General features: G+C 38.7%; 1 protein-coding gene across 1 annotated transcript; it reads left to right on the plus strand.

Moving 5' to 3' along the window:
• The first annotated feature begins 27633 nt into the window (after positions 1–27633).
• LOC117434849 (tumor necrosis factor receptor superfamily member 16-like) lies at positions 27634–87480 on the plus strand. Its single transcript, XM_034057521.3, has 6 exons — positions 27634–28073; positions 38747–38888; positions 59483–59842; positions 76014–76239; positions 77113–77282; positions 83200–87480. Exons 1-6 carry the CDS (start codon positions 28032–28034, stop codon positions 83508–83510), a joined length of 1251 nt encoding a protein of 416 aa, XP_033913412.3. The 5' UTR covers positions 27634–28031; the 3' UTR covers positions 83511–87480.
• Positions 87481–144179: the final 56699 nt, after the last annotated feature.

The following is a 144179-nucleotide window of genomic DNA, read 5'->3' on the forward strand; positions in this document are numbered from 1 at the left end:
TTTTTAGATTGATTTTCACAGTGTTCTGAAAAACAATACACCATTTCCAAGATGCAACTGTAAAAAATAGATCTGTAGTGAATTTTTATAGCAAGGGACTCAACTACAGCCAAAAAACCTCTGATCCTATAATGTTCCCCAGAGTGTTCTGAAAAAAGGGACATCATTTCCAAGATGCTACTGTAAAAAATAGATTCAAATGAGAGTCAAATGAGTGCTTCTAGATTCTGTTATCATAACGTTTCTCTGAATCTGGTTTGTGCTTGCTCTGTAGAATCCTCAGTGCCGGCCCTCCTTTCCATTCAAATCATGTGGCAGTGTGACCTTTCAACACTGCCAACCCACCTACTCTGCATGTATATACAGTATATACAGAGTTGAAAGGTCATGTTGTCACATGATTTCAGTGGAATAAGGAAAGCTGTTCAGAACCCAGCACTTTCTCCAGACAATTTCAAAGCCAGGTAAAAACAGATTGGAAGAACAATTATAGTAGTGGTTAGGGCTCTGGACTCTTGACCGGAGGGTCGTGGGTTCAATCCCAGGTGGAGGACACTGCTGCTGTACCCTTGAGCAAGGTATTTTACCTAGATTGCTTCAGTAAAAACCCAACTGTATAAATGGGTAATTGTATGTATGTGTGTGTGTGTATATATATATATATATATATATATATATATATATATATATATATATATATATATATATATATATATATATATAAAAAAGTAAAATAAAGTAATTGTATGTAAAAATAATGTGATCTCTTGTAACATTTGTGAGTCGCCCTGGAAATAATAAATAATATAATAACTCAACTTTAGAGCAACAGAACCCAGCAAGAATTTATTACCAACACAAAACTACTAGGTGGGCTAATCTTATCCCAACAAATGAGAATGTCCCATTCTAAACCATACACTATTCATTGTAAACAACATAATTATTATTATTATTTATTTCTTAGCAGACGCCCTTATCCAGGGCAACTTACAATTGTTACAAGATATCACATTATTTTTACATACAATTACCCATTTATACAGGCTTGAAATCAGATCCTGCTGTGAAACTTAACAAAACCTCCGCGCGGAGTCTGAAAACATCTAGAGAAGTAGGATTGTGTTCAGCCAGCTGGGTTTCTGCATCGCTGTGTGGTCCAGTGGTTATAGAAAAGGGCTTGTAACCAGGAGGTGCCCGGTTCAAATCCCACCTCAGCCACTGACTCATTGTGTGACCCTGAGCAAGTCACTTAACCTCCTTGTGCTCCGTCTTTCGGGTGAGACTTAGTTGTAAGTGACTCTGCAGCTGATGCATAGTTCACACACCCTAGTCTCTGTAAGTCGCCTTGGATAAAGGCGTCTGCTAAATAAACTAATAATAAGTAAAGTACCTTGCTCAAGGGTACAGCAGCAGTGTCCTCCACCTGGGATTGAACCCACAACCCTCCAAGAGTCCAAAGCCCTAACCACTACTCCACACTGCTGCCTATGACACATATCATGTTGACTATGATATGTCTCACCTAATGTAAACCATTTAATGGCTGCCCATAGTGGCCCTGCAGACAGTGCTATGGCAGGTGAACTGGACCATTGCTATTTAAGGGAATTTGTAGTCCATGTAATAACATTACCACCCACCAGCCCTGTGAAAGCATTGTGTTTGGACATGAATTAAAAGGGAAGGGGCCCCTTGTATCCTGGTGAGAATTTTACAGAAAGAGAATGATATTCGAGTCACGTGCAGCTCATGGAATGTTGTTTTTGTCTCATTCCTTTATGAGAGAGTGCAGGCATGATCTCCTAGGCCAGGCTTTCAGAACACTAACAAACAGGTAGCCATGGCAACTGGCTCTTCAGTTCTGAAGGCCCTGCTGCCCTGACAACGCTGCCAGGACCTGTGAAGAGAGTTGCTGTTCTGAATTGTGCCTATCTAATCAAGACTGAAATGCACATTCATACCACAAGGGGGATCCTTCCTTTTTAATCACCTTTTGATTCCAGTAAGGTAGCTGGTAGCTAATGCAGTGGGCTCTTTCAGAAATTCTGTTTAAAACCAGGGGGCGTATTCTTGAAACATTCTTAAGAAAAAAAATCTTCTTAAATCCAAATTTTTTCTTAACTTTGGACTTAAGAAAAAAAAGTTGGAAGAACTGCTAAATTAAAAAAAAAAATCCTTACGAATTTTCTTAATTTTTTTCTTATCTTTTTACTTAAGACCAAAATTCTCAATTTATTTCTTAAAAATTGGCTTAACTTTAAGATAACTAAACCCTTGTCTTAAAATAAGCAGTGCTTGGGAGGTTGTAGAAGAAATACACATTACAATGTTTTGATAGTTTAATAAAGAAATGCAAATATATATTTTAATACTTTTACATTTTTTTAATATTATTGTGAATCTTATGAATCCCCAAATACAGTTGTTTTTCATTATGGGTATGTTGGTATTTTAGCATTTCATAACCAGTTAATATAGACCTAAATCATGCTATAACTAACAATTTAAATGTTTGAATGATTTTTTATGATAACCTTAATATCAATTAATGAAAATATGTATGCAATGTGTATTACATATTGACGAGATGTGTATGAATGTTTTATTTAAAATATTGCAACTTTTTGTAAAATGGCGGTGACTGTGGTTGAACTTACAAGAAGCAGAGAAGACGAACGGGAGAGTGAGATGAGAGCCAGCATCACTTCAGGGATTTAAAAAAAAAAAGTGAAATTGCCTCACCTTTAGTCAGTGATTGACAGGTCATTCCAGCTAGCGAATCACAACTTGGGTATTACCTTTGTTTTGCTTTTACAGGCAGTTACAAAAAGGAAAAATAAAAATAATAATAATAATAATAATAAACATACAGTATATATTACTGTTATTTATTTTTGTAGGGTAGAATAAACACCCATGACATACATTATTATCCCCCCCCGGGGATGCAGGGCTCTGGCGAAGGGGATATAGTGCAGACGGGCTTGGGTACGGCACTGCATCTATTTTGTTAGAAAACTTAGCATAAGTTATTAAGTGTAATTAAGTTATCATAATCTGTGAGTACATAGTGGCTGTCTGTTTGTCAGACGTTTACATGTCTATATAGATAGCTGAATGTCTAATTCTGATGAAAAGTACAGTCTTCAGCACAAGGTATTAAGGTAGGGCTAAAGAATGGTCACATGTGAGTGATGAATCATTGCCATTTTGCTAATTTGCATACATTTTGCGTCATGTCCCTTCTCACCTGTGAGGACGCTGTTTGAAGGGAACAGTGTGCCCCGGACTGGATGGTCTGACAATTCATTCCAGGGAAAGGTGGAAGTTGGCCATCTAGAAAGGGGGTGGAGCACTCATTGCTGTGTATTGCCAAGGATTATTATTTACGGTTGCCAAACGATTATTAAAACAAATAAAGGATTGTTTGGATCGTGAACTTTGTTGTCTGTCATTTGTTTAAGCATTGAATCACATCTACACCTGCACACTGCAAACCACTTTGCCACAACGCGTGAAGAAGATGCCAGCGCCCAGAGAGAAAGGAAAGTTTGCTTCCAAATGTTCTTTAAACCTCATTCCATTTAGAAAAACCTCCTCGATCACACATGTGCCAGCAGAGAAAGTTGAAGTGATCACAACGAGCGATCATATACCGTATATGCAAAAAAGTGGTAAAAAATGATGGACTGAATGGGCTAACACTACTTCTAAAACACAGAGCAGCTGTGGAGGCACACAGACATAGAAAACATTTCTGAATCCCTAGAAACTGATTTCTTGTAGGAAATCCGTGTGCTGACTGACCCTTACTCACAAGTGCTTTTTACTGCATTATAATTTGTTATATATTCATATTTCGCCAGAAAACATGATGTTTTTTTGGTTTTGTTTCAAAGAACAGATGTATAGAAATGTGTTAAAACTAGAACATTGAAAGGTCATATTCATTTTTTGTCCGTATGCCATACACGATTAAAAAAAGCAGACATGTTTATTATTTTTTGACAATTATTTGTGTTTTTCTTGTATGTGTATGCCAAGAAAATGGGGTACGTCTTTCCATAAAACAAATTTCAATATAAAGTCATATTTTTTTATATTACACCACAAGCACTGGTTAAGAACACATATTTTAATATGTATTTGTTTTCTTAAAATGCATTACCCTGAATTTTGACCTTTGACCTTTTTTGGTTCCAGAATGCATATAAAATAACCCTTAATTGTTGGTAATTTACTTTAGACATTTTAAATAATGATTGGTGAGAAAATGGAAAAAATCTGTTAATTATTTTTAAAGTTTTTCCTTAGTCCTACCTTAAGAATGATTGCATGCATCTGTCAGACTTGTGTGCACACAGTGGATGTTGGCCGTGCTAATGTTTTCTTTCATGGTGCTGTTGGCTCTAATCATGGGTGAATGTCGCAGACATGCTTGTTATCGAAAAGCTGTCTTATAATCAATTCTGAAAACGGATTGGCAGGCAACACTTTATTCCACATCGCTGCAATATGCTGAGAGCTCCTTATCCCACACCGTTGCAATATGCTGAGAGCTCCTTATCCCACAGCGTTACAATATGCTGAGAGCTCCTGAACTGTTTCAGTGTGCTGTCTGGAGTCAGCTCTTCCATACATTCATGAATGATGGCCTTTCTATATGGGGAGCTGCCAATGGTTTTTATGAATGGTGTCCATTATACATTGTGTTTTGGAAATGAACCGGGAAACAACTCAGGATGGTAAACGATCTGATAGCAATGAAATCCCACAGGAAAAGGGAGGATCCTAATATTCCAGTGATAAGCCTTCAGACAGCTGGCCCATTGCGACAAAGTCTGCTCGACCGGGTCTTAAGAGTAAGACTGCTCTAAGATCAAGACTTAAGGAATTGTTAACCAAGGCTGCACTTATCAGTAACATGATCGCCAGTCCCTAGTAGTCTTGATCTTTTGGCTTGCTTTTTTCATATGCAGATTTTTCAAGTACAACACTATATCAAGAATATTGAAGCTGCTTCATGTCTTGATACCTTGTTAGTTTCTGCACTGCACGTCAGTCTAACTTCAATAGTCTAGTGGTATATTATTATTTATTTATTTCTTTATTTCTTAGCAGACACCCTTATCCAGGACGACTTGCAATCGTAAGCAAATACATTTCAAGTATCACAGTACAAGTAATAATACAATTAAGAGCAAGATAAATACAATGACTTTGGTTCAAGCAAGTACAAGTGTGACAAAATACAATTCAATAATACAGCAGATAACAGTGTCAGTGATAGTTACATCAGGATATGATTAAATACAAAATACTACAGATTAAACACTTGGCAGATTACAGTACTCTGAAGTACAGGATTAAATGCAGTAAAATAGGGGGCAGATAAGAGCAAGTAAAGTGCATTTAAGGAAGGGTGATAAGTGTCCCAGGAGAAAAACAGAGGAGTTCTACAGGTGCTGTCTTCTGAAGAGGTGACTCTTAAGGAGGCGCCGGAATATGGTTAGAGACTGGGCAGTCCTGACATCTGTAGGACGGTCATTCCACCACTGCGGAGCGAGGGTGGAGAAGGAGCGGGCTCTGGAGGCAGGGGAGTGTAGAGGAGGTAGAGCCAGTCTTCTAGTGCAGGCGGAGCGGAGAGGTTGAGTGGGGGTGTAGGGAGAGATGAGGGTCTGGAGGTAGCTGGGTGCAGTCTGGTCAAGGCATCTGTAGGCTAGTACAAGTCTTGAACTGGATGCGAGCGGTGATCGGGAGCCAGTGGATTGAGCGGAGTAGTGGAGTTGCGTGGGAGAAGTGAGGCAGAGAGAACACCAGGCGGGCAGCAGAGTTCTGGATGAACTGGAGTGGACGGGTGGCGGACGCAGGGAGGCCAGCCAGGAGGGAGTTGCAGTAGTCTAGGCGGGAGAGTACCAGGGCCTGGACCAGGAGCTGGGTGGCGTAGTTGGTGAGGAAGGGTCGGATTCTTCGGATGTTGCTCAGGAAGAATCGGCAAGTCCATGTCAGAGTGGAGATGTGCTGGGAATAAGAGAGGCAGGGGTCCAGGGTGACTCCGAGGTTCTTAGCGGAGGAAGAGGGAGAGAGTGTGGTAGATTCCAGAGGCCAGGATCATTGAAATAATGTTGCCAGACCATGGAAGTGAAGTAGGGTAGATAAACTATGTAATACTGTCTCACTTTAGCTCTCAGTAGACATAAGTGTACTCCACATCTCAAAGCAAATCCCACAGGGTCCCTAAAGTCTCACCTGGTAAAGACATGACCACGTAGTGTAAAAGGCAAGTCATATAGTCAGGGGATATGCAGGTTTGCATCCTGACTCTTGACGATCTTCGTTGGAGATTCCACAGGGAGCATTGGCATTCCAATGGGTGAGGGACAAAAAATTGGCAGGGATAATTTCTCCTCACTGCGCAGCAATGGACTTTACTGGCCAGGCGTCAATTGAGCTCAAAGCAGACACCTGCAGGGCTGGCCTTTGTCCTCCAGGAACCCGTAGCATCCACTGTGGAGCTCCTGTGTGTAAACAGTGATTGGCTTGGGGATCAGAGGATGCCCACTGACATTCTCTTGAGCTGCTGTGGGAAATTGCTGCGGTGAGGGGACATAAGTGGATAATTTACACTGGGGAGAAAAACATGAGTAAAATAATTGGGCACACTAAAAAACAAAACCACATAATTTGGCCCAATTCGACATGATTGTCAGTGCTTGAGAGAGAGGGCAGTGATAGACAGTTTTGAGGTGTGTTCCGTGATGAGAAGCTCACTCACAGTCTGTAAACAGTGCCGTTGTCCCTCATTCTTCATGAGCACTGCAAAAAGGGTGCATGCATGTCCTGTAGAAATTGCTTACTGAAGTTTCGAAATCACAACAGGTTGTAGTTTTCGCATCCCCTACTGCGCACATTAGTGCCCAAAAGCATGTGGGCTGGGATAATGAGATTACGGATGCTGCTGCAGTCGACTCATCAGGACCTGTGCACATCTGCTGAGCCAGATTGATCTGGGAAACCTGAACCCCTTTGCAGAGTTAAAAGCCTCTCTCAGAAATACTGGAATTATAAATGTGTTGATAGAATTATACTCAGAGAGGGGTGGGGTGGGGAGCAAAGGAATCTGGATGAAGAGACCTAAATAGCAATGTTATTACAGCAGACTCTGCAGAAAGTCAGTATACAGATAATAACAAGGGTGCTTTAATATAATATATAAGTGCATGATTCAGTATGCAATAACAATGTTAATCACACAAGAAAAGATGTCCTTATGCAGTAAAACCTGTCCAATCCAGCGTTGTTTAGTACCGGAAAATCTATTTAATAGAAGCCTGCCACTGAGGAAGATTGAAAACACAAGACTTCCTTAGACAAAGGTATTGCTTGACCACCTTAAGTCTGTTTCCGTTGTACATCCTTCCTTCATCCAGCACCGCTTTGCTGTACTTACTAAGCACAATCCGAGGATTCATATATAACCAACAGCTGCATGCAAGGTGGATACCATGGTCCTCCTGAGCCATAAGGTTGCTCATGTTTAATAATGAATCAGAGAATCCAAGGTCACATCATGGTCTTTCTTATCTAGGTCTTCGATGGAAAATTGTGTCAAAAAGGCACATAACATATGATTGACATCCAGCTTGTACAGAAAAGTTTAGTAATATAAAATACAACCCTTTCTAAAAGCTGTTGACGTCTGTTAACTTTAACTGCACTTATTGACCATTACAGACCCCAAAAGCCTTTATAGACATTTTTAAAGGACCAGTGCTTATTGAATTAAACTCAAACTGCTGTTGTAATACGGGACCCCTCCCCCAAAACGTGGATATTCATAATGAATTAAGGCAGTCAATTAATCGCAGTTAACTTCTGCGTGAGTAAATGGCGTTAATTTCTTTGGAGATATTTTTTTTAACGCACGTTAATCACACTCCTCTGTCTTGAGCCTCTTAGCATTCTATAATTCACTCCCTGCGGCGCTATTTTAATATACAGCACTGGAGCGCACGCAACACAAGGAGTGCAGTCACCGTTTGCATAGAAGGTTATTGTCCATGAGCCCAGTGTTTACTTTTTTTAATGTATTTTTGTATTAATGCACCTGGCTTTTATCAGCATCTACTTTATGCGCTGTGCCGATTGCTTCCTGACTTCCCCTGGTAACAGAGGGGTGGGGAAGTGTGTGCAGAAAAAATAATAATAATAATAATAATAGTAAACTCCCTCTTTGCAATAAGCTTCTCTTTCTGTCACAGCCTGCGTAAGGCAGTGATATGCCATGTAACACAAGAATCATACTGAACGTAGCATCGCCTATTTTATACAGAATATTCTTCTCACTGGTGAAATTTGATTCCTATTGCAGGTACTTTTTTTAAAAATACATATGTATATATATATATATATATATATATATATATATATATATATATATATATATATATATATATATATATATATATATACATATCAGTGAATGAAACGTTTTTGGTATGTTAATGCTGACAGTCCATACATTACCGGGACCTGAAAACTTATCCCTTCATCTCAACCTGACAAATACTGTGTCGCCAAAAGAAATGATATAGTCCTGTATAATAATGTGAATGGCAGTGATATGCCATGTAACACAAGAATCATACTGAACGTAGCATCGCCTATTTTATACAGAATATTCTTCTCACTGGTGAAATTTGATTCCTATTGCAGGTACTTTTTTTAAAAATACATATGTATATATATATATATATATATATATATATATATATATATATATATATATATATATATATATATATATATATATATATATATATACATATCAGTGAATGAAACGTTTTTGGTATGTTAATGCTGACAGTCCATACATTACCGGGACCTGAAAACTTATCCCTTCATCTCAACCTGACAAATACTGTGTCGCCAAAAGAAATGATATAGTCCTGTATAATAATGTACGTGTGTGTTTGTGTTTATATACACAGTTTTTAACATAGTTTAAATTACATTATAATCATACCTAGAGATTGATTACAGATTGATATAAAACATTTATGGATTTGTCAAAGAAAGTGTTCTGTAATATGCCAGCAAGCCAGCACAACAAAATGAAACAGAGAGCAATGCCTATGGTCTGTCTAATGACTACTATAATTTGTTTTATAAAATAATAATTATTATTATAAACAATGGCTTGGTTTACATTCACGTGAAAATCGACTCTACAGTCATGACTGTGTGATGTTGTCACGTGAATACATCGTGAAACAGCAAATGGACGTCCACGACTTTAACAGCAGGGCAGGGTCAATCGATTTCTCACGATGAAAATAGCTGTAAAACCCATGTAAACCGGAGTAGGAATCGTGCTTGTGGCTCATGAGATTTCAGCAGTCAAGATCCTGTTCTTCTGACTTAATCTCACGTAATCTCCAGCAGAAAGGCCGAACAAAACACACACACACACACACACACACACACACACACACACACACACACACACACACACACACACACACACACATTTATGTACATTTATGGACTACTTTGAAGAACCGCCGCGGTTATACTCATACCTACAACCTTTGATGGCATTATCACGGTACATATTTTAAACAACATCAATATTAAAATGAAAGACAAACTATCAGATACAGCTCCAAAGTTCTATTCAAGCACATCATATCAAACATCTGCACAGCCGAAACGCTGTATTTAAATGAACAATTAAACATAAAAGGGTTTATTTTCTAATTTACCACATATAATGCACTACTTCAAAAAATGAAAAACTATAATAAAATAAACATTTCAAAACAAACTAATGTGTAAACAGGTTTATGTACATACAAAACTGTAAAAACCAAACTATTTTTTAATCTAAAATGAAAGTAACATATGCATGTGTGTCACTCACAGCACAGAAAATAGGTTGAGATGCTGCAGCCTGCTGCTTAGCAGTTTTCTGATCGAAATGTTTCTGCTGAAGCGCTGCGGCTAGCTTCAAGATGAAATCTATCCTACTGATATTTTCCCTGGTGCGTTCTTGTACAAAACGATGGAATTGATGGGTGCCAGGTCCAGTAGAGATAACAGGCTTGTGTGTATATATATATATATATATATATATATATATATATATATATATATATATATATATATATATATATGTATAGGTAGTGAACAGTAAAATGGAAACACCTGGGTAAATGGAGGACACCAAGTATATTGAAAGCAAGGGCTTCCATACAGGTGTGGCTCATGCATTAATTAAGCAAATAACATCCCAGCATGCTTAGGGTCATGTATAAAAATGCTGGACAGGCCTGGTTTCTTATAATTATGACTAGCATGGCTGCAAGAGGAGACCTCAGTGACTTTGAAAGAGGGGTGATTGTTGGGGTGCGTTTGGCAGGAGCTTCAGTGACCAAGACAGCTCAACTTGCTGATGTTTCATGAGCAACAGTGTCTAAGGTGATGTCGGCATGGAAATCGGAGGGAAAGACATCATCAACAAAGGGCAACAGTGGGCGGAAGCGCATACTCCAGGATCATGATATCCGTGCATTAATTCGAAGTGCAAGGCAAAACAGGCAAGCAACTGCAGATCAACTGACTGCAAATTTCAACCTGGGGCGCGAGCAGCCAGTTTCATCAAAAACGGTCTGTCGAGAACTCCACAGAGCGGGATACCGTAGTAGCCCAATGCCCTATTAAGTGACTTTACATTGGTGTTTCCATTTTTTTGTTCACTACCTGTATGTATATATACAGACGTGCTCAAATTTGTTGGTACCCTTACAGCTCATTGAAATAATGCTTCATTCCTCCTGAAAAGTGATGAGATTAAAAGCTATTTTATCATGTATACTTGCATGCCTTTGGTATGTCATAGAATAAAGCAAAGAAGCTGTGAAAAGAGATGAATTATTGCTTATTCTACAAAGATATTCTAAAATGGCCTGGACACATTTGTTGGTACCCTTAGAAAAGATCATAAATAACTGGATTATAGTGATATTTCAAACTAATTAGTTTCTTTAATTAGTATCACACATGTCTCCAATCTTGTAATCAGTCATTCAGCCTATTTAAATGGAGAAAAGTAGTCACTGTGCTGTTTGGTATCATTGTGTGCACCACACTGAACATGGACCAGAGAAAGCAAAGGAGAGAGTTGTCTGAGGAGATCAGAAAGAAAATAATAGACAAGCATGGTAAAGGTAAAGGCTACAAGACCATCTCCAAGCAGCTTGATGTTCCTGTGACAACAGTTGCAAATATTATTAAGAAGTTTAAGGTCCATGGAACTGTAGCCAACCTCCCTGGGCGCGGCCGCAAGAGGAAAATCGACCCCAGATTGAACAGAAGGATAGTACAAATGGTAGAAAAAGAACCAAGGATAACTGCCAAAGAGATACAAGCTGAACTCCAAGGTGAAGGTACGTCAGTTTCTGATCGCACCATCCGTCGCTTTTTGAGCGAAAGTGGGCTCCATGGAAGAAGACCCAGGAGGACTCCACTTTTGAAAGAAAAACATAAAAAAGCCAGACTGGAATTTGCTAAAATGCATATTGACAAGCCACAGTCCTTCTGGGAGAATGTCCTTTGGACAGATGAGTCAAAACTGGAGCTTTTTGGCAAGTCACATCAGCTCTATGTTCACAGATGAAAAAATGAAGCTTTCAAAGAAAAGAACACCATACCTACAGTGAAACATGGAGGAGGCTTGGTTATGTTTTGGGGCTGCTTTGCTGCGCCTGGCACAGGGTGCCTTGAATCTGTGCAGGGCACAATGAAATCTCAAGACTATCAAGGCATTCTGGAGTGAAACGTACTGCCCATTGTCAGAAAGCTCTGTCTCAGTCGCAGGTCATGGGTCCTCCAACAGGATAATGACCCAAAACACACAGCTAAAAGCACCCAAGAATGGATAAGAACAAAACATTGGACTATTCTGAAGTGACCTTCTATGAGTCCTGATCTGAATCCTATCGAACATCTATGGAAAGAGCTGAAACTTGCAGTCTGGAGAAGGCACCCATCAAACCTGAGACAGCTGGAGCAGTTTGCTCAGGAAGAGTGGGCCAAACTACCTGTTAACAGGTGCAGAAGTCTCATTGAGAGCTACAGAAAACGTTTGATTGCAGTGATTGCCTCTAAAGGTTGTGCAACAAAATATTAGGTTAGCGGTCCCATCATTTTTGTCCATGCCATTTTCATTTGTTTTATTATTTACAATATTATGTTGAATAAAAAAAGTCTGATTTCTATTAAATATGTAATAAACAATGGTGGATGCCAATTACTTTTGTCAGTTTCAAGTTATATCAGAGAAAATTGTGCATTCTTTGTTTTTTGTGGAGGGGTACCAACAAATTTGAGCACGTCTGTATATATATATATATATATATATATATATATATATATATATATATATATATATATATATTAGGTTATATTCAAAATAAAAACATGTATTGTAAAAGGCGGTTCTAGTGTTAATGAAATTTAACTTTTAGATGTTCCACAGACACACACACACAAATATAAATTCTAAGTAATAAAACTTGTACTTAGTAGAAATTTCTCTTGTTAAATGTTTTTATCTTCATGGTAATACATGAAGCTCTCCTCACGATATTCAGAGTCGTTGTTTTCCTACTTAGTAAGCAGACACGGATATTTAAATATCCCCTCCCCTAAATGACTATGAATTGAGTAATCTGCATTGGTACGGACGATTTTTTTTTCCTAAATCAGAACTGCATAGCAACACATTTCCTGAAAAGTATGGCAAACAAGTCATAAGGAAAACTGTCATGACTTGTGCATGTAAACGCCGCCATTGATATATATCTTAAAGGAAACTGAGAAGAAAATATACAGTATGATTTGAAATACATCAAGGTGAATACTCCATTGCGATACAGTCGGTTCAAAGAATTTAACAGCAAATGCGGGAATTTTTCTGTATAATTCTGTGTAAATAAACATAAAACTGTAAAGAAGGGACAACAATATTAATCCAGAAATAGGACAAAAGGATTTTTTATGCTGTTTTTAATAATAATAATAATAATAATAATAATAATAATAATAATAATAATAATACAATACAAATTTCACTTATATAGCGCGCTCTTCATGCAAGCATTCCAGGGCGCTTTACAAAAGAAATATAAAAAGCCTGTGTCTAAAATATAATCCAGCTACAAATAAACAGACCCAAACAAGTAAGTTTTCAAACAGGGTTTAAAAGATTAAATTGTGCTCGCATTCCTGATATGAATCGGGAGCAAGTTCCAAAGACGAGGGGCATTATAACCAAATGACAGAGTTCAAACGAATTTTAGGGACTGTCAGAAGATTAGCATTTTCCGATCTCAGGGAACGACCCCCGGACATGCAGGGTCAGCAGATCTAGAAGATAAGAAGGTCCAAGACCATGTAAGGAATAGGTAATAAGAAATATGCGATTAAAACCAAGATTAACTCAGATTAAATATTTAAATCACGAAATTAATCACGATTCATTTTTTTAATCATTTGACAGAAAAAATAACGAATCGAAATATGAATTAGTATTCAGGCTCAACCCTAATCAGGTATTGCATTTATACAGCTCCCCTGTCCTGCATTCTGTACCGATGTATAGAATACCTTTTATTCTAAATGTCTCGTGAATTGCTTTGTTCATTTCAGAAATACAAGAAAAACATTACAATTAGTGGCAGTTCATATCAATATGAAGGTCAGTTCCCAATTACAAGAATAAGTGGATTTCTCGTGAACCTCTGATTACTTTACAGGAATCCGGTATGAAATCATATTTAAACAGCGTTTGAATTCCTGCTACTAATTGTAAAGTGTTTCCAAACATGGCTATGCACGGAGCGCATCTTCAATTATTGTCATTATTTTAAATGTGTTTCCCTCTGGGAGGGGAGTCCTGACTGCAGTACAAACACAGCTGGAGATCACAGCTGTCTGTGAGGCTGTCCAGTTTTAAACAAACAGCACAGGTCCTGCAGGATCTCCCAGATACTCAGTTTCTACCCAGTTATCAATCACATGAAGGCTTCTTCATTTTAGGTGTTTGTTTTTGAGAAGCGCACAAAATATTGGAATAAATAGCTCACCTTTTGGAGTGTTTGTTTTGAGCTGATTCAGATTCTTCATTGAAACATCATGAGACCTGTTAATTGTCAGTTTTTATGCCATGACAGGGAATTATGCCCAGGGCAATAATAGGAAAGAGAATGAGTTGGATGGAAACCATCTCTGTCAACTTTCAAATGTAACCTTTGCATATTCATTTAGTTTTGGTCACCTCACTATAAAAGACACCATTGCACTCGAGAAGGTAGAGAGAAGGGCAACTAGGCTGATCCCAGGACTTAATGACATGAGCTATGTGGATAGGTTAAACTAATTACATCTCTTCAGCTGAGAAAAAAGAAGGGAAAGAGGTCTTTAAAATCATAAATGGTATAGAATAAAGTTAAACCAAGACTACTTCAAATTTAGCACAAAGAAAAAACAAGAGGTGAAGGTGTAGGATCTAAAACACTGGGAACATTAAAATAGACTAAATTCTGTGCTTTTAAATAAGTAGGGCAGATTGGTGTGCTAACAAGGGACGAGCCTTGAGGGGCCGAATGGTCTTTTCTCATTCCCAAACTTTTCTTAAGTTATTGTAAATAACTACTGTACATTTCATATTATCTCATGAAGAAGCAAAGCTCCACCTTTACTGCCAAACTGATAGATAATCAGCAGGTTTAGTATACTCTGACTATACTTTATATCAATGGAGTGAAGGCTTTTAATTCCACTTTGCATCTGATAGTGTCACTGGTAGAATTATCACTGGTCCCCTTATTCTAGTGTTGAAGATCTTTTTGCAGATTTTTTAGTCTATCATCTTTATTAAAAAAAGAGCTTAATATTTTGAAAAAGTCCACATTTGGCACACGTTGCATTTGAAATATTGAATAATTTCTATATCATCATTCTGTGTGATATAAGAGGTAAGAAATGTGACATATTAAATGCAAACACAGATCTTGTTCAACGCACTTACCACTTTTTGTGTTAATCCAATGTGTAAAACTGTCTTACCACCACACCTAACTTTTTTAAATATTCATTTCAGGTAAGTTATGTGAAAAACGGCCTGCATTATTTTATTTGACCACATTGCCACCACCCTAGAAGGATGTATTAGTACCTAGTCTGTCCAAAAAACACTGTGCAAATGACCTCTACCGTTTTTTTTTCTTCTCAAAACTCAAGCATGTCCCCAGTTTGAGGTCTCGGTTTCGTATAAAATAACTATTTATAAAAATTGGTATTATTTTATTATTATTTTTCAAAAGAATGTCTTTACCGTTTTTTATTAGAAAATAAATGGTTCCAAAAAAGCATCTTACAGCAATAGATAAAAAAAGTTGAAACTCAGGATGCGCCCTATAGCTCGGAGGTCACCAGTTCGAATCCAGGCTATGTCACTGCCGACCGTGGCCAGTCATTACTTCTTGAGATTCTTTTAGTATTTATGCTGTCCTCTTTGGCTATGCAAGTAGATAATCAATATCTGTTTTTCAATTTGATTTGACCCCAAAGTTCTAGCTTCAATCAGACCATGTGACATGCAAATACAGTTGCCAAGCAGCCATGGATTCTCAGAAAACCAGGCAATTGCTCAGAGCTTCATCTGTCAAAACATTTTACGCAACAGGTAGAATATTAAATGCTGGGTGTTTGTTCAGTGATTTAGAAAATACGTTTTTCATTCCTAGTTTACAAAATAAACTTTTATACTCTACAAGAGAGCGGTAACCTGCAATACAGTACAAACAAAACTGTGTTCAAGTCTTAACAACCGAATATGGAACAACTCCCTAAGTCTGGAGAGGGAGGCAGGTACTGTATATTGTAATTCACAGTTTAGATTAGGAGACACAATGGGTATTTCCACAGGCACACAGTGAGTTTATTCAGAGTGTGGTTTGTATATAATCCTGGAATGTCACTGTTTACCTGTGGGAGGAGTGCTGTCACGCACTGAGGGGAGAAACCTACAGATCTCTACTGCTCACACAAGAAAAAATGCGTCTCAAGATATCCAAAGTTAAAAGAAATCGTTTCAAGTAGGGACAGCCTACCTCCCAGATTTCTCCAGACTTGTAATCTGTTTTTCTGGTACATCACACATTAACCCAAGCGCCTGCCACTACTGAGGGCTCTGTATTGATTTTGTTATATGATTTTTATTGAACAGCCCCATGCTGAGGTTTTTATATTAACTGTAGTCACTCATATGTCAGAACTGACATGCTTGGTGAATTTTCTGTCTCACTCAGAAAGCACAGAAAAAAATAATTGCTTCACAATACACTGATACAGTATTATGTGAGTACCTGCTAAGAAAATCAATTTCTCATCATCTCTTTTTAGCATTATTACCATTTTCATTGTTCAGCCTTTTTGATCTGGTTATCTGCTCCTTTTTTAACCTTCAGTTTAAACGTCCTGTGCTGTAGGTCAATTTTGCTTTGATCTGTAAAAAAGCAACTAAAATGGCAAATATCAGATCCCTACTTCAAGATGATTCAGTTGATTGATCATTGCTATTTTTCTTTTTAGTATTAACTGAGAATAAATAACTATAAAACAATTTGGTAATACTTTACATTAAACGTCTCTAATTACTGTGTATTTATATAGTAGTTACCTAGTACATACATGTGTAGTTATTATTATTATTATTATTATTATTATTATTATTATTATTATTATTAAAATTACTATTATGTACACATAATTACAATGTTATTATGCATAGTTACAATGTACTTAATGGATAAATATTTTTTTGCAGGATATATGTAAGTACCCAATTGTATCAGAAAAGGGTTAGGGGGTTAGGATAGGGTAAGGTTTAAAATATATTGTGCAAAAAGATTTACACATTAAGTACATTGTAACTGTGCATAATAACATTGTAATTATGTGTAAGTACACGTGCATTTTATTAACTGCTAATACACAGTAATTAGAGACAGTCACTTAAGGCCAGCAAACCCGGACAACACTGCACCATTGTTCATGGATGAACTGTATATTCACCACTTGCACGTTAGCACTCACTATGGACTTGTGATCGTGTGTGTTTAATACTATGCATATTATTTCAGGACTGTAACCCGTAGTTTAAACAGTATTATTTGCGGCCACAAATGACCTGGATTACAAACCCTCCCCAAATAAAACTTTGTTTGGACATTGAAATCACTTGTCATTACTTGGTCACACGCCTGGTCACAGAGGCTCTTTAAAATTCTTTTTTTTATTATTTGTAGAAAATGATGGTGTAATCATAGCTCTTGAGTAAATACTTATATGACTTGGACCTTTTAAACAGCTGGTGTGACTCCCCCTCTTCAATGCTCATTCTGGACGCTGCCATTCTTATGAAGTTGGATTTGGAGCTTAGCCACTCTCCCACACTGAGGGAGAATACTGCCTTGGCTGGAGACTCAACTATCAGGGGCAAAGCCAAACCACGGCCCTGTCCTTAATACTGATGTCTGCCCTGGTCTGATCTAAACCTGACCCCTGCTTAACTCCTGGTGAATCACCCATTACATTATTATAGGGTTGTGGCAGAGCAGGGCTCTGCCCTTAGAAATACTGGCAGGGATGGAGTTAAATTCTCCTCCCTGCCCAGGTTGATTGCTTCAGGTGGGAGCAATCCACCAATTAATTATTCAATTAAGGTATCAGCCACCTGGCATAAAAGGAGGCCTCAGCCTTCCATTTAGAGAGGAGAGTTCTAGAAGGAGAGGAAGCCACTGTGTTTTTCTGTGTGTGCTGTGTTTTTTTGTTTTTGCAATCCAGTGAAGGCAACACCCAGCCTGGAAGCTTTATTCTTTTGTAAGTTTCATTTTGTTTGTATTTTGTGTTTTGAACCTTTTTGTTTGGCCCTTGTGCTGGTTTATTTTGTATTTTTGTTTAATAAAAACTTTATTTTTGAACTTTATACTGTCTCTGAGTCTCAACCTCTGCCAATCCTGTCACAAGGGTATAATGACTTTTAAAGCAAATTTTACTTGACATTAAAAAGATGACCATTTCACAGTGTTTTGAATTATTGCAGCAGTTACTTTTACACCTGTTGATCTAAAAGTGTTTTCATTAATTCCTTAAAAGTGTCAATTATCATTTTGTCCAAAGCTTGTGGAAAAACAATGAAGACAAACATAGAGCCTCTACTAGGGGCAGGGTCCACCACCCTATCACAGGCACAGAATGAATCAGAAACTCTTTGATCGTTTAGCCTGTTCCTCACGTATTTCCAGTTTAAAACATGAAAAGATTCATGTGTGTAATTAATACACTTTAGACTGGGTCCCAGATAAAGCTGCCTGGACTCTAATGGCTGCAGAACCTGCTGGTCTCCTGCTGCTGTTGGCATCCCTCTACTCTGCAGTGTACTTTCAATGTGCTTGTGGTTTCTGGTGAAGGCAGCAATGCTCAGCAAGCACTTTATAGGTCAATAAATTATTATTATTATTATTATTTATTTCTTAGCAGACACCCTTATCCAGGGCGACTTACAATTGTTACAAGATATCACATTATTTTTACATACAATTACCCATTTATACAGTTGGGTTTTTTTTTTTTTACTGAAGCAATCTAGGTAAAGTACCTTGCTCAAGGGTACAACAGCAGTGTCCCCCACTGGGGATTGAACCCACAACCCTCTGGTCAAGAGTCCAGAGCCCTAACCACTACTCCACACTGCTGCCCTACAGCATAACTACACTACAGGAATGTGAAAATGGGTCTTAAACTTCATTTTCATGTATGTTCAAATTTAGTGGGGTAGTCGGCAAATTCACAAGCATTTCCTTACCTTTGAAGCCCTGGGTTCAACCACAGATACAGGTAATTGAGGCTTGATCAGCCTTTAGAGGAGTAAGAGCCAGCAGCATCTAGTGATCTGTCACTTCCTTTAGATGCTGCTAGCACTTAATAATATAAAACAGTTTGGCTTATCTAGTCTGTGTCACATATGACTATGGCAGCAGACTGTAAGTGAAGAGCAGCTCCTGACCTCATTACCACAAAAAAATAAAATAAAAAAGAACCACTCTGACTGATTGCAAACATCATAAAATAGGAGACAACGGGACAAAATTCTGTGAAAATCTAAATTGAAATCGACTCTGTAATTAGGCAGCAAATCCTGACACAGATGGAATTGGATTCGATTATGGTCCAATTTAGTAATTACATGGTTCAATGTGGTGGGTATTATTGCAATTAAAATGAATATGTAGAATGTGGAGAATATTTGTGTTATGTTTTCAAGATCTGCCCTTGTCAGTACCCCTGGGGCCTTAAATTGTCAGCTTCCCATACTGAACACCCCCAGCCTGCCTGCCATTCAGTTCTGGGCCTCTCAAGTAAATCCCCCATTACTGCCCAAGTATTATTCTGTATATTGTAATAGGTTAGGTGTTTGGAGGCTTTAGGACCCTGGGGGTTAGGGAACATCTACTCCATATTGAAAAGGGTATCTGCAAAAGGCAGCCATGTTAATGAAAATGGTGTAATTGGTTAATTGTAATTGTATGATTTGTTAATTGTTTTGGCAGTTGGCATGACCATTGCAAATTAGAGCCAGCTGCCCACACGTGTTACTGTGGGGCATATAAGCCTCACAGTTTGTTAATTCAGGGCATGCCGAGTTGGAGGGAGCAGAAAGCTGTGTGCTCTGCTTCCAAACAGTCATGTAAAGCAAGTATTGTGTGTACTGTGTTTCTCTGTAACAACTGTGTGTTGTAGTTTCGTTTCGGTAAGCAGCTTGGCTGCCTGATGGTCAGTCAAGGACAGTACTCTGTTTAGTTAGTACTCCTTTGAGGAGTTAGACTTTTGTTTGTTTTCTTTGGTTTTTATGAATAAATATACAGGCCCTGTCCTGTTTAAATAACATCTGTGGTCAAGTAAATGTTTCTTTTACACACAAGAAGACAGTGAAAAGGTCCCAAATTGTGGCAAGGCACCCCCACTTTGTCACTATATAATGTGGATTACCTAATATATTTTGCAATATACATATACTATATAGTATGGTAATATTACAATGTTGCAAAATATTTTGAAATATATTGCTAAACATATGATCTAATATGTGAAAAGTAGCAATTATCTGTGAATATATTTATATTTCACTATATAATTACAAAAATGCATATACATCCACATGAAAATAATCAATAGAATACTACAGAATTGCTACAGTATTGTATAGAATACCACAGTGTGTTCCATAATACTTTGTTATGTGCTATCGTATAAACTACTGTACCCTGTGTACTAATGTATGCCCTGTAGTACCTGTAGTAGACTGTATTGTTGTGATGTATGTCTATAGTATTTATTGTAAATACCGTAGTGCCTTGTAGTCTACCATAGTAGGAACTGCAGTATAAAATTATAGCTGTTTTGTAAGTATTGATATAAAAAAACCTACTTGTGCTGAATTGGAACTGAATTGGAACTCATGTCGTATGCTGTACCTAACAGCTTCTGAGACACATGCTACTGCAGGGATAAGGCACAGCTGGATTTTATAAGAGCATTTTAAGCACTAGGAATGACCATGCAGTGCATGAAACAACTATCCTTGGTTATCTTGGTTATCTTGAGATAACCCCTAAAAACAGGAAAGCGCTCTCATAAAATCCAGAGCGGGCTATCCATTGGGGTTTATCAAATTTACAGTTCGGATTAGCTCTCCATCTTTTAGTGTTGCTCTCCATTGAGAACAACATTCCAGAAGGAATTAACTAAAACTGCAGTACTGATGGATTTGCCAGCAGAGAAGTTTGTAAAGAGAATTTAAAAGTTACTGTGGGATCTCCATTTGATGTGAGCTCACTGTAAAGAGACCCCAGATCCAGTATTAAAAAGCTCAAAAACAAAGTGACATTTGTGGACATATGTGTTTTTTTGTTTTGTTTTTTAGGATGTTTTATTGTTCTGGGTCGTTTGCCAATAGTTTATTAGGTTTCATGATGGCTTTGGAAGCGATTGTCAATGGCAATGCATTGACACAACAATGACAGTGTTATAGTTCAGCACTTAGGGGCAGTGAAGCAGGACTCATGGTCTGTTCTCTACAGAAGAGGCCTGTTCACACATTTGTGGCCTAGCAACACAAAATGGCTGGAGTTTTTGACTTGGTGATGTACAGATGGCCTAGAATACTATCCCATTGTTGTGTTGTTGTTACCTAGGACACCAGGAAGTAGTTACTTAGGAACCAGGGATATCTTAGTAGTGGCGTCCAGTAAATAGCTCTGTCAATTAGCACTGCGAATGTATATATAATTTGGCAGTTTAATAAACTAATTGATTCAGCTTACTTCACCCTCATGTAACTTTGTTAAGCTTTTGAAGCATATCTTTTATCAAATAATACCAAAAATGTGTATTTCTAATCTTGTTTTATGTTGTCCAGTTTCTTATATGAGTTTACCACAGTAAGTTTGCACGATAACATTGTAATTTTCCCTGTGCTTTTCTCACAGTTCTACTATTCATTTACTACAGTTTACCCTGGTTTGCCATGTTTTTAAATATGCTTTATGATTAGTTAGGATTTACACACCCTCAGAATCCCAAGCTATTTTAAGTTTCTCTCATAAAGATTCCTTAAACTTGGCATCCATGCATGACGTTTTAAAAAAAAGGCTGCTTGTATTCTGTTATCACAAAAACCTGTTCACAATCAGGCTCAGTGGGGTTTGGAGAGGCATACAACCCTCTCAGTAGCATGGAGAAACCAACTGGCTCAAATCCTACTCGGTAAAATAAATGATCTGCTTACCTAGCAGAGTTCAAGCATTTCATTTTATTTTGTTTTACTATATATAAAAAAAACAGAAACAAACCAGTGTAACATTTATAGGTGATATTTAAGATGGTTACGCAAGGGGTAGAAGTTAAAATAATTAGAAACTTTAAATAACATTTATTGATAACAACTAAACATGAAACTAAGTACATTGTTTGAAAGTAAACCAGTATGAGTTGCTAAATGTGCACACATTGATGCAACGACTGAACAGTGAGTGAGTTAATGTCTAACATCTGTATTGTTGGACCATGGTTCAAGTCACCTTGTTCAAGACGATATCTGGAATGGTTGACTGTTTAAACCCACACAAAGTCTCCGAAAATTCTTACACTATTATAAAATTACATTTTTTGTTGTACATTATGTTAATCTTTTGCAAGCTGTATAACCCTCGCCTGTCAGACAATAAGGTTTCGGATCTGAGATCCGGTGAGATCCAACACAAATGAACCCCTGTATACACAGCCGATCTGATTGAGATCAGTCGATTAAATGGGACATTATCAAGCAAAAATCATCCCATAGGAATGGGCCAGTTGGTACCTACTAGCCTAATAACCCCTAAATCTACCCCCTACCCTTAAACCTAATGTCTACAACTAACCTAATCTCTACCCCTAAACCTAATCTCAACCCTAAACCTAACTGTGTTACTATTAAAGTCATTTTTACTATTATTTCAACACCACTTTTTAGCGCCCTCTAGCGGCTATTACATCTGACCTCCATTAAAGAGCTTGATCCGGACCTGCTCTACCTGTTGGGAAGCTAGTAGGTACCTACTGGCCCATTCCTATGGGATGATTTTTGCTTGATAATGTCCCATTTAATCGACTGATCTCAATCAGTTTGACAAGCAGATCTCTAGATATAGGCACAACTATAAAATGTGTATGTACATACAGCTGCCTCCACTACATTCCCATCGCCGGGTATATGATATTTAAAGATATTTCATCAAAGTCCTCAATACCCCCTGTTAAAAAAGGGGCTACTCTTGTTACTTCTGGGCAAAAAGCTTATGCCAGGCACTGATATGGTCAAGCTAACGTTCCAGTCGAGATGACTATTAGCCGGCTAATGAAACCTCATTAATTAAGAGAACCCATCAATATCCTGCAGGATGTGGGCTTATCGGCGGATATGGGAATCAATATGGGATAACATTTTGGAAATCCTGGTCACTCGGCACTACAACTTGATACTTTTAAAAAGAGCTGTTTTGTTGAGCCGCATCATTAGACAGGATTGAATCACTTCAATCAGCATTCAGAGTGCTGCTTATTGCTTATTTGAAGTCATCAGATTGAGTAAAGATAAAACCTTTGCAATAAGATATTACTGTATTGCTCAGTTAGATTACCTAACCCTAACCCTGAAATATTCCGCGAAAAAAGGCACTTTACAGAGTGTTTAAAAGGGACCAAAAACAAAGTACACAGAAAGAGTACCTGGAACTGCAAACACAAGTCAAAAAGGAAGTTAGAAAGGCCAAGAGAGAGATAGAAATCAATATTGCTAAGGGGCTAAAACCAATTCCAAAATGTTTTTCCAATATTATAACAGCAAGAGAACATTCAAAGAGGAGGTTCGATGTCTAAGAGACACAAATGGCAAAATCATAGATGAAGAAAAAAAATAACAAATATATTAAATAATTACTTTTCACAGGTTTTTACAAAGGAGGACATGGACAACATGCCCCACATGTCGACCTGTTCCTATCCAATTTTAAATAACTTTAGCATAACAGAGGCAGAAGTGTTAAAGGGAGCTCTTAAAATAAACAAATCCCCTGGGCCGGATGAGATCCTCCCAATAGTACTCAAAGAAATGAAAGAAGTTATTTACAAACCGCTAACCAAGATCATGCAACAGTCTCTTGACACAGGGGTTGTACCAGCAGACTGGAAAATTGCAAACGTAATACCGATCCACAAAAAGGGAGACAAAACCAAACCAGGTAACTACAGACCAATAAGCCTGACTTCTATTATATGTAAACTTATGGAAACTATAATAAGATCCAAAATGGAAAATTACCTATATGGTAACAATATCCTGGGAGACAGTCAGCATGGTTTTAGGAAAGGGAGATCGTGTCTAACTAACCTACTTGACTTTTTTGAGGATGCAACATTGAAAATGGATGTGCAAAGCATACGACATGGTTTATTTAGATTTCCAGAAAGCTTTTGACAAAGTCCTGCATAAAAGATTAATTCTCAAACTGAACGCAGTAGGGATTCAAGGAAATGCATGCACATGGATTAGGGAGTGGTTAACAGGTAGAAAACAGAAAGTACTGATTAGAGGAGAAACCTCAAAATGTAGCGAGGTAACCAGTGGTGTACCACAGGGATCAGTATTAGGTCCTCTGCTATTCCTAATCTACATTAATGATTTAGATTCTGGTATAGTAAGCAAACTCGTTAAATTTGCAGAAGACACAAAAATAGGAGTGGCAAACACTGCTGCAGCAGCAAAGGTGATTCAGAATTATCTAGACAGCATTCAGAACTGGGCAGACACATGGCAAATGAAATTTAATAGAGAAAAGTGTATGCAGGCAATAAAAATGTGCATTATAAATATCATATGGGAGATACTGAAATTGAAGAAGGGAACTATGAAAAAGACCTAGGAGTTTATGTTGACTCAGAAGTGTCTTCATCTAGACAATGTGGGGAAGCTATAAAAAAGGCCAACAGATGCTCGGATATATTCAAGGGAAGTAATGTTAAAACTTTACAATGCATTAGTAAGACCTCACCTAGAATATTGTGTTCCGTTCTGGTCACCTTGTTACAAAAAGGATATTGCTGCTCTAGAAAGAGTGCAAAGAAGAGCAACCAGAATTATCCCGGGTTTAAAAGGCATGTCGTATGCAGACAGGCTAAAAGAATTGAATCTATTCAGTCTTGAATAAAGAAGACTATGCGGCGATCTGATTCAAACATTCAAAATCCTAAAAGGTATAGACAATGTCAACCCAGGGGACTTCTTTGACCTCAAAAAAGAAACAAGGACCAGGGGTCATAAATGGAGATTAGATAAAGGGGCATTCAGAACAGAAAATAGGAGGCACTTTTTTACACAGAGAATTGTGAGGGTCTGGAACCAACTCCCCAGTAATGTTGTTGGAGCTGGCACCCTGGGATCCTTCAAGAAGCTGCTTGATGAGATTCTGGGATCAATAAGCTACTAACAACCAAACGAGCAAGATGGGCTGAATGGCCTCCTCTCGTTTGTAATCTTTCTTCTGTTCTTATGTTCTTATGTATCTAGTTCTTACCTCCTCCTCACACAGCCCTAGTAACATCTGCCTGATCAGAAATACTCTCTCCCTGACTCTTCTTCTCGATCTCCTGTGCAGCTCTTCTGCTGGTTCTGTGACACCGCCTGGTTTCAATAAGCGGTACTTTTAACACACACTGAGGCACCTAGTAAAGTTACCACCCTTAAGTGAATATGGTTTGCACAGCACTAGGTTGCCTGCCACTGGTTAGTGAATACAGCAGGTGTACAAAGCATTCAGTAAAGGGGCTTACTGCGTGCAAAACACATTAGCGCTGTTTAGTGAATGAGTCCCTGTGTGTCTAAATTGGAGAGGAAATTACTCAGTGACCCAAAACATTATCTGGAGCGCTGCACATAGGGGACAGTTAATGGAGGGATGGTAAAGAATATTACAAAAATGGCAAACTGTGGTACAGTATAAGCTACAAGTTAGGAAAACATGAAATAGTAACAGCTTCATCTAATCTTCTCCTTCTGCCTCGCTTTAATGAAAAGCAGCTGAGTGTGGGCCTTTGAAACTAATACAAGCCAGAGCGATCACACTGGGATAGAGAGACAAGGGAAGAAGGCTTGTATCCTTCTAGTGTGTGTGTGTGTGTGTGTGTTTTTACAGCTCCCTAGTTATTTTACAGTATTTACAATCATTTTGGGGGGTTCTGAGTTCTGTTGCTTCCTATTGCGTTTGCACACATGCATGTACAGCTCTTACCTCCTGGCTGGAGAGCTTACTCTTTAGTTGAATTCTAAGACATGCAGGTCCAGCCTTTGCCCTTCTTCAATCCATGAGCTGATTTATCACAACAGATTACTTCCATTGAAGTGAGCAGAGACTTCTGCTGTAGTCCTTTTATTTCCAGTTTCTAAATCGAAAATTAATTAAATGATTTCTCAGCTAGCCCTGCAGGAGGGCTCACCAATATCAGACAAGAAGAAACTCCAACACAGCACACAAACGAATGCATGTCCAACACTATGAAGGTTTCATTATGATACCAGCTCTTTAGTTCTGTTGGGTGATTTATTGACCCATGAATAAGCATCGTCAATGAAGCAGCCCTATGATATGTCGTTGCTCAGCTCAAGCACTGGCATACCTTCCGAGATCCCAGGGGTTCCTAATCCAGGATTGTGTGGCTACAGGCTGCGAGCATCTTTGTTAATCTCTAATGTGCAAGATACAAACCGAGTTTCACCCCAAGTCATGAACAGAGCCTCCAGAAAGCTTGCATCGTACAGCGCCCTCTACAGTATTCTATATATTTATTGCAGATGTGACAGGAAACAAACCTTCTACAGTGGCGTACATCACAGAACCCTTCAACACTGGTCAACACACACCTGTTTCTGCTTATACATACTCTGACTCCCTCATACAAAAATGTGTCTCCTGGTTTGTGGTGCTTGGGGGTGGGACAATCATTGACTGCTTCACCCCAATCAGTTCCTTACTAAATATCTTGGTAACATTTGCAAAGACCATTTTTCTTGTTTCATTGTGTGTGTGTGTGCGCGCCAGCGCGCGCGCGTGTGTGTGTGTAAAGTATATGGGCAGCTCAACTCTACAGTATTTTGCTTTCTGCAGCTCGCTTGCTAGGTGTTTATGTCGCCCCCTTGTGGCACGTTTTATATTGTTAGGGACACACGCTGCATCATTCATTCAGGTTGCAGTTCAAACAGTATTGTTTTAAATGGAAAGATATGAAAAGTCCCAGTAAGAGATTCATATTTAATTCATACAACACGTTGCAATAAGACGTCCTGGATTTTTTGCATTAATATAGTATCCTGAAGTCTTTACTTCCAACTTTCATATTAATACTGGGGGCTTAATTTCTATCAGTCGACACTAACACATTAACCTGCTATGTGATAAACGGTTAGTACGGTATTTGATATTCAGGTACTCATTTGTATTCTTCATATTCGTTATGTTTTTTTTTATTATTAATTATTAACAGTTTTGTTTTTTCACGTCAGCTAATAATATTATATCAAGGTAAATCCTGAATGAATAAATAAATAAACAAACAAATAAATAGTACCGAATAAAACTATCACAACTATCTCATTCCCTTATTGAGAGAACACATATGTGGTTATTATCGAATTGTTGTTTCAAGAGATTTTCATACAAGTGTACTGACAATTTAATAATGACCAAATCAGCAATTTTGATTGATTGATTGATTGATTTATTGTTTGTTATCAGTTTGGAATGATACGGGGCACGTTGAAGTCCAGCGGTAGTCAACATAATGTACAGCATACTGGAAAGATACAGTCCAAAAGGGGCGTGCCTTCAGCCGGAGGGTTGGAAAGGGGGGCTCGCACCCAACTGGTGAGAGGCGTCTCATTCCTATGAAAGCAGAAGCTTTGCTGCGCCCCAACCCAAAAGAACTGTCCGCTCTGCTGCTGCAGTGAGTCGCACACTCTACACACGCACGAGAACAAACCTCACTCTCTCTCTGCTTCTCCGCGAGCAACGCACCCACCTGACCCAACCTGCCGCCTGCAAATCTCAGAGACCCCGGCTCAGAGTGTGCATTGGAAACAGAAGATTATCAGACAGCTCAGGGGAAAGAAGATACTCATATTATTAATAATATTCATAATAATAATAATATCAATACATAAACTTTCCAACATCAAAGGATATTATTAATAATAATACTATTATTATTATTATTATTATTATTATTATTATTATTATTATTATTATTATTATTATTATTATTATTATTATTATTATACATGAATACTGTTTGAAGAGGTGACTTGAGCAAAAATGGGATTCGTGGTCTATCTGTTTGTTTTGCTTCTCGGAGCGGTAAGTGTCAGTCTTGTTCTGTAGTACTTGTTTTTCTAGTATTAGCAGTACATGTACTAGGAGTAGCCTATACTAGTATACTGTAGTTGCGTCTGTTTTTGCATGACTGTGTGAGTTGCCTGTGTGGGTATCTGTATCTCGTGGTAGGACAGCGCAGGACAGTCAGTGAGCTTCAAGGAGAGAAGACGCACTGACTTCATACCGACCCGCGTGTTTCATTTGGGCTGTCAGACAGCTTGAGGCAATATTTTGCAGTAACCCTCAGATTTCTTCACGACAAGTTTATGCAAAATGTTTGAGGAATAAAGACCCCGGGGGACAGGCAAGGGTGTTTCTCGTTTTGTTTGGGGTTGTTTTGCACGACATGGTTCATTTATATATTAACGAGAAAGATTAAAAGATGAAAGAAGAACTCGCCACAAGCCAAATATGACTAATGGGAAAAATGCGGTCAGACAGATGGAACGATATTCCTCTCCGTGCCGGTGCAACCCATTACAGCCTATTCATAATCAAATTAGTAAGATATTTATTGTTGTTGTTTAAAATAGTTTTCAGTGATGCAAGACAAATGCGAGGATTATACATGCCGTATTTATGAGTGGAACGGAAATATACATGTATTCATTATTAAAATGCATGAAACTAAATAAACAAAATGCCCAACAGCGCATTGATGTTAGCTTGCTTTAAAACAATTCGTCAAAACTGTTCGGAGCAGTTCCAGTTATCAAAAGTGTGAATATATGATTGAGGGGGGTATGGAGCGTGCACATATCTCAGTGATAATGACAATTTACCAAAGACAATTAAGCTGCTTCGACGAAGCATCAACATGTATGGATTTCATATGCTAAGAACCATACACTTTCAGCAAAATACATAGCTCAGCCCACGGGACACTTGTCCCGCAGCGGTTGCCTGGTTTGGTAGACGGCTTGATGTGTGAAGCCCAATTTTTTACACCAGTTCATTGGATTTACTTACAAAGCTCAGCAGAAACTAAATATCACACGAAGCATGCCCTCACCTTTTCACCACAGGGCCTGTGGTAATCACTGTGCATTAAACAGTGCAGGCACGGGAAAGCGCCGCTGCAGGGCTGTTGTTAGGTCTCGCTGACCGCTGGCTCGGCACGAATTTTTTTTTTTAATCAACAGAGAACGGGGTCCAAATTGACAGTAGTTTTCTTTAGAATAAATTTGATGTGTTGATGCTAGACTACACAGATTCCATCTGGATTAAACAATAATAATAATAATAATAATAATAATAATAATAATAATAATAATAATAATAATAATAATAATAATAATAATAAATCAAATTGGTAAGGCTGCTCACTTTTTACCATGACAAGGAAAGACGGCCAAAAACGTAATTTTAAAATATACTATGTATTCATCACGAGTTACCACATACATAGTTATATCGAACGAAAAATATTTGGCAAGTATTAATCAGGAACGATACAGACTCAGTAATACCCAGTAGTTATACATCGTATAATAATAACCACATGACTACATGTTATCGATATCACGACGCGACGCAATGAGCATCCCAAGAAAAGTTCTGGAGACACTGGGATCAGTGATCCAAAAGTGTGACTGTCCCGTCCAAAGCGTGAGGTGTGTTATTTCACATGACCATGCTTATATGTTACTTATTTCCCCTAAATGGTATGAGGGTTTAATCTGTTGAAAGGTGCCTTATCCCATAATCAGTTTTACTGAGAAACACGATTCCTTGCTGTCTGTGATCAATTCCTCCATGGTTCAGCCTTCTGTGCCCTCTACTTTAACATAGATCAGACCTTCTTGACAGTCCAGTTCATTTACATTGCCCAGTGGTAGACTTAGGATACTTGCTAGTACTTGCAGCTGTAGGAGGTTATGGAATACACATATTCCCAAGCTTTGTTATAGCAGGGAATTAAAAAAGATTAGCTAGAAGAATCCATAGCAGATCCATTAAGCAGACACATTCCGTGTGGAGTAGTGGTTAGGGCTCTAGACTCTTTACCGGAGGGTTGTGGGTTCAATCCCTGTTTGGGGACAATGCTACTGTACCCTTGAGCAAGGTACTTTACCTAGATTACTCCAGTAAAAACCCAACTGTATAAATGGGTAACTGTATGTAAAAAAAATAATAATAATGTGATATCTTGTAACAATTGTAAGTCACCCTGGATAAGGGCATCTGCTAAGAAATAAATGATAACATTAATAATAATAATTTTGAGCAATGGAAAAACAATGGACTAGGAACAAATATCCCAGAGTGTCATATTGCACACTAGTGCCAGCAGATGGTACTGGTTAATACCACGTCATAGCTGCCCTTGTGCTCCCATTGCAATATCCCATTCAAGATTCTTAATGGGGTTGAAAAGATTGCAGGGCAATGAGGAGTCTTAATGGAAATAAATGGATGTCTTTTGCAGTCTGGTTAAACCTTAAATCTGTCTCCTTTTTGGTCTTTGCTAATATTCAGTCAGCTATTCCATTTTAGCAAACTTCTTTTACAGTCCAGTCTTTCATTGTTTCTGATAGTAATATCTATACTCCCTGGTGATTGGTATGGCTCATTGAACCAAGAACGTTGGACAACTCTGATATATATCATTGAATCAGGCGAAGGGGCTTAAAATTACTACTTGCAGTAAACTAAGACAATATTGTGGTTGACATGAAAGGACAATATTTGCAGAAATAAACTATTGTCATATTTGTGCCACATTCTACTGTATGTAGGCCCGCTTGTGCAATTTTGGTCATTGGAAGATCCTTTTTCCTTCTTTGCAACCATCTTTAAACAATATCGTATTCAAATACAATGCTAAACAACACACTGAAGAACTTTAAAATTGTAGAAGTGAGCCAGCATAGGATTTGAGGCAGTCCCGCCTGAAAGACCTTAACCTTTATGAGGTGAAATGTGGGATATTATCCAGAGTCAAAGCCACTCATCTCAATTATTTTCCCAGTTTTTAATATACTTGGGAGGAGAAAGCTAATTTGATTTGCAGTAAAAGCAGTGATAAAGAAGTTTAGACAGTTTCCTGTGCCAGGGGGCCAAGGTGCTATCTGTCAATTACAAATACTTTGTAGTTTGAGAGAGCCTGAGAGGCAAGGAGGGCTGGATAACAGCACTCTAATATTCTATCTATATGATGACTGCGATCTTTCATTGGCATTTCTGATTTCCGGTGATCACAGGACACGGTACAATTCCAACAAAAACACCTTCTCATTTTTCATTGAGTGTTTTTGAAGTTATGGAGGAATTACTGCCGACATCGCTTTGCTCATGATGAGAAGTAACAGATGCTCATAATTAACATCGGTACAATGTGTTTCAAAGTTTTTTGGTTTAACTTAAAATGATATATTGGTACTAAAATATAACAAGTAAAACATCACTTGTAGCAGGTTTAAGACTAAAAAAAAACTTGTTTGAAAATGTTTTCTGCAAACTGTAAACTTGATTTAATTAATCAAAATAGGCTTTAAAAAACAGTGCTAAACAAAACAGTACCTAACATAGTCCTTTATGGGAGTATTATATTATATTATATTATATTATATTATATTATATTATATTATATTATATTATAGAGAAAGAGCCTAACTTCCTCTTGAACTAATCAGGAATCTACCTGCTAATGCCTTTAGCACAGGGGACGATTAAAACTGTTTGAGAACATCTGTTAGCACCACTGCACTTTATACACTAAAAGCACAGCACACCCAAACCCACTAGAATACACCTAGTTTAGCCTTAAGCAAATGTGCTAACCTCCTCATCCATAGACACGCACAGTGTACTTGTGGCTGAGCCACTTCTGTCATAATGTTCATTTCCAACTGTTTGCTCTGAGTTCTTTTCAAAAGCTAAGGAGCTATTGATGATGATGATTTTCAGAGCTGTTAACAGCAGTTGACAGCTGGGGTCATGGGTTCAACCACAAAGCCACCCTTGACTATCCAAACACACCACAGAGGTGTGTGCTGCTGTCAGAGCTCAATGCACACATTGCAGGTGAATTGCTAGTGTTCAAGACACCTTTCTGATAGGCTGAGCTGTTTAAGGGAGTGCTGACGAGACTTTAAACCCCTTCTCTTACTTCTTATAGCGTAAGAAGTCAACACACAATTGAATAAAACCATTGCAAGTGTTCATTTTTTTCTTCCCAAAAACATGTTCGTTTTGTTGCATTTTGACCTTGCTTTCAGATCATTCATTTTCAATGTATCCTCTTCTAAACGCGTTTAAACTTGAAAAAGCATGCTTAACCCATTAAGTGCCAAATAAATGTTTATTTGAAAAAATCAGAACACAAGCTGTATTTATGTAATTTGATACATGGCATTTAGACTTTTGTGGTTAACAAAATGAGAGTAAGTTATAGCAACCGGGGGGGGGGGGGGGGGGGGGGCCTTACAATCAACAGCTGTGTTGAAGTCATCTCACCTGCCCCAGCTAACTTCCCTTAGAAAAAAATAAATACTAGGGTCTGCAACTACCCCATATTCAAATATTGTACTTTTAAATCCACTGGTTTTTAAATTAGCAATTAATTAGCAAGAATGTCAGTAATATACGTCCTGCAACGGCTGTGAATTTAAAATCAGAGCTACCAGTATGACGAAAAACTTAAGGACCATGACATATAACAAGAGTGTGTAAAGAATAAGAAGTGGCGGTAACACTTTATATTAAGGTGCTGCTTATTAATGTTTTATAAATATATAATATATGCTTAATAACTATGTTATATAGTGTTAATAAAGCATTATATATGGTATATAACCATGCAATAGCCATAGACGGAATTAAAGTTTTGTAAAGGGGACAGTTTTTAGCCACCTGTTCTACTTTGGGATGTTTAACCATCCAATAGCCATAAACAGAATTACATTTTTATAAAGGGACCGTTTTTAGCCACCTACTGTACTTTGGGATGTTTAAATGTAATTCAGTCTATGGCTATTGCATGGTTATAAACAATATATAATGCTTTATTAACACTGTATAACATAGTTATCACACATCTATTATTTATAAAACATTAATAAGCAGCAACTTAATATAAAGTGTTACAGGAGTGGCAAATAATAGTGTTGAAAATTGGATCAGTGGAATTAAAGACATTGATGTCATGTGATGGATGTACAGATAGAGAGACCTCCATATATCCTCACAATCAGATACTCCCAATAACATATATTCAGTGTTTCACCGTCTCTTTGTAAATAAAGTACCTCCTACCATCTGTTCTAAACCTTTCTTCATTCAATTTCCTACCGTGCTGTTACTGAAATAGTGACCTTTTATAACTTAAAATCATAACACATACAATACTGTGCTGGAGCGTGTAGATCCTGCATAGGGCAATGTCATTATTGCACTGTTTTGTGTTTTATAATTGTGTAGTTAACAGATTGATTTGGTGTTCAATGGCCACTGTCATTGTGTACATGGTGGGTCTGAGTTGCATTTGTCAAATTACCCTTATTGGACCTGACCTAGACATAGAGCTCAAACACCAGTGAACAAAGCTTTTGAAAAGGTACAATTAGTCCAGTCTCTACTTATCTACCTACAGTAGAGCCCCTGATATTTATTGATATTTATAAAATGGTCTGTGCAAGAACAAAATCTATCTCCTTTTGATAACATCATCAGCCCTATCAAGGCCCTCGGTAGCTGTTGAAAACATAGCCTAATGGAGTCAACCAATAGGAATCCACAGGTTGAAGAGGTGAAGAAAGGGGCGTTTTCGGGCACATGAAAATGCATTACTGATTAAAGAAGTTTTGAGAAGTGAGCATAAGCTATATGGGCCAAACCTATACCTTTTGCATGTCTAGATTTTATGTGTTTTGAAATGAAATTGGGGGAGTTTATGATTGAATAAAATAAAATAATTCTACCCAAAATTAAAAACGTTGCCCCTCCCCCAAAAAAGAAACAAGCTGAAAATAGAGATCCCTTCAGTATAGTTAGTCAGTTGATAGCCTTCTGGTAATGGCTGAGCAACCTTATCTAGAATACAGAGTGAGTGAGTGGGGGCTTTTTTTAATGTGAGAGCACAATAGCCTTGCTGACACTACAGCTCCCTCTGAGAGGATTGAATTACACTGAGCCAGGAGATTTCCATGGCACAAAGCAGAAGGCTGGAGTCACCCTGCCTCTGTCTTTCAATGGCATCCAGCAGAAAAGAGTGGGAGATTCAAGGTGTAGCAACTGAGGCTTGAAAAAACATGTCCCCATTGGCTCATTTTAAAGGCACTACCGAAGGGAGTTCACAGTGAGTCATGCACACAAGAGCTGAATCTTGTCCTTGACAAGTTGGTGATCTTGGCTGGGGGCCTACAGGGAGTGCTGCACTGGCCGTTACGTGTCTTCTGCAGGTTAGGGAGGCAAATTCAACTCAAGACACAACCAGGACTCCTAACATCCTGTATAATATTTTGTTGACTATATTTTCAATTCGACTAGGGTGTTACCAATTCACAACCGTCCCTTTTCTGGGTCCAAAAAGAAATCTAAACTGCCATCAGCACAGATTCTGCCAGCCTTTCAGTCCTGGGCCTCTCTCTCAAGTAGAGACTGACAGTTGATTGAGTCCATTAAAGTAATTTCACGTAGGAAGTGAGCCTGAAATGACTAGTGTTTCTGACGACTCTACAGGCTATTTAGCACAATCACGTATCTCCCTGAACAGTTCAAACACCTTGCAGACTTCTCATGTCAAATCAGTGTAGTGTTAAATGCCCAGGGTGGTGTCAAGACAGTGTTTCTGTATTTTACAAGTTGATATTCTAGGAGATACTAGAGCTGTATATATATATACTGTATATATGTGTGTGTGTTTGTGTGTGTGTGAATGTGTTCCTATCAAATTGGCACTTGTTGAAGGTCTGAGAAAGACAGATTCGTACAACATGGTTTTCAAACTAGGCCAAGTGCTTCATACTGTATCTGTAAATCTCTGCTGAGTCCCTGAGCAAAGCTTGGCTGCTGATTGGTTTCTAAAGCGGATTCCTTCATCGAGAATGAGTAACTCTGTTGATCTTTGATTCATCTCAAACTAAAACAGATGTAAAAGCCAAACCATTCTACGTATATGCATGGTATGAAAAGAGCAGTATAATACCTGAAGCAGTGTTGGAACCAAATGGTTAACGTTGAATTGTAAGTTTAAATGTGTGTAATACATACAGTATAAATAGAAATAATAAAAACACCAAGTGTTACATTTAAAGTTGAATACACTGTAAATAGTGTGGTACAGTACAACACAAATTGCACAGAAACTGTGAGGCTCTGCAATGTTCTCACTTGTTCTTGTGTGTTTTGCTGCCATAAAGAGATAACACCTACTGTACTGCACAGAGTAAGTGCAAGATTCCGTTATAATATTCGAGAGAATACAAAAAAAATGAAAACAATGCTAATATTTATAATGTCTTGCTCACAAACATTTCATGTTTTACAGTATGTGTCTTGCGGCTCTCGGCCATATGGAAACTTTGGTATGCGGATCGTAGGGTCAGGAAGTTTGGCCACCGCTGATCTAAACTGTACTGTATTGTGTTATCACTGAGAATCCCAATGAAAGTGAATGGCTGAAATTCCACCTGTCATATCATTCTGTATAACACAATTTTATATTATTGATCAGTGAAGGTATTTGAAGACTAAGTATCTTTTACAATATCATTGTAATTGTTTTCTTACCTCTCTGTTTCCATTGTATGGTTATGTACAGTAATTGTTTTGAGTGGCTCTGAGTTCTGTTGCTCCAATACAGAGTTGTTATCATGTTACTGTCAATCTGCATCTATCTGGCTTCTTAATCCAGGTAAAGGCAGATTTATAGAGAAGTGATAGAAGTTCAATATTGCAGCATACCCAGATCCACTCAAATATATTGCAAGCACCATAACATGGGAAGGGAAATGTTATTACCTGTAAAGTTACTTACTCTTTAACTGAAAAATAATAAACAGAAAAATACTGGTTATTATTTTGAAATGTCATGTTAAATATATGGAAAGCTACAAAGCGGTATGCAATTCAATATGTTAACGTAACATTATCCAGCAGGTTTAATTTGACTTTATGAAGCAAAAAATATATTTCAATAGGGTGATGCATAACTTTTGGTCATAGCTGTGCAATAAAAGGACAGTGGCATACTGATAGCAGGAGAGAGAACTCCAGCATGTGTTCACGTTTCCAATGAGCCTCCCTGGGTATAGCTGATCGTACACTATACTGTAAGGAGAGAACACTTGCTTGTTCACAAGATGTGTCTACGGCTCTTCTGCTAATGTTTTTTTTCTGTTTCACATCTTTTCTGCATTTGTGTCATCATGCATTTTTAAGCTGCCTGAGACAGATTTCTAGACCACCTCATGCATAAACTAAGAGGATGAATCTGCTTCCATCACCAGACTTCCTTGTTGTCTCCTCTCTCCCTTAAAAAGGCCATCCAGCCTGAACAACAGCATGATTCACAATTCATAAGGCATGCACCTCAAAGCTCTACCCCACCTGTGCAGAGAATCTGGAACACATGGTTGAAATGTTATGTTCTTTTTAATTTCTTAAACAGTTTATCTTTAGGATTAAACACGTTTAACCATGTATGGCTGGTTCCACAGACCCTGATTAGCACTAATCTTGGACAATCTTACCTAAGGTAATATTAGTTAGTCCAAGATTAGTAGTAATCAGGGTCTGTGAAACCAGTCAATAAACATTACCATACTGGGAGTTTTTGACATGCGTATGTTTGACAATGGGTGGGAAACGTTTAAATATTTAAACTATGAACATGCCTACTCCATGGAGAAACATGGAAAAACATGTAAAAAGTATATAGAACCATGCAGATACTGCAGAAAATGATTTTTCCTATTTAAATTTACATAGATTTCCTCAGAGATTCGTCTCTGTGTGAGATTTAGGGAAATGTTCTTGAGTGTTATGGGAAAAAAAAACAACATCTAAGAAATGCTTTAATGCAGGAAAACAAAATTGAAAGCGCTGCTAACCCTTTTCTGTCCTGCGAGTTTGAAACCTGTGTTGGTCGTCTACACACCCAGTCTCTGATTCGATGGAATTTGCATGGAATTCGACAGAGGCTTTAGGCTCTAGAACAGTCATTCCCTACCTTTCACAAACTCTGAATTCAGACAGAGACAGACAGAGGGCTCAGGCCCTGACCTCAGACAGTAAAAACAATATGGATAAAAAGTCCAGTAGCCTTTAGCTCTGTTGCCGGTGCATGCCAGCCTGTAGCAATGACACCGCTACAGTACCATGCACAGTACAGTACTGCTTCAAGAGGAAAGCTTGTTCGAGACAGGCAGAGGAGAGATAACGGTAACTCATGGCATGCTGATGAAAGAGGGGAGAAGGATTGATGAAGGGACTCAAACAGTCTGTATCATTTTTTTACAAGACATTGAAGTTTTGACTTTACCCCTAGGTTCCCGAAGATAATTACATCCTGTATGTATGTATTATTATTATTATTTTTATTATTATTTATTTCTTAGCAGACACTCTTATCCAGGGTGACTTACAATTGTTACAAGATATCACATTATTTTTACATACAATTACCCATTTATACAGTTGGGTTTTTACTGGAGTAATCTAGGTAAAGTACCTTGCTCAAGGGTACAGCAGCAGCATCCTCTACCTGGGATTGAACCCACAACCCTCCAGTCAAGAGTCCAGAGCCCCAACCACTACTCCACACTGCTGCCCTAATGATTTTTAGTTTTTATTGAATTTTATTGCCTAATGATTTTTAGTTTTTAATGAATTAGGAGGCAGTGATGCCTAGTAGTTAGAACTGAGGGACTGGGAGAGAAGCAGTGTGGCCTCGTAGTTAGAGCTAAGGGACTGGGAGACAATCAGTGTGGCCTAGTGGTTAGAGCGGAGGGACTGGGAAGTAGGTTGTTCGGAGGCAGTAGGGAGATAAGGGGGAGGGTCACCTGATGTCCTTGTGCAACCCACTGAAAAACAGCAGTCACTTTTCTATGGTCTGTCATGGTGAAATAATGTTATATACAGCACAAAGTGAAAAGACTTTAATCATACCACATCAGCACTGTGGTACGCTCAGTTATCGGGGCTGACAGCTGCACTTGTCTGCCTCTTGCTTGAGGCTTCTATCTTCAGCATTGATCAGACTGGTAACTTCAAAGCAGCACGTTTAAAACACAGACTGCCCTATCCGGACAGATCAGCATGATAACTCAGACAGGCATCACTCTGTACACCAGCATACTGGAAGCAGGCACTTTCTGTCGGTATTTCTTTCTTTCTTTCTGATGGCTTTCTTAGGAGGAAGGGGCTTCAGTTACAATATATTCTTTCTTTTTACAAGGTTTGCAATCCTTCTGAATGCTTTTACTTAACTGTTGTTTTAGTTTTACTACTGATTGAAAATAATTAGAAGTGCCTTCATGAATCAAAACGAGTTCCCTCAGTAGGGGAGAATGGTGTGCTAACAAGGGACGAGCCTTGAGGGGCCAAATGGCTTTTTCTCGTTCCCAGACTTCTGTTCTCATGTTCTAAGACAGTGGTGCTTGTATGTGTGGAGCCGTGTTTAACCCTGTGTCTCTTTCTCTGTCCCCGGCCAGGTGGGGGTGCTGACTGCCCAGGAGCCCTGTGATTCTCAGCAGTACACTGCCAGCGGGCAGTGCTGTGAGGTGTGCCAGCCTGGGGAGGGCATGGTGACGAAGTGCGGGGTGAAGCAGACCGTGTGCGCCCCCTGCATAGACAGTGAGTACCATTCAGGACTGTTAAACACTGAGTGCTGGGTATAGAAATGCAGAAAGAAACTTCAATTCAATGACAAACATTTTGACTAGAATATCCTCCATGTAATTCCTTCCATTGAAGTTTGTCATTGAATTGAAGTTTCTTTAAGTATTTCTATAGACACCTTGACACTGAATTCAGAAATACAAAAAATCTATTTATAGTCAATTCTCATTAAAACAAACTCAGATTTTCTACTCATTTTCTGCATGGTCTGGTCAAATTTAGAAGTTGCTTATTGTAAATGACTTCTTATAATACAAATTTACTGAACACAAATTTCTTGTTTGTGCAAATTATTAAACTCCTGATAATACGAATTATTGATAAGACAATTTTTTGGACTATATATATATATATATACACTGCTGTGCAAAAGTCTTAGACATCAAGAGTCCATCAACAGTCCAAAGCACCTTTGACCATTGTTCCATAGTCCAATTTCTGTATTCTTGTGCATATTTTAGCCTTTAGTCTTATTCTTCAGAGGTTCTTACTGCAACACATCCTTTACATCCTGATTTCAAGAGTGATCTTCGTAATGTTGATTTAATGGACAACGACACTTGTGCCTTCTGCCAGTTCTGTTGTAAATTCAACCCTTGTCTTCTTTCTATTCCTTAAGGATATTATCTTCAAGTATTGCTCATCCTTGTTAGACAGCTTTTTGTGTCTTCCAGTCCTGGGTTTGTCAATTTCTCTGTATTTGTTGATTATGCTTCGGCTACCACACCTTGAAAATCAAGTAATGCAAGCTATTTCACTCAATGTTTTTCCTTCTTCATGCAAGTCAAGGTTGTTATAATAGTAGAAAACACTAGTGGAGGCTTTGAGTAAATTGTTGATGCTCATAATGCATCAGAGTAGAAAAGTGCAACATGTCTAAGACTTTTGCACGGCAGTGTGACTATATTTACTGTATATATATATATATATATATATGTATATATATATATATATATATATATATATATATATATATATACACTCATACACACACTGTATAGTCTATGGCTCTATAAGTTACAAAAGTGAAATTATGGTCTGAAATCCAGATGTGCAATTCAATCATATGACTGACAGTGTGGAATTATCTTCCAAATCAGACATGACAGGAACCAAAATGATTTTCCCCTTTTATGTTCCGGCATGCCCTTTAATTACCAGGCATCAGAATCTATTAGCCTAGTTGTGCAAGCTTGGATTGATTATCACCAGTCATTAGCCACAAGGAAAGGCTACTAGCCCTGAGTCACATATCAACGAGTCAAGCTGAATCCCAAAAGATCAAGGGAGATCTTAAGATAGAATGAAGAGCACAATACAAGAAAGCACACAGTATTGATTCCTAATGCCCCACCTCAAGGCACAATACAATACACACATAAGCAATATCCATCACAGTGCAGCACAATGCATTCTGCAGCTTCCTTTTTTAACTGACACTTCAGTGCTCTGAACTACAAAATAATCATGCAGTGTCAAGGTCAGATTGAGGTCTTCGACCAGCACTGCTTCAGCACTGCCTCGCTGGGGGTCTCCCTGCTTTGACAGCACAGCAGTGTTAAAGCAGCCAAGCCCTCAGGAACAAAAGCACAGAGGGTGGGATTACACACTGCAGCCATAGCAGCCGGGGCCCCTGGGAGACAGACAGAGCGTTTAAGCACTTTGCCCAGGAATTATGACCCTTTAAAGACATGATGGGTTGGGCTGTAGCGTGTTTCAATGCTGCTATAGATGCAGCAGATGCTCACAGAGTGGCTGTCATCAATTATTACCAGGAAGCCTGCTCTCTGAGTGAGGGGACATAGAGAAGCAGATATTATTACCAGGGAGCCTGCTGTCTGAGTGAGGGGACAGAGAGAAGCAGATATTATTACCAGGGAGCCTGCTCTCTGAGTGAGGGGACAGAGAGAAGCAGATATTATTAGCAGGGAGCCTGCTCTCTGAGTGAGGGGACAGAGAGAAGCAGATATTATTAGCAGGGAGCCTGCTCTCTGAGTCAGGAGACAGAAGCAGATGTTATTACCAGGGAGCCTGCTGTCTGAGTCAGGGGACAGCATATTCCCATATAGAAGCCTGAATCAAATCAAAGCTTATGGCTCTGACGTAGCTAATCTTTGTAATAGCTATGGCAGAGCAATCATTTTGATTTACTCCTGCAGTCTTTCTGAGTGGTTCTCAATTACCTAAACAATGTTGTTTTCTATTATTTTTTGATAAGTTAAAAGTTAAGAAGGTACCCTTCCGTTCTAGTTGCCTGTCATATGTGACAAGCTTTATCCGCCAAAGTATAGAAGTATAGTATGATTCCTTTTTGTTTGGCTGGCAATACACAGCTGTGCCCTAAATAACTAATGATCTCATTAATATAAAGTCACATATGTCTATGACAGGCAACGTGAACAAAAGCAAAAAAAAAAAAATCACTCCGAATGATTGCAAACATGATAACAATGTCAGGGGACAGTCAAAACAAGACAATGTGATTTGAATCGTTATCATGTGGATCCTCTTTTGTAACAGCTTGCACATGAAATATTTTGATCAGACACACGCTACACTTGCACACGTCTTTGAAGACGGCTTCAGACGTTCATTGTTTGATCTTTGAATGTAGCCGAGTTGTTTTTTTTTTAATAATCTCAATAGTGCACCTAATTAACATGCTATATTACAATCTGAAAAGAGATTAAACAGTTGCACACACTCTCAAACAAAAAAATACCAGAATTGTTTGAATATTACCAGTGTTTCTATAAAAGTCTGTTTTAGCGTATGCAATAGATTTCCTCCTAGAGGCTGACGACTTAATAATACTGACAACAGCATAAGACACCTACTTACCTGTCAAATACATAGCTCGCTCTCTGCTTAAATAGCAAGTCGTTTGAACCGTATAGTTTGCAATTCGCATCCAGCCCTTGCCTTCCATTTCAATTCAATGGGCTGAGATGCCAATTCATTACAGTGCACCCTATCGGAAGAATCCTGACCCCGGTGGTTGAAACAGGAAATTCAATATCCGTGTTGTTTGCATTATTATAGCTATAGCATGTACGCCGGCTCTGAATCCTGGGGGACAGTGAGAGGTCATGGTTACGAGCCCCATGTTGGTATTCCCTCCCTGATCCAGGTGGAGGCACACTTGTGTTTACACTCAAGGACAAGCTTTGATTAAGCGGGGGGGGAAATGGAATGAATCTCCTCCTAGCGGCTGATGAGTTAATAATACTGACCCATACTTACCTCTCGACTTGAGAGCTTGCTCTTTAGCTGAATGGTATGACGTTCATCTTTGAACTGTATGGTTTGCAGTATGCATCCAGCCCTTGCTTTTCTATTCAATTCAATCGGCTAGATGCCAGATCATTACAAGTAACTTGGAATATCTTCCACTTCAATTAGTATCAAGAGTAACTAAACCTATTTATTAAACCATAATATTATAACTTGTTTAACTTCAACATGTTTATGCCGTTAAAAAAAATAATGGAAATTCATTCTTCCCTATTAAAGAAAGATCTTGAAGGCAGTATGAGTGGTACACACCCTGAATTGCGGTCTGACTTCAGTATCTTGTGATATAGTTCGGGGACAGTTTTTAGTATAAGCCACGTCTAGTTGATACAGTGGAATTGCCTCTATACCATGACCCCGTGAATAGAATGATTATTTTCCGTATAACCTGCAAAGTTTCTGAAACGGGAGGCCTGCTGGTACATTTTTTTTTTTTCGTATTTGGAACCCAAGCTCTTATGCCACCAACGCACCTTAACCAGAAAACAAATACATATCAAACCAATTAATGGAACGCCAGACTTGAGAGCAGCGAGAGCCAAATATAGACTATTGATGGATGCTGCCCTCTACGACCTTGCAGCAGCATAGAGTTACCCGGCTCTGCAATGAAAACACTCCCTCAGCAGATACGTATTCAAACATCTCTCCCAGTCTCTCAGCTCTGACCACTAAGCCTCACAGCTTCCCTCCCAGTCCCTCAGCTCTGACCACTAAGCCTCACAGCTTCCCTCCCAGTCCCTCAGCTCTGACCCTTAGGGCCCCACTGCTTCCCTTCCAGTCTCTCAACTCTGACCCTTAGGGCCCCACTGCTTCTCTCCCAGTCTCTCAACTCTGACCCTTAGGGCCCCACTGCTTCCCTACCAGTCCCTCAGTTCTCATGATTAGGGTGCAGGGTAATGCCAGTGCTGGAGAGCTGAGAATGAAGTCGTTTAATGCTTGCATATGTAGGTTCATATTTCTTTAAAATGGTGCAGCGTAGGCACCCTTTGTTTTGTGTAACCATCTTAAAAGGCAGCATTTCTGGATTGATTCCATTACCTTTGCTACTCTGTAGCATAGCCTGAGGGAAATTGTCAATTTGGAACCACCTAGAAGAGATCCTATCCCTGCTAACTGCATTACTGCTTGTGCTATAACCCAGACTGTGGGAGAGGTTCCTCATGTAACAATATACTGCTGAAGTACAATCCATTCCCTATCCACAATGCAAGACTAACACATATGAAAAGCAAATGGAAATGGAAGGGAATTCAATTTGGACACCTCCAAGGTAAAGATATAATGCACGGCAATGTAGAGTACCTGCAGGTTGTTTCTCCATATGTAATGGACAGTGTTGTGTGAAGCAATGCCATTACAGATTCTGTCCCCTGTCGGTGGGATGAGATGAAGTTAAAAGATTGCTTGCAGTGTGTTTGGTCACCAGTTCATGCCCCACCTCCATCCCTGTTACACAGAATTTAAGAGACACTGGCCATATTTTCAAAGCTAAATGATATCAACTAAGTTATCTTAAGCACACCGAAGGAGTTTGTTTCTCACTTTGTAATATCTGCATGATTTTCCTGTCAAAAAATAGGAATAAATTAAAGACTGGAGGAAACGCTTTAAATGACCCGTCGTGGTCTATGATCTAAACGGTGGGGCATCTAAATACTGTCACTGTTTAAACCAATAAAAGAATAGGACTTAGAGAAAACCAGCATCTCTTGAGTGTACTTTTGTCTTTGAAAGTAGGCCTAAGTGACAATAATTTAATGTTGAAATGACGCCCACTACTATAAATCAATTGGATAAACCCTGCAAGCCTCCTCCCTCCTTAAAACAAGTTTTTCTGAGTTTCAAATATGCTTCAGCCACTTGATTGCAACTATGATTCTGTTTCATTGACATGTAAAAATAATTATTTCAGACCCCAGTCCGTCTGAAATAATTAAACAAAAATCCCTAGAGTGCTCTTTATAACAGATACTGTATGCACTGCTAACAAGCTAACAAAGTAGGCTTAGTTATGTAAACTAACACACTTAAATACAGTTTGTAAATCTGATTTTTGTAGCCACTTTAATCTGTGAACAAACAGTTTCACCTTTAGGGAATGTAAACAAACACACAATAGACAGACTGGTCAAGAGGCCTGCTTTCCTTCAGAAGCCTGGATTAAACATGGCAGTGTGGCTGGAGGGGCCGTATATTTATACACAAAAGACCTTTCCCACAATGGTTGTGTTAATAACTGGATAAAGTGACACAATTTTTACCAAGGTGTTTGTGATTGTTCACAAAAACTAAAACCAGGCAGGTAGCGTCTTTTGGACACTATTGATAGCATGCTGCTGTTATAACACCCCCTATGAAACAATGGGCCAGATCAAGGTATTTACAACAAAATGCAATCTGCACACATATTGTTGTGAAAGTTTGGGAGCAACAGGCCATATTCTTCAGAGTGAGGTAATGGTAAGGCTTGCCCTATTTAATTTAGTACTGCCAAAGAAATGCCACTAGCAGGCATCACGAGAGCTTCCTGTCTTATCTGCAAACAAGTGGAAGTGCTCCTCAGTGCTTCCCTGCCTGCCATTCAGTCCTTGATCTCACGCAAACACTGGCAGTAGATTTCTTTGTTTGTTTTTGTACGTTGGCTCATTCAGGAAAGTATCTCAGGAGCTCGATATTTCAAAATGTTTTGGCAAGATCTCCAGACAAATTATATTAAGATCTCGTCATAACGGTTTGAAATGTCGAGATCCTGAGATCATTTATAAGCGGAGAGCACCATTGCATTTCATTTCTGACCAAGCATTCAGGTCAAAACACACAAGAAACAAGTGAATAAACTGCAGAGTTTTCATTTACTTTATATCTTTCAGTGTAGACCACAGAACAATAAAGTATATGAAAAAGATGCTGATGCACCAACTCTCACATCTTTTTCATATATACGCCTTATAAAGATAGACCGAGTTTTCGAGGGTGTAATATCTTGGCTGTCTGGTATCCAGTGGTTATGGCTTTTGAATACCATGGTTTTGTAAAACCACTATAACTCACAGTAGCTCAGCTATTTCTCACGCTCTGCTGTGCCTGTCTAGTGACTGTTGGGGATAGGCAGAGAAGTGTCCTTCTTTGTGGATTCACTTTCTCAGCAGTTACCCTTTCAATCCTGAATTAAACATGGGTTGTCTGCTTCTGATTTAATACTCGTAAATCCTAGTTTATAAAGTGCATGTTACTTCTGAGACCTTCTTCAGTTTATTCACACAGATGGAGAATACAATCAAGCCAGATTGCAAACAGCTCATTTAAAAAAGACTGTAAAGGTGGATTTTCTTTTTGTTATTATTTTATTATCATTCCCTCTCATAATCCTCAGGTGCAATTTTTTGACGTCTGGGTTTAACTTCTCAATCAAAGCTTTTATCAAATGATCTTCAGTGGCGCAGTATCGTCTCAGTACTGCTATCTGTGGCACTAGAGAACAGGGGACTGAGGTGCAACCGTAGCGCAAGACTAACTGAAACGGCCACCATTAGTAGAAGGGTACCACAGAGGTATTCATAGTAGTAATTATCGTTCTCTCTAGGCTGAAGAACTCATTAACTTCAAGAGGCTCAATCAGAATTCGAATGTTAAACTATACAAGGGTCAAGCAGACAAACATTTAGGCTGGTGCCTTCTTCAGTGCCCCGATTAATAAGTGCATGTGGTGGTATTTTTATTTCATTTAGGAAGTGGCTCCCCCTTCCTGTGTGTGAGTAGCACCCATCACTGTGATCACTCTGTTAATCGTGGGTGAGCAGTTCAAATATTTGATTATAAGCCAGTGACAGATAGAAATTCTTAACCTATGGTTATAGGAAGGCGCCACTGAAGGGGCACGGCGCCAGAAAAAAAGGCATGGTGGAACACCCTTTTGTTGTAACTATTAGAGCAACTGCCTATGCAACAATGCCATGGCCACTCAGATATTTAACCATGTTATCTCATGAACTATTACCTTGTGTAACAGAACCGCACCCACTCGGGTTCTTTGCCCCTTTTAAAACACTGACTCAGGACACGAGAAATGGATTTTCACTGCGCTGACGCGCTATTTTTTAATAAGCAAAAACACACAAAATAAAACAAAAGCCAAAAATAAACACCTAACTCTCTTTGAGTGCTAACTAAACATAAATCAGGAACCTAAACTAAAGCAGGACAGCTAAGCTGTTTACCTGTTGCAAAATAAACAAAAACAAATGTGTACTGCACGGAGTAAATGACAATGGGGTTGCAGTCCCAAATGATAAACACAATATATCTGTCCCACAATATACCAACACGGTCACCAGTCCTAGGTGTGTGCAGTAGTGCTCTTGGTGGGTGATACAGGTTTATCAGTGACAGTAGTGCAGTGCTGTTCCGGGTTTTGTGCTGGCCCTTGGTGACAGCTCCGGAACGTGTTAGCCATCTAATAATAATCACAAACAAGACAATTACAGACAAACAAACAAAACACTCATGATACGTATATTTCACGGGGTCTCTCACGGTCCTTTCAGGTTCTAAACACAAACCAAAGAGAAGGAACAGATTGCGTCTCTCCGTCCCCTTTTATGCTGTCACACATGACCCCTTGATGAACGAGTGCAGCCGCCCCTCAAATCTGGGACTGCCACGTCGTTTCCCTTCTGGGTTAATGAGTTAATGCAACAGAGTTCCACCCCCTTTCTAGCTGGCTGACTTGCCTGGAACCCTGGGAAAGAACTACCCGGCCAGCCCATCCAAGGTTCTCGTTGCTTAGCAACATGGTGCCATTCGTAAAATGGTGCTACTTATTACACTGTACGGCCCACAAGGGTGTGTTTTGTACAAATAATAAACTCCTGTTCTTTGGGAGTTGAGCTTTCTTGTATTGTTTATATTTAAGGTAGTTATGTTCGCAGTTACATACATATAGCATTTCGAATTGTGTTTACGACCCATTATAAGTGGCGCGCACCTGTAATGCTAATAAAAATCAGTACAGAGTTCTGCTAGATTTTCTTCATGGTATTATGATGATCTCCCAATAGGCGTTTTCAAGTTGATAATTTCATTTGTATTATGAATGTATTTCATAAATGTCCAGGACAAAGCGGAGAAACAGTTACTGTACTGGGTTGACTCCAATATTAGTTAGAGGCTGAGAGGACAAGATTAGAAAACACAAGAAAATACCATCATTAACATCCTCTTAAGCACTATCCCATAATGTGCTGATCATAAAATATAATATAATGCCAGGAGTGGACTTTATTAATGTATTGACATAAATTATTGAGATGGAAGCATTATGGTAATGGCAACAGGAAAGGCATGTTGGGAACATTCAATGCAGCCAGATATATCAGCTAGATCCCATGGCCTGCAGCCTTCCCTGCCCCCCCTGAGAGAGAGAGAGAGAGAGAGAGAGAGGGAGAGAGAGAGAGAGAGAGAGAGAGAGAGAGAGAGAGAGAGAGAGAGAGAGAGAGAGAGAGAGAGAGAGAGAGAGAGAGAGAGAGAGAGAGAGAGAGAGAGAGAATAGGCTGTGGGGTGTCAGATAGATTAGTACTTTCAATTAGTCATGAAGTGGACCTGAGGGCTGAGCCTGTATCTGGGGACCAACTCGGGTGAGCAGACAGAATGGGACTAGGGAGGAAGTGCGCAGAACAAGGGACAGGGAAGCCTTGTGAATTGAGTTGAGGAACAGGGAGGAAGGGAAGTAACCTGCCTAGAACTAAGGGAACATATATGTGGCCTAGTTAATAAAGCTGATAGACAGGAAAGCAATGGGGCTTTGTCATTAGAGATGATGGACTGGGAGGGAGGAAGTGTGGCCCAGTGATTAGAGATGAGGGACTGGGAAGGAGGAAAAAAATGTGGCCCAGTGTATAGAGATGAGGGACTGGGATGCAGTGTGACTGAATAGATTGGAGCTGCTTTTAAGTTTACATTCCCACGTCCTTGGTCATACTTGGCAAAGCAATACCCCTCTAGTATGCCTTGCTTTGAAGTGGAGCCCCAGAACTGAATTCTATCAACGCCTAATAATAATCCCTTCTTCCATTGAGCTCTGTACTGTACTTCTGATAACTGCAGTGTTGCTGTTTCGTTTCCATTGATTTCAGTTAGAATGTCTCGGGTCTGGTGCACAAGTAACACAACAAAATAAAAAGGCAGTGTGCAGCTGTCAAGACTGTAGATGGGATTTGTCTTTGTAAATCCATTTGCTGTGTTTACCAAATTGGAATAAAAACAGGACTTCACAAAGCCGATGGCTTGAGCTGTTAATTATATTTACAAGGAATCATTTGCAGAGATCATATTAGCACCACAGCCTGTGAGTCTGAGCTTGACAAGCTAGATACGTTCTCATCAGTGTGCCACTTTCTGAAATGTGCATGCTGCATAATTTAGTGCGTTTCCTATTATATCCAAACCTAATTCCATAAGCATATGCAGTATTGATAACTGGATTTGTACCGCTTAGATCTGAATCCCACAGAGCCCCAAGCTTGTATTATTTACCACCCCCTTGCTCCCTGCTTCCAGAGCCCTATAATTATCTTATGACCAGCAGTTACAATGTCACAATGTCACAATGTTCCTAATGCAGAGGTTTATCTGCAAGTTTGATTGAATAGCACCATAAAACAGGAAAGTAACTTGGGTCATAAAGCAGCGCTGTATTTTATGAATTAATCTGTTGCCCTTGGTAGGAAAATGCTTAAATACTTTGGTGACAATTGATTACCATAAGTGTTCTAAATTTGGTGTCTTCTTCGGATTATATTGACAAGTACATTAGACACGATAGCTGCTTGATTTAGCCCCCACCGGACACCATAATAGTAGTACAGTATTTCATGTCAGTTTTTTGTTATGTGGAAAACTACAAAGAGGTATGTAATTCAATATGTTAATGTAACATTATTCAGCGGGCTTCATTCAACTAATTTTAATGTGACATCACTTCTATCTGATTCTAACTATCTGATACAAAGACATTTCTGATGGCTGTATTGCATCAATATCAGGGACTACTATATATTACATATATAAAAATAGCAGACCCTGACATTGATGTGATACTGCCATCTGAAAATCCTGTGGAGTGGAATCTGATCCACATGTGAAATGACCTTGAATTTGCATGTTTGTGCTGTACTGCTGACGCTGCCTGCCTGCCATTATTATTGACTAGAGGTTTTGGTAAATCAAGTTGCTAATTACTAACACTGTAGCGATTGGCACTGCTGTTGTAATGCTAAATGTGTTGCAAGAAATTGTTGTGTACTCATGTGTCGAGTTTTCTTTCTGAAATTGCAAAACATTCTGGTATACACAGCATTTAGTTGATTTATTGAGACAAAATCAACAGCGGTTTGATTTAATACCCCCTGCGGTGCTGCAGTACCTGCATTGTGTGTGGAACCATTGGGAAAGCGTGCAAGGGTCTTTTAAGAACACCCATAACTACCAAGCACTCAATAATGCTACATTTAGGAATAGTAAAATAAACTTCATGCATTCAATGGCACACGTTTAAACTAGAAGTCACATTGTCGTCAATGAAGACATAGTCGAGACGATTGCCATTGGATTTATTAAGTTTGAAACAGCTGTGATGCAGGGGACAGGGCAATGGTTACACTCTGGTGTAGCAACTGCACTTAGAGGGAAGGAGTGTCTGAGAGCTGTATAGAGGCCACAGGGGTGCAGTAAACTTTAAAAAAAAAGTCACCAGGGTGTGATGACTAAAACAGATATACAAAGTGAATCCAAACAAGAAGAAGCCACTGGTGATATGTCGGACTCTGTAACACAGTACAGAAGGTAACTATCAAACCCCAGTCTAAATAACTGCAGGTCTGCTGTCAAAATGTCAGAATACCTACCCTAGCAGAAACCGTCAGCAGACCACTAGCAAACATACACAACTCAGAACTGATCAGGTGGGAATATCTGAGGGGCAACAATTTCAATTTTAATATTACCATGAAAACCTGTTTTCTGTAGTATTTCAAAATGGTGTACTGTGGCAAAGTGGAACGTAGTGCACAGGTGCAGTGGTGATGTGGTGCTCAGGAATGATAGACACAAGACAGTTCACAGTGAAAACGCAGCTGTATTTGCTGACAAATAATAATATACCTGGCTCTACACAACGATGTGTATCGCTCAGGCAAACCACGGGGTTCAGTCCTGAAATAATAATCCACTAAACAAGACACACACAAACACAACACGGTCACAAGTCCAGAGTGAGTGCTCTTAGTGAAAGTGGTGATTTGCAGGTTTATTCGTGTACAAAGGTGAAGTGGAGTCCGGGTTTAATTGCTAGCGGTTTAGCTACAGCTCCCGGAGGTTAGCCTTCTATAATGACAAGCACAGACAGTTAGAAACAAACAAAACACTTAACACTCACAGTAATTTATTACTCCCATTTCCTAAAAGGGTCCTTTCAGTAACCATAACAAAAGAACAGATTACATCGTCACAAAACGATATACAACTACATACAGTCATCACGCAGGTTACAAATGGCAGTGACATCTGCTGTCGGCTCTACAATGACAATATTTATGATCAATGGATTCTATACATGAGCTTAGGGTTATGAATAACAATTGATACAGGATACGCAGGTTACTTCAAACACATCGAGTTCCCAGGGGGCGGCGCACAATTGGCCGAGAGCTGCTCTGGGGGGGAGGGCTTAGGTTGGCCAGGGTGTCCTCAGCTCACCGTGCACCAGCGACCCCTGTAGTCTGGCCGGGCGCCTACAGGCTTGCCAGAGCAGAAGCGGTCGGGTGATGGCACAGTGTCCTTGGAGGACAGTGTGTGTTCGTCTTCACCGCTCCCGAGTCATAACATTTCAATTTTCAGCATTGTATTCTGTAATAGGACACACAGGGAGAGGTTATCTAATGGGAATGGAATTGTGAGTTATCATGCTTTTTTTCCCAGGACATCCTTCAGTTCAATCCATTTGCCATATAATGACCTGCAGTGTTTTTAATTGGATCACCATTGTTATTTAAGATACCTTGCAAGAAAACACTTAAGTGCATTTAAGGCCAGACCAAATCAAAGTTAGCACTCAGAGAACGAGGACGAGGAAGCATTTGCGGTAATAAAACACATAAAAATTCCATGCGAAATCTCACAGAACCAAAACAAGCCCTTTTTGCCCTTCAAAAAGCAGCTTTTGCTTGTTGACTACAAGTGGGTTGAGAAGGGGGAGTGGTTTGCTGTCGCCCGACCAAATCTATTCAATTCCATCTATAAGTATAATTCACATCACAAGACTTTCACAGGACCGGATTTTATAGTCAACTTCGAAGTTGTCTAAAGCTATTTTTTTCTTAACCTATTTTTTTTTTTTTGGCACAGTTCAAGTTAAATGTTTAAAAAGCAATACGTATTATTTATTTAACAAACAATAAACTCTTTTCTACTCACGGAGAGAGACATACTCATCTGTGACGTCACCTACTAATCTCTTAAAGGCACAGTGCTTCTTTACATTGAACTTTGATCAAACTCAAGGCTAGCAAATGTAAGCAAACTAGAATACAAATAAAGAACATATGAATGTTGTAACCACTTTAAAGATATTAACTTTTAGTTTTTAACATTTGGTTACTCTCATAAAGTACTTCAACATGTAGGCCTACACAGAAACATTACGGGTTATTCCATGTCAACTCAACCAGTGCTGTTGCCCATCCATCCCAGACTTTCCTAGAAAAATTCACCTGGGGGTTTTCAGACACGAGTTCAGAAATGATAGCCATTATTTATTTTTTTAATTTCCCCTTCGACCTGTGATCTTGCAAAGGTCAACCTAAAGTGAGAAAAGGACCTTCACCAGAAAAATCACCCTGGGTGCAATTTAGATGCTACCATCATGTGTAGCAACTCGTTCTAGTTGTATTGAATAGGGCTTTTCAGAAAAAAATAGCAGCACCCTACTCACTTCTGGCAAATTGCCAGACGAGGGGTAACTGACAAGTTTTATTCGAACTTCAGCATAACCCTTTACCCTGTAGGGGATGTGGGTCCTAAAATGTAAGTATTGCTTTAAGACCCTTAGGTACTAGTCTTCCAAATTCTGTGAAAAACTTTTGGTTCCAAGTCCCACCACTGCTCATTAAACTCCCTTGAAATTTGAATTTTTGCTATTTGTACCAAGTTGAACTCAGCATGTCAGAAAACCCCCAGGTGAATTTTTCTAGGAAAATCTGAGACGGACGGGCAACGAAATGTCCCTTTTCTGGTTGAGTTGGCGTGGAATGACCCTTACATGAAATTCTCGGCATGTAAGAACAAGCCCACCATTCCAGCATAAGGGAGCAGAAATTTGATTTTGGCCATACCGTGTTAGCATGCCAGGTGGTCCTTTCAAAATGTATAAATCCATGTAGATAACAAAATTACATAATACCTATAATGGTAGCCAAACTGTCATCTCAGAAGCATCAAGATGAAGTTTTTAAATTTGCTTTGGGTTCTCGACAGAAGAAATAATAATAATAATAATAATACTAATAATACTACTACTAATAATAAAACTACCCGTTTTAAAAAAAAAAAATCTGCAATCAACTTTTTTTTTTTTTTCACGGCACTGGATAGCATTCCATGCAACTTCTTTCTGTATGATATTGTCAGCTCCCACAGGCAGGCCATCACACAGGGCAAGACAATCCACACACAGGCAGAGGGTGGGCGATAGGAGCGTATATCGGGCTTATGTCTTCATGTGTGATTATGTCACCTACCAGCCCTGCTGCTGTCCGACGAGTGCGTCCACTTCTGACACTAATTTAGTGATTTCGGTCAATGCAGGCAGGCGCATTACACAGGAAGACATAAGCCCAATATACGCTCCTTGCAAAGGAGCAGACTCTTTTGTACAGCGGTATCGGCACTATGTTCTTTTCACCCCAAGTTTTTTTTTTTTTTTTTCTTTTAATCAGCATTTTAGTTTTATAATACTTGCAGAGTTTCTTTGTTAACCGACATTTAAAAAAAAAAAAATCTTCGTTCCTGTGCAGTTACTATACAGCCTTGTGCACAGCAGGGCTGTGTATGAGGATGCTGGCATTTCATGGTGCTGACACAAGCCAGGGCATGGTATGGATTTTTACAAAAATCATGAAAACAATGAGTCACAGTGACAGAACAATGCAGCACGATGCTGCAGACATCATGGAAACGAGGTACTTCTTTAAAAAAAAATGTACACAATAAAAATAAAAGCAGATATTATTATTATTATTATTATTATTATTATTATTATTATTATTATTAAATGTATTTTTATTATTATTACTACTAGTAGTAGTTGTATGTAATAGCATTCACTGATATTCAAATGAAACAGTAGTACAACACAGATTTTGATTTCATTTTTATATCTGCCCTGGCTGTCTTCGCCTGCCTTTTCGCATTTTACTGCATGTTACCGCCTTGTTTCCGCCCCTTCAAAATGTCACAAATACCGGCTGGGGATTGGTCAACAGCTGTTTTCATGTTGCTTTCGGCGGTCCCTCCTACTTCTGCGAAACTTCTCTCCGCCCCTTTCACGGATTGGAAATGGATAGTTTTTGGTATCGGGATAAACAAAATGCGGTATGGAAATGACACAAAGACGGCCGGAGTGGGTGGCGTCAAACCAGAGGCAGGAAATAAAACGACAGAGAGGTGTGGTTTGGTGGAGCTGAGCGAATGGTTTCGCTCAGCATTTAATAAACAGAACAGAAAATAAACGGTGGTAACAAACAACACAGGACACGGCACTTACGCCAAAATAAATATATAAACAAAACGGACTAAACAGTGAACAGACAAACGAACAAACACGGTGAGTGAAAACAACTATCAATTCAATTCAATTTAATTTACTTTATTTTATTTTATTTTATTTTACTTTCTCCTTCTCCTTCTCTCTCTCTCCCGTTCTCCACTCACCGAACACCCAACCCCGAGTGAATGAAATGTGCACCTATATATACTGTTGTGCTGGGATTCAATTACTAATTAATTATTCACTTGAATCCCAGCACGTGAATTAATTACGTGCAACCCCGTGCTCACATATTAATTACGTGCAGTGATGTGCAATCCCGTGCCTAAATACAAATATACAATTTAAATACTCGTGCTGCACTCACCCATTTATATCCTGTGTATCAACTACAATACACCAACATTAACACACGCACGCAACATACAACACAGAAACGCACACAAGGGCAGGGCACATTGCCACAGGAAGCTAGCGATATTATCGCATAAACACTCTTTCGCAAGAGCGATGGGGATTGATTTGGTCCGGCCCTTAGTCTGTAAAACACCAGATTTAACTGGAGTCATTATCTGGCATTGAGATAAATTGCACAGACCTAATTTTCAATTAGTATCTTAATCCTTCCTTAGATTATTATTATTATTATTATTATTATTATTATTATTATTATTATTATTATTATTATTATTATTATTATTATTTATTTATTACCAGACGCCTATCCAGGGCGACTTACAGTTGTTACAAAGTATCCATCCATCCATCCATTATCATTAACCGCTTACTCCTTTACAGGGTCTCGGTGAGCTGGAGCCTAACCTGGCATACACGGGGGCGCAAGGCGAGACTACACCCTGGATGGGACACCAGTCCATCGCAGGGCACCACACACACACACACACACTCACTCACACACTCACACATAGGGAAATTTAGAGTGACCAATCAACCTGGACAACATGTCTTTGGACTGTGGGAGGAAACCGGAGTTGTTACAAAGTATCACAATACATAATATCACCTTACAGATAAGGGCAGTTACAAAGTACAGTACAATCAGTAGAAAATAAGATCAAATTCAAATAAGAGCAAAATAAAGAATACAGTAAATAATTACATTTAAGAGCAAATTCGACTAAAAGCAGTTAAACTTATAGTAAAGATATTTGCTTATAAGAGTACATTCCATTAAGAGCACATAGCAAGTACTATAAATGGATAAGAACGATTTCAAATAACAGCAATTACAAAAACCGTGGATACGGATACCTTTAAGAGTAAAATCAACCACAAGATACAGAAAACAGTTACAATCAAGAGCAGTAGTAGAATACAGTAAAATATGGGGCAGTTCAGTAATACAGGAAGATGCAAGTTCTGGTGTTGGGTGCCATCTAGTCCAGTATAGTCCAGAGTTGTGAGGTTTACAGATGCTGTCTGAACAGGTGTTCTAGATAATGTTCTAGAACAGGTGTTCTAGATAATGACTTGGGTAGCTGCATGGGTGTCTTGCCAATCCTCTGGTCATTAAATATACATTGCCATGAGGATGAAAGATTACATGCATATCCTATATGTAAATATATCACACTTCAGAATTTGGCATACATGTCTGTCTAAAAACGGCTTAACCCATTGTGAATAAACATTCAAATTAATCCAGCTCAAAGCACCCACACTGAAATACCGTTTCATGTTTAGTCGGGCTTAATGCGTACAAACACTGTTAAAATAGTTTGGTTACAGTTCCTAGCAGCACAATGGACAGTGGGACTCAACACCATGCACTGTATCCCACCATGCACTGTATTTTATGTTTACAACTGCACAAATATGGAGCCCACGGAAAACATGGCTCCAAGATCCACGATTTTACAACATAAACCTCAAAACTTGTATACAGTGAAGCTTTGCCAAGCATATAAAAGAGCATTTTGGGATATTGGAGGATGCACAAAAAATGTAGTTGGGTATTACAGCATCCACACTTCTGACAAACCGCACTACCTGATGCGATCTAATTTAGAACCCTACTCGAGACTACCTCCTGAGTATGGTATTAAACGCATTTAGCTGGTTCAAAGAGTAAGTAGCGGGGTTCAAAAAATTTTACGTTGTAAGTTGTACGTCCCCACGTGTTGCTACAACTGTTTAAATAACGTATCTGTAATTTGTCTTTTCATTGTTAACACTCTGACAACTTTTTACACCTATAACTTTAAAGTCTGTTTCAAAGTTCTTTAAAAAAAAAAAAAAAGAAAAATTCAGTTACTACTGTTTTGTTCAGCATTTCAGTTTTAGCAAACTACAGCTATTCAAGGTTACAGTTGTATTTACATTTTATTCAGTTTGTGTTTTCTGGATCCTTCTCGGCACAGCTCTTTAGCCCAAAAAGGTTGAACAGCTGGATAACTACAAGCTGTATGTATTTCCGAGCTGGCCCGAAATACCAGAATTCTGTAAGCGTACTGTGCCCACTGTAGGCTGTTGTAATTGACTAGCTGTATGTCAACATGTTTGGACTCCTTATTCAGTGAAGTATTATACGGTATATAACTAGAAAGGAACAGCTGCGAAGTCAGGACTGTATTTCCTGCTGAGTTTGTGTTCACTCTTACAGTAACGTTTGAAGATTCCCAATGGGATCCCATTTAAATCCCAGTATATTACCCTGAAGAAACCCAGAGCAGAACCATTAGCAGACCACAGCATACCAGCAATGGCAACACACTGAAACCGTGGCACGCTCTTGAATTGAATGCTATTATGAACCAACATTTTTAAAACGGTATAGCTGTTTCAGACTAAGGGCTCTATTCTGTGGGCAATAATTTATTATTTATAATAATTATACAAGGTACATTGTTTCATGGCACTGACATTACTACATGTAAAGTGTAAAATACTTACTACCCTCCCTGATCTGTGTTTACCAGTAACAGCAGCTGATTCATTTTCTAGCAGGACATGAAATGCCACATCACGTTCCCTCTGAGCTTGTAATGTACTAGAGTTTCAATATAACCAGGGCTTAAAATCTGCCTTTACCTTTGAGCAGCTATGAGCTTGTCCAGAGAGTCCTAAATGCCAGGCCCTGAACAGACTTCCTAATTCCATTGAAATAATGTGACCTTTAAGCTCCAGTTACATTCATATAGATTATGTGGATGGGTTGAAAGTTCATAGTCTTGACATAACTTTCCTAGATGTATATTCCACGCTTTTGTGTAATGCAATATTCTACTGTAATTTACTTTTGAATTCCCTTGCTAAATTGGCAATACTTTAAAAAATGTGTTCACTTTTGGTAGCCAAAATGATCCAATCATTGCTTACGATTGTAAGTCGCCCTGGATAAGGGCGTCTGCTAAGAAATAAATAATAATAATAATAAATGTTGGTATCTACAGAATTAGTAATATTGAGTGACAAACCAGGCTGGCTTTACAACCCTGTTAGGTGGAGTTAGCTAACAAGTTACAGATTTCAGTTGAGAAAAAAATATGTATAGACTTGAACTTAAAAGATGTTGACAATTATACTTTGAAACAGGTCTTTCCAGCCCACAGAACAGTAGCTGATGCGTGGAAACGTCAATGTGGCGAGGCTTCAAAGACTACATTATAGGTGTCAATGCAAACACTAGTAATCTTTACCTCAGGCATTCTGGAACCCTATAGTACCTGCGGCTGCATTCACAGGGCATACCTTACAGGGACAGTCCCAGGACTGCAGGGTTTACTGGGAAGTCTCTGTTTCATCAATACTGACCCTGATCAAAAGGAACCAGCTGAAGAAGGGGTTGTGGACAAAAAGTGAGAGCCTCCTGCCAAAAACATCGACATATTGCTTATATATTAGTTACCACGGATATTGATTCCTGCTTCTGCTGCCGTTGTTGCTCAATGTTTTTTTTTTTTTCTCTTTGTTGATGTGTGTCGTGTGCACAGATGGTTTTTGCACATGTTTGTTGTATCTGGGACACCCTTGAGAACGAGTTGTTACAACTCAAGAGTTCAAGAGTATATTGGTGCTTTTAAAATAAAAACAAACATATTTAGCCCATGGTTATCTACTACTCCAGGAGTATCTACACTCAAACTGAAGATCACTCAGAGGTCACGACTCATGCCTTTAAGCTTTAGGTTGCTGTTTCATTGTTGTTGAAAAGTCTTTGAATAGCACAGGGGGTAGCGCTCTGTCCTTTGAAAAGTTTACCACAGTACATGTGCACTGTATTCAGGGTTTTCCCCTGGAATTCTGTTTAGCTGGGTCGCAGAGCATTATAGCCGGGAGAACTTAAATTGCCATACCTTAAATATATAATAGCACCAGGAATTTGAATAATAATAAGAACTTGAGTAATGAATAATAACCCACCCTAATTTGTACACAGGCTACACCTGCTTCATTTACCCCTGATCGTTTCCAATCTTTGTTGTGTTTCTGGTTGAGCTTGCACATCATACTGTACCACCCAATTCCTTGCTCTAAAAAAAGGATTTTTTAAATTTTTTTTCCCCACATAACATCATACCCACTGTCACAATGTTTCTTTTTTTTACGCACTGGCCCCTCTTGCAGTTCGCTTTCTGCAAGTTGCTCTTTGTTGACTATCGGGTTGCTGTTTTTTCATTTTCTACATTTTTCTTTTTCTTTTTTCATCATCCATTTCGGTAATTTCCACTTTCATTGTCAGTGATTTTTTTTTCCTGAAAATAATCGGTTATTTTTTTTTGCAGTCAATTTTTAACGTTTCAGCCTCCCTTCAACTCTCTGATTGGTTAAATGTAGTGTCAAGATGTAACACAGCTGTCATGTGGTTCCAAGTTTTTTTTTTAACCAGCAACGTGCAAGTGATCTAGTCTGCTAGACGCGTAATCAATCCTTATCATTAAAGGTACAGTAGCATCTGCAAGACGGGCAGCTCAAGTTTTTCATCTGGGCGGTGACAGCCACGTAGCCGGGTGGTCCGTCCAGCTGAAAATGCCTGAGTGGTTTTTTTTTATTATTATGCTTTACCATACAATGCTTGCCTATGCTTTACCATTTACTATGCAAATCTTTTTTAAGGGTTGACTTTCCTGTGTAGAAAAAAGAGGTTAGAAAAAAGCACTAAGAAGTTTAATGTGCTTTTAATATTTGATATTCAAATCGAACAAATGGTAAATTAGAATATAACCCCCCCCCCCCCCCCCCCTGAAAATAACTAACATTTAGAATGGTTAAACTGCTCAACTGTAAATAAATAAGCTAAACTCCTTAAAAACAATCACAATTATTTTATGTTACAATAGAAATACTTTCCTTTAGTAGTAAGGCCACCCCCGCTCCTATTAAGTCCACAATTTGTTGGTCCCTCGACTGGCCTTCATAGCGAGGTTTCACTGTGTAAAGGCTCTAATTGATTACCATTGTTTGTGCCATGCAGGTGAGACCTTCTCAGAGAACTACAGCCCCACAGAGACCTGCCGGCCTTGCACTCAGTGTAAAGGCCTCCTGCGCATGAAAGCACCGTGCACTGAAAGTGCCGACGCAATCTGTGTGTGTGACTACAACTACTACATGGACAAAGTGACCGGGGACTGCCAGGCCTGTACACTGTGCCCATTCGGACATGGGGTCTGGACGGAGTGCACTGAGGACATGGACACTGTGTGTGAGCCCTGCCCAGAGGGGACCTATTCCGACCAGGAGAGCAGCATGGACCCCTGCCTGCCCTGCACCATCTGTGAGGATGAGGAGTACGAGGCGGAGAGCTGCACACTGACCTCCGATTCCCTCTGCAAAGGTAGGACAGCTTCTTCTGGGGTGAGAGAGGTGGCGTTCCGTGGGGGTTGTGTGTCATCATCCAGGACTTCAAACACTGTCATTAATATTTCAGAGGCAAAACTTATCAATGGTAGATTTTCAAAGAGTGTTTTTTTATTTTTAGTTTTTATTGTAATATACAAATGATCAGATTATAAATATATATAGAAAAAAAATCTTGCTTATGATCCCTTGAATTATATCACTTAGTTAAAAAAGACCAGGTGTTTTTTCTCCTTTAAAATATCGGTGTAGATTATCGACTGCATTCAATGTTTGGAAAATATGTCCCTAGACAAGGAGATCTATTATTCGGCTAATGTCTTCATCGGCAAAGTTACACTACGTTTGAGACCTATGTAGCTAATAGAAGTGCAAAAACACCTGGTCTTTTCTGCAGGTCTGATGACACAAGCTTTCACGTAAACAGGGAATGAAATCAGATTGTGAAATGTATTTGCCATGTAATCACTACATTTGGATTTTCCTGATCTGATTGTGAAGGATCCCATTACACAGTAATCAGCTTACTTGATGCCATGTAAACATGTTCTGATTGACTGATCACTGGATTGAGGGCCACTCACTTGCAGAGCTGTGAAGCGAAGCTCTATGTTGCAATTAGGACTTTATTGAATTTTAACTCAGCATTTCATCTGTGTGTTCTACAGTGCTATGTAATCAGACTTTCATAGGTATAACATGACACATTCATGCAAAGTTAAGCTCTTAATTGAGAACACATAAAGTTAATCTCCCAGATCATAGAAAAGGGTGAAAACAGACTCTGGGAAAGAGGGTAGTAATCTTGTTATTTTTGGTAGTACAAACAGATTCATATTCTTGATTATTCGTTTCTGAATGTATCAACATTTGTTACTGCAGACAATTTTCAATTTCATTTTTCGTATGATCTTAGGCTAGGAATGTTGATTTCCTAAACACTTCAGCTTTAGTATTAAAAACATTCAAAGTGAAATAATTCCATACAATTTTTCAGCCATTAACATTCATTCTATAGGTCTCAAATGTGGAGTTTTGAAAGAAACACTTGTTTTAGCAAACATGTATTTTCATTTAAAAAAATGATATCTAACTACATTAGGTTATAATAAATCTCTATTTGTAAGCCAGTCTTCAACTTCCTGGGTAATTTCACTTTCCTCAACCTTTCACTGGCTTTTTTCTTGTCAATAACACGCTTTGATCCAGAAGACACTGCTGGGGTGAAATGACCTACGAGGTAAGGCAGTAACAGACTTCCTGGAAGGCAAGCAAACTGAGAACTTCGTGTAGTACCAGATGTCAGTTGTAAAATGAAAATACATGTTTGCTATAACATGTGTTTCTTTCAAAACTGCACATTTGAGACCTATGTAGCTAACAGAAGTGCAAAATGGGTAAAATCTATGGTATTATTTCGTTAGCTACAATTACCATGTTGGGGAATGTTTGTAACCAGTCAGAAAACCCATCTTTTATATGACTGCAGCTGTATTTGTGTATGAGATTGTATGTGTACAACATTTCATAGTATATTGTAAAAGACTTTGAAGAAATAGGCCTAAACTGTACACTTACTACTATGTAAACACTCTGGCTAAAACCGATATTTGCATATTCTTGACAATGGTTAAATGTTTAGGCATAATACTCTAAACTATTAAGATCTCTATCTCTATCCAAAACACCCTGAAGACCTGCTTCTTAAAATGTGCTAGTGTTCTGGCCTAGTTATCCTGAGCTGATATCGTGGAGAAATCAGAAACTCGACTAAACCTGATCCTCAGATCTCATTACACACAGTTTACAAGATGACATTTGAACAGGATTTCATGTGCCTTGTAAACATGCTGACTGCAGAGGTCCACTGACTAGGGTCTTCGACACAGAAGAGGAAGCAATTAAAATATCATCACTTAGAGAAGAACAGTGTCTGACTGGCCTTGCACGGGAGGTCTCTGCCACTGAACGATGGGGTATCCATCCAAACCCAGTTCCAATTTCATGGGTGTCATTGCATAGATCATAAATGCAATTTCTTTAGCCCAACAAGACGTTCTAATCCTTGTGTGAGCTAACAGCTGTCAAGAGACTAATGTTCTTCTGCTTGAGGGTCAAAGATCAGCACCAGGGTGGACATGTATCACACTAGTGTGTTTCATCAAGGCTGGAGTGGCACAGCAACACCCAAGGAGGATAAATTATTTGCTCCTGGAGGTCACACAGTGAGTGGGAGGGTGGTTTAGTGGATCATCTGAATCTAATCCTAAACAAAATAAACTTAAAGATACTTCAGATGTTTTTAGAAGCCCTTCAAAATAGCAGAATAACTATTTGTAGTTATTTAAAATAATAGTCATTTTTAATAATCAAATGAATTCATTTTTACAATACAATTAAGGAATTATTATTAATTATTTCTTAGCAGACGCCCTTATCCAGGGCGATTTACAGTTGTAAACAAAAATACATTTCAAGAATCACAGTACAAGTAATAATACAATTAGGAGCAAGACAAAAATACTTTGGTTCTAGCAAGTACAAGTATAACAAAATACCATTCAATAACGGAGCAGATAACAGTGTCAGTGATAGTTACATCAGGATATAATTAAATACAAAATACTACAGATTAAATAACACTTGTGACAGATTACAGTACTCTAAAGTACATGATTAAATGCAGTAATTCATTTCTTTACTATAAGTTTATTCAGCGTGTTTAGGGTGTCTCTTACTGTCCATGTGTAGTTTGGACAAGAGGACCGCAAAGCTGAAAAAATGATTTCTGTTACAATGAGACATATGGCTAATTAAATTAAAAATCACACGATCAAGTAATTAAAACAGGTTGATTTCTTAAAGTGATTTATAATTGATACTGTTAACAACTAAAACGTTTAGGAATTCAAGCAAATTAAATATCCAGTAACTTCATGAAACAATCAGTAATTGTTTTATTTTGTATAATTACTGCAGCTTTCCTCCAGATTTGTTTTGTATCTCTCCCTATACGAGGGAAATGTAACTTTAATGTTATTTAACTAAATGTCACAGATTTCTGCAGGGTACATATGTAAGAAATAAAATCCTTCTCCAAAAATAATAATTCAGACTTCAGTTTGTAAAAGTAAATAGTAAACTTTATTGCAAAGAACAATTGAACACAGGAACATCAATGTCATACAGGCGTCAGTGGTGGTGTTCTGAGCTGTCATCAGTGTAGATGTTATTTACTTCTGAGCTGAGCTGAGCTTTCATGGCGTCAGAGATGTTGGCTTTTTTCTGAGCTGGCATGGCACAGAGATGTTAGTTTCTCGGCTGGCATCAGTGCAGATGTTATTGAACTGAGTCAAGAAATTACTTCGTACAGCACAGATATTACAGCTAGCTGACGCAATTTCCTTGACCAAATTTGGTCTTATTTCTCTAGCATGATGCATGGTGTGAGACTAAGCTGAAAGTTAACATCTGTGTTTCTTCTTCACTTCACCATGGTCAGCAGAAACCCAGATAACAAGAAGTTACATTTAAGAACAATGGTATGAGTTTTGCTCAATTCTCGCAGGCAGCAAAGCGCTATACCCACGCATCACAAGGTCGAACGACAAGGCTGGTGACTGCAAACTGCTGATGTGCACCAGCTATGTACAGCTTAATTTTAAGAGTTTATTAACCCTGCGTTGATTCAGAGCTTACATTAAACACAGGAAAATCACACAACGTTTACAGACAGTTTAAATGATTTTTCACTTCCTTCATCAATTAAATGGGAAGCATAAGTAACGGTTTGTATAATAAAAAGGAACAAAGGCTGATGAAACAATAAGAGCTTGTGCCATTTAACTAGAACAATGTGTACACTGCCCCCCACACGGTGCGTGGTTATCAGAAATTGTTCCAATTGTATAGTGTGTTATTATGCATTCTGTGACACTTACCTAAAGTAATAGCATGTCACTTTTAACAAAAGTAAGTGGTTTTAGAACCCATTTTAATTGGTTTGATTATGGTTTGTACATAGGCTCAACACAGCTTATTAAGCAGAAACAAAGGTTTTATCATCCCTCTGCAGTCACAGCTGCACTCTGAGTTATAAAAAGCCAGTCACTCCAACATGGGTGTATTTGGGGCCATGTGCCAAGCTAAAGCACTACAATGTCAGGGAAGCAAGAGATTCAAAATCCTTACACATGTGTGTGCTTAATTCCATTCAATGCAGCTAAACTTGGTGACATTTCTCTAACAATTATCAATAAAAAGGTGCCATGGCGATGTCTGCTCAAAAATGTAATTAACCATTGTCAGGGGTCAATGGATCAATCGACAACTAGCATGGTGCTGTCTGTTAAAAATAGAAAGTGAACTTAGCAAAGGTTCTGGCAGAATCTGCAAGGGGAGAAGAGAAAGGTTAGGTCAGTGAGGAGTCCCCATGCGGGTATTGATAGAGGGTCTGGGAGTGAAAGGCAGCACTGTCCTTCAATCAAGACAAACGGAACAACAGCAAGCTCAAGGGCTAAGGCCAGAGGTCATCATGGCGTTCAATTTACAGACCATCATTGCCCTGCCCTTACAGGCTTGGGCAGGCTTAGACAGACCTGAGCTTCAGCTGTGGCCAGTCACTGGAGTTCAGTAAATTATAAGAACATGAGAAAATCTACGAATGAGAGGAGGCCAGCTCATCAGTGCTCGTCCGCTTCCCAGTAGCTAATTGATCTCAAAACTGTCAGGTCGAGTCTTAAAGGATCTCAGTGATTCTGCATCAACAACATGGCTATTCCATACCTTCACCACTCTTTGTGTGAAGAAGTGGGCCAACATAGGATTATACACATGCAAAAAAATGAGAAAGTGGAATATGTGTTTGTGTATACAAATGTATGTGTATAGCATTTACAGTAACTGTGTATGGAAAACGCTGTGAAGAAATATTGACTATGAAATAATTTGCCTACACTATACAAAATAAGTGTAGGCTAATTATATTTAATATATATTTGGCCCATCTATTTTTATACTCTGTTAACAGTTTTTTTTTAGATATAAGACTTGTATCCAGGAACTGTTTGGAAGCTAGTAAAAAAAAAAAAAAAAAACTTAGGTGGAGGCCTTACTGTAACTTCCTGAGATATCAGTTTATTTATCAAAAAAGGTGAAACTTAGGTGGTGTAAAACACTTTGCTAAAGAGTTGTTTGGTGTTATAACCCTTGACCTCCTCCTTCAAACCAACCATTAACCCATTATCTTCAGCAATCTCAGTAATAATAGTCTGATGGCACACCAAGCTTTGCTGCATATTACTTGTGCTGTACTGTGCTGTGCAATTCATAAAGCTAGGCAGGGAATGAAATATTCATGCAGCATTTGACTCCTCTCATCTTTTCAGTCTAATTTTCAGCAGTAAATTCCTGGGATTTCTCCGGGGTGTTTAGACTGGTACAGTGGTTTGTGGTCTCGGCTGGTCAATGGCAGTCCAGTGCCTACTGCCCACAGGCTTGAGGGTCAATGTAGTGACGCATGGCCAGCAGCCAAGGAATGTGCAGGCAGACACAGAGCTAGACGGCAGCTGACTGTCTTGGGCTCCCTGCTTCCAGAGCTGGCAGAGCCACATGTGCTGATTTCCTATTGTAAGTGTGTAAGTGAAAGAGATTGATTACAGATAAACAGCTGTACTTGCATTCAGAGAAGAATGGGATCATATTCAGTGTGAATCACTGTACTTACTTATAGACAGGCAGACAAAATAGTCACCTTTACCTGCAAAACAACATAAATGTGCAGGGTGGAATATAGATAGTGAATGCTAAATTGATAAGCAGACCTGTCAACTCTCCCTTATTTGCCGGGACTCTCCCATCTTTTGGATACTTCTCCCAGATAACTCCCGGGACAGATCTTCTCCCGTATTTTGTTGAAAACTCCGCTGTTAAACCCCTTTTTATCAGCAGACCTTACATTTCTGGAAAAGGCATATACAGTCTATGGTTACTGCAATCTCCGTCTGTACCTAGCAGGGTTTAGGACCCTGTGGCAGGCATGCATTCAGTGCACAAGGCAAGCTCACATAGTTGACCATCTATGATGGCTGTGCGTGCTCTAAGCCCTCCTCGTCCGGTAAAAAAAAACTATATATCTATATATAGCTATATATAGATGCAAATTGCAAGCTTCTTGGTCCATAACATATTCTCACATAATCCGAAGCAACGTTGGAAAAATACATACTTTCTGTAAACTATGCAGGACTGATTTTAACGGTGGGACAGAAAGAATGATGATGTTTGTGGTAAGCACGAGAGATCACAAAAGCAGCAAAAAGCTTCAATAACATCTTTTGTTGCCAAAAGAAAAACAAAGATCAAGAAAGTTACACATGCAAAGACCTTTACATGTTGTGACTAGTTCAGAAAATCTGTAGTAGACATGTTCCCAGACTCACAAAATGCAAAGTGTTCTGCAGGAAAGTCTAAAGGTCACACAAATAGTGAAAGATACACATTTCTATCACAATTTCAGCATTGCTTTAGAAATTCAGACTGATTGATAACATGTGTTTATATACAGAATAATGTGTTCATTTAAAATAGGAGAGAGCTGGCTTTATGAAATGTTACTGACAGTGGTATTTTTTTATTTTCTTTATGATGAACTTATTGAATTTAGAGGTTTTATTTCTTGTTACAAAGTAGGTGCCACAGCTCGTCCTTTGATGACGAGGTCAACAGTACAATAAGAACCACAGTACAATAAGAACCACAGGGGCCAAGAGGGAATGTGATTGCAAAGCATGGCATGGTTGTTTCTCTGTTTGATATTTTTCCTTTTTAAAAGCAATTAGTGGAATAGTTGTATGCCTTTGTCTTATGTAGGTATTCACTTCAATTTAGGCCACTAAGATTTCAGTTTACAAAAGTTTACAGATAGACAGATAGATAGATAGATAGATGGATAGATAGATAGATAGATAGATAGACAGCATACCCCCAGATAGACAGAAAGACTAAAGATCAATGTGTCTTGTGCCCTATCATACAGCTGTCACAGGAAATTTATAGCAGTGTTTCAATTAGCTAAAAGGATGAAGCCACACAAGCACAAGAGTTGCATGGTAAAGTAAGACACATTTTAACAAACATATTCCTAACTTAAACATGACTGTGTCAAGGTGCAGTGTGACTGTTATTGTCCTGTAATGGCACACAGTGCAGAGTCCTGGATAGACACCCTGCAGTGATCTGTCTCGCAATGGCACACAGTGCAGAGTCCTGGACAGACACCCTGCAGTGATCTGTCTCGCAATGGCAATGAATGGAGTCCCCGACAGACTCACCCAGCAGTGCTATGATCAATACATGAGATCAGCTGTCCTGCATCTGCTGTATCCGGTTTCTTAGCATGACCTCCATTGCGTGAATCACATCAGATGTTCCTCTCCCAGCCCCCTTCCATCACCTCTCCCTAGTAGCTGTGTTTCTTCCCAGTTTATGAAATCGGAGCCAGTGGGCTCTATTTTAATTATCTAAACAGTGGCAGGTCTAAATGTGTTATTTAACTGTATTAATTCCTCATAACGATCCTTTGCCTACATGCACCAATTGCGTGACTTATTAAAGTCACCTTCCAGCACCTTGTGGTTTCAATGCCACGTCGTGTCAAGGTTGTGATCAGGGCAGACATTGGCCCAACACAATGTAATGTACAGGTCCTAACAAAGTGACCATGCAGTGTACATTTCACATGACTAATATTTGACTCCATTACTAATCTTGTTCACCACCACAAACGTGTTAGTCTGTAACCTAAGCCCAGGTCTGAGAGGCTACCCCGTGTTTCTGATTCACCTATCCCAACCACAAAGGCACGGGTTCAGGATAAAAACAACAGGGCCTTTGTTCAGAAGTCCTCATATTGCTTTCCCATAGCTCCTTGTGATGCCTTGACTTGATTATTTTTTAGCTGCGTTTATGAACATGTGATTGTGAACATCCTCATGTGATTGTGAACATAATGAGCAGATTGCAAGTTCTGCAATGCTAAAGATCACATCTGCAGAATCCAATTGAAAAAAATACTGTATCTTACCTCTCATTGGCTTTGCTTTCACTGTTGTATTTGTTTTGTTTTCCCTGGACTTTATTTCCACTGTCTTTGACTCAGTTTTAGCTCATGTATCTTGCCTCAACATATTAGTAAGAGGAAATGTTTTTTTCATGCTTGGTATCTGATTTCATGGAATCACCAATAACTCTAAGTCAGAGACATAGTGGAGTCCACAAAACAATAATATTTGTTCTGCAGTCTGGGAGTTTGTTTCTCTGTTTATAAAATGCTCTGACATGTACCTCCGTTCTCTCTCTGCATTGTGCTCAAAGATGATGAGAGTTCATATCAGAATCTTTTCAATGTTAATAATAATAATAATAATAATAATAATAATAATAATAATAATAACTATTTTGAAGGTAAATGTAGATTATGATTTTTATTTTTACTTGCATACAGTTGCAGAGTTAAGAAGCTTACCAACAACACTGACAAGTGCTTTAAAAATTACTTTAAATGTACCATAGTTTACCCTTTTTTTTCATATGATATGCTTTACCATACCTCTCTATGACTTACCATACTTTGCTATGCTGTACCGTGCTTTCGCTATGCTTTATTACACTTTGGGAAACTGTTATTAGGGAACACCCAATTCCCTATGCTGTCTATTGAATTAAATAGGAGGACCAGAATCAGCGGGTGATGGAATTCTTCAAGCGCTTATTTGGTAGCTTTGAGCTTCTGAGATTCCTAAACCAGTCTAACAAACACACACACACAGGCTCAAAGCCACCATCACGACCATTCAAAACATCTGAAAGTGTCGATTCACCTGACAGCTGATACATTCCTCTGCTGACAGTGAACCTTGCCTCCAGGCACCATCCACACTAAACCCACCTTCATTCCTACCCCCTACGTGTCTGATGGGAGCAGGTCAACTCAGCTGTGTTCACACTTTGTAACATTCCTCAGGTTCATTGGGCAAGCTAATTAGAAAAGGCTCTTAGCTAATGGTGAGTGGTGAAGGGTGGCTGTGCATGTCTAACAGTAACCTGAGCAGCTTGTCTCAGCAGAGAGGAGTATGGGAACCCTCGCTGTTGTTATACACCCTCAAGGCCTGGGTGGATTAAAAAGCATGTCAGGGCTTTTCCATTCCACGAATATTTACATCACCACCTGTTGTGATAGTTTGTGAAGTTTCTCCACTCCAACGCTTTCTTTCTTTCTTTCTTTCTTTCTTTCTTTCTTTCTTTCTTTCTCTAACCACTGAGCTATTCAAACCCACTGCCTTCCACACTGCAGCCCAGTATTTTAACTAACCACTGAGCTACTCAAAATTCTTAATTTTAAACACTATTACAAGGCATGTACCATGTATTATCAGGAGACAGTGTGTATTATAAAATAAGATAAAGACTAATGTACCTGAATGTCGACTGCCTTGCTGGTATCTCTATGTTGCCTTGCAGTTTGGAAGGGAGGTGTTTTACAACGGGCTATTAAACAACAATGTACAAGCACACATTATCAAGAGCAGCTCCATTCACCATCGTTCAGTCTTGCCTAAAGCCTGCAGCACACAATTTAATTGTCCAGATCAACCGCTACAGTGTTAATGTGTGGCTGGCTCTGTAATGAGCAGATTCAAACCTGCCTTCAGACTGGTTTGGGCATTTTGCAGAGACAGAAGTTTAGTGATCAAGTAGCAGAGCTTTACTAGAGGTGTCATCATTCCCAAAGTTACCGACTGATGCTGCTCCATTATTTAATTAAATGCAATGCTTTGCATTTTACAGTTTACAGTTTCTTCTGTCTGTGTCTTTTTAGGAAGCACACATACTGATTTGATGTGATCCTTTTCTATGGCTTCTTTGTAACCCCTGCTACATAATGTATCAACCTTGGTCATAAGAAAACAACACAAAGACAGTGTAAATGCAAATTTAAGTTCTGCAAATTGCTTTTAGTCAATTGATTGAGTCTTGCTACCAGTGCAGCGGTAGTGAACAGAGCAGGGTTCTCAGCTCTGCGCAACCAAAGTCCTAATCAGTGCACTTTGGATTTATCTTCTGTTTGCTCTCTCGTCGGAACAAAACCCCTATCAGGCCTCAAATCAGAGCCATTCGCTTGATAGAAGAAGATGAGCACTCAATACACAGCAACAAAGAGCCCTCTGAATCCTGCTCCACCAGGCTTATTATGGTTATTCATGAAAATAGAGTCTTTTGACTTACAGAACTGTGAATTATGTGTTAGAAAGGCACTCAGAGAGAGAGAGGGGGGATTGCTTTAGGCAAGATGCATAAACCGAGACTGTGGTTTGTTTTATAGCCCTGTTTAGCTGGTGATCAAAGCATCAGTGTGAATGCATATTGTTCTCATGTGTAACTCTGCTGAAGACAGGCTTACATAAAACTGTAAAACAAAAAAGAACTCTCTCTTTTAACACGTTTCATAACTCTAAAAGCCATCGCGAGGGCAGTGGAGTATTGTTGTTGAAAACAGAGGAGTCTGGGGTCAGGGGTGAGGTATTTGTTTGTGCTCATCAAAGTGCAGTGCTGGTGGGAGAACAGGAGGGTTAGTGGAATGCTTTCATGATCATTAAGTCTTGAGACGCAGAGCAACAGCACTGTAGACCCAACAGTGAAGAGGTTTAGTGTGCTGAGAATAGACAGCTGGGGATGTATCCTAGTGGTTAGAGCTTGGGGACCGGGAGCCAGTGCTGCTTTGCGCTTAGAGCTGATGGACTGGGAGGAAGGCAGGATGACCAAGTAATTTGAGCTGAGGGACTGGGAGGAAGGGATGGTGTGGCCTAGTAGTTATAGCTGAGGGACTGGAAGGGAGGTAGAATGGCCTAGTAGCTATAGCTGAGGGACAAGGAGTGAGCAAGGCAGTGTGACCTCATGGTTAGTGCTGATGGACTTGGAAGGAGGCTTTGTGGCCTTGTAGAGCTGAAGAACTGGGAGTGTGTGTCACCAACACTGCAGTGTTAGAGCAACCCTACCTGAACCATTAGCAGAACACAGCTATATTGCAGTGATTTGAATGCTGCCAATAAATCATCTTTTAAGGGCATGATATTTAACATTTAGCATTCTGGAGTTTTTTGGTTTCAATGGTTTTTGTATGGGGGTAGTTGTGTGGGGTTTGAGATGATGCCTCAACTAGTGGCTAGAGTTGTGGTCTTAAGCTGAGGGAACATGAAGCCACTTTGTGGCTTGGAACTTGGTTTCAAGAGACTAGGTTTCAAGCCACTGCATGGCACATCAGGGGAGACTTGGTCAAACTAGGTCTCCCGGTATCCTTGAACCAGGTTTCAAGCCACTGTTCCTGAAAAAAGTTTTATGTTTCTTATCTAAACAGTCATGGATCTACTGTAAAAAAAAATATATGTAAAAAGCCAAATCTGCCCTTTTTCATTGATTTACATTTAGTAGTATTTAGATCAATGTGATCTAATTCTGACTAGTTTCCAATATAACGTTTTTCATCCTCAATAGTGTTAGCATGAGCTTCTATGTGCTGGTACAGAATCTGACTGCTTTGCAATTGGCTTTGAAAATCAAGCTTTTTAATGAATCCCTTTGTGACAGAGGTTTATTTGAGAAAATTCAAAGTAATGAAGAGTAATTTAATAATACATAGAGCAAACTCTCACAGAGCTCCTCACTTTATTATCAGTGCAAGCTTAGATCTCAACAGCTAGCCTCTCTTTTCATAGTTGAGAAGAGAGAGAGAGAGAGAGAGAGAGAGAGAGAGAGAGAGAGAGAGAGAGAGAGAGAGAGAGAGAGAGAGAGAAAGCGAGCAGAGAGAGAGAGACTAACCCAGGCTCACACTATTTCTATTCAACACAGATACACAATACTGTATGAATGGTCAAACACTCCAATATGTTTGTGTGTGCCTATACACATGCTAACTGAATATGCAAGAATGTCTTCTGGTAGGATAAAGCTATGTGTCCAGCTCATTAGAACCTGACCCCAGATTTATTTCTCTTTTGTGTGGCAGATATTAGGACCTCACACCTTCCCGACCCACACAATTCAATATTAAGAATGTTATTCACCATGGAAAATCTACTTCTCATTGTCACATGAGCAACAACCTTCAGTACAGCTTGCACTAAAACATCTGTGCCACATGTTGGCAATGGCTTTTGTTGACCAATGGAATGTGAGGATGAACCATTGTAACAAAGAGGATTATGATGTTCCGAATGGTGTCTGATCCAACTCTTGGAAGTCTGCACTAATTTAATTGAGATGCCTCTGCATGAAGCTAGACTTCCAAAGAAGTGAACTCCTAGTATACATTGGGACACAGCAGCTCCGGTCCATCTCTTTATTTCTCATCTGCTTGTACGGTTTCACAGTCACCAGTTTGTATGGTTTAGGAATGACGGTAAACATGGAATTAACTACTGTACTATATGAGGGTGCTCAGTTTAGCTGCGACAGCGGTACAGAAAGTGCCGTTCCAGTCAGCAGCCTCCCTTGTGCTGAGTCACTGTGGCCTTCTACTTGAGAGTTGGGCAATGTTCTTCAATTAGGTCACTTATCCTGCCACTCTCGTTTAGAAGAAGGTTTGTCTGACGCACAGTTTCTGAGGGTACGCTGCAAACGATGCAATAATAGAGACAGTAATATGTTTATTTTGTTATTATTTGTATCCCAACAACTGTATGACTAGATTATTAATTATTATTTTCTTTATCCTGCTGAATATATAAATTATAGAGTCTCAAAGAGAAGACCGTGCCAGAGCAGCTGCATCCAGGCCCCTGTCACTCCTAGAGATGCTCAGCACTGTTTTATTCTCATAGGCGTCATATAGCAATATTTGCAAAGTCTCTGGAAACTCTACCCCAGTCATTAGCATACCACGGCATTCCCAGAAATTATAGGAGCCCCATGGGTATGCAATAATGATTGCACAATGGCCCTGGTTCAGCAGAAATGCTGTATTTTTATGGACACTCATTCAAATGAGTGTCTGTATACTAGTGCAGCGTGAACAAATTATTCGATTGTTCAGAAAGGTGCTGACAATCAGGTGAGGGTGCTTGGTGTTGATCAGGCTAATTTACCATTGAAGGTGATAGCTGCTTGGATGTGTGTGGAGTGCTGCTTTTCTTAGACTCTGTGTAGAACAGCAGTCCACACAAAACCAAGCAGCTGTTGCGTCAGTTGTTTCACTTAGAATGGTAGACAGCTTGATCCCAATAATCGGTTTGTGCACCTCTGTTGTATATACATAGTCATCAATACCGTGTCACTGCCATAACTTGACAACAAAATAAGGTCCAAATCCCTATTGAGAGGGAGTTGGGTTGTAGTAGCCATCTGTTAGCAGCAGCAAACTCCTTTTTTAAACAAACGTTTCCTTCCATCAGTGCAATGCAATCCAAGTACCTAACTTGGTTTCTTATAAGAGTGTTCTGAAGTTCTTGTTCTAGTGATATTGTAAATTGCTTGATTGCAGTCAGCCCCATGCTTAAACACAGAGGCTCTAATCTGAATCAAGTTCAAAGGCCAGGATGAATTAATTAGTCAGACCTCGTGTCAGCCAAGTACTTGAAGTAACAAGACAGGAGGTCTAACTAATGCATCCTCAAGATTACATTTATGCCCCATGGAGATTTTTAATGTCACATTTAATTGTTTTCACTTTGTAAATGTTATTATTTAGTATTTGAAGAGTGTTTCTTACTTGTTAATAGGGTAATTGGTTCATTCTTGACTGTGAAGTAGTTGAGAGACAGGCGTTGAATACAAGCTACAGGCAATGTTAGGTGTATGGCTTTCTATCATTGTGAGCATTACTATGGAGGAATGTAACATCCACTATTTTAATGGCATTGAAGCAGGAAGATATGTTTGTCAGGCGTTTGTACTCCAAGGTGACTTGTTGGCAACAGGAGGAAAGTAATATAGAACAGGGCTGTTTCAGGAACTCTGTAACAGCAAAATAACTTTATCAGGTGCAACAAAGCAGCGTTTCTGAAGCAAAAAAAACCAATCTAAGTGGTGTGTTAATGTTAACGCTGTTTCTAGCAGTGAATGTTTTACCTTGGTGTTGTAAACCCCGTTATCAAGCACAAATTGCTTCTTTTTTTTCTTTTTCTTTTTGTAATGTAACGAAAAAAATCATGTTATATGAATGTGAAAAATATGTAGGCTGCTTTAAAGTTAATAACTGTAATGTTAAATGTCATGTAACCATTTTTTATTTTTTATGTTATGCTACTTGAAATATTCGTTGTTAAATGAATTGTGAACTCGATTGGTAGCAGAGGTTTAGAGGAAATGCAGAGTCTAACCCTTAACGAGAGGTCTACACCTAATTAAACCCCCAATTCGTTTTTGTTTAAAAATCTCCACAGGATATACAAATTGGTAATAGTACCAACAAGCAACAATTTAGAGAAGATAGTGTGCTATTTGCAATTCTAGCTGGTTTATACTATTACATTTGTTCCATACTTTTCAAAAATGAGCCCCCTGTCTTACTGTTACTCTTGGTAGTGGATCATGTTTCTCACGCTGAGAGGTCTAAACTGTCTCTAAACACATGCAGTTCAAAAAGAGCTACTTTAATTACTATACACTAGCGCACTTTTATTACAGAATCTGGCTTCATTATTTACTAAATGGAACTATTATTATTTTATATACCAGCTGTTCTGGCAAAAATCATGTACTGCATTGCTCAGTAAATAACTCTACTGTTTTGGATTTTTGGCAGAACTACTGTGCACTCCTTTCCAACAAGTGTTGAGAGAGTGAAAAAGTAAATTCACGTTTAAAAAATATATAATGAAGCAATTTAAATAATATACAAATATATCACAATGAAAATTATTACTTGTGTTGTTAATTTTACAAACCACTGCTTTTTCCATAGTAAAATCATAGTGCAGTGTGATAAAGCACAGTCAGCAAAGGACTGGTAAATATTGTAAAGCTCAGAGAGAAAGGAGAAAGCACATTTATTAATATACAAAAATATCAGAATGAAAATTTATTTTTCAAATAAAGCCATACTACACCTCTCCAACAATGATTCAAGTATTAATTATGTGGGTCTACAGCATTTCTTTAAGAACAAGTAAGATGTACAAATTATCTCAGTAGACCACTCTTAGAAGTGATCGCTGAATATACGATTAGGGATAATCCTTTTTAAGATCATCACTACTGCAACTCCCTCCTGGCTAGCCTCCTTGCGTCTGCCACCCGTCCGCTCCAGCTCATCCAGAACTCTGCTGCCCGCCTGGTGTTCTCTCTGCCTCGCTTCGCCCACTCTACTCCACTGCTCCGCTCGCTCCGCTGGTTCCCGATCACCACTCGCATCCAGTTCAAGACTCTTGTACTAGCCTACAGATGCCTTGACCATACTGCACCCAGCTACCTCCAGACCCTCATCTCTCCCTACACCCCCACTCAACCTCTCCGCTCCGCCTGCACTAGAAGACTAGCTCTACCTCCTCTACGCTCCCCTGCCTCCAGAGCCCGCTCCTTCTCCACCCTTGCTCCGCAGTGGTGGAATGACCTTCCTACAGATGTCAGGACTGCCCAGTCCCTGACCACATTCGGGCACCTCCTTAAGACTCACCTCTTCAGACAGCACCTGTTGAACTCCTCTGTTTTTCCCCTGGGACACTTATCCCCCTTCCTTAAATGCGCTTTACTTGCTCTTATCTGCCCCCTATTTTACTGCATTTAATCCTGTACTTCAGAGTACTGTAATCTGCCAAGTGTTTAATCTGTAGTATTTTGTATTTATTCATATCCTGATGTAACTATCACTGACACTGTTATCTGCTGTATTATTGAATTGTATTTTGTCACACTTGTACTTGCTAGAACCAAAGTCATTGTATTTATCTTGCTCTTAATTGTATTATTACTTGTACTGTGATACTTGAAATGTATTTGCTTACGATTGTAAGTCGCCCTGGATAAGGGCGTCTGCTAAGAAATAAATAAATAAATAAATAAATAATAATAATAATAATAATAATAATAATAATAATATCACGATAATCAATTATAGTCCCAACCCTATCAGTAACAAGTGTCCTTTTTTGCTCTAGAACTGAACCCCAGGTTTTACACCCCCACCCCCATAATGGACATGACAGACAGCACCTTGGGAGGAGGGATCCCCAAAATCACTCCCCCTATGGACACTGTGACCACCACAAACCCCAGCTCCAACCGCATGGGCGGTGTCGGAATGGACCAGAAACTCATCCCCATCTACTGCTCCATCCTAGCAGCCGTGGTGCTGGGACTCGTGGCCTTCATCGTGTTTAAGAAGTAAGAGCCACGCTGGAGCCGGGGCAGTATTGAGAAGGGCAAGGGGGTTAGTGCCACACTGGAGCTGGGGCAGTATTGGGGGGGGGGGGGGAGGAGGGGGGGGGCATATTTTAGCCTTTTAGTCTTGTTCCCTTTCTTAACAGAAGTTAAGTTCAAGAGTGACCTTCGTACTGTTGATGGATGGACAACGACACCTGTGCCTTCTGTCAGTTCTGTTGTCAATTCAACGCTTGCCTTCTTTGTATTCCTTAAGGATATTATCTTCACGTATTGCTCGTACTTGCTTTTTGGGTCTTCCAGTCTTGGGTTTATCAATTACAGATGATGTTTCTCTGTACTTGTTGATTATGCTTCGGATACCACACCTTGAAAATCGAGTGATGCAAGCTATTTCACTCATTCTTTTTCCTTCTTATGCAAGTCAAGGTTGTTATAATAGTAGAAAACACTAGTGGAGGCTTTGAGTAAATTGTTGATGCTCATAATGCATCAGAGTAGAAAAGTGTATATATAGAATCTTGAGCCCTAAACTACTGTAGATTACTGTATGGTTCTTTGTAAGGTGCATATTTATATACAGTAGCACAAAAACAAATCAGGTAGATTACACTATAGTTAGGTCAATTGTATAAAAAGTGAAGCCTGAAAGTTACCTTAAATGCTTAGATGAATGCTTATTGCTAGCTGTTTTAGTCTTTCCTTGTCCACATTGATGTTGTGTATATATACAAAGCTCCTCTTCCTGCTCTGTTCTTTATTCTGATGTTGTTTCAGTCATCTCATAATGGGAATCAATCTTTATTCCTACATTGAATTATCTGTCTCTCAGAGACCCTATCTCCAAACTGACCCCGCCCCACCGTCATCCTACAGGTGGAACAGCTGCAAGCAGAACAAACAGGGAGCCAATAACAGGACAGTGAACCAGACCCCATCTCCGGAGGGAGAGAAACTGCATAGCGACAGCGGAATCTCTGTGGACAGCCAGAGTCTGCAGGAACAGCAACAGCTGCAGCAGCAGCAGACCCTGTCACAGCCATCAGGTACGGACCGGATACAGGGTACAGCACAGGGGCACAGTACAGCCCTGGGGTACAGTACAGCACAGGGACAAAGGAAAAGCACAGGGATACAGGAATCGCACAGAGATACAGGAATCGCACAGGTACACAGGAATCGCACAGGGACACAGTACAGCACAGGGACACAGTACAGCACAGGGATATAGTATCACACAGGGACACAGTACAGCACAGGGACACAGTACAGCACAGGGACAAAGGAAAAGCACAGGTACACAGGAATCGCACAGGGACACAGTACAGCACAGGGACACAGTACAGCACAGGGATATAGTATCACACAGGGACACAGTACAGCACAGGGACACAGTACAGCACAGGGACAAAGGAAAAGCACAGGGATACAGGAATCGCACAGGGACACAGTACTGCACAGGGACACAGTACAGCACAGGGGCACAGTACAACACAGGGATACAGCACAGCACAGGGATACAGTACAGCACAGGGACACAGGAATTGCACAGGAGGTACTGATTAGGGGCATTAGGGTAGTATAGAATAGGGGCCAGATAAAGCACTAGAACCAGAGGTCTAAGGTTCCAGGTACAGTGGCCCAGCTCTAACCTCTAGGTCACACTGCCTCCCAGTCCCTCACAACACTAGAAACAATGTTGTTAAGTGTTTACATTTACTGTATGAATGATCTACCCACTGCTGTCCAGTTTTAAACTCTAACCGCTAGGCCACATTCATAAAAACAATCAAATGAAAAAAATAAATGACAACATTTAGTTATTGTTTGATCATGAAGCCAATATCTTTTTCACAATCTATTTTTAATGATCAAGAAAAAAAAAGATCATGTCATTTTGGTGCCTCTACAAGTCTTTGCGGCATGGTAATGGTAATGTGGTACAGGGGCTGTGACCCCAAATTTAAAACTGCGTCCTTAGAGGCATCTATAAAACCAGGACAGCTGTAAAAGATCACATTCTTCCAACTCACAAAGCTGGACAGCTGAAACCCAGATTCAACACCACTGGTAAACCTATTTTTATTGCATGGCTTTTATTTTCCAAAAATACACCTGAGCAATTTGCACAGTCCAGTAGCTGACATATCCCGTCCCTAACTTCAAACACTCAATCATTGATTCTAAAGCAAGATTATATGAAACAAAGTCAAGCAGATCCAGGTGCTGTATTGGCAAGTGCCTTCACCGAAATCACAAAACCAAGCAGACAAACATTTTGATCAATGCCTTTATTATTATATTGAATACAAAACCATGGGGGGGGGAGTAGTTTTTCATTTTACCCCCAATAATTGTCTTGCTGCAATGGTAACTGGTACAAAATTCACTGCATTCAAACTGGACTATATTGGATTATCTGTCTGATCCCCAGTATTGTACTGAGTTCTCTATACTAAACTGTATTGAATTTGAAAGACTTGAGAAGGGAAAGGGGTAGGGAGTATGGCAGAGGGTTTATTTGAAAGCTCATTAGCAGGTGTCTGTGACACAGCTCATACCAGGAAAGCACAGACATCTATCTCACATCGGGAAGGGAAGTAATGTTAAAACTTTACAATGCATTAGTAAGACCTCATCTAGAATATTGTGTTCAGTTCTGGTCACCTCTTTACAAAAAGGATATTGCTGCTCTAGAAAGAGTGCAAAGAAGAGCAACCAGAATTATCCCAGGTTTAAAAGGCATGTTGTATGCAGACAAGCTGAAAGAACTGAATCTATTCAGTCTTGAACAAAGAAGACTACGCGGTGATCTGATTCAAGCATTCAAAATTCTAAAAGGTATTGACAATGTCAACCCAGGGGACTTTTTCAACCTGAAAAAAGAAACAAGGACCAGGGGTCACAAATGGAGATTAGATAAAGGGGCATTCAGAACAGAAAATAGGAGGCACTTTGCGAGCTGCGAAGTACCTACTAAACGATAATGAGATTGTTAAACTCAAGAGTTTATAGGAATATCACAGTTTACCACATATAATAATAATAATAATAATAATAATAATAATAATAATAATAATAATAATAATAATAATAATGTATATACAGTCTATACATTTCTTAAAATAGTAATAATAATGAAGTAGAACTGATTGCTATTTTTAAATGCGTGCCTCGTTAAACAAATCTGGTTGTGCAGAAGTTCTGCACAAGTACAGTATGTTGACAGGAGGAGCCTGCAACTAAATTATCCAAATGTCATCACTACTGTTACCTGAGGGCACAGTTTGGGGAGTAAAAACAAGCTGGTAATATTAAAGACTAACATTAAAGAACTCACATGTATGGGAGAGCTCTTCAATAGCATAGGCAGTAATTGCAGGTATTGTAGCATTGCAATTGTTAAATCGTTGAAAACAAGTTACACAACAGTGCAGTACAGCTCTCACAACACAAACATGTAATTACTTCGGCAGTTATGAAACCTGGTCTTCAAGTTCCCCCTTCGCTCCACCACCCTAACCGATATACTGTACATGTTGTGAATAACAGAAGAAGTAGATCACACGTGTTCAATAACAATTTTTCGTGTTTTCGGATGACCAAAATAATGTTGAGCTTTCCACTATAGAAACACACATAATGCTGAGAACTAGACAGGAAGGAATAAAGAAAATAGTGCCGGTGTCACAGGAAGTTGCTATACTGCGCACGCGCAAATTTCTGAATTTAAAGGGAGGGTTCACATCTGACAGCATTTTCCGGCTGTGATCCTTAATTGTTGAACAGTCTGTATACTGGTCTATGGCTGTCTGATCACCGTCTTTGTTTTAAATTTATTTCCATAAAAGATTACAAATGTCACATTTTTAAACAAACAAACAAACACTATCTGTAACTTTGTTTTTATTTCTTAAAAGAAAAAAGCGAATCAATCCTGTATCTTCATTGAATTTCCAACAAACTTTAAATTCAGAAATCCGTGTATGCGCAGTAGAGACAATGTCAATTTATTTCCCAGTCGACCAATTTCCTGTGACACCGGGATTGAAAAGGGGGGTGTTAAATTCTCACAGCTTTGCTGTTCAATCAAACTCAGGCAAACAAGAGGTGAAAGACATGAGATGCTATTGTATTAGCCCACTGTGCCATGTAAACCCATAGTTTAAAAACATGAGTAGTTTTTAAGTTCTCACTGGACCAAGTAAATCTGTACTTAAAGCCAAGTGAATGCAACCTTTTCCCTGGAATACATGATTAGTGAATCTAGACTCTCTTATTATTCTGTTGAAATTTCCATCTCTAAGCCCAGCTAAAGGATCACTCCAGGAACTGGCCAGGCTGTCTTTTGTATTATTTCGTTCCCATAAATACAGTGCAGCATGCTAAACCATTACACTAGAGTCTAGACAGTGTACTACAACTCACTTTTAACTTCCACATTGCACAGGACAGGTGTAAAAGGACTGAGGCTGGGAGCAAACCTGCAGCCACACAGACCACACACAAGCCTCTGAACCACTATGCAAAAGAGACATGCTTATTTGTATTTGCAGTAATAGAGCTTTTAATCTCATCTCATCGCACCAACAGGGGACAGAACCCATAACAGCAGTGTATAATATCTTGTTTATCACACATACAACATAAGCCCTTCTTGTAGATACATAATTTTTTATCTTAAAAATATGCCTTTTTAATTCTTGGGAGCTGCCTCGCTGAACTGATGGCAAAAGTCATTGGTTCAATATACATTGTACAGACTCATACAATATACAGTTTACTTACCAAGCTCATGTGAAACACCCAAACTGTATAACATTAGAACATATACTGGGTATCTTCAGTGGGGAGGGGGTGTGATTAAATCTTAGTCTGTTGTGGTATATATATCCATAAGTCCATCCTAATTTACATTTGAAAATACATCCAATCAACGGGCAGCTTACATTTACAAATATTTAGCAACTACAAAGATATTCAAAGTGGATTAAAAGTGGCAGGGCATATTCACAAAGCATTTACCACCATGGTAAATTAAGAAAATAGAACAGTGACATTACCACGCTTCATATAACTTATGTAAGAGCTTCTACATGAACCTCTGCAGTTTCCTACTTGTTCTGTAACAGTTTGATTTTCATTTTACAAAAAAAGCTTAGCACAGCGGTAAATGCTTCATAGATGTGGCCCTGTGTATCTTAGCACAGAGATAAATGCTTCATAGATATGGCCCTGTGTATCTTAGCACAGCGGTAAATGCTTCATAGATATGTACAGTGCCTTGCATAAGTATTCACCCCCCTTGGACTTTTCCACATGTTGTAGTGTTACAACCTGGAATTAAAATGGATTTAATTGGGATTTTTACCATTTGATTTACACAACATACTTAACACTTTGAAGGTGCAAAATATTGTTTATTGTGACACAAAAGTTAATTAAACAAAAAAAAAGACATTTGTTGGTTGCATAAGTATTCACCCCCCTGAGTCAATACTTGGTAGAAGCACCTTTGGCAGCAATTACAGCTGTGAGTCTTTTTGGGTAAGTCTCTACCAGCTTTGCACATCTGGATCCTGCAATTTTTGTCCATTCTTCTTGGCAAAATTGCTCAAGCTTTGTCAAGTTGGATGGGGACCGTTGGTGAACAGCAATTTTCAAGTCTTGCCACAGCTTCTCAATCGGATTGAGGTCTGGGCTTTGACTGGGCCATTCTAAGACATTCATGTTCTTGTTTTTAAACCACTCCAGTGTAGCTTTGGCTGTGTGTTTAGGGTCATTGTTCTGCTGGAAGGTGAACCTCCGCCCCAGTCCCAGGTCTCTTGCAGACTGAAACAGGTTTTCCTCTAGAATTTCCCTGTATTTGGCTCCATCCATCTTGCCCTCAATCCTGACTAGTTTCCCAGTCCCTGCCGATGAAAAGCATCCCCATAACATGATGCTGCCACCACCATGATTCACCGTGGGGATGGTGTTCTCAGGGTGATGAGCAGTGTTGGCTTTGCACCACACATAGCGTTTTGCGCTAAGTCCAAAAAGTTCAATTTTGGTCTCATCAGACCAGAGAACCTTTTTCCACGTTTGCTGTGTCTCCCACATGCCTTTTGGCAAAATCCAAACGGGATTTGATGAAGGTTTTTTTCAGCAATGACTTTCTTCTTGCCACTCTTCCGTAAAGCCCAGCTTTGTGGAGCGTCCGGGTTATAGTTGTCCCATGGATGGTTTCTCCCATCTCAGTTGTGGATCTCTCCAGCCCCTACAGAGTTACCATTGGCCTCTTGGTTGCTTCTCTGACTAATGCCCTCCTTACCTGGTCACTGAGTTTTGGTGGACGGCCTTCTCTAGGCAGAGTTGCGGTTGTGCCATATTCTTTCCATTTTTAATTAATGGATTTAACGGTGCTCCGGGGGATGTTCAAAGTTTGGGATATTTTTTTATAACCCAACCCTGATTGGTGCTTCTCCAGAACTTTATCCCTGACTTGTTTTGATAGCTCCTTGGTCTTCATGATGCTGTTTGTTTAGATATGCTCTCTAACAAACTCTGGGGCCTTCCAGAAACAGGTGTATTTAATCTGAGATCATGTGACACTTTAATTGCACAGGTGGACTCCATTCAACTAATTATGTGACTTCTGAAGGCAATTGGTTGCACCAGAGCTTATTTAGGGGTGTCACAGCAAAGGGGTGAATACTTATGCAATCAAGACTTTTCAGTTTTTTATTTGTAAATAATTTTGAAAAATAGGTAGATTTTTAGACATTATGGACTATTTTGTGTAGATCAGTGACAAAAAAATCCTAATTAAATCCATTTTAATTCCAGGTTGTAACACTACAAAATGTGGAAAAGTCCAAGGGGGTGAATACTTATGCAAGGCACTATATCTGTGTATCTTAGTTGTTGGCTGTTTGTTTGTGTTTGACAGACCCCCCCCCCCCCTTTCTCTGTCCCCCACAGTGGTGAAGGTAGATGGCAACCTCTTTACCATCCTGCCCCCTCACAAGCAAGAAGAAGTGGAGACCCTGCTTGCAGAGAAGAGCGTTGAAGAGGATATGGACTGGTGCAGCCTGGCTGGGCTACTGGGCTATCAGGAAGAGCACATAGACACCTTCCGTCAAGAGGAGCACCCGGTGAAGGCTCTGCTGTCTGACTGGGGCTCCAAGGACTGTGCCACCCTGGATGCCCTGTGCACCGCCCTGCGCAAGATAAAGAGAGACGACATCGCTGAGAGACTGAGTCCCGAGCCCACAGCGACCTCTGCAGTCTGAGGCTGGGACTGCGCTCCCCAGGAGGCACGGAAGAAGGAAGACAAGAAAGGGAGTGGGTGCTGTCTGAAGAATTTCAGAATTTCAGTTCAGACTTTTCCCCCCTGTAGTGGGGGATCTAAATAAAAAAAAAAGGATTGATGCGTTAAAAGAAGAACTTGTGAAGGATTTACAGAGTGAATGTAGCCGGCCAACGCCCACTAAAACTTTCAGACTTTACTCATATGCACTGAGGCATCTATTTTCAGTATTGTCCCACCTCCCCTCCCACATTTCTAGCCCCTCCTTCCTACGCGCACCCGTTATCATTACATTATGTATGGACTGACTGCGCAATGCAAACACAGTCAAAAGAAGATGTACATACCAAACACTTACACCGTGACTGCATCCAACATTGAGTTGTAAGAACTTGCAACGGCAAAAGCATACCCTCGATTGACTGTGTGTCGACACTGGGGACATTGTAATCCCCCTATTACGTGCAAGATTCCTGCAAAATTATCAAAATCTGTGTAAACTGCATAGCTATTCTCTCTTCCTCAATCCGGCTCCACACTTCGAAACCGAAGATTGGTTTAGGACTGGGTGGGGCTGGGTTTGATCAGCCTTGCTACCGTAGTAGGTATTTGAAAGGACTCGACACAGGAAACCAGGAGCAGTGGTCTTACAACAAACTTTAATACGATGCGCAAAAGAAGCCAGGAAATGCGTTCAAAACACAAGTCTGACTTAATGATACAGCCGTTCAGCACACAATTATACAGTCACTTACGTCACATAAACGGTTTCAGGAAGTTTCCATATAAGAGGTTGTTTTTCCTAGACTTATTTCCCATTCTGAACAACTTAGCACTATATGCAAGTAAGCACATATACATGTGGTTTAGCCTTGCTCCCTACCTAGTTTCTGTTGTCTAACCTTTTGCTGCCAGAGCATGCCATAATATTGCAGAAGTAGAAACACATCTTGCTGACACATTTAATTGGAACTGCACCCTGAGTCCTAAGCCGAAGCAATATTCTATATATGGAATAAAATGAAAACTTATAAGCAACTACTTAATTAATAAAAACACATATATTTATACACAAACATCATGGGCCTCCCACCTTCTTGTTCAATATCCAGTCGTTGAGGTGATCACCCTGTTAGCTCACACCTTACCCGCAAATACAAACTTATCTCCATCTCTCTTTGTATCTAAACTAGACACATGTTACTTTTGGCTGTCTGCCCAGACATCTTCTTGTGACTCCTGAGTTTGTGACAGGATGAGGTGTCTGGTTTACTTCTGTAAAGAAAGCCACAAAGTGTTCTTTCTGAAATTTGCTTCAGCTTAGCATAAAAATATAAAACTTCAAATATAAACTTTATAGTTATTTTGATACAAAATTACTGTGGCTAAGCAGATTACAAATGCAAATGCTCCCTGCTGATTAAGCATTAAATGTTAGATACACAAATATTCAGAAAATATAAATTCCACCTCTACAGATGAAGCCTAATTTTCTGCCCAATACTGGAAGTTGATTTAAAAGCTTCCTCTGTGTTACAAGTAATAGGACCCCACCCCTTGACCCCATGATTTTCCAAGTCCTATTAAATGTAGCACAGGCAGTGAAATAGCTGTGCAATTGCTGGAGTAAAATACAGTGAAAATAAAGTGAAAAAAAGATACACAGCAAAATAATGTTTTCATGCTTGAGGTAAGAAAGGTATTGTTTAATACATCTTTTTGTTTTCATAAGATAGTGGGTACTGGAGCTAATGCATGTTAGTTAGACTCACCCATGACAATCTGCAAGAATATCAAAGAAACAAGTTGCCAAATTGGCACATGCTTGAGTGAAATAAGTTGCTAACTTAGACAATCCTCTTATTAAAGGGACGCTGCTGTAGATAGATTTGAGAGGACCGAGCTGTTAGTTTGAATGAAACAGTGGGGCTTGCAGCCAACTCCTCCCTCTCCCTCCTAACCGGCTGTGATGATTAATAATACATGAGAGGGGTGGGGCTAATAACTTTCGTGGCCTCCTATGAACTGCGTGTTGTTGCAAACTTCCCACTAGTGACCATGTATTTACTAAATTGTGACTGAATTTCAATAATAATTTATTTATAATTTTTTTTTTTTTAATTTAATAATCTCCAATTATTTTATTATTTTCTCCCAATTTGGCATATGACGGTATGGCATACCGGCAAAAGAAAAAAATATCTAGCGGGGGAAAAAATTATATAAATGTTATACTGCTGCAAAACACCCTACCCGGACCTTTTTTTAGTTTTTTTTTTTTTTTTTTTTTTTTTTTTAATTTAGAAGTTGCCATTTATTATTTTTTTGTGTGTGTTTTCTCCCCAATTTAATAGTGCCCAATTATTTTTGTTTAGCTCAGCTCACCGCTACCACCCCCGCGCTGACTCGGGAGCGGCTAAGACGAGCACATGCTGTCCTCCGAAGCGTGTGCCGTCAGCCGACCGCTTTTTTTCACACCGCAGACTCACAGTGCAGCCACCTCACACCGCAGACTCACAGTGCAGCCACCTCATAGCTACAGCGTCGGAGGGCAACGCAGCTCTGGGCAGCTTACAGGCAAGCCCGCAGGCACCGGGCCAGACTACAAGGGTCGCTGGTGTGCTGTGAGCCAAGGACACCATGGCTGACCAACTAAATAAAGGCACAAAAAAAAAAAAAAAAACCTATATATACTATAAATAAGAAACACTTGAAATGGCTAATTTACTTGAATTTATACTTTGACATTATAAATATTATTTGAAGAAATTAACATTACTAAGAAGTACTCAAATCATTGTTTACATTTTCTGAAGTATAAACAATAGAAACGCTAAGTAATTTATTTTGCTTATATCCAAAAATTACTCACATTTACTTTGTTTCCTTTATTTCTAGAAATGAAATATGTGCACGACTTGTGTTCATTTTAAGCGTTCCTTTTGTTTTCTTTGAGCAGATAGGGATTGTGTTTGCAACAATACGTGGTACACAACAGACAGTACCAGTAAGTTATAAAAGAGGAATGATGTTCAACATTAGGGATGGAAATAAGCTTGATCCATTCCTGTTTTTACCATGAGTTTAATAAGACATACCTTTCTCATACACTGTGGCTAATCAAGCTCGTAGTAAAACCTGGAATGGGTGAAACTGCTATGCAATAGGAGTGATATTTCCATTCCTGAACACTGATAAAATGTAGAAGCTTAAATATATTACACGGTTTTGACATCGAGAGTCATATCACACCTGTTATAAAAGATTCCCACAGTGTAATAAAGTACAGTGAAAGTATGGTAAAGCATAGGTAAGCATTGTAAAGAATAGCAAGGTGTGGTAAAGCATATTATATTAATAAACTACTGTAAAAATGCTTAGATAGCCATGGGAAAAGCATTGCAAAATTGAAAAAATACCATGGTAATATAAGTGATGGTTTTGAGGTCAAAGTCATATTATACAGTTTGTCTAGATATACTGTAACAATGTAAAGTGTATGATGTATAAAAACAAAAAATGGGCTGACAAATTCCAAACCAATGCATTGTATCTCTGGCATTGCTCTTGTAGGTTATGATCCCAGAACCCCTCAATGCAATGTATTTGTTATATAACAATGTCGACCCTGGGGACTTTTATGACCTGAAAAAAGAAACAAGGACCAGGGGTCACAAATGGAGATTAGATAAAGGGGCATTCAGAACAGAAAATAGGAGGCAGTTTTTTACACAGAGAATTGTGAGGGTATGGAGCCAACTCCCCAGTAATGTTGTTGAAGCTGACACCCTGAGATCCTTCAAGAAGCTGCTTGATGAGATTCTGGGATCAATAAGCTACTAACAACCAAATGAAGAAGATGGGCTGAATGGCCTCCTCTCGTTTGTAAACTTTCTTATGTTCATATATATATATATATATATATATATATATATATATATATATATATATATATATATATATATATATATAAATAGATAGATAGATAGATAGATAGATAGATAGATAGATATAGCGCATATATATATATATATATATATATATATATATATATATATATATATATATATATATATGCTGTTTAATCCCTAGTGTGTATATTGCTTTTTGGTCAAGGTGATTGTAGTTTCAGGATATTTCAATGGCGGTAGTTACAAATCTAGCAAAGCTCCTGTTTAAAACATAACGCAGGTCTTGAAGCCTACCATATACATACCAACCTAGTATGTATATGTAACAGTTAACCAAGCAGTCAATGCCAGTATTACAATGGATCTAAACTGTTTGTTTTCTCTCCTGGTGGAAAAAAAGAAAAATAAATGAAGGCGACTTCCCATCACTGTAAGAAACTTTAATTTTGTATTTTTTGCATTTTTATTTTTTTATGCTACGATATTATTTTATAGCACTTAATTACTAGAAATGAATAATGTATTAAACTAAATTCCAAGCGCCTGTTTCTTCATCAGGACTTGTTTTTCTCTTTATTTTATTTTGTTATATGTTGGTTGTTGCCAAAAATCTGACACTGATAACCGAACCCCCCCCCCCCCCCCCCTCCAGTTCACACTCCGAAACTCCACTCGAACCCAAAGCCAAATTGTCAACTTTACAGCTTTCATTTTTTAGGAATGCTTCAGTCATCATTGCTCTGTACATACACACTGAAGCCTTAATGTATAAAACTGGACTGTAGAATATAATACAATGATAAAAGCATAGGAAAGTGGTTTAATTTGAAGTAAAAGCAGATACATTTTTAAGCGGAATACCCAGGAGCAGTAAATACATGTTGCTGCAGTCATAGGATTCTTCAGCTACAAGGAGTCGGCCACTTGTTCACGTCTCTTCTGTTCTTAAGATGACCATTATCACAGTGCTTACTGAGTGCTCCACTGCACATGTGTAAAGCAATGACAACTTTGAAGAATTCCTCAACATTTAGCAGACAAAGGAACCACACTAGCTGCTGAACCTGGAATTTGGCCTGGCCGACATTCAGAAGTCATCTCAATTAGAAATTCAACAACGTGTTCATTGTGAGAGTCCAATTTGGACTGTTTGCGAAAAGAAAAGAAAAAAATCCTCAATGATGATAAACTGAGATGCATCTTAGTGCTCCGGTTAATTCGTTTTTGTTGCTAAAAAGAAGTGAAATAGAAATTCATGCAATAAGCATATCAAACGTGCAGCAATTAAAATTCTGATGAAAACGAAAAAATCGAGCCACAGACATTTTATATTGCATGTATTTGTATTTTCCTAAAACCTCCATTCTCAGCGGAAACTGAATTGAACTGGGCCCTTTGATGAGTCTCACATGTGCTGCTAGCACTAAAGCAAGACACAGACAGTTACAAAGGAGGGGTTGGGGTTGCAGTCTGCTCCGTGCCGGGAATGTGAAGCTGTCTGCACTCACCCTTGCATTGATGGAGAGAGACCATACATGGTTAATATATTAAAGCCCAGCGGAATGCCTTATGTGAGATGTGACATTCTTTGCCACTATGTTCTGTCTGGAAGCTCATGGCACAGGCGGCTGCACTGTGAAAGCCATTCCTAGATCTGTAGCAGCAGTAATAGTACTAGTATTTATATTGACTCTTTCAATACTGCAGATTGGTACACAGGCCCAGGAAAGATAACTCCACTCCAACGGTCTTGGGTATGCAATTTAAAATAGAAGACACTGCAACTATTAGTTATCTTAGGGTTATCTTTCTGTAAAGTTATTTTGTACTGAAAGGGTTCAACACAGAGGTGAGGATGAATCAGGAACAAGGACCTACTAACAACAAACACCTGGGTATCTATTGCCTTCTCTGGTATGACTGAACCAAATCAAGGCTATTATGGGATGTTAGTTTTGTAGACATAAGTAACTCATTCTGTTGGTTGGTAGAATGCAATGCCAATATGAAATATGTTTGAAGACATCCAGCAAGGCAGATTGTCACACTGAAGGAGGCATTAGCCAAAAATCCAAATTACTTCTATAGTAGTTTTACCTAAAAAGTTAGCAATTGATAGCAGGGTTTGTGTGTCCATGCTGACCTCTAGTTGGAAAAATAAAATGCGAGCACTCTGTATATTACACACTGTATTCTGTACCATACTGTCATATTTTGTATTCTCTGTCTGTTTGTTTACTGTCCCAGATTGGAGAGATTAGTTTATTTGGAACTGTGGGCAAAAAATGAAAAAAATCTAATAAAATAGTAACTCAAAGACCACATGTGTTACATTCTTTCCATGACTAAATGCTTTTTGTGATTTCAATTGTAGTTCTTTATGATTCTTTAAAGAAGCATGAAGGTGTAATAGATCTTATCCTAGTGGCTGTTGAGTTAATGATACTGACATCTCGACAAGGCAGCTTGGTCTTTAGTAGAATGGTCAGATAGTCATCTTCATCATCTCAGCCTATTGAATTGAATGAAGAGGTAAGGGTTGAATGCAGACGTCTAACCTTCCAATTCAAAGATGAATGTCTTATCTTTCAACCGAAGAGCAAGCTATCTAGTTGAGAGGTAAGTACAGGTCTTATTCTGATGCCAGTATTATTAACTCATCAGCCTCTAGGAGGACATCTATTACAAAGGTACTTTCACATGCTCTGATTAATCGGTTTAAATAAATACATAAATACACACTCCCGATTTCAAGAAAAATAAAGATCAACATCCCTGAAAGCAAGTTGCATTCAACTCTTAGTAAAGCACACTATTACTCCAAAAAAAACTTTACAGCATGACATGACATACATATTACATTTATATTGCCAGAGAGTTTATCGAAAATACTAACATGGTAACCTAAAACAAAGGCAGGTGGTTTTAGATAGAAATCCATGCAACCCGTTACACAGACTGCTCTAGACCTTCTTAAGATGGCTGCCACGCAACACGGTTCTCAAATCACAAGACCTTCTCAGCATGGCTGCTCCATAAATTAAAAGCATCGAAAAAGACATCTACTCATGACGTTTGTAATTGAATTTATTAAGTTGCTTTTTTTTAGTAAAGTCAAACCGCCTTGTATCACTCCGGTTAATATCACACCTTGCTCATTATCATCAAATTGAAATGTCCCAACCACAATATAATGGAAGTCGATGGAGACAAGCTCCTGATGATATCACTTTGGTTAATGTCACACTGATTATTATCAAGGGAATGTACCAGTCATACATTTCCACCCCACTTCATGTCACTTCAAATGCCTGCATCAGCTGTCCTGTATTTTGACACGTTCTGTACATACTTCACTCGACAGCCTTGTGGTCACATGATCACCCAGCTTAACTCATGAAGATCAGAGTGTTTTTTTTTTTACCATTGCATATTAAGTATCTGAAACTAAAAGATGTAAACATAGTCACGAAGGAGAGAAAAAAAGAAAAAAAACTCAAAAGTGTCTTCTATTACAAAGAATGCGCACAGGAAAGTGTGAGGACTTAAGGACGTAAGAGAACTTCATTTGGTTTCAATGTGCATGCGGTCGTTTGGTTTGTTAGGTTTTTGATGAACCCTGATAATGTCACTCCGCTTAGTGTCACAATGCATGTATAGTCCCTTTGAAGGGATATTAAGCATGCTGGACTGTATTTCCAAAATTGAATAAAACCATTAATCCAAATGCAAGCTGTTCCCTCAAAAACTGAATTAACAAAAAACAACAATAATAATAATTATAATAATAATGAATCACAGTAATTGGAGTATGTACTAAATCATTATTAGCCAATCAAAGCACTGCATTTCATTCACAAGAGGACCTTTATCCTTCTGTACAAATGCCTTTGACATCGTGCACAACACAGTTTAAACTTAAAAAAAGACTTTTAATCTCATAAAAGTGACACTTACAGCTGGCTTCCCAGACCCTGATTAGTACTAATCTCTGACTTTGTGCTAATCTAGGTATTTAAGTATAGCTAACCCACACCTTCCAGTTGACCACAACTGAAATACAGCAGTTAAACCAAGTGGCTGTGAAAGCAAACATGCCGTGATTTTCTGTTTGTTTAGACAGGGTTTAATTGTAATCTGTTAGTTTACCCACATCAAGGCTGAGAAGGGAATCGTTTCAGATGTGGTTTTCAGGTCTGACCTCCTTGGTTCAGTCAGGAAACTCATGCAGTAGATTATTTATTAAAACATAGGCTAGAAAATACTACTACATCATACATATTTTACACTACACTATTTGGCCTTTGGCCTCACCTTTCGAGCTACTCCTGCCCATAATTTCGCTCACAGATAAGTGGATAGGCTGGCTGTAGGGAAGCCATGGGCAGGGGGGCAGGATAGCTGCCCTCCCCCATTAGACAAAGCCAAAAAGCAGGTGGAGGAGGCTGGGGAAGAGGAGCCGAACTCTGGTGCATAGCAGGGACAAAATGGATTGAGGTAAGATATAAATCCTTTCCTTGCTGATCATTGGACATATTGTTTTTTGAAGGACAAACAAGATACTAGCTATTCGATTGACAATTTGATATGTGATTTGATCTAAGGTTAAAGTGAGTTCCCTGCCAGAGCCACTACTTTGCTTAATTTAACATACTGAAAGCTCTCTCTAAGCAGCAGTGTGGAGTAGTGGTTAGGGCTCTGGACTCCTGACTGGAGGCTCCCAGTGAACAGAAGCCTGTACTAATTGGTTTAAAGCCTAATCCACTGACCTCTGCAGCTCCTCAACCACTAGACTGGGAAATGTCACCACCATTGCGCTTTAGATTCCTGTTTGAAAACCCTGTGCTACAAAAGTGTATTGAAGTGTGAAAATTATTAGATGCAAAATACAGACCCAGCATGTTGGCTACATACTTATTAAATGGGATTGTATTAAGATTTATATTTAATTCAATCTAGATTTTAAATGAGATTTCTTACCTTTTCTGTGCTAGCAACATGACCCCCCCACACATACACACACACAAAGATACATTTTAACATTATTTAGCATAAGATATTGGGAGTATCAGATTGTGAGGATATATGGAGGTGTTTCACATACTGTAGATCAGCCATTTTAATATCATAGCCATGACTCTGACACCTCACTTGCTTACCTAATGACATCTGTATAACACATGACTATTACCATGTGATGGTGTCCGCAATCAGGCTGGGTTCTGTTGCTCCAATATTGAGCTATTATAGCTCTGGAAATAGCTTTAAGAAAATAATGTGAACAGAAAATCAGCCTTTCAACTTTGCCAGCCCCACCTGGCTACTAAAGGATGATCACATATACCATACAATAGCAAGTAAAGCTATTAAAAGGTACTTAATCTAACTAAGCATAATAGGATGACAGGGATGGTGTGAGAAGCTGAGTGCCTCCCACAGGCTGTAAAAGGCTGCCGTCGTTTGGCTGAACAATGTGTACCTGATGTTTACTGTTTCATAACTGAGCAAGCACCTAATGGAGCGACTGACACTTCATTCACAGGCTCCAGAGCAGGAGATCGCAGTGCTGAGTGTGCTGACTGAGCCGTGTCTACAAAGGGCACACAGCCACAGGAACCAAAGCACGGCTGCAAAACCAACACCAAGCAGGGATCTTCTTTCAGCATTCATATAAATGCATCTTTACTGAGTTCTTTGTCATTTCCTGGATTCATTTGGGAATCAAAATAATCTGCAAAATAATGAATTTAGCACTGTAGATGAAGTTGTGGTAACACTTTAAAATAACAGCTGCAAATTCATAATGATTTCTGGTGAATCCCACAGGCATAACTCCTGAATATCTTCTGCACTTCCTCTGAGTTCTGAAGTCATTCATTTTGAATTCCGCCCTGTTAATTCGTGTGCATTGAATAACCATATTCATTCTATGCTCCTTTGTAACACATGGTGTTGATCACATGCATAAACCCTGGGGATTGTGAGAAGTGTTAATTATAGCTACTGATAGCTCCAATTTTTTGTTTACAGCTGTGAGGGTGATATGTATGTTTTTAATTTTACAATTCCTCTTTAAAATACAGAAAATAATAGAGGCACCCGCAGGCATTCAAGGATTAAAACAGTTAAGAAAATTACAGAGTAAAACTTTCCAAGCTCTTGGATTCACAGGACTGGAAGAGCAGGAAAACCGAGAGATGCTAACAGCGTGGTTTAACATACTGCAGCCTGCAGCGTCTGTTTCCAGGACATGTTAACACACAGGCACACAGCCCATTGATTTAAAGTTACAGATTCTAAAATACAAACTGGCTGCACCTTGAAACGTGCTCTTGGCTCCGTCACTCATGAAGAAGAACACAACCATGTTGCCCCACTTACCGTCACTTAGAGAACATGTGCACGCTTTAGATTTAAAAGCATAATTTCTGCATGCTAAATTGTGTTGTGTGTCACATAAGAGGTGTATATAGTACTTAAAATGTTGTAATATTTTTGCCAGGGTAGCTGCAAGAGAAGTGTTTTATACAAGAGGTGCATGCACAGTCATGCTAGTTTTATACACTGTGTAGATTATGATATGAAAATAACAATAGTAGGCCAAATATGGAATAGTAAATATATTTTATCACTGGCTTTGGGCACTCATTCATTCATGGAGTATCTGCTATAAATATCCTGGTATGTAAATATAAATGAATGTATTTTAGAACCAGTGTATGACATTACACAGCTATGACCTGACCACTTTCCTGATACAGTATGGAGTGCCATCATTCTGCAGGTCTCCATTTTCCTACAAGAAACACACACAACTATAAGTGGTGAAAATGATTGATTGTCTTGCAGATATTTTAATTCTACACTTTGGTAATTGAAAATATGTCATGGAAAAGCCAGACATATTTAAAATGTATGCAGCAATTGGTACAGGTAACTGACTTCTTGTAAAGGAGATAAGGAATATATATATATATATATATATATATATATATATATATATATATATATATATATATATTCTGCAGCTATACACTACCTCATATCCCAAAAGATTTAAATGATTCAAATATAAACAGAAATATAATATCAATACATTTTTAAATCATTAAACCTTTTGTGTAAATACAAGAAAAAAAAAGAGACTAACCCAGGCTCACACTATTTCTATTCAACACAGATACACAATACTGTATGAATGGTCAAACACTCCAATATGTTTGTGTGTGCCTATACACATGCTAACTGAATATGCAAGAATGTCTTCTGGTAGGATAAAGCTATGTGTCCAGCTCATTAGAACCTGACCCCAGATTTATTTCTCTTTTGTGTGGCAGATATTAGGACCTCACCCCTTCCCGACCCACACAATTCAATATTAAGAATGTTATTCACCATGGAAAATCTACTTCTCATTGTCACATGAGCAACAACCTTCAGTACAGCTTGCACTAAAACATCTGTGCCACATGTTGGCAATGGCTTTTGTTGACCAATGGAATGTGAGGATGAACCATTGTAACAAAGAGGATTATGATGTTCCGAATGGTGTCTGATCCAACTCTTGGAAGTCTGCACTAATTTAATTGAGATGCCCCTGCATGAAGCTAGACTTCCAAAGTTCCAAAGAAGAGAAAGAACTAACCCCGGCTTTCTGGAGAGAAAAAAAAGCTCAGGAGGTGTTATATAAAAAAAAAAAAAAAAAAAAAAATTCAGGAATATTTTTTTTTCCCAGAAGCAAATCATATATTTTTTAATACTGACTGCTATTAAATGATTGAACACACACTGAGTAGAGCTGCATGATTTCTTTAATATGTCTTCAACGAAAAAGACACCACCTGCCTCAAAGATCAGAAATAAAAGATTGCTCTGTCCAGTACAAGAAGTGGGTCTTTCACATGTCTTGTTTTTTTTACATTTATTTATGTTTTAGTTTGATAATTCACTGATGGTGAAAATAAATGTCTATAAAGAGGGACATAAAAAAAAAAAATACTGGTATTCTACCACTTAGCATGTACTATTTTTCAGGTAAGCATTTCAATATTTAGGGCCATTTGTTGTATAATAACTCTCTTGAATTTTGAACGTAACAACACTATTTTTCTTCTTTAATAAATATTATGTTTAATCATGAAATATCTTGAAATACAGTACCCACTTTTAGACTGTGAAATAAGCCAGTTTTTACCGTGAACAAAATGCAGCCCTAATGTGTTTCATATAGGAACTTCTAAATGCTGGAAATACACCTTAGTTAAGATTGTACTTCATTAAGGTTCATTAAGAATGATATGTACACAGCAACAAGTATATAAAACATCTGTTAGAATAAAAAATGTCAGTGTCAGGTGCTTCGTTGTTGTTAGCACGCACTTATAATAACCATGCCCTCTGAAAATCTTGAGAAGTCTTGGAGGTCACTATTTAAAAAAAAAAAAAAAATGTACTTGAATAAAATGAAGAACATATATCTCACCCAGTCGTACTGCATTGTACTGCATTGGTAACAAATGCATTAATACAATTGGGGGTACTGGTGCCCCTGCATTTATGTTAATATCACACACACAGATGAGACATCTTTTAGGGATAGCACAATATTTAGGGAACATGTTTTTTATTCAACACCACAGTTCACATGATAAAAAGCAAATGTTGTAAGTTATGTGCAAAGCATCTTTTGTGTGTGTCTGATTGTAACATCTGGACGCCTTTGGATAATGCCTTCCTCTGCGGTTCACTCAATTAATATTGGCAGCTGCTCACACCAGCCCGGTTACCAGTTTAAAAGTTTCTCATTGCTACTTTCAAAACTGACCTTCTCATGCAAGTACTTCCTGATCTTATTATTAACAAATGGAAGGTGCCACATTAAACAGAAAGGCGCACACACTTTAAAAGATTTTTTTTGTCCTTGCTTTTTCCATGTTTATTATTCCAAGTGCTTTTGAAACCATTTCCCAATTATCACAAAATGGCAGCTCTTTTTCTATCCCAGGCATTGGGGACGGAATATAATAGAGCCTTGGTATTCAATAGACGACCACGAACCCACGATTATTGCCATTAAGATATGTGTAATAATAGACTGCTAAATAAAATCGAAATGGTTGGTATCAAATTGTTGCCTTTGGTAAACACGTGCACCTAGAGACAGGAGTCATTCTGTTACAGTTTTATTATAGTACATTTGACATTTAAAATATTTTAGCTTCCAAAATGTATAAATGCACCCCAAGCATCAGCTGCAAGCATCAGAAACTGGTTTTGATTCAATCACTTTGATTCATTCACTGGTACTGACCTCTATTGCACACCCAGAACCCCATGCCCTGCTGAACTAAAGATGTACTGTAGCCAGGAGTCTGCTTGCCACATGTTAGCTGAAGCCCCCAAAAATGTGAGTGCGATCTGAGCTGATGAGATGGAGCTCCACGCAGCAGGCTTGTTAACTATCTCCCGAGCTCGCCAACAGGATCATTCCTCTGCAGTGTCATCCATCTCACTCAGCAACCTCCACTGACAGATCTCTAATTGGGTCAGGCAGGCACACCATTGGGGAGAGTGAGTGCTGGTCGTGTAATGTAGGACTATTATTGTAGCTGTGGGTTGCAACGCCCCATGTGTGAGAAGGGATTACATTTCTGTCTTAGAGGAAGACTCAGGCAGGCTTTGTTAAGCGTGAAAACACTCACTTTTAAGAAGAAGATAAGCTGGGTGATAGACAGCTTGTTGCTTTAAAGTATTGACTTTCCGTTTCTATTCCTTAGAGTGTGGTGCGGGTAAAAGATTCCTTTTACTTTACATTTTCATCGCCTTGAAGAACAGTGAAAACACTGTCAGACAGATATTTTCAGGCAATATTATACTGTTAATTTTGCTTTAACCTTTTCTCTGCTGAGCTGAATAGAATGCAAGTTTCTTGCATTCAGAACTGTCCATGTATTTTTCATTTCACTGAAATTAATTCTTATAGATTATATCAATAATTAAATGCTCTGTGGTGGTTAAATGCTTTTGCAAGGTGATTTCACCTGGGCTCAGTAGCTGCTCTTCAGTTCTAGTCTCCTGTCATAGTTATATGTAACATGGGCTAGATCAAACAAAGTGTCTTTATAGAGGTACATCGGACGCTACTGGCCAGGTCCATGATGAGCCTGCCAGTGGACAACTGTTGAATGCAACTGGTTTGGTCATAAGATCAGAGGGTAACAATTTACAGCAGGGGTGTCAAACTCAGCTCCCGGAGGCCCGCAGTGTCTTCTGGTTTTCGTTCCACCCGAGCTCTCAGTTACTTAATTGGTCTAATGATTTGATTAATTAGACACATTTAACACTTTTCTTCAGGCCTCAAAATGTTTCATAGGTAGTGTACCTTGAATCAAGTGCATATTTTTAAATCATAAACTGTAAAAGACCTTGAAAAATATGAACTATGTCCAAATGAACAAATAATTAGATCAATTATGTTAATTGAGAGCTTAAGTTGACACCCCTGCTTTACAGTGTATGTAATTACTGTGTATTTACATAGTAATTACTTAATAAATACATGTGTACTTACACATAATTACAATGTAATTATACATGGTTAAAATGTACTTAATGTGTACATTTTTTGCATGATATAAACCTAATCCAAACCCTAACCCTGAACCTAATTCCAAATCTAACCCTAACCCCGCCCCCAACACTAACTCTAATCCTAACCCTAATACTTTTCTGATATAATTGTGTACTTACATATATTGTGCAAAAAGATTCACAGTAAGTGCATTGTAACTCTGCATATTAACATTGTAATGATGTGTAAGTACACATGCATTTGCTAAGTAATTACTATGTAAATGCAGAGTAATTAGACACTTCAAGTTAAGTGTTACCAATCAGAGCATGCCCAATGACCTTCAGTTCGCCTGAGCTCTTGTGGAGAATTGCTACGGTGAAGGCTCACAATTGGACATACAACATTGTGGAGAAAAACAGGGAATTAAAAAAGGACTGCAGGAATACATACAACACTGGAGTTCAGTAACAGTAAGCAAAGCATTTTGTTCTGTAAACCTACAGCCTGTTCAGTAACTCTTTATGCTTTCACAGTTGTATATTACACATGGCTTACACATGGGTATGATAAGACAGTGTTGTTTTTAAAATACACACAGCAGAATTATAATTAAAAGCAAGCCTCACACCCTCTCTCTGGAGAGAGCCCAGCCACAGCTGCAAGCATTGTTCTACACTATAATTAAACCCCAAACATCAATTAATACAATCTTTACAAACATGCTTGCTCCAATTTATGACTTCAGTGTGCATTATTGGTCTGAAACATCAAAGGGAAGGAGGGGGAGGCAGCTAAAGGAAAGCATGGGAAGGTGAGTGGTTTCGATTAGGAGGCTCTCTCCCCTCGGTGTGTTCAGCAGGCAGGCTGCTTTAATTAAGGAGCTCATTGGGTTGAATTCAAACATGGGTTACATAGCGAAAACAAGTCACTCGTTAACCAAAGCAGGCCCTTTCCTTACTGAAAAATATAATCAAACTACATAGGGTGCAATATACTGTATACTGTGTTTTACTTCCTGTGTTAACAAAATTGAGTCAGAGTGTAAAATGATTCATTAAAACAAAGTTAAAATAACTCATCATGGCTAAGGGTATACATGCCAACAGCCCCTATGGTTGGACAGACCTAATTTCCGAGCAAATGTCCCGCGTCCTGATGCACAGAAAGAAAATGTTTCCAAATGTTTGCTGTATTTTTTTTTCATGATTATCACAGATTTTACGATTTCCGTGAAGTGTACCCTTTGCTGTGTAAGTATGTAGTTCCCTGTGAAAACTCCCATTTCTGGACGAATCGTATAAATATACATATTTTGCGTTGTTATTTTTACTTTTATTTATGTTTGATAATTCAGTGATGGTGGAACAGTCTTTAAAAGTTGGACATAAAAAAACAAAATATTCAACAATCTAGCATTTGTTGTTTTTCAAGTAAACATTTAAATATTTAGGAACATTTGCTGTAGAATAACTATAGAAAATGATCAATTTTGAAAGTGACAACGGAATATATATTATATATATATATATATATATATATATATATATATATATATATATATATATATATACACACAGTACTGTGCAAAAGTTTTAGGCAGGTGTGAAAAATTGCTGTAAAGTAAGAATGCTTTCAAAAATAGACATGTTAATAGATTATATTTATCAATTAACTAAATGCAAAGTGAGTGAACAGAAGAAAAATCTAAATCAAATCCATATTTGATGTGACCACCCTTTGCCTTCAAAACAGCATCAATTCTTCTAGGTACACTTGCACAAAGTCAGGCATATAGTCAGGTGTATGATTAAACAATTATACCAAACAGGTGCTAATGATCATCAATTCAATATGTAGGTTGAAACACAATCATTAACTGAAACAGAAACAGCTGTGTAGGAGGAATAAAACTGGGTGAGGAACAGCCAAACTCAGCTAACAAGGTGAGGTTGCTGAAGACAGTTTACTGTCAAAAGTCATACACCATGGCAAGACTGAGCACAGCAACAAGACACAAGGTAGTTATACTGCATCAGCAAGGTCTCTCCCAGGCAGAAATTTCAAGGCAGACAGGGGTTTCCAGATGTGCTGTCCAAGCTCTTTTGAAGAAGCACAAAGAAACAGGCAACGTTGAGGACTGTAGACGCAGTGGTCAGCCAAGGAAACTTACTGCAGCAGATGAAAGACACATCATGCTTAGTTCCCTTCGCAATCGGAAGATGTCCAGCAGTGCCATCAGCTCAGAATTGGCAGAAAACGGTGGGACCCTGGTACACCCATCTACTGTCCGGAGAAGTCTGGTCAGAAGTGGCCTTCATGGAAGACTTGCGGCCAAAAAGCCATACCTCCGATGTGGAAACAAGGCCAAGCGACTCAACTATGCATGAAAACAAAGGAACTGGGGTGTAGAAAAATGGCAGCAGGTGCTCTGAACTGATGAGTCAAAATTTGAAATATTTGGCTGTAGCAGAAGGCAGTTTGTTCGCCGAAGGGCTGGAGAGCGGTACACGAATGAGTGTCTGCAGGCAACAGTGAAGCATGGTGGAGGTTCCTTGCAAGTTTGGGGCTGCATTTCTGCAAATGGAGTTGGGGATTTGGTCAGAATTAATGGTCTCCTCAATGCTGAGAAGTACAGGCAGATACTTATCCATCATGCAATACCATCAGGGAGGCATCTGATTGGCCCCAAATTTATTCTGCAGCATGACAACGACCCCAAACATACAGTGAAAGTCATTAAGAACTATCTTCAGCGTAAAGAAGAACAAGGAGTCCTGGAAGTGATGGTATGGCCCCCACAGAGCCCTGATCTCAACATCATCGAGTCTGTCTGGGATTACATGAAGAGAGAGAAGCAACTGAGGCTGCCTAAATCCACAGAAGAACTGTGGTTAGTTCTCCAAGATGTTTGGGCCAACCTACCTGCCGAGTTCCTTCAAAAACTGTGTGCAAGTGTACCTAGAAGAATTGATGCTGTTTTGAAGGCAAAGGGTGGTCACACCAAATATTGATTTGATGTAGATTTTTCTTCTGTTCACTCACTTAATTGATAAATATGAACTATTAACATGTCTATTTTTGAAAGCTTTCTTACTTTACAGCATTTTTTCACACCTGCCTAAAACTTTTGCACAGTACTATATATATATATATATATATATATATATATATTTGTGGCAAAGTGGTAATGACGTGCAGGTGAGTGCAGTGCAGAAGAATCACACAGACAGACGTTGGTACAGGTGCAAGGGTGTTTATTTATTTTTGTAAATGTCCAGAGCCTCAAGGCAAAACCTGTAAATGATAATAGTGCTGGAAGTGATACAGCGGCGTGTATCACTTCTAATTTATAATCCCGCGGGTTTGACCCGCAACCCCAAAGTCCCGTTCCGACACCCACACTAAACACGAACACAAAAGACAGTGCGTGATTCAAGTGCTAAAAGGTGCAAACACAAAGACAGTTGGTAGTGAAAGGTGAGTGGTGAAGTCCGGGTTTTTCGCTGGCCTGCGGCTGCAGCTCCGGATCGTGCTCAGTAATCCTCTGTGACAAATAACACACAAGACACACAGTGTTAATACACAGACACAGAACACTCACGGTTTCCTCACAGTACGGGCTCCTTCTCGGTTATTAAACTTAACCATATGCAAAGGAACAGATCACTCAAGCCATGCCCCCTATTTATACCCTCGCCCATGACCCCGAGGTTAACGAGCGCATCCGCTCCTCCAGTCCTCGGATGCCACGCCGCTTACCGTCTGGGTCACTGAGCTCGGGTGCCATGGCTCCGCCCCCTTCCGAACTGACCGACTTCCATCTACCCTACGGAATAAATTGTCGTGCCATTTCATTAAGGGTACTCTGTTCCTCGTATACCGTGCTCTCACAGGTCGAGAGGGAGATCTAACACTAAGACTCATTCGATCTCTGTCACAATATATATATACAGTGCCTTGCAAAAGTATTCAGACCCCTGACCAATTCTCTCATATTACTGAATTACAAATGGTACTTTGAAATTTCGTTCTGTTTGATATTTTATTTTAAAACACTGAAACTCAAAATCAATTATTGTAAGGTGACATTGGTTTTATGTAGGGAAATATTTTTAAGAAAAATAAAAAACTGAAATATCTTGCTTGCTTAAGTATTCAACCCCTGTGCTGTGGAAGCTCCCAGTTTACACCGATGAAAGAAATTGCCCTAACGAGGACACAATTACTTTACCATTGGCCTCCACCTGTGAACCATTAAAGTTGCTGTCACATTTTCTGGATAACAACCCCACTGTTGAAGGATCATTGGTCAGGCTGTGAATCTGAAGGAAAATGAAGACCAGAGAGCATTCTACTGAAGTTAGAGATAAAGTAATACAAATGCATATATTAGGGAAAGGGTACAAAATAATATCCAAGTGTTTGGTTATCCCAGTGAGCACAGTTGGATCAATAATCAGGAAGTGGAAGCTGCATCACACCACCCAGTCACTGCCAAGAAAAGGCCGTCCCTCAAAAATCAGCGCTCAGACAAGAAGGAGACTTGTGAGAGAAGCCACAGAGAGGCCAACAATCACTTTGAAGGAGCTACAGAGTTCAATGGCTGGGAGTGGAGTAATGGTGCACCAGTCAACCATATCAAGAGCTCTGCATAACACTGGCCTGTATGGGAGGGTGGCAAGAAAGAAGCCGTTACTCAAAAAGTACCATCTGAAAGCACGTCTGGAGTTTGTCAGAAAGCATGAGAGAGACCCAGCTGCGATGTGGGAAAAGGTTTTGTGGTCAGATGAGACCAAGATAGAGCTTTTTGGCCAAAACTCAAAGCGCTATGTGTAGCGCAAACCTAACACTGCCCATGCCTCAAGACACACCATCCCTACAGTGAAGTATGGTGGTGGCAGCATCATGCTGTGGGGATGCTTCTCATCAGCAGGGACTGGGCATCTTGTTAAAATTGAAGGAAAAATGGATGGAGCAAAATACAGGGAAATACTGCAAGAGAACCTGCTTCAGTCCGCTAAAAAACTGAAGCTTGGGAGGAAATTCACCTTTCAGCAGGACAATGATCCAAAGCACAAGGCCAAAGCAACATTGGAGTGGCTCAAGAACAAAAAGGTGAATGTCCTACAGTGGCCCAGTAAAAGTCCTGATCTCAATCCCATTGAGAATCTGTGGCACTATTTGAGAATTGCGGTCCACAAGCGTCGTCCAACCAACCTGAACAACCTGGAGCAAATCTGCCAAGAAGAATGGGCCAAAATCACTCCGAAAAGCTGGTACATACTTACGCCAAAAGACTTAAAGCTGTTATTGCAGCGAAAGGTGGCTCTACCAAATATTAATGTGTGGGGGTTGAATAGTTATGCAAGCAAGATATTTCAGTTTTTTATTTTTCTTAAAAATATTTCCCAACATAAAACCAATGTCACCTTACAATAATTGATTTTGAGTTTCAGTGTTTTAAAATAAAATACCAAACAGAACAAAATTTCAATGTACCATTTGTAATTCAGTAATATGAGAGAATTGGCCAGGGGTCTGAATACTTTTGCAAGGCACTGTATATATATATATATATATATATATATATATATATATATATATATATATATATATATATATATATATATATATATACTGTATTTGCTTTAATAAATATTATGTTTAATTGTGAAATATCTTGAAATACCAATGTTTAGTCCATGAAATGCAATGAAATACAGTATTGGCAGCATTGAATAATACTTCAGCTGGGATCAAAAATTAACAGATAACATTTCAATAGAGATCAGTAATCATTGATAACATCATAATATTTCAAACAGGTAGCAACAATCACTATCAATAAATAGTAGCAGTCTCTTGTAAATTAGTGCATTTAAAAAGCACCAATCACTACCCACCCCAATGGCTAGGGCCCTGATATCCTGAGGGGACTAACAAGCACTTGTATCCGGGATGGCCTTAGGCAGCCAAGCACACACCACCCGTCCCACCTTACCTGAATGGTGCCATTTATTTGACTGAGCTTTTGCCTACATGACCAGCCAATCACCATCAAACCCTCTATTGTACAGAAGATGGTACATTGAAAAGCTCCTGCTCCCCTCCAGGTAGCAGGACTCCGTACACACCTCAGGACACCAGGAATACAAATGAGCCCAAATAACCTCCCTCCTGAATCAATTAAACACAGAGCACAACCAGGCTGGGACCTTGATCATCTTACCATTTACATACAACATTTAAAAACCACAAACCTAAGACTGGTAACATAAAGTACAAAAAGGACTACCCATAAAACATAGCGCACGCTCCACACTATTGTGTTTAGTTCTGTTTCATTCTCATGACAGTTTTCAAGTCGATAGTATAATTAATTTAAGTACCTCCAGTTTCATTTTAACACATTCTAAATTTGTGTACATTATTCATTAGATAACATGCGAACCTCAGTTTCATCCCACAAAGCAGAATAATCATACTCGCTTTAAAACATATCGTTCGTGCAGCATTACAATTTCCACCTATTTTCTTTAACACAAGATCTTTATAGCTCATAATTTATATTCGAAGAGTTACAGACAATATTTCTTTGCTCACGTAACAAGGTCCAGTAGTATAATACTGAGTGTGCTTTCTCTTTCTCGCCATCTGTGACACATGCAGTCTGCAACATGATAGATTTACAAAAACAAAACCAGAATTAAAAAGACAAAAGACTGAAGGCAGCTCGATATCCCACACAAAGAGAGACAGACAGACAGACAGACATACAACCAACCAACCAAGCCAGTGAACACAAAGCACAGGACGACATCTCCACACACGTTTCTTATGTCAGGTCTGTCAAGGGCAAAACGGCATTGATCTGTGAATAAAACACTCCACCACTCTCTCTGCCACCACCTCAGATGTTCTCTGGCCCACGACGGCATGGTCGTATCTTTCGCTTGCTTTAATTAAAATCATGTCTTTTCAAATGGCTATTTATACAGATTCGTAATCAACACATTTTGGCAATTTTAACCCAACTGAACTACCAAACACTGAGCACCTGGCGTTTTTTATAAAATCACATGACTTGAGCTCAGTATTTTGTTATCCCAAGGAACAATACTACTCAAACAATCAACAAACCTATATGCTCACTACTTAAATGTAATGTAAATAACATTATGTATGTGCCCAATGAGCTATTGGTGTAAAACAGACTTGCATTTTCATTGTGCATCAGTATATATATATATATATATATATATATATATATATATATATATATATATATATATTGTAAAAGATTTCACCTCTCATGGGTTCGTGCCCCTTTAAAATTACAACCCACAACAACTGAAATGAAGTTTCAAGCGCGGTTGCGCTATTTTTAATGAACACAAAAATAAACAAACACACAAAACAAAACCTAACTCCGTTCGGAGCGCTTACTATACAAATTTTTCCCTCACTAACTTGCAGGACGGCTAAGCCGTTTACCTGCCAACACCACCTACGCAGGTTTAACACAGCACACTTTTACCTTGCCTTACGACTGCCAGGAAGCAGAGCCCTCCTGTCTGCCTCCTTCTCCTCAGCAGCCCCGAGCAGACTGACTGCTCCTCTTTAAATACCCTGCACCTGGCTCTAATTTACAATAATAGCCAGGTGCAGGGGATCATTGTTAATAAAACAATTAACAAACAATGAAATTAAACAATAACACAATTAGCAAATTAAATGAAACAATAAAGCAAACAACCAAACAAAGGTACATTCTCTCGCAGGGAGGTTTTAACCCCCTCCCTGCTGTCTCACTCAACCTGCTATCTCACAATATATATATATATATATATATATATATATATATATATATATATATATATATATATAGTGACAAAGCGTATGGCACTGTATAAGGCACAGCCTGTATCCTATGTAAAAAAATAAATAAAATTGTGGAAGGAAAATGTAGTCCTGATGGTTAACTACATTTCCCAGAATGCCTGGCTTAGAAGGGGCCAGTCTGCAATTACCCAGCAATTACCCAGGGCTGAGTAATTGTTTTCACCTTGTGACCGGGCGCTGTTGAGTGGCATGTGTGGTGACGTCACGGACCAGGAACTAACAGAAACAATGAATGGGCGGGTGAAGCTGAACGCAACGGCGCTCAGCGTTTTATTAAATAAATAAACCAAAAGATTTAAACAAACAACACAGAAACAAAAGGGCACGTTGGCCAAACAAATAAACAATAATGAAACAAGTATACTTTCTATATAGCAATTGTTTCTTTCTCTCCGCTCTCCCGTACCCTTCTCTGTACACTCCCCCCTTGCGTTGACACCTGGAGGCTTTTATATTGTGGCCGAGTCTGCACGAGTTTAGTAAGGATGCGTGACTGTCAGCTAGTTAAATAATCAGTAGCAATCCTCACAAGGTTTTTAAAATACAAAAACAATAACAAATAAGCGGCGCTTCACAGTAATATAAACATAAATCATAATATAAATAAATAATAAACAAAGGGGCAGGACACTCCGCCACACACCTGTATTAAAAGGTTGGTATTTAAGCAGGGCTAAAAACCCTGCTCAGGTCTCTCTCGTTGGGTGCTAGGCTAAAGCTGAGGTGTTCACTACTGTACTCGATTTTAAGATGCAGGCTAGTTTTGAGAATAAAAAAAATGTTTAAAAAGTGTGTTTTAAATTCGATGGAATACAGCATATTATTATTATTATTACTAATTTCTTAGCAGACGCCCTTATCCAGGGCGACTTACAATTGTTACAAGATATCACATTATTTTTACATACAATTACCCATTTATACAGTTGGGTTTTTTTACTGGAGCAATATAGGTAAAGTACCTTGCTCAAGGGTACAACAGCAGTGTCCTCGACCGGGGATTGAACCCACGACCCTCCAGTCAAGAACCCAGAGCCCTAACCACTACTCCACACTGCTGCATATGTTATACACCTCATGCCAAATTCCCTTATACAACTTTCCTTATAAAACTGTACAATGTTGAAAAAAGTTGGAATTATGCAATGAAGAAAAAATACCAGTGCATAATTGAGATGAAGAGCACAAAGAATCACTGACTTTTAAAAGGGAGTTTAATGCAAAATGTTTGTTAAAATCACACCACAATAAAGACTTCACTGTAAATAAACCAAACCACACTGACTTTGAACTTTCTTAGGGTTGAAAAAAATACAATTTCCTCAAAAAAAAAAAAAACACAATCACAAATGATTAAAAGCATATTTCCTTCTGTTTGATGGCAATATTTCCCAAAATTAAACTGACAATAAAATTTAAAAATAAGAAAAAGCTAAGCATGCAAGGTTTTATATAAATATAAATATAGATTTCACCAGCTATAGTTCAATTTAAAATGTCACATACTGTTTAACTAAAGCTTGAATATAATAAAATCAGTGGTTATAGAAAACACTGGGCTGCAGTGTGGAAGGTACTGGGATTGAGTAGCTCAGTGGTTAGAGTGCTGGGCTGCAGTGTGGAAGGTAGTTGGTTTGAGTAGCTTGGTAGTTTTAGAAAGTACTGGGATGCAATGTGTCTTTAAACAGTAGACATAAAAAAATAGCATTAACTGTTTTTAAGGGAGGCATTTACATGTTCAGGAACATGTGTTGTATAATAACTCTACAGAAAATGATCAGTTTTGAATGTGACAACACTATTTTTTTCTACTTTAATGCATATTATGTTTAATCACAAAATATCTTGAAATACCTATTTTCAGACCACGAAATGCAGTGAAATAAGCCAGCAGCTATGCCACTATCATTAGTTTCTGCTTTCTGTTTGGTCTCATAAATTATTATATGGATTCTAAGGTTGTGTTCACAGTGGGTTCATTAGAAACAGTCTCAGTCAATTTCCTTTGGTTTAAAATAGTGAATCAATCTGCTTGTTGTTCAAAATGTACAGAGTTTATTTGGGTATCAAATGCAGTTCATTTTTCTGGTTTATTTCCATGATTTTTCAGGACTGACTTAATTTGTGTTCAGTTTTTATTATTCGTGGAGCCAGTGTCCTAGAAAATAAGTTGATCAAGCTCTAGAATGTAAAGGGAGGTTCCATGGTTTCTAATGTCTACAAGCTTAGGCTGGGAAATAAGTGGATTGAGCGTACAAAATAAGTTGATCGGATATATTAACAAACAATAAATAATGTAAAATTTAAATTTTTTCGTAAGTATATTTTATATAAATGAGTAGATCGGATGTCTTCGACAGTATGACGCTAGATAAGAGGATGTGAATATCGCTGTAGATCAGATATATTAGCCTAACAAAATAATTTAAAATGAATTTTGTATGTATAATTTATATTATAAGTAGATAGGATATATTCGATTGTATGACGCTAGATAAGGAGATGTGAATATCGCTGTAATATATATTAGCAACAAATACATAATTTAAAATGAAATTTGTAAGTAGCCTGTGATATTATTATTATTTATTTCTTAGCAGATGCCCTTATCCAGGGCGACTTACAATTGTTACAAGATTTCACATTATACAGATCACAGTATTTTTACATACAATTACCCATTTATACAGTTGGGTTTTTACTGGAGCAATCTAGGTAAAGCACCTTGCTCAAGGATACAACAGCAGTGTCCCCCACTGGGGATTGAACCCACGACCCTCCGGTCAAGAGTCCAGAGCCCTAACCACTACTCCACACTGCTGCGCATATTAATATTAATGTGTATTTCTCTTTGTGTAACAAACGTTAACTAGCAAAATGTGTGATATATGTAAGGTTATTTTGCATTTCTGGAGGTTAAAGCATTTGTTTCAGTCATGGAAAAAATTGAGCTCCATGCCGCGATGACTAACTAGACCACGGCGCACATCAATCACATGATGTACTTGAAAAATGTTGCTTATACAGTATTATTATTTTGCATTATGCGCTTTGTTGTTTCATTTATTTTTACATACAGTACTTTTTAGGACAGAAAACGAACAGGAGACTGGTTATCATCGTGCATGCATTTCAATTACAAATTTGGGAAGAAACAATACATGAATGAGATAAAAACTAAGAGTCAACGTCTTTGCTAAACCATGGTAAATACCGGTAGTTCAATACCAACCAAGATAGGTTTTGTATGAAAGAGAGATCATACAGTTTATATAGGCAACCTTTTTTAACATAGTACAAATCTTATCCTGTATATTACTGCAAGGAAGCTGTCACGTTTACGAAGAATATATGGCATTTATGTTAATGTATTGTGTGCAAACAACATGAGAGATTTTTTTTTAATTCTCAAGCAGAGTGTACGACACAATTCCCTTCTAAAAAAAACTTGGTCACACTTGTACTTTGTTGAAGCAAAGTACAAGTGTGACAAAACTTGGTCTGGCTATTTGCGATTAATTTTCTTCATCCTATCCTAATTTAAAAAGCACAACCTTAAACCTAGAGCCTTTTTTTAAATAAACATAATTGTATGTGTAACAATAAATGTTAATACTTAAGACGTACATACAAAGCAATGTACTATATATAACTGGCAGTGGCAGGCCTATGTGTACTAATATTACAATTTTAAAATACGACCTTGTCATACTAATATTATGGATACAGCATGTCATTAGATTATATTACTGAAACATTTCAATATTAATTAAAGATTGACAACATTTTGACATGTAAAATCATTTAATATATAACTAAATGTCTGCGATCACAAATAAACTACATCTGATTGACAACAGTGTTATAGAAACATAAAAAGACATGGGGTTTAAAACAATTTACCATATAAAGAGTTGTCGTTCACACATTTTAAAGTTCATACGAAAACACATTGGCACGAACACACACCAACATAACGACAAATAAAACAGTTCAGATAAAAATAAAAAGCCATGCAGTGAACCTCCCATTTAATCAAACTGTCGCCCCGCCTACTTGTGCATTACTGCGCTTGCAAGATCAGCTTATTTCCCGTTCAACTTATTTCCGACGACACCGGTGATTACACTGGCTGCAATGCATCTTGGGATTTTTTAAATATGGCAGTGACTGGGAGGTTGTTCTATTTTATGTTAGCATGTGTTTACATTTAAAACATTTTTTTTATCACTTCTTATCTCTGCTGAAGCAGAAATAAGCACTGGAGCGGGAGGGAGAGCATTCTCAAAATTTCAAAGTGTCCCTGTTTCTTTCATTGTCCATATTGTTCCACTTAACATTTTTTTGACAGAACTTTATGACAGAAATTCATTTTTGCAGAATACCGCACACGAGACACGCAACGCTACCAACGAACTATACAAAAATAACCAGGAAACTGCATATTCTCCTCAGCTCCACAATGTCAAAGTGTATGGTTTGTTTCCAGAGTGCAAAGGAATTGAGTTCCATTGTTGTTCACACTGAAGTTTAGCAAACTAAGCAACTTGTGGCTTCACAAACTTGTGGCTTCACCCAGTGCCTTTGCCCCCTCTTCTGAGTTCAGTCTTGAGTTCGGTTTCTTTGCCAGGTTCACACCAAACCCCAAAGGGTCACACTTTTTAAACCTCAACTCAGCACAGACCACCACCCTTACCTTTCAAAGGGCTTATTTATATACAGTGTGTACAGTAGGGTGTATTTTATTTGTTATGATTGCTGTGATGAATGAACACAGTTTTTCTCCCTCTTGAACTCAACATCTGAAACGTGGAGGTTGTTTCGATATTTTGCTGTTTGGTTTATACAGCTGTTCCAAGTCCTGTCTTCTTATGATCTTATGGCTATTAACAGTAAGACTGTAAACTCCTGAAGCTGATACAGATGAAAACATTTACTACTAATAATATACTGCATATAATCTATGGACTAGAAAATTGATGGCAACTGTCTAAATAATTGAAACAGGATGGGGCACAACACCGTATAATGGGAGGGCAATATATCCATACTATAATCTATATTTGTTTGTACACCCCTACAAAGAATCGGGCCGATCTAGAAGTGAATGTACCCATTACACTGGCTGTGGCCTCCCAGAGGGGTGGTAGTACAGGGAGATTGGATGTATTGAAACCACAGCATGCTTTCCAAACATTTTGGTTTCTCACAGTTTATCTTGATTATAAAAGTGTTTGTCAGCAGCCCGCTCTTTCTTCTCTTCCTCAGTGCTGCTTGTCACACTGCTCCCCAGTGAGTCCACAGTGTAGAACAGTGAAGCACAGGGGCTCACAAATAGGAAGCAGATTCGCTGTGACGGGGGCAGTCTGCGGCAGTCCATTTGATCTGCAGGAAACTGCCACGGGGGAAATCGGGGAGATTGTGGGTGATGGGGCTTAAAGAATTTCAGAATTCCAGAGGCCTCCAGGTAATCAGTGATGTCTCTGTACAGCTGTCTCAGCACTCGGCTGCATTTCTATAACATTCAAAAGACTTTTCAGCCTTGAATGACCTGTAAAAAAAAGTTTGCCATGGTAAATTTGCTCTGTAATTTTACAGTTTTCCTCATGCTTCCCCCATGGTTATAACATGCATTTACTACAGTTTGCAATGGCTTGCCATGTTTTTTTAATATGCTTTACCATACCTGTCTAGGCTTCCCAAAGCCTACCTATGTTTTCACTGTGCTTTATTACACTTTGCTATGCTTTTACTATGGGAACCCTTTATAAGGGGTGTGCTGTGTGAATGTCATGACTGTTTTTTTTATTATTTATTTCTTAGCAGACGCCCTTATCCAGGGCGACTTACAATCGTAAGCAAATACATTTCAAGTGTTACAATACAAGTAATACAATAAGAGCAAGAAATACAATAACTTTTGTTCAAGCAAAGTACAAGTGTGACAAACCACAATTCAATAATACAGCAGATAATAGTGATAGTTACATCAGGATATGATTAAATAGTGATAGTTACAACTGGATATGATTAAATACAAAAGTACTACAGGTTAAACACTTGGCAGATTACAGTATTCTGAAGTACAGGATTAAATGCAGTAAAATAGGGGGCAGATAAGAGCAAAATAAAGCACATTTACATGAAGGGTGATAGTGTCCCAGGATACAAACAGAGGAGTTCTACAGGTGCTGTTTGAAGAGGTGAGTCTTAAGGAGGCGCCGGAATGTGGTCAGGGACTGGGCAGTCCTGACATCTGTAGGAAGCAAAGCAGATTTATAATTTCTGAAACTGACAACATTGAGTAAACAAACTCAAAATCCACATCAAGTTTTGAGAGTTTGTTAAATGTTTCGACTAAAAGTCTTTCCCAATGTCTTCAAGTTTTGTGAATTAGCTGGTGCATTTTAAGTTTCAGTCATTGTCTTTAATACAGGTGAATATTTTATTTTAGTGTAGGGAAAATAAATCAACAAATGATTTTTGATCAAAAATACTTTATATGCATAAAAGAAATACTATTACTACAAAGACGCGCAGGTCACAGCCTGGCCCAATGTACACGTTTGCATTAGAACACAGATATCCATGGGTTCAATTCAAGGAAATTCAGAACACATTATAACAGGGAAAACACATATATTTATACACAAACATCAAGGGTGACCCCCTCCCATCTTCTTGTTCAATATGCAGTTGTTGAGGTGACCACCCTGTTAGCTCACACCACAACTGCTTTTTTTTTTTGGGGGGGGGGGGCATTCTATGACTTATTTTACTTAAATCAACGTCCTACTTTCATTGCTAGAAAAGTCAACTCAAACTAGCTTGCGCTTTGTGGCTGTTTCTGTTCACACCTTGCCCACACATACAAACTTCTTTCCATCTCTCTGTGTATCTAAACCAGGCACTTGTAACTTTCAGCTGTCTGCCCAGACATCTTATTTGTGACTTCTGAGAATGCAGGTGTCTGGTTTCTACAAGGAGAGAGAAATACGGACCAGAGTGTAATTCTTCTTGTTGCACTCATTTTAGCTTTGTATAAGAGATATACAATTGTGAAATATATTAAAAACATCACAATCAATGTCTTATGCAGAAAGCCATTTTTAATTGTAAAACAAGTAACCCTCATGATAGCCATCTCTACATTAGTTAACAGCTAAAAGCTAAAATAAAATAAATAGTATTGCCAGTTTCAATTGAAGTGAAATTGAAAGCCTAGAGCTCTAATTAGGGATGCTTATAACAAACATGTGAAATTAGTTTATTCTTAGTTAATTCTATAGGGGGGTGCAAAACGTCTGGCCAGAGCTGTACAAGAAAAGTACCAGGATTCAGAGAGTTTATCTATAGAGTTATAGGGGACATTTTTTGAATCATAAATTGAACAACCCACAGATCTGTAGCAGAATGAAAGAGGGACCAGTAATAATGTTTAGAAATATATTATAAAGTGATTGACCAGTTTGTGGCAAACGTTTCAAGCTTTCAATTTGCATGATCATTAATGCATCATTCCTGCTATTTCAAATTTCAGGGTTGATCCTTTCCTACTGAAACCTATTTGTAACTTAAAAACACTCAATCAGAATCCTACGGTAATGCTATGACAAATTAAGGCAAGCAGACAAACGACTGGGCTGGTGCCTTCTTCAGTGCACAGATTAATAAGTGCATGTGGTGGTATTTTTATTTCAGGTAGGAAGGCTCCCCCTCCCTGTGTGTGAGCAGCACCCACCACTGTGATCACTCTATTAATGGTGGGTGAGCAGAAGGGGGGTAGAGGTGTGAAAAGTGAGAAAGATGGGGAGGGGTGGTAAACAATCCATTTTGATTCTAATCCAGAAAAAAACAACTTACAAAAACTAGAAAAAGAATGCATATTGAAAGCAAAATAATAATTTAAAACAACTGCAAAAAGGCCCAAGCCAGTCTATTTATAGATGCTGTAGTAAAGCTGATCCCATGCTATTAAGTACAATATTTTTCTTATAAGTGTCGTCAGCACAAATACCCAACAACATGCAGAAAATACCAGCGAAAATGGAACAAATGCGATAAATATCATACCCAATAGCATGCGAAAAATATCATACCCAATAGCATGCGATAAATATCATACCCAATAGCATGGAATCAGCTATCCTATACGTACCATACGTACCCATCATACAAAGTTTATACTGGTATTTTTATTTTTTAATGTAAATGGAAAATACATAACTTTAAAAGAGCTAATCAGTGTTTTATGATGTGGTTCTCTTTCTTTTTATTAGATTGATTTGCAGCTGTTATTAAGCAACATGACTGGTATAATATTTTTTGGACCATATTTTCAAAGCATTTACTCCAGTCTTTAATGAACTGCTTTTTTTGACAGAGATGAAATTCATATTAATGTTACCAAATGAGAACACGATGAGGGTGCTTGGGAGAACTATTGCATTACCTAGCTGTTTGGTTACAGATTTGTCATATTTATAGGTGTTTTGTCCATCCAAAATATTTTAAGAGTTTTAAGTATAGTCCTTTATGTGTTAAAACAAGCTGAACAGAACCAACTCAGATCTGTTTAAAACCCTACTTTGTTTCCAAGTAATTGCTCTTTTTATGTCAGGGGTTCTAGTTGGCTAGAGTTATGGTAATACAAAGAAACAGCAACATGACTGGGTAATGCTTTATAATAACTGTAATTACTACTGTTAATTAATGGACATTGCAGACAAAACAAGTCTTTAATCCACTCCTAACAGTTAATGGCACCAGACAAAGATATGTTCAATCAACCAGAAACAAGCTTGCATACCATTATGTTAATTCTTTCATGGTAATGTAATCATTTTTCTTTTTTTATGTTAGCTAATGTACTTCAATTTAAAAGAAGGGCATCACATCTTGAGCACTAACTGCATTCTAAAATAAATTAACTTAATTTTGTTCTGTTTAAATGTCCTTCCATAACTATTAAACTCTCAATTGTGCAGCATTTAGAAATACAGTACTAAAGAAACTTAAAATCAATAACAAACTTTTTGACTGAACATCTTCACTGAGAAAGACCTCCAGTCAAAATGTTTGTCATTGAATTTATTATGTTTCTTTTATTTGTTCTTAATGCTCTTCCAAAATCTGAATTCAAAGAGCAAAAGTGATGCAAAGTTTGAGGCACTGTAAGTAAATCTGCAGATATGATAGTTTGATTGACATTTATTAAATTGACAGGAAACTAAGCAGGTAACTGCCACATTCATGTAAACCTCCAATCAGCCAGCCACCAGTAGTTTTCAAGCCAGGTGTATTTAAACCTGCCTCTCCTTACAGCCTGTATCAATTGTAATATAAACTGTAAAATATAGCAGAACATATGGCTGTATTTTAGTGTTTTAATATATCAGTGTTCAAGTTTAATTATTGTATAATTACACTATGTATGGATTAACAATGGATACTAAAACCATTTTCAATTAATGAATGCAATGATGGGTGAAAATTGTCATCTGTAACTAATGTCTATTATCCAATTAATGGACTGATTTGTGTTCTATATATATATATATATATATTGTGGTTGATCCCCGGAGCCAGCATCGCAGCCGTTGTGTGTGCTGATGCACCAGGGAGGCAAAATAAGCTGATCCCTGGAGCCAGCATTACACTTCAGCCATTAACACCAGACAGAAGGATATCTACATCATCATATGGAAGGAAACGTAAATGGATGGAGACACATATGGATCACATTAGTTTACTGTAAAGCTACGTCTTAGTTGGTGCTTATCTTGGCGAGAGCCGAGTTCAAATCAGCATGAAGTTTTAACATCTACTCTCGTGTAATGGAAATCATGAAGATCTGGATACGTCCAGTGACTGCTGTGAATAGTGCAGCTGGCAACAAGGGAAAGACCTTGTGACAGCCTGGAGAGACAGCTGACAGGAGGAAAGAGACCCCATTGGGGCTGGTAAGGGTTAGCTACCCTTGTCGGCAGTATCCAGCTCTGTGTTTACAGAATGCTGGAGACACCCGCCCAAGACTTCTAAGAAATTAAAGAGGAAAATACCCCTAGAGTCTGCGAGATGACTCAACGTTGGACAACACAGTTAACGACTTAGGAACGGAAACGGATATGAGTATGGAGAGTACTTCACAAAAGACTAGTACAAGATCTGCAGTTAACAAAGACATGGAACTCCAGGTTTGTGTCTGCGGCTGGAGCAAGGCGACAACGGTCAGGGGTTTGAAGATTCATCAAGGGAGAATGAAATGCTTGAGGGAGAAGGGACAAGGGCCTCGCATTGATCAGTACTTCTTACGAAGTCAGTCAAGTCAGTCGAATGAAATCCAGCGACAGGACGCAAACCACAGTTCGCAGGATATCAGCACCCCTGTCATAGATGTGAGGAGGACTTGCATGGACACAGTTAGTGATGAACCTAATGATCCTTGTGAACCCGGTCAGACAAACCAGCAAAAGAGAGAAAAGAACCTCAACGGGCACAAGCCTGGAGTTAAATGGCCAAGAGCTTGTGAGAAAACTGCATGGGACACAGTAAACACAGATCTCTGCGTTGCATTGGAAAGATTAAGTGGAACAGTTGAAAAGAAGCTGGATAAATTTGGGGACATCATCTACGCATATGGAAGTGAAAGGTTTGGAGTTGAAAAAAGGAAGGAAAAAGTACAAACTATTCCTGGAAAGTCTAGACGGCAGCAGGAGATTGAACGCTTAGTTAGAGAAAGGAGACAGCTGAGGAACCAATGGAAAAGAGCAGAACAAAGTCAGAAGGAGGGACTCAATCTCTTACAAAGGGTCATAAAAGATAAGCTTGCAACATTGCGCAGAGCTGAGCGCCTACGGAAACGCTACAAAAAGAAGGAGCGTGCGAGAGCTAACTTTTATAAAGACCCATTCAAATTTGTAAAGAAGTTATTCACCAGTGAGAAGAATGGCACACTAAAAGCATCTAAGGTTGAGCTGGAGAGATATTTAGAGGAAACACATACAGATTCAAAAAGGCAGGAGCCTATGTCAGTTCCTTCAGACATCCCACCTATCAATCCACCAGAATACCAAATGGAGGACTGTGCACCTAAGTGGAAAGAAGTAGAGCAAGCTCTGAAAAAAGCAAGGGCTTCATCATCTCCAGGGCCTAATGGAGTTCCGTACAGAGTGTACAAGAGTGCTTCAGGAGTTCTACGAATTCTGTGGAAATTGATGAAAGTGGCATGGGAAAAACAGGTTGTACCAAGAGCATGGCGCCGAGCAGGTGGAGTCTTTATACCTAAAGAAAAAGATTCTACAAGCATCAGTCAGTTTCGTCCCATTTCCCTATTAAGCGTAGAAGGCAAGATTTTCTTCAGCATTATTGCTCAGAGATTGTGAGCTTACCTATTAAAGAACTGCTTCATTGACACTTCAATACAAAAAGCGGGCATTCCAGGTTTCCCAGGTTGCTTAGAACACATCAATGTGATCTGGCAACAAATTCAATCAGCTAAAAAGGAGAGGAAGGAGCTCCATGTGACATTCCTGGATTTGGCTAATGCATATGGTTCAGTGCCACATGAACTACTTTGGGCAGCATTTGATTTTTTCAGTGTACCGATGACAATAACAAATTTAGTGAAAGCTTACTTTGGAGATTTGCAATTCAGTTTTTCAACTTCAGAATTCAGCACTACATGGCAATGCCTAGAGGTTGGAATAATGGCAGGATGCACCATTTCTCCACTGGCTTTTACCATGGCAATGGAAGTAATCATTAGGGCATCAAAATGGGTAGTAGGAGGAGAGCGCTTGGCTTCTGGAATGCGACTACCACCAATTCGAGCATACATGGATGACATGACAACCATGACTACAACAGTAGCCTGCACTAATCGATTATTGGGCAAATTAACCAATAACATTGAATGGGCACGAATGCAATTCAAGCCCACTAAATCAAGGAGCATCTCTATAATTAAAGGCAAAGTAGTAGATAAAACATTCTTCATTAATGGTGAGGCAATACCAACAGTGTCTGAGAAGCCAGTGAAGAGTCTTGGAAGATGGTACGATGGGGATCTAAAGGACACAGTTCGTGTGGGAGAAGTTAGACAACAAGCAGTGGAAGGGTTGAAGAGCATAGACAGCTGCGCTCTACCAGGTAAACTAAAACTCTGGTGCTTTCAGTTTGGTCTACTGCCGAGGTTGCTGTGGCCACTGACTGTGTACGAGGTTTCTTTGACAACAGTAGAGAAGCTGGAAGCTTTAATCAGTTCATACATCAGGAAATGGTTGGGAGTTCCACACTGCCTCAGCAGAGTGGGACTTTAATGGTAAAGGAATACTGCAGCTACCAGTCTCTGCTCTAACTGAGGAGTTTAAGTGCGCCAAGGTCAGACTGGAAATGACATTAGTAGAGTCACGCGACAAATGCGTAAGGGAGGCAGCACCTGTGTTGAAAACTGGAAGAAAGTGGGCGGCAAAGAAAGCTGTGGAAGATGCAAAGGCTGCCCTTCGAATTGGTGATATCATGGGGCAAGTTCAGCATGGAAGAGGGGGTCTTGGTTTCAGTTCAGCTCCTCCTACATGGCACAAGGCAGCCCCAGCTCAAAGGAGGAAGCTGGTAGTCAATGAGGTGCAAAAGCAGGAGGAGAGGATGAGGTGTATAAAGGCCATTTCCCAGGCCAAGCAGGGAGAATGGATGAGATGGGAGAGTGTGGAACAACGCAAGATTGGCTGGCAAGACCTATGGTCAATGGAACAGAGCAGGATCAGTTTCCTCATCAGGTCAACATATGATGTTCTCCCATCACCACAGAACCTAAACCTCTGGGTAGGAGAGGATCCCTCATGTCCTTTGTGTTCATCACCTGCAACATTAAGGCACATTTTGACAGGATGTAAGGTGGCTCTTAGCCAAGGACGGTTTACTTGGCGCCATGACCAGGTGCTGCGATGTTTGGCCTTAGCATTGGAAGACAAGCGTAACATGACCTATAAGTTGCCACCTGTTCCATCAAAACATTACACACAAAAGACAACATTCCTCCGCCCAGGAGAGCAACCACCAAGAAAAGGTGTTAAAACCAATCCTCGCCCAGGACAACTGGAAGCTGCTAGAGACTGGAAAATGCTGGCAGATGTTGGTCAACGACTTATTTTTCCACCTGAGATTGCCACCATTAACCTTCGACCAGATATTGTCTTGTGGTCTGGATCAGCACGCCTTGTTCACCTGGTAGAGTTAACAGTGCCATGGGAGGATGCTGTAGATGAGGCGTATGAGAGGAAGAAACTGCGGTATGCTCAACTAGCCACTGAAGCGGAACAGCGAGGATGGAGAGTCCGGGTTTACCCAGTGGAAGTGGGTTGTCGAGGATTTGTGGCACACTCTACAACCCGGTTTCTCAGAGACGTCGGATTCAGTGGCCAAGAGTTGCATCGCACAGTGAAGAACTTATCTGAAGCAGCAGAGAGGAGCAGCAACTGGCTGTGGTTGAGACGGAAAGATTCTGGCTGGGGATCTCAAGCACAATAGAAAGAAAGAAACGCTGATGTACAGGTAAGTAAGCTGGGCTGAGTTGAGTGGGGGACGGAGGGGGGTGATGCTGGGACGCCAGAATCACCGTCGAGCCCTCTTGAGGTGTCGTGGGCTAGTCGACGAAACACTGAGGATGGAAGGTGCCCACTTGAAAACCCCAGAGATGTACCCTACTTAGCTCAGTCCAGATGGTTGTCATGCTGATGCGCTGGGGAGGCCGCACTGTGGTTGATCCCCGGAGCCAGCATCACAGCCGTTGTGTGTGCTGATGCGCCAGGGAGGCAAAATAAGCTGATCCCTGGAGGCAGCATTACACTTCAGCCATTAACACCAGACAGAAGGATATCTACATCATCATATGGAAGGAAACGTAAATGGATGGAGACACATATGGATCACATTAGTTTACTGTAAAACTACGTTTTAGTTGGTGCTTATCTTGGCGAGAGCCGAGTTCAAATCAGCATGAAGTTTTAACATCTACTCTCGTGTAATGGAAATCATGACAGGCTGGCTGCAGGGAGGAACTTAGACCAGAGAGAGAGAAACACACAGACAGACGGTGGTGATGAGAAGCTGAGTGCAAATGGTAGCACTCAGCGTTTATTAAACAATATAAGAGAATACAAAAAACAGGACACGGCACTCTACGCCAAAATAAAATGACAAACAAAACGTACTAACACACAAAACAAGTGGACGAACGTTTAAACAAGTACCGTGCTGGCACTTCCAGCACGCTGTAGCAATTGTTATACCTTTATCTTTCACTTTATTTCTCCTCTCTCTCACCCGTTCTCCACTCACGAACACCCAACCCCGCGCGAGTGCTACGTGTCTCTATATATACTGTTGTGCTGGGATTCAATTACCAATTAATTATTCACTTGAATCCCAGCACGTGAATTAATTACGTGCAATCCCGTGCCTAAATATAATTATACATTTTAAATCCTCGTGCTGCACACACCCATTTATATCCCGTGTACCAACTACAATACACCAACATTTAACACACCACACGCAACATACAACATATAACACACACATGCACACAGGGGCATGGCACATTGCCACATATACCCCCCCTTGTGCGCAGCACACATGGCCTCAACGGCCACCTCCCCTGCTCCTGCTCCTCTGCTCCTGGCGGTGGCGGAGGCAGCTCCTGCTCCTCTGCTGAAAGTGGCGGAGGCAGAGGCAGCTCCTGCTCCTCTGCTCTACAATACGCCAACTACAATACACCAACATTTAACACACCACACGCAACATACAACATATAACACACACATGCACACAGGGGCATGGCACATTGCCACAATGTATATATATATATATATATATATATATATATATATATATATATATATATATATATATATATATATATATATATCTATGATAAAGCTGTGTTTTCTAATTGACAATCGTTGCAACACCTGATGAAGACACACTATGTGTCGAAACATGTTGTGTTTGTTTCATGTTTTGTTTTAATAAATAATAAAAGGTTTTTAAAACAAAATGTAAGAGGAATCTGCATATAATCTGCATATAATTATTAACAAGTCTGAAAGAAGAGATTTTTTAGTGTGCGACTAACCTCGTCTCTACGAGCAAAGCTTACATAGTATAGTCACTGAAGGACGATTCCATGAGTCCAAAATAGCCGCGATGTGGAGGGTCTCATTACTCACATGGTGATTTACAATTGCACTGTCAATTAAGGAGGTGGCAACACAAACGCTTTCACTGTCATTGTAATTCATTAGAAACTGATAAAGCTGTACTCTCCCCTATTGGGTTTCTGATTTACTGCAAGGACCTGGCGGGACACGGAGGGGGGGGGGGGGGGGTGTGGAGCAAGCAAGGAGCTCCAGACTTGGTTAGTGGGGTGTGTGAACGATCGCAGAGTGATCATTTTCAATAAATATGCCAACACGATCTCACCTTGTTATTGTAGGCACTTCCATTTTAACTAACACCTCTGCAGAGAGCCCAGGATTTACTGGGTGTTTTTTTCTTCCTTCAAATTAGTAAAGTCACGCTTGGTTCCCGGGCTGAATGAACTTCTAGGCTTGCTCTTTTCCAATGTTTCCAACATACCGTAACACATCTCTCCACTTTCTAGAGTATGTGTATGTCTGAGGTTCTTCACTGGAACGCTATGGAACCTGTTAGTTATATGTAATGATCTAAGGATCTGTCTATTTTCTAAAGACCAAAGTGGTGGAGAATGTAAATTTTTACCAGTTAGCTTTCTGCCTGCTTCAGCACGGTCAATACGACTATTTGCCAGTAAAAAACAGAGTGACAGCCAGTAAGACCGAGTCTCTCTGGCTTTCAATGTGGATCCTATGTTAGAAGCAGCTGTGTGTGTGTATTTACGATCCCAAGCTGAAATACAATACCACTTTAGTGAGACTAATTTGAAATCAAATAAACATTAATGTGATAATGCTGCTGGCTTCTTTTTCAGCCAGCTTCTTATTTGCATCCCAGCTTCTTATTTGCTAATGTGCACAAATGTAAAATTGAATAAGTGACTGGGGTATTTCAGAGGATAAATTGCTTCGGGCGGCTCATTTCAAAGTTAATACAAACACAGGGGACCCATCTACGTCACCCATATGTATTTATTCTGGCCCAAAACAGAATTTGGATTAAATTTGACTTTTCCCTGTTCAGGTCTGTGTGTGCTATATTAAACGGGGAAAGCACGAAACTTAAAAATTGATTATTAGACAAGATAACAAAGGAAAGCAAATTCAATTCAGGGAAGAATACACATGGATCACGCACAGGGTTTCTACTTCTGGATACTTTGAAATATTACACTAAACCCAATGTCAATATTGCTACGTGTGCCATGTTTGCACGCTGTTCTTGAACCAAATTTCGTGTTGGATGCGTACTTATGGGTGATGTGGAGGGGTTCCCCCTGTGTTTGTATTACCTTTGAAATGAGCAGCCCGAGGCGATTTATCCCCTGCAATAACCCAGGGCCCAGTTACTTATTCAGTTTTAGTTACATTTATGCTTATTAGCGAATAAGAAGCTGGGATGCGATTAAGAAGCTGGCCGAATAAGAAACTAAAGCAATACTTGTAATTCCAATATGGTTCTGTAATCTCTCCAAAAAGATCTCATGGACCATAGTGTCAAAAGCAGCAGTAAAAGCAAGAGATATTAAAACAGACAATTGTCCAGTCTCAGCAAACCAGAGGAGGTCATTACAGACCCTCAATAAGACTGTCTCAATGCCAAGTCCTGAGCAAAAACCAGACTGAAACTTTCCCAACAGCCCATTTCTACAAAATGATATTGAAGCTGAGTAGCCACAACCTTCAAGCAGTTTGGTAAGAAAGAGGATATTAAAAATAGGCCTGTAATTTCCAAGGTCAGTGAGGAAATGTTTCTTCAGAAGTGGTTTCACCTCTACTAATGTTAGAGTAATGGGTACTGTGACAGGATGGCTTGCAGTGGTGAGGTGTGGTGATGTCACGGACCAGGAAGTAACTGAACCAAAACAGTGGATGGGCGGGTGAAACTGAACGCAACGGCATTCAGCTGATTTTATTAACTAAATAAACAAAACAAAAGATTTAAACAAACAATACAAAACAAAAGGGCACGAGGGCCAAACGAATAAACAAATACGCGTTTAGCAGTCGTTTTTAAATCTAGTTTTTTCTCCTCGCTCTCTCCACTCCCCGTACTCTCCTCTGTACACTCAACCCCGTAGCACGGACAGCTGCAGGTTCTTATACTCTGGCCGAGGGGTTAACTAGCTGTTAATTATCTTATTACCCCTCGGCCACAGTCTGCACGAGTTTAGTAAGGATGCGTGACTGTCAGCTAGTCAAATAATCAAAACAAACAAAAATACAAATAGTAATAAATAGGGGCGGGACTCTCCGCCACAGGTACCCTCAACAATATGAGTTACAATAGGATACAAAACAGGCACACTCCAGGTAGGCCAAGGGTCTAAACTGTAGGTCTTAAGATTTAGTTTAATGATCACAGCCTTAAGCTCTGCCTCAGTTATAACATTAAGGGGTAGGTTTACTAAAGTGTTGCGCCTGTCGCAATAGTCGCAAACCAGCTGCAAACGAGTCGGAAGTCTTGGATGAAATGTACTAAACAGGCTCAATGCTATTTAGGGAATGCTTTGCAGCAGCAGTTTTTCTTTGCGGTTCAACCTCAGATGAATATGTAGTTATGGACGTTACTGCATAGATTCGCAAAAAAGGGGGTGCAAATCAGGGTTCTCAAATATTATAATAAGGTGTACAAATGCTGCAGACACTTACAATTACATCAATTTTTTAAGACTTTTGAAAGCATGTTTTAAACATTCACAATTGTTGCTAGCATTTCCCAGTCCGTCTTTTCTTGTGTGTTGCCAGTTGTGCTCTCAATGCATTTTTCCCTAAAATCAGGGAGCAATAGACTGCACACATGTGCCCCTAACCCCTCCAGCTCATTCTGAGCATCGGTATAGGAATAGGAAACACACCTATTCTATTAGTGTGCAGGTGGTGTGAAATTGTGCACAATTTAGCAATGCACCACTTTCTAACTTAAATGAAAACTGACAGTATACATTTGGCTCATAGGCCACTCATGATAATACAAATTAGTGTATAATGCAAAATTTGTTGCTGGTCCCTTGAAATTCCTACTAACAAGAATTGACTGCCCTCCTGTAAGTATCATAACTTGTCAATGCGGCACCATCATCTAGTTTGTGTTAATTGTCTAGGCTGCCAAGTTATAATAATAATAATAATAATCATCATTTTTAAAAATGCTAAAATTATTTAGTTTCAATTTTAAATAAACTTGTATTTGCATTACACCAATGTGTGCAATGTAGCAGCATGATTTATTTTGTGTTACCATACCAGTAGTCTAGGCTAAAGTAAAAAGAAAGTATGCTAGGTATTCATTTGATTTTACTACTGTACTGTATACTGTATAGACGTACTGTACAGATTCATAATTTTTTTTCATAATGTAATAGATGTTATCCTTCGGGCACCCTCTGCTGCAGCAAACCACAAGTCAACTCCCGCTAATTATTTCAACAATGTTGCAAGACTGTCGTAATGTATAATGCTAGAGATCTCGCTAAGAAGCCACAACAAATATTTAAACTAGTATATTGTGGCTGTCTTCGTTAACAAATTTTCTCTTCGTACATACGACAACATTTTCACTTTGTTAAGTGTCGCAAGGAAAATGCAAATTGTGGTATGTTTGCTCTGTGACTGGCCCACCTTAGTACACCTACCCCTAAATTCCATTAAACTAGTGGTGGTATTATGGAAGCAATCTGAAGATGGACTGCTGTCAGCAACAGTAGCAGAAGGCAACTAGGCCCTAATCACTTCGATTTTATCAGTGAAAATGTTTAAACATTTCTCACAAATATCTGCTTGATCTCCACACACTGGTGTAGTTGTTTTAAGGTTTAAGAGTTTATCAACCACTAATTACTATTATTATTAACCACTGTTACCTTGTACAAGAGAATGGTTAGTGGTCGGTTGCACTTGAATGGAGTAACAACTGAAGGGCTGAAGGGATAATTAGTAAGATAAACAGACTGTAGTCATGAGACTACTAGATGTGGGAGAAATCCGTAGTTGTAATTGTATGTACTTATGAGTTGCCATTTCAAATCTTAAACTATGAGACTTGAGATGTTGTGATGTTAATTAAGTTTGTCTTTCCCCATCCTTCCCCCAAAACAACCCAAATCTACTTCAAAAGACTTGATATTAGTACCAGGGTCGTAAAGATTTAAACTGAGGAATGGTTTAGATTCCCTGCTGTGTGGACCTGCCAGTCTGGTCTAAACAAACAAAGCTGATTCTTATCTTTATTAAGAACGTCTGTCTGGAAGACAATATATAATTTTCTTCCAACAAAGGGTTAAGAAGTGCGACACCTGGTGGACATGACGTGCCATGACTCTCTCCCATGAAATGACTAAAACTATGAGTCAAACAGTTTGACAAATGATTAACAATTGAACTGATTACACTGTGTTTAGGGTTATTTTAATTACTAATCTTTTTTAGAATCATTTTAATAACTAATCTTGCAGACGCAAGAGTTGTTTAAGTATGTTTTCCCAATAAAATGTAAATGGTTATTGTGTTTTAATGAAGTTTAAATGGTTATTGTGTTTTAATGAAGTTTAAATTGATACTAATTAAATTATTTTCCCTCAATTATTGTAGAATGTGTATACCATGCTTGTAACAGTAATTTAATTAGGGTTGATGTTGATGACATCATTGCTTGTGTAAAAGTGAAGCATTATTAAAATTCTTTAAACCAATGAAAGGACTGATTTCGTTCAGGCATAATCTTCCTGTTTTACCTGGAAGTGACTGAATCACCAAAATAAACCCTTTTTTGGGGATATATTTAAAGAAAATCAAGAATGAACTCGTTCTTGAAACATTTTGCCACGAAGTAACCACAGAGCTGTCACTTGAATGGGGCTCCATTCAGCACTGTGCTGACAACATGCTCTCAAGATCCCTAATCCTCGCGACATCCAACTGCAACTCTGTGTTACAAACTGCATTCCAACTTTTTTTCCACAAAGACTTTATCTCCAGAATAAGTATTACGTTTCAAAAACTTTAAGATTCAAGTAAAATACTATTTGTTTGGATAAGAAATATCTACATGCAAACCAGAAATAACAACGTTTAATACAGAGTAACACTTTGCTAAGATTAAAAAGACAAACAATGCTACTTTGATGAGCAATTGAAATAAGATAATACGTTAACTAAACTGTTGATATTCTGTGTATTTGAAAACAACAACGACGAACAGTTCAACATTGATTGAGTTTGTCTACAAGTTTGAAGTAACTAATATTACAACTCAATACTAAAGGCAATTAAAACTGCTTTCGAAATGAACTTGTTGATACAAAAATGCAGTCTTCCTTCTAACCAACACAACAGATGCGGCATAACACAGTTACTGTACGCAATGTGCAGGAATCCTGCATGCAAGTGTACACAACCATACCAAATCTTGCTGGCTTATGAAAATATTTGTTTAAAAGTTTTATTCCTGCTTGTGTCTCTAATTATAATTCTGGTACCATGATTTCTAACTGTATTCTTCTTACTTTTGACAGCCTTATAAACTTAATAAATTTTTTGGCTGTTATGATTACTAAAGTAAATATATATATATAATAACAGATATATATATATATAATGTACTGTGCAAAAGTTTTAGGCAGGTGTGAAAAAATGCTGTAAAGTAAGAATGCTTTCAAAAATAGACATGTTAATAGATTATATTTATCAATTAACTAAATGCAAAGTGAGTGAACAGAAGAAAAATCTAAATCAAATCCATATTTGGTGTGACCACCCTTTGCCTTCAAAACAGCATCAATTCTTCTAGGTACACTTGCTCAAAGTCAGGGATTTTGTAGTCATATAGTTAGGTGTATGATTAAACAATTCTACCAAACAGGTGCTAATGATCATCAATTCAATATGTAGGTTGAAACACAATCATTAACTGAAACAGAAACAGCTGTGTAGGAGGAATAAAACTGGGTGAGGAACAGCCAAACTCAGCTAACAAGGTGAGGTTGCTGAAGACAGTTTACTGTCAAAAGTCATACACCATGGCAAGACTGAGCACAGGAACAAGACACAAGGTAGTTATACTGCATCAGCAAGGTCTCTCCCAGGCAGAAATTTCAAGGCAGACAGGGGTTTCAGATGTGCTGTCCAAGTTCTTTTGAAGAAGCACAAAGAAAAGGGCAACGTTGAGGACCGTAGACACAGTGGTCGGCCAAGGAAACTTACTGCAGCAGATGAAAGACACATCATGCTTACTTCCCTTCGCAATCGGAAGATGTCCAGCAGAGCCATCAGCTCAGAATTGGCAGAAAACAGTGGGACCCTGGTACACCCATCAACTGTCCGGAGAAGTCTGGTCAGAAGTGGCCTTCATGGAAGACTTGCGGCCAAAAAGCCATACCTCCGACATGGAAACAAGGCCAAGCGACTCAACTATGCATGAAAACACAGGAACTGGGGTGTAGAAAAATGGCAGCAGGTGCCCTGGACTGATGAGTCAAAATGTGAAATATTTGGCTGTAGCAGAAGGCAGTTTGTTCGCCGAAGGGCTGGAGAGCGGTACACGGATGAGTGTCTGCAGGCAACAGTGAAGCATGGTGGAGGTTCCTTGCAAGTTTGGGGCTGCATTTCTGCAAATGGAGTTGGGGATTTGGTCAGAATTAATGGTCTCCTCAATGCTGAGAAGTACAGGCAGATACTTATCCATCATGCAATACCATCAGGGAGGCATCTGATTGGCCCCAAATTTATTCTGCAGCATGACAACGACCCCAAACATATAGCGAAAGTCATTAAGAACTATCTTCAGCGTAAAGAAGAACGTAAAGGAGTCTTGGAAGTGATGGTATGGCCCCCCACAGAGCTGGGATTACATGAAGAGAGAGAAGCAACTGAGGCTGCCTAAATCCACAGAAGAGCTGTGGTTAGTTCTCCAAAATGTTTGGGCCAACCTACCTGCCGAGTTCCTTCAAAAACTGTGTGCAAGTGTACCTAGAAGAATTGATGCTGTTTTGAAGGCAAAGGGTGGTCACACCAAATATTGATTTGATGTAGATTTTTCTTCTGTTCACTCACTTTGTATTTTGTTAATTGATAAATATAAACTATTAACATGTCTATTTTTGAAAGCATTCTTACTTTACAGCATTTTTTCACACCTGCCTAAAACTTTTGCACAGTACTGTATATATATATATATATATATATATATATATATATATATATATATATATATATATATTGTTTTTAGTTCTTTTGATATATTTGAAAAATACAATTTTATAAGAAATATGAAATTTTTTAAGGACTAAAACCCTAGTTTTATATTTAAATATGAATCACATAATGGAGGCGTCGTCCTGTATATTAAGAAATTAATATGTTTGTATATTACCAATATACAGGGGGGTGGCCTAGGATATTGAGGTACTAATGTTAAATATTATATCTTCATAAATATGCACTACATAGAGTATAAATACCAGACAAAGAGGCGACACAGACAGAGAAGTCTCTAATACCTCTAGTATCATCGTGACCATCGATGTATCAGTCTGGCTCTCCAGGGGTTCAGGTAATCCAATCAATTGCCTATCTGTTAATACTAGCGGCACGTATTGTATCTTTACAACAGCGTTCAATGTATGAATATAAAGTGGGTATTTGGAACTAATAAATGGCAATGAACTGCTCGTTTCAGGTCCTGCCACAACATCTCAATGGGGTTTAGGTCTGGGCTTTGACTAGGCCATTCCAAAACTTAAAATTTCTTGTTCTTCAACCATTCTGATGTAGACTTGCTTGTGTGTTTCGGATCATTGTCTTGCTGCATGACCCAGCTGCACTTCAGCTTCAGCTCACGGGCGGATGTCCTGATATTCTCCTGTAGAATTCTCTGATACAGAGCAGAATTCATGGTTCCTTCAATGATGGCAAGGCATCCAGGTCCTGATGCAGCAAAGCATCCCCAAACCATGATACTACAACCACCATGCTTGACCGTTGGTATGAGGTTCTACTGTGGAATGCAGTGTTTGGTTTTCGCCAGACATAACGGGGCCCATGTCGGCCAAAAAGTTCCACTTTTGACTCATCTGTCCATAGAACATTGTTCCAGAACTCTTGAGGATCATCCAGGTGCTTTTTGGCAAACTTGAGATGAGCCTTCATGTTCTTCTTAGTGAGCAATAGTTTCCGCCTTGCTACTCTGCCATAAATCCAATTTTTGCCCAGTGTATTTCTGATGGTGGAGTCATGAACACTGACCTGAGCCAAGGCGAGAGAGGCCTGATCCCTGGATGTTGTTGTAGGGTTCTTTGTGACTTCCTGGATGATTTTACACCTTGCTCTTGGAGAGATTTTGGCAGGACAGAACTCACAGCACTGTATATATGTTTCTGTTATACAAAGGACACATTACATCCGTGACCATTCCAGTTTACAGGATATTATAATAAATACAAAAAGGTGGAACATCGTGATTTAGTAGGTTTAAATTCTCAGTACTCATTTTAAAACCTCTTCTCATGAATGGTTTTAAAGTGTAGTGATATAGTCCCAATTGAGATTGCACCATAATCCATCATTTTGAGATTTGCGTTCAGTTTTTTTTTTTACCGTGTGGAATTAACTTCTTGACTTTAAAGGAAGTAAAACTAATACAATGATTCAATGACTATAACCTCGAGTTCATTGCAAGTCCTTTATAGATTGCACATTCTGGATTTGAAAAGAAATAATTTCAGTTGTGAGTCTGGATTTTACAACATAGAACTTGACAGCAGCAAACCTGTAAATCAGATTACTTTTCAACTGCTTCCTGGGCTTGTGTTTCCGGAGGTCAACTGAAGGACCATGAGCAAGAAATTCATCAGATACAGATACTTTCTATAGATCCCGTAAACAATCACCAGAACTCATAGGACCCAGCCTTTTGTAGGGGAGTGGGGGGGGGGGGGGAGGGTTCTAACTTCATTGGCAAGGAAGGGAAGGTGGGGGTGATACATTTTGGTAAAAATGTGTTTATAAAACGGAATGATCTGGTGCATTCTGGGAAGTCGCATATGCCCATGCAAAAAGTTATATGTGCTTATTACAAAGACAATTAAGTATTCATACTGTTATGCTAGTATCACAATTAAATATATAATTCTAATGAGTAACATTAGTCTACTGTTTAAAATTTAATGACATCCTCCTGCGGCGAATAGAAACCACATACTACTAACGATCGTTCAATACACACACACACACACACACAATCATATATATATATATATATATATATATATATATATATATATATATATATATATATATATATATATATATATATACACACTGAGTGTACAAAACATTAGGAACACCTGCTCTTTCCATGAAATAGACTGACGAGGTGAATCCAGATGAAAGCGATGATCCCTTATTGATGTAACCTGTTAAATCCACTTCAATCAGTGTAAATGAAGGGGAGACCGGTTAAAGAAGGATTTTTAACCCTTGACACAATTGAGACATGGATTGTGTATGTGTGCCATTCAGAGGGTAAATGGGCAAGGTAAAAGATTTAAGTGCCTTTGAACGGGGTATGGTAGTAGGTGCCAGGCGATATACAGAATATTTGGTCAATGTTTCATCCACCTTAAGTATTTGTTTAACGCCATGTGTGGATTTTGTTTTCCTCTCTTTTTTCAACACAATCTAAACATTTTGTAAACCCAGTTTAAGAAAGCTGAACAATACCATCAGTCACGCAAAGGGTCAGATTGCGACACTGACAGAAACATTTAAATATACCCTCATGTATTTTTATATTAATTAGGGCATTTGAATTTGAAGGAGAATTTCTCCCCCTACATGCAAACTATAAGCAAACCCAAATTGCCCAAAATGTACTACAAAAATAGTGTGGCAAAAAGATGAGACTTATTGTTATATTTGCATGCAAACCAAGCCATTGATTCCTTTAATAGTGATATACTGCTGATAGTGTGCACAAGGTTCCATCATCGCAGAAGCTCCCCACAACAGCTCAGGAGACTGAAGGTCAGTGACTGTCCTCCAATCGCCAAAAGCCAATCGCCTCTTTACACCCTGGAGCTCTGCAATGGAAATCAACAAGCTACCAACCTTTGGAGGACAAGGCCAGCCCTGTAGGTGACTGTCTGAGCTCACCAGGCTCTTGGGCCAGTGTCAGAGCCAATGCCATCCTCCCTGTGGAATCCCCATTGAAGATAGATAACTTTGCACAGCCAGGAACTAGCGCTTTAATGATTGTATGACTCGCCCTGCACACCACACAGTCATGTCTTTACCAGGGGAACGTCTCTGGAATCCTTTTAACTGGTAAATCAGAGCATTCAACGAACGTTCAATTAAACTATTAATCGCATAACCAGTATGTACTAAATTATATGGAATTGTATTAACAGTTTACCCCAAAACATCATGTAAAATAAGAACAAATATTTGAAAGTTAGGATTTAAAATGCCAAAGATCATTAGATGTATTTAAAGACTTTTTAAATATTTTATAAGTTATTATATTTAATTTAACTCAGGCAGTATTGAGATATCTTAATAATTGTATATTTTAATAGAAAAAAAAACATTACTATAAGTCAAGGCTTCTGTTTGTTAGTAAAACAACCAGGACTGTGGCACTGAGCAATGAAAAGGTTAAGTGTTAGTTCAGATTTTGTAAGTGCATTGCTAAATGGCTGCGTCCAGTTCCCCTCTCCCACTTCCTTCTGGAAATGACTTGGAACTCTTAATGGCCACTGTGCTGTTAAAGCAATTCAATACATTATATTAATGACCCCTCTCTCAGAATTTTTGATAGCTTGAACCCAATTATTAATGCTATTAAAAACCATCAAAGATACTTCATCCAGATGTTGACTGCAGCAATTCTGACTAATGATCTGAAATGGCTTAGTAGCAGGAGATATTGTTAACCTTTCTCTTTATTATTATTATTATTATTATTATTATTATTATTATTATTATTATTATTGAGACCAGGATTGCTAATATCCCTTATAATAATGGATGTCTATAGTTATTAAAAATGGATGTCTATATTTATTAATAATGGATGACTATATTATAACGGCCATTTAACCTGTTTAGACCCTTTGCCTTTTAAATATTTTGGTACCCCAGGATAGAAAATCCTCTACAAGTGCAGTGGTACCCCAAACACTATCCATGTACTGCTAATGCTTGAATGATAACGGATTGCAACCACAATGCGATTAGTTGACTACCAGTTTCTGAGGTCTTTACCATTCAACTGGTCGACTATTCGGTGTGACCTCTAGTACTAGGTGGGATATTTGTTCTTCATTTCATCCCCTGAAAATGTAACTGCTCATGTGAACTTCTAGAAAATGGATAACATTTGGGGGTACCACAGCACTTGTGAGACAGATTACGCATTAAAACAGTGTATTTGAAAAGGAGACTATTATCTGGGGATATTATCTGAGATATTTAGGGGTTTATTCATCATCAAAAGTAGTGACATGCATTGGCCAGAATGTCTGTCAACTTGACTTTAGTATCATTTTTATGTCAAATGTATGAAGCAACCACATTAAAAGCATATCAAAGTGTTGTAAAGGACAGTGAAAATTAGAAAAACCATTGACAAACATAGTAAAATCCAGAAAGGTTTTTTTATATGTATTGTGGCAAAATTTGGTATTCTTTGTGACGCTTCGGGGCCTTTTTCACCATCTTCTTGTGTAAAATGAAATACTCAAACAGGCTAAGCTGTTTACCTGTCACCAAACACACACGTACTACACAAGGTACCTTTTTCAGGCCTGTACCTCACACAGGTCTCTCTCTACAGGCCTTAGCCTTCACACAGACAGCAGACACACCTTACAGACCTGTTTAAATACCTGTCTATCTAATTGCAGGCAGGTGTCTCTAATTATATTAGTTCCAGGTAATTTCCATCCTGGCTAATGCCAACACCATGGCATTCTGGGGGATGTAGTCCCATTGTCCTCCAGGACTACACCTTTCCACCCCCTACTCTGCCATAGTATGCAGATGGACCACAACAATAAAATATTATCACAGTGGCCCCACTCAATGCAATAATGATGTTTTCTACCCATTTTCAGACTGTATAGCGGGAAAGATCACATGTTACTTGAAAATGTTTCTGAAAAATCTATGAATGGATCACCATGGCTTTTTATTTAGGCAGCCTCAATTAAACATCCATTAACAGAATAATCACCCAGGTGCCCTATATGGAACCTCATGTAACTGATTTACAACCTCTGGGCAACCACACTGGGTTGGGTCTCCGAATCTGGAGACAAAAACGTGTGGAGTAATGGTTAGGGCTCTGGACTCTTGACCAGAGGGTCGTGGGTTCAATCCCAGGTGGGGGACACTGCTGCTGTACCCTTGAGCAAGGTACTTTACCTAGATTGCTCCAGTAAAAAAAAAAAAAAAAACAGTGTGTGGAAATGGCACTGCATGTGGATTGTGCAACACTTAGGCTTCTTTGAGAACATCCTGGTGTTTTTATTTACATAGTTGTGTATTTGTACTTTGTTTTGTCTATGTCTATATAAATATATATACATATATGTGTGTGTGTGTGTGTGTGTGTGAGAGAGAGAGTGTGTGTGTGTGTGTGTGTTTCTGTATATTTTCAATTTTTTGTTACTTATTTACATAGTTTTGGTTGTATGGTTTTGTATATAAATAATATACCTGTATATACACTCATTTCTGTTCATATGTTTGTTTATTACATTTTTAATTGTTTTTTGCAGTTGTGCTTTCTATAATATGTTTGTATACAAACCCATTTCTCTTCAAATGGTCATTTATTTACAACATTTCGGTTGTGCAGATGTTTTATATGAGGTGCCTGAATAAAACTACGACTTAGATCCGATTATTTGTCCTTTCATTAGACCTCTCATGGTAGTTCTAGGTGTGTGTATAACTCTGGTAGTTCTAGTGTTACGTGCATTGTAGCCATGCATAATAACATTGTAATTATGTGTATATTAGATGTCTCTAATTGCTGTGTATTTACTATGTAACTACAATGTAAATACACAGTAATTAGAGACACAATGTAAAGTGTTACCAAAAAAAGCCAACAGGCACAAGGATACGAAAGGATTGTGGCCTGCTATACAGGGGGATTCATAATTCACACAACATTGTGCATTGTGGGAGCACTTTGAAAACTGGAGGTTAGGTGGAGGATGATATGCGAAGGAACAATGTCTATGACAGAGACACTCTGTGACGATTGGCCACCAGAGGGTTATTCAATAATCTCAACATAAGTAGAACTGAAAACAATGCAAAACAGTAATTGTGAACACAGCTTTAACAGAATCCATAAGAGCAGTGCATCACACAACACTGCCCGTTACACGCACATATCTTTACTGACACTAAATGAAAACCCATGTATAGAATTCCGTTTGATACTTATTGATTACTTTTGAATTACCCACTTGTCTGCTGTGCCAAGCCACTCAGCAAATAAAGAGCATCAGCAGACGACTACATTCTCTGTAAGACAATAGATGAGGCAGGTGTGATGTGATCCACAGTCATTAAGGGGGTGGGCATCTTTGTTGAAATGTTATTTAATCTATTAAATATGAATTCAAGCATTCATTGTGTACTGAAGTACTTGCTGCCAATAACAGACTTCAGCGCTCCAGATAAGGTTTTGGGTCATTGAGTAATTTACTCTCCAATTTAGACACTATGTAACTACAATTTATTTTGGGTTAGTAAAATACTGTGCATACTTTAATGCTAACTTATGGGGTATGCTTTAACTACAGCCTTACATTTTAAATGTAATTTACTTTGAACTACTGTACAAAAATTATTACACTGAAGATGAAAGTCCTGCATGCACATACTATATACTTCTAAAGAAACGGTAATCGCCTTGCTAGAGCATTATAAAACATCCTGACTCTCTCCAAACACGTAATATTGTATTTATTATATAGATTTACCTTCCAAACATTGACAGACAGGTAAATTGGTAGGTTATAGGTTGAGGGGGACTAAGACAGCGCAGAAAAATCCAGAATCCAAAATCAAGAATCCAGTCACAAGCACGCATTGCAAGTGAGTGAATGGACTCAACCGTACTTTTTTTTATATATATATTTATTGAAAACTTGTTTCTGGCAATTCCCAGACAGACTGCATGCAGTATATTCACAACTGACTGTTGAGACACACAGGGAACCAACGAACTACAAGAATCTTGATAACATGCAAACTCAAGCTGTGCAGCAAAATTGCTATGCATATTCGTTACGCATTCAATTTAAATATCATGAGTAATTCATATGTTTTCAATGCGTAAAACACCCAGTACCCAGTAATTCCCGAGCTCTGTATCCTCTCACACTGTTATGTCCTTGTGTGCGCTCTGCCCCTGTCTATATCGCTTACATGTCTTATTACGTAGCCGGTTAACATAATCACCTTAAGTGTATAGTACCTTGTAATTAGCAGCCATTTAAGTTGCAATTAAATGGACGTAATAAAATTGAGTTTAGAATTTGCAGTTCCCCATGCATAATACGCTTTCCCACATCACTGTGCATCACCATTCGTGTCTGTGTTTTACCATGCTTTCACTAACCAGAAAAAAACTCTTTATTATGCAAGGAACAAGCAAGACCATGTTTTGAACAAAACTTGCATAATCTTTGCAAATACATTTCCATCTTGCAAATGAATTGAATGCAAGCCTTCTTTTTTGTGCAGGGCATCCATTAACTCCTTCCTTATTCTAGTACCTTCCTTGAGTAGTTATTGCTTAAACTTGCACTTGTGGTATTGCTTGACCCTACCATGATCCTTGTGTTTTTTAAGTATGGGTTGCTATGCTTTTACCATGGGATACGTTTATAATGGTGGCTCAAGTCAGTGGTAGGTTATAGTAAATTTAAAAAGAAATATAGCTCACTATGGAATACCGTGGGGTAAAAATGAGCAAAATATTCAGCATAGTAATAATATAGAGTAGTTAGCTGTCATTAAAGGATGCTATATGGAGTCACACGCCCCCTGTATGGGTTGAATCTCTTGCACTGTGAGGCTCAGGGTATTTGACATTTCGCTTCAATCTCTTCTGTATAGAGTGCATTTGCACAATTAAGTGCTGAGTGATGAAATTATACCTCAAAGTGCTCTGGTTGTGACTTTGGGGGGGGTGGGAGGGGGGCTGAAGGGGCTGAAGAGGGAGAGTCTATTCCTTCTCCCCGGGGTGTGATGCAAATTCTATTAGGCCGAGACCAGCTCGTAATAAGCAAGTTTTGTACATCTCACATTCAGTAGAGTAGTCAATGTGCTATTATTAAAGACAGTGCTTTTGAATGCTGAATGTCTATTCATCGGTGAAGGTGCAATTAGAACAATGAAGAGGTATATACTTTGGAAAGTGCATGTACAGTAGAGAGTCAATTATCCGATCTTTGATCAACCGTACTGTCTAATAAACTGAACACACCTGTAATCACGTGATGAATTAGGTGTGGTGTATTATGTACACAGCTTCTGCTGCTAAAAAGATTACGAGATTTAGCTGCCAAAAAAAGGACCAGCAGACTGAGGCAAATGAAAGTTACAGAATTATTCAGACCACCAAAACCTTAGATGAAGCATTGTGTACTTTACATTGTTGCAGCTAAGCAAATTAAAACAGACCTCGTTCTTGATTTTTCTTCTATTTTGTCAGTGAGGGCTGGAGATCCTGTCTATGTTATTGAGCAGCCAAGACCTTTTATTTTATTAATTTTAATTGCAATGCCTTAACAGTAAGTATCAAAGTATAGAAACATTTTACTGATTTTTTGAAGTTTAATGATCCCTAAAGTTCTGTAGTGAATTGTATTCTTTGATGATTTTCAAAGTTTGGTATATGGTACTTTTAAATTGCAGTATTTCAAGTTTTACTGAATTGCATTAATTTATGCTTAATGTGATAGAATAGGTTACTAGCTATATATCATCAGTAGGTACTTGTGTACTAACGACTTGTGTATGTTAACTTTATTCTATACATTATTAAAGATACAGTAATTGTTATTAATACCTGTTCAATTATCCATACACATCGATTATGCAAACTAGTATAAAGACACACGTGTCTGGGTTATATATACTTTGCATGCAAATGTACAGGGTTGTATTTCTGCAGAATAGCCAATATATACAAGTCATCAGTTTTGACTGATTCTTGTCATGCATCTGTATTTTGTTCTTTTTTGCATGGGAAGCACTTTCTAACCAAGCAAAAACTCAGTGCAGAAGGCAAATCGAAACCCAATCTCACCCAGACGTTGGGCATTGGTAGTAAATGGATGGTGCTTTTTTAAATGGAATCTCACTATTAAGGCTAGTCAAGGGACCAAGAAAATACCCTTAAAACGGGGGTGAAGTGGTGGCCTTAATATAGTCTTTCTACTGACGTTCTACTTCTAGGAAACAAACATTTAACACACAAGCAAGGTGCCTCAGTGAAGGAAAACAAGCAACTACCCTTCAAATATACTACAAGCAGTGTTTAAAGTGGTTTTAAAAAAAAAACTAAAAAAGATGGGGAGGGATTTGATGATTTTACCACATTCAGCCAGAGCTACGGATTGTATTGTTTTTAAATGCCATGTACGATATCTTATTATTAAGCATTTTAAAATGACTTTTTAGTATTTTAATGTATACAACAAAAACATAAAACTCTACTGTCAATTGCTTTTAAATTACACATCATAAAAGGTCTATCTAAATTAAATATTTAAAAATCTTTTTTTAGTGACTGCTATTGAAGTTTTGAGGTTCTTCCAAATAGGAATATACTACATGCTACCCAATGAGGGGCTCATGTAACATCTTGAATAGACTGTATTTCAATTATTTGCATCACGACAGAACCTTTAGAAAAAACAGCTATTGATATTTATCTTTGTATTTCAGATCTTGTTGTTTACTCAACAATCAGGGTAATCAACAGAATGAATACTTCTGGCAGGGGAGTTTATTTGGTCTTGTCCAGATATTGAAGATCCTAGCGAATGAGAAGTTCGCTGATTTATGGAGTGATGTAGGATATGCACAAAGTGATTTGCGGGTGCAAAACCCCCATAATCCCCAGGAGGGAAAACCCAATCCAACTTTTCCAGTGTCATTTCCTAAGGATACTCGCATAACTGATGTTGGCTGAGACTTTTCCAAACAACTCTGTTTCATGCCGAGTGACCTCATTTTGCACCCCCTTAGTTTGGGCTTGGTGCCGACTTCTTTTTGTAGGTCTGATGTTTTTGCGTTGTACAAACTGTCGGAATCGTCAAGTCAGTCCTTTCACACCAAGCGAGTCATGTCAAAGCGTCAGCATGCAGTTTAAGATTGTTTTTTTTTTTAGAATATTGTACATCTTAAGGAGGCTTTCACACCGGCAGCGCAGCGCAAAACAGACGCCATCTGAAATTGACTGTGTTCTGTACGTTCAGCATAAATGTACATATTTAACCTATTATATATATATATATATATATATATATATATATATATATATATATATATATATATATATATATATTGTAGTCAAAAGTTTACATCATTTCTAGAAATTTCTTGAAAACAAATTTTAGGAAAAATCATTTGGTGCAAAAGTTTTGCTTTTGTGGATGAAGAAAAGTTACAAGAAATAGATGTCTACGTTTATTTCTTGCAGCATTTTGCTTTGCAAAACTACAAAAATTCTAATTCAAAAGTATTCATATCCTGACAAGGAAAATTAAATTAATAGCTAATTGAGGCACCTGTAGCAACAATAACCTCTTTTAAACGATTAGGATATTTGTCAGTTAGCTTTTGGCATGATTCTTTTTGTGATTTTTGGCCATTTTCAACGCAAAATTGTTCCAGTTGATTCAAATTCAGAGGACTTCTCTTGTGCACAGCCTTCTTCAACTCATACCGAAGATTCTCAATCGGATTTAGATTGGGACTTTGACTAGGCCATTCCAGAACCTTGATTTTATTCTTTTTTGGATCGTTGTCATGTTGAAACGTCCAGTTGCACTTTAAACTAAGTTTTGTAGCGGAGGGTTTCAGATGATTGGCCAATATCTTTTAGTATGCTATGGAATCAATTTTACCATGTATTGGAACCAAATTTCCTGTGCCATTAGAGGAATAACAGCCCCATAGAAGGATATTTCCAACTCCATGCTTGACAGTAGGTATGGTGTTCTTTTCTTTGTACGCCTCACCAGACATTCTCCAAACATAACGACTATCAGCGTGACCAAATAGCTCAATTTTTGTTTCATCACTCCACAAAACCTTTGACCAGAACTTATATCCATCATTCAAATGCCTATTGTCCTTATGACGTTTTCCTAAGAGTGGCTTTTTCATTGGCCTGCGATCATTGAGACCTTCACCATGCAATGCTCGTCCTGTGGTTGAATGGAAACCCGAGTCCCACTTGCAGTCAATTCACTTTGAATATCTTTGGCAGTCAATCTCAGATTGTTATTAACCTTCCTCACAATTCTTCTACTTGCTCTTGGTGAAAGAACCTTCTTTCTTCCAGACCGAGGGAGCTTTGTGACAGTACCATGAGTCTTGTACTTCTTGATAATAGAAAAAAGAATTGAAATTGGGATACTCAAATGCTTGGAAATCTTCTTGGATCCTTCTTCAGCTTTATGAAAACAAATAATTTTCTGGCTAAGGTCTTCAGATAGCTCTTTACTTTTTCCCATATTGACTTATTGGTAATGACAGCAATCATCCTATGCCTAACCCTTTTATACTCTCTTGAGAATGGTCACCTACAAGCCAGCATTTTCTAGACTTTTCTAGAATTAGGTTCTGCATTATCATATTGAAATGTCTAGCAACTGTAGACAATACTATCATAGCATCAAAGGGTATGAATAAGGGTAAAGAAATGTGAATTTATAAATGCAAATACCACTATATAAACATCCGCACATAAAAAAAAAAAATTGTTTTTATCACCATGTTCAAAATGAAACAGTATATATTTTTTCTTCAATAATAAGAACCAGATGTTTAAATTGGTTGTTTCTGAGTAGCCTAATGAGCTGTACCTTTAAAAAAATAATAATAAACAAACCAGAGAGTTGAAAGGTCACAGCACAGGCAGGCACCTCTACAGTGTCCATGAAACGGGAATCAGAAAGATCAGAAAAACAATACTAGAAAACAGATCAACTTCTCATTTACCTACAGTTTACAGTATTTTATTTATCAATGTTTAGTTTTGGAGAAATTGAGTATTTATTTTCAAGTGTCAAGAAATAATTTTTGTTTTAAAAATAAATTAACAAGCACTGCGTGTATAGGAAGATCAAAACAGTAGCATACTATCTGTGTTCAGAATTTCAACAGCTGATTAGCAGGTAGAAAGCAAGTGTTCAAACAGTTTTATAATTAATTATAAAATCAAATCATTGTTGTGCGTGTATGTCTGTGTGTCAAATGGGAAGGCACTTTCAACAGTGAAGATGTACAGTAAAGAAAGACTGCTTTATACATTCGAAACATTCAAATATTCAAAACATATTCCCATATATTTTTCATTTTGAGTCATAAAACTAGTACACAAAAATAAAACAGACAAAATTCAACACAAAACGTATTAGTGGAATTAGACTGGTACAATTTGCAACACACATAAGTAATGCATAAAATACGCGGGTACAGTGACCTACATGGGAACGTGCTTCTGGAGAATAAGGCCATGAGATGAAACATACTCGCGCTATATGTAGAGAAACTAAAGTCAAAGTTTTTTTGTTCAAAACTAAAAAGGTCCGGGGGCTCCCGAGTGGTGCATCCAGTAAAAGCACTCGCATAGAGTGCAGGATGCACCCTATAGTCTGGACGTTGTCGGTTTGAGTCCAGGCTATTCCTTTGCCGATCAAATACGGGACCTCCCAGGGGGCGGCGCACAATTGGCCGAGCACCATTGACCCCTGTAGTCTGGCCGGGCGACTGCGGGCTTGCCTGTAAGCTGTCCAGAGCTGAGTTGTCCTCCGACGCTGTAGCTCTGGGTAACTGCATGGTGAGTCTGCAGTGTGAAAAAAAGCGGTCGGCTGATGGCACACGTTTCGGAGGACAGCATGTGCTCGTCTTAGCCGCTCCCGAGTCAGCGCGGGGGTGGTAGCGGTGAGCTGAGCTAAACAAAAATAATTGGACATTATTAAATTGGGGAGAAAACACACACACACAAAAAAACCCTAATTGGCGACTATTAAAAAAAAAAAAAAAAAAATACTAAAAAGGTCCGGGTAGGGTGATTTACCGCCCCACTTTAACCACTGACTACACATAGGCTATCTTGTTCCCAAAACTGTTCCATTTTGGTAGTTGGTGTTTTTAGCTGCACAGGGTTATCAATGTAACATGTAAGCTCTGTTCGAACTCAGGGAACCACAACAGAAATCTCAGTGTTTGTGCAGCTAACAGAACACTGCAATGAAGTTGTCACTACACTCACCCTGCTTTTAACATGCTTTCACTGTGCTTCCCTGTGTGTATTGTAGCTGTGATCATCCTAAGATTTGCGTTTACCCAGAGGTGAAATTCTGCCGGTACTGGGTTCCCATGTCCTGAGGAATAAGTAGACCGGGGAAAAAGTGGATCGCCATCTAGAATTTAAATGGGAGGTTCTATTGTTTCTGTTTACGCCTACTAGTACTACGTCTGGGGAATTAGTAGATCGAGCCCAGGGAATAAGTTGATCGGATATATTAACTAAAAATAAATCATTTAAAATGAACTTTGTAAGTGTCATTTATATGTCTGTTTGTTTAACAAACGTTATAGCAACTCGAGAAGTTTTTGTTACATATATAACGTGTAAGCAGTACTGTAAGGATAGGTATGCGAGCGATTATCAAAAAGTTAAACCACAATTTTAAATCATGGACAAAACAGAGCTCCATGCTGCGGTTACTAACTTAAGCTAGGATGCACAGCAAACACTGATGCACTTGTATTATTATTATTTATTTTGTTCTTTCATTTATTTTTACAGACAGTACTCATTTTTATTTTCCAACCTAGGCTACCTACATAGGCTACATGACAAAACTCCTGTTCCTATTAAAAAAAAAAAAAAAAAAAAACGAAACGTGTTTACCAATTTAGCTATCTAGGTTTGATGTCATTTTTGTTTAAAAAAAACTAGGATGTTAACGTTTCGTCTTTGTAAACTGTGATATTAACACTAAGCCTACTGACAAAATAATAATAGACCTTGCAATACTACAATAACATTGTATGACATTAGAATATATTACTAAAACATTTGAATTTCGATTAAAGATTGACAACATTTTGACGTGTAAAACCTTTTAATATACAGTGAATAAATCTTTGCAATCACACATCAACTACATCGGATTAACAACGACATTTTTACAGGCAGAAAAAAACTGACAAGCGTTTAACACAAGGCCTAGTATAAAGAGAGACATAAGTTACAGTATAACTGAACACTTTGCAGCGCACAGACCAAAAATAAATAAATAAAGAAAGAAAGTGGTGTGTTAGCACATTACCATATGATCTGGCAAATAAAATGACCAGATAGAAAATGATGATTCATGTAGTTAACCTCCCTGTAATCGAACTACTGCTGCTCCTTCCTTTTGCCTTACTGCGCTTGCGTATGAGGCGCCGTTAGGGACATAATTCAAATTGACACCTCATACACTACAAACTGAAATTGTATGCGGTACACACTGAAATCGTATACACTACACAGTGAAATCTTGAAACCTCATACACTACATGGTGAAATCGCATACACTACATGGTGAAATCGCATACACTACATGGTGAAATCGCATACACAACATGGTGAAATCACATATACTACATGGTGAAATCGCATATACTACATGGTGAAATCGCATATACTACATGGTGAAATCGCATATACTACATGGTGAAATCGCATACACTACATGGTGAAATCGCATACACAACATGGTGAAATCGCATACACAACATGGTGAAATCGCATACACAACATGGTGAAATCGCATACACTACATGGTGAAATCGCATACACTACATGGTGAAATCGCGACTACGACTACGCGGCGATCTGATTCAAACATTCAAAATCCTAAAAGGTATAGACAATGTCAACCCGGGGGACTTCTTTGACTTGAAAAAAGAAAAAAGGACCAGGGGTCATAAATGGAGATTAGATAAAGGGGCATTCAGAACAGAAAATAGGAGGCACTTTTTTACACAGAGAATTGTGAGGGTCTGGAACCAACTCCCCAGTAATGTTGTTGAAGCTGACACCCTGGGATCCTTCAAGAAGCTGCTTGATGAGATTCTGGGATCAATAAGCTACTAACAACCAAACGAGCAAGATGGGCTGAATGCCTCCTCTCGTTTGTAAACTTTCTTATGTTCTTATGTTCTTATGTATACTACATGGTGAAATCGCATATACTACATGGTGAAATTGCATATACTACATGGTGAAATCGCATACACTACACACTGAAATCTCATACACTACATAGTGAAACCTCATACACCACATGGTGAAATCTCATAGGCTACATATTGAAAATTCAAACAAGGTCAGTGACATCATAAATTCTCCCACGGCAGGCAAAGGAGTTCATTTCAGTTGCACAGGTTGTCAGAATGGAGGGATTGAGGTGTGCAGCGGCAGAGCTAATAGAACAAATTTTAACTAGAGCTGGAATCATAAATACTCTTTCAAATACTCTTTCAAATGATTAATAATCACAGTGTATATTCTTCCAATTATTTAACATTAAGAAACAAAAACGACACAAATACAGTGCAAAACAGACATTTACAAATAGACAATGCTGACATATTTTATTTACACGTCTTTATATATATATTGTAACGTGCACGGGGATAGGCAGCAGTAGGGCTGGTAGGTGACGTAATCATACGCAAAAGACATTGTATTTGTGTCGTTTTTGTTTCTTAATGTTAAATAATTGGAAGAAGATACACTGTGATTATTAATT

The sequence above is a fragment of the Acipenser ruthenus genome, chromosome 28 (genome assembly GCF_902713425.1).
Source record: "Acipenser ruthenus chromosome 28, fAciRut3.2 maternal haplotype, whole genome shotgun sequence".
Taxonomy (NCBI): Eukaryota; Metazoa; Chordata; class Actinopteri; order Acipenseriformes; family Acipenseridae; genus Acipenser; species Acipenser ruthenus.

What these genes read in the sequence shown, in the direction of transcription:
- LOC117434849 (XM_034057521.3), top strand. Translation starts at nt 28,032, where the DNA reads ATGGGATTCGTGGTCTATCTGTTTGTTTTGCTTCTCGGAGCG. An exon ending in CTCCGATTCCCTCTGCAAAG is followed by an intron (nt 59,843 to 76,013) that starts GTAGGACAGCTT and finishes TTTTTGCTCTAG; the next exon opens with AACTGAACCCCAGGTTTTAC. An exon ending in GCCTTCATCGTGTTTAAGAA is followed by an intron (nt 76,240 to 77,112) that starts GTAAGAGCCACG and finishes GTCATCCTACAG; the next exon opens with GTGGAACAGCTGCAAGCAGA.